Here is a 142,956-nt window from a genome sequence, read left to right as displayed (position 1 = left end):
GGCATGCAAGTACCAATTACAACATACCTGCTTGATGTATTCAGAAAGAAAATCAAGACTTCCTTTGTCACTCATCACACCATGAATCATGAACACCATTTTGTACCCACTCGTGCAACGCACGGCCAAAACGATAACGGCACTGAGAATAAATGAGATCTTCATTTTCGCTACAAAAGAAACTTGAGCACACTTCGTTACAAGCGGCCTTCGGGCTCCTTGTGCCACTACCAGCGTCCTGCTAATCCTTTGTACTGCCTGTTAGATATTGGCCAAGGGATATTGCCCTACTGCCTGTCAGATGGCCTCGGCATTGCTTGGGGTGCGTTCGGCCGCCAGAAAATCTTGGAAAATTATCCAGAATGTTGGATAAATTTTCTGGAATGACGTTCGGCACTGTTGGGTCGGAAAATTATCCCAGATAATTTTTCATAGCCAGGTAGAGGTCCCGGAGAGTTTTGAGAGCATGGTCAAGACGGAGAATCTGTGTTCACTATGCATGGCTGTGACCGTTGGCCGTGGATGGTGCATGATAGACTAACCTGGGGACAATTTTCGGACCGGCCGAGTGTAAATAGAGAATATCCACCTATGATTATCGGATAGATAATTATTTGTTGAATGATTTTTCCTTGAACGAACGCGCCCTTGGCCTAGGCTCATTTTTAAGTGTCAAATACGGCGTGGAAGAGACAAAATAATTTCACCCACGTACCCCCTCCACCTCCCCTCCGGAGGGGCCGAGCTCCCTGCTCATCAAAAACGTTGACGGGAAAAGTTTCTGCACGATAAACCCTTTCCCCATCCGTCGAGAACTTGAGCACCATGCCGGTGAGACTGATGGAGCCAAACCGCTCCGCTCGGGAGCCCTCTTAGTTAGTGTTTTTTTTCGAAGCGTCAGGCAGAGGCCCTGCTCAAATTGAGCAGTTTTCTGGGGCGGGCGGGCACAGCCACCATCGCAGACCGCCTGCACACCACCCAGGCGGTCGTTTACAGCCCGGAGCTCACCGAGCTGTCGGACGACAAGATACTGGAGGAGTTGACCGAGCAGTGAGTGTGCGTGGTTATGTGCCTGCTCTCCCGCCGTCCCGGCCTGGGTCCCCAACCCACTCGTCCGCCTGCGATTTAGGGGGCTAAAGCTCCCATGTGCCATCCAGTGCGGACACCTCATGGTCCCGGTAAAGGCCTGGGTCCCTCTTCCCCAGCAGTGCCGCACGTGCCAACGGTTCGGCCACACCTGACCGGACCTGCCGGGTTGCGCGCCCGACCTGCGGCCGCCGCGTCGATCCCCATCACACGCGGGAGTGTGACGTGGAAAACCCGCGCTGCGCCACATGCAAAGACCCGCACGCAGCTTGGGACCGCCGCGCCTGTCCCGTTTGGCATATGCAGCGCGAGGCGCTGCGCGAGCGCCAGCAGTGGCAGCGGCAGCGGCCTACACTCCCGTCCGGGTGCTCCATCCTCATGAGTGGCCCACGCCGCGGTAGACGTACCCTCGTCCTCCCCCTCTAACACCAACTCCGAGGCGGCGCCCCCTTCCCCCGCGCCACGTTGAGGAGCCCGAGGTAACGAGCCAGCGTTGCCTCTCAGCACGACGCCCCCCCCCCCCCCAGCTCGCCGCCCCTCCCCAGCAGGTCAGCCGCGTCTGGTGCGGCGTACGATCGAGCCCGCGCCAGCCGACCCAGTTACGACGAATCCAGCGGCTGCGAGCATCCCTGACCAGGGACCCGCCCCACCAAACTCAGAGAGCCTCTCTCGCACCCTAACACGTCGGTGTTGGTCCACCTCACCCGTACCAGCGTCCCAAGAATCCGATGCCCCAGCCGCCGCGCCCCCGACGCCAACCTCCCGGGCCAGTCCCTCGCTTGAACGCCGAGCCCGACCCGTTACGCGCTCCCGCCGTCGCGCCCCTCGATCGCTCTCTCACTGCCGCTCCTCTGGATGGTCTCCCTCCCTGCCCTAAATGAATCCCCAATTCAGTGAATTCTTGCTCCAATGGAATACGAGATCTCTGATGCGCCATTGGGCAGAATTCAATATATATGATCAAAAACAAACCATTGATAGCCGCCGTTCAAGAGACCCTATTTACCGACTCGGATTCCTTTAATTTTAGCTTTAAGATCAACGGTTAATGCCTCTACACACATGACGTAAACGAAGCCCCCCGCCGACGCGGTTCGGCTTTGTTTGTCTCAGATAACCTTAAGCATCGTCAAGTTCAGTTCAATACTCGTTTCAATCCAGTTGCAATAAACGTAAAATTAGCACAGTTAGATTTTACTCTTCTTTCTGTGCACCTTAGCTCCACCAAATGTCTCCTCTGCTGATCTCTCCGCCTTACTCGCACAAGCTCCCCAGCCCTGCCTCCTTCTCGGGGATTGAACGCCCATCATCGCGCATGGGGCTGTAGCACGACACAAGCAAGGGGGAGAGTTTTACACACACTGATGAACACTCACGACCTCATATGTATCAACGAGCTGACACCTACGCATGCACACCACCACGGAGACACAGTGACACACTGTTATAGATCTGGCTCTGATAACACCATGCATAGCACCACTCTTTACGCACAATGTTCGACCGGATCCGCTTTTTAGTACCCAATCCACATAAATTTAGAGGTCCCATCAGGGCAAATAGACTTTAATTTTCTTCCCCCATGGAATGTTCGCAGAGCGGACTGGGTATCTCTCCAAAATTATGTAGATGAGGCACACCCTCCAGGCACAACTTCCGACCGCCCTACATTTCTAAACAATATTTTAGCATCAGCGCACCAGTTCGTTCCACACACTTATCGTCGACCAGGGCTCAAACGTGCGCCCTGGTGGAACGAAGAGTGTCAGCGCTCAGTAGCCCTGCGACGCCGGGCTATGCGTGCCTTTCGTAATTGCGTTTGCATAGCTCATGAAGAGGAGTTTCGCAGAGCTAAACATTGAGCCGATATAGTCATTAAACGCGCAAAACAGGAAAATTGGGGGCAATTTTCAAATACGTTCAACCGCTTTACCCTGTATCTAAAATATGGTCACTGATTCGGTGTTTCACAAACAAACGCACGCCACATTATAAAACCCCGCACCTTGTAGTCAGCAACCAGCACCAAAGCATCCCATTCCAAGTCGCCACAAAATTTGCTGCACACTTCGCCCGTGTATAATCATCCGAACAGTATTCCCAACAGATCACTGACACAATGCGACACTGCTCGCCCTTAACTTCACGTCTGCTAACACTGAGACGTTCAATGTACTCTTCTCACCTTATAAATTAGACTTTGAGGTTAGTAAGTGCGGAAACACTTCACAGTCAAGACCAGTTAGCCTACCCCTTTTTTAGAAATCTCACTAGGTCTGGGCCCGCCAACCTTCTGTCGGCTTTCAACGATGTGTCGGCTAACGGATCCTTCCCTCCCACGTGGCGCTCTAGCACACTTATCCCTATACTTAAGCCTTCTAAGCCTCCCTCTGACCCTTCGAGTTTTCGCCCCATCTCTCTTACTACCTGTGCTTCTAAAATATTCGAGCGAATGGTCAACGGACGTATCAGGGTGTTCCTTAAGTCAAATCACCTTCTTCCACCTTTTCAGAACGGCTTTCGTCCCGGCCGCTCCACGACGGACAGCCTGGTCCACATCAAAGATTCAATTCAGCTCGGATTTCAGACTAAATCAAGTACGGTAGCACTATTCGTGGATTTAAAGGCCGTTCTCGACAGGGTAACTAAAAGTGCCCTCCTCATTGAACTACATGAAATCGGAGTTCGCAGCCGGCTCGCCGCCTTCATTAAAAGCTTCCTAACTGATAGGACGTTTTCCGTGCGCTGCGGAAATACTTATTCTTCTCCGACGGCGCAGGATCACGGTCTTCCTCAGCGCAGTGTCTTATCTTCAACCCTCTTCCTTGTGACGATCAATAATGTTTTCAATAACACTGATGATATTTCTTCACATTTTCAGTATTCTTTATACGCGGACGACCTAGCTGTTTGGCATGGGCATGCTAGTGTCGATCACGCACTGCATTATATACAATTAGCCATGAATGATACCCACGCGTGGTGTGCACGGTGGGGACTGCAGGTTTCCCCCGCAAAGTCAGCTGTAATTGTCTTGTCTAGGCGAAATAATTATAAATAATAAATAAACTAGACGAAATAATAAACCCTAGAGACCATCCAGAACGCAGCCCTCCGCAAAGTGACTGGTGCACTTCGCACCTCCCCGGTCCCAGATCTGCTCGCGGACACGAATATACCCTCCCTATCACACCGACGAAAATTGCAACTTCTCAGGTTTTACGCACGCGCCACAACGCACGTTGGTAACCCCATGTATAACACCCTCGCACGCCTCCGTCCCAGCCGCACACTTACCAACTCGGAACTCAAGCATCCAACCGTCAGCACTCGTGGTATTTGAGCGCAGCGAGCGCTTAATCTCCCGGACATTTCCTGCAGCCCAACTGCCAGTCCCCGACCCTTTTGCAGCGACCCCATACCTAACGTAATCTTTCTGTTTAAACCCAAAAAACGAAACGGATCAGAAACCGGGGTGCATGCATTCTTTGCTGAGTTCAAAGGAGAACATGACCAGCACATCTTTATTTATCCTGACCGCTCCCGACGCGATGGTCGCACAGGAGCTTCCTTCGTACATCATAATTACCAATAATCAAACCGCCTGTCCAATTACAATACGGTGTATATGGCTGACCTAACAGCAAACCTGGCAGCCCTGCCCTACATCAAGCAAGGTAACCTGCTAAGGCCAGTCATATGAACCGACTTTCATTTGTCGTTACAAGCTCTCATCACTCTTCATAGTTCATCCCACCCAACTTTAAACGGCATACGGCGAGCGCTCTGCTCCCTTCCTCAACAAACTCATGTAACATTTCTTTGGATACCTGGACACGCAAATATTCGTGGAAACAGCACTGCTGACCAAGAAGCGAAACGAAGTCTCTTGCTACCGGAACGGAATCATCTTCATTGTCCCGTTTCTGATATTCTAGCAGTCTCAATTTACATTTCCGTCTCTTTCTCCAATCGGAGTGGGATCAACGCGCTCATCACCACCTACACCCAATCAAACCCATACTTCAGCACTGGCCGACAATTAATCAAGATAATCATCTCAGGGAAGTGCTGCTTGCCAGACTGCGTATCGGTCGCACCAAAATCACCCACTACCACCTTTTCGAACGCACTCCTCCTCCGCTATGTCATCGCTGCGACATCCCATTCACAATAAACCACTTCCTCCTCGTGTGTCCGGTATATCAACGATCAAGGCAGCCGCTCATCAATTACAGCAACGCTGATCGGCTTTCATTCAACCTCCATTTTCTCTTCGGTGATTCTTATCGTGATTTGATCGTTCTCATCTTTGAGTTTTTACGCAGTACATGATTAGATACTTTCATTTAGATGAAGGGTTTTTCCTGCACAATTGAGCAAAGATTGCAGGTTTCTCTCTATTGGCCAGTAGTCCTGGTTTTTATTAGTTAAAACTTTCCAGGACTCAATAGCATCACACAGCACTACAATGTCGTGCCGGACAGCGGAGCCCAGGACTGATCTCCCCGTCACTGCGATGAAGCGGCCCGGCATCCATCCATCGCACAGGTCGCCGACAAGTCAGCTGAGCCAAGGCCACCGCTGACACGGACACCCCACACGGCACACACGGCAACCCAGGAGTAAGGCGGAAGGGCCGGTGGGGAGCCTCACTTGTCGTTCAAACGCATTGAATGCGTGCGATGTCGTCATGAGATAGATATATCTGTTGCTGTGGTCTGATTTACTTACTATGATCTTGCTGGACAAAAATGAGCCAGGTCAACGTAACGTCACTTACAAATACCCTCTCCCTTGCTTTGCGCCGGACAGCATGAGCCGGTTTAACGTAATCGTTGTCTGGCCTTTTGCCGGGTGTAAAAGGGACCTCCACCTCTGGATGGAGGGCCCTCCGGTCATTCCGGGGGCCCTATTAGTTAACTTTCTCTGGCGCACTCAATTATTCGAGGCCCTATACTTCGTGTCGTGCGTCTGGTGTTTGAACGGAAGGCCCTGCGCTCTTGCCGGGGCCCCATCTCTTAACCAGCTCAGGCACACTCGAATATCCGGAGGCTCTCCACATTATGTCTTGGGTACTTCCTATCTGAATGGAGGGCCCTACGCACTCGTCGGGGGGCCCCCACTGTGTTTGCCTCCTCGGCTACATTGGATGGTTCGGGGACCCTGCATATTGGGTCTTGGCGTTTGAATTTAGAGACCTGCACTCCTGGCGGGGTCATCTGATAGTCTATTTAGGTACCCTCCGTCTTTCGGGGGCCCGTCCGCACTTGGTTTTGGGTACTTGTTATTGAAATGAGAGGCCCTAGGCTCTTATCGGGCCGCTTCTGATAACTTGCTCGGACACATTCCGTCGTTCGGGGGGGGGGGGGGGGCGCATAGACACAAGGTCTTGGGTGCTTCCCGTTTGAATGGAGGGCCTTACGCTCTTGTTGGGAGCCCCATCTGTTTGCCTGCTCTGGCACACCCGATCATTCGGGGGCTCTCTTCATTGGATCTCGGGTACGTCCTATGTGGAGGGCCCTACGCTCTTGACGGGGACCCCGTATTTCAACCTGCTCGGGGACACTCGATCGTTGGGAGCCCTACATGTTTCGTCGTAAGTATTTCTTACTTGAACGGATGGCCCTATGTTATTGGGCCCCATCTATTAAGCTGCTCGGGTCGGTGACGGATGCGAGAGGGGGGGGGGGGGGGGGCACTGGGCCATGTCCCCATGGACCATGCCGAGAGGACCTGGAGGTTCCGAAGGGGCCCATTACCGACTGAACAGACGCAGTTAACAGCTATTTAACAGTTATTTAGTTAAATAGTTATTCAGTTAATAGTTATTTAACTAAGTTAATTCTTGCCTGATTGAAAAGGTGTTACTTAGAGGAAAACTTTGGTTCCCATTGTGCTGTCCAGAGGCCTTATGCTGCTGCCCGGGCCCTATATGTCCACTTGCTGGTTCAGTCTGATTGCTAAGAATCTCTCCGTGTTGCCTTTGATCTCTTTGCAATTCTTTGTACGGCCCAATGCAGCTGTTGGGACGCTATCTGCTTCTATGCCTGAGCACTCTTGGTCGATCAGGTTTTGCCCACGGATTTTTCCCATTCGCCCCCAATGCTCTATACGCCTTTCCGGGGCTCCATATGCCAGAGTACACTCAGTTGCTCAGGGGCCCTTCATATTAGTATCCGGTCCTTTCTACTTGCGTGGATGACCTTGTGCTGTTCCTCAGGCCCTTATAAGTTAAGGCGCCGAGACACTCGATGTTCAGGGGTCCTCTCCCTTGATCAAAGGAGCTTTCCCTTTGATCTCATTTGCGAAGGACTATTCACTCCTATCAAGATCCTTTCTGTTAACGTGCTCGTACTTTGTTGGCCTCCTTCGACACCCACGATCGCTCAGCTTTCGTCCCAATTGGTCTTGGTGTTTTCGCCTCAGAGCAGTAGTCGAATATGCGCCGATGACTTTTTACTCGCAATTGCCGAACGTAATTTTACATGCCGCCGACGTCGTGCGTGTCATTTCCATTGGCTATTGAGTGCGTGACACTTATATTAGTGCATCATGTTCTAAACATACTTAGAAAGCTAGGATATGTCGTACCCCTTTATAACAAAGGAAAAATGCTGCATTAGTCATCAGCCATCACCTGATCACATTGCCCAGCCGGCTAGCCGTACATACAAAAGCTAAGAATCAAGTCAGTGCTCGGTTTTGATGGTTGTTAGCAGCCACCTCAAGTTTATTTTGCTTGTTGTTGCGAAACCCATAGCCTGAAAATCACAGCATCTAACATGATCTGTGGAACATGAGTGAGCTTTATGTGACGACGTACGACTTTTCCTAAAATGTTATGACCAAAAAGCAAGAATATTTTTGGGAGGGGGCCCCAAACTCCGGGCGGCCCCACAATGTTCCGTGGGGCCACCCCCTTTGACAAAATCCTGGATCCGCCCATGTTGTGGGGTCCCTCGGTGTTTGGGGCCCCTCCAAAAAAAATTACCGTTGCATTTCGGTCATGGCATTTTAAGACAAAGCGTACATATTTATATATTTGAATATGCATTTACTAATTTATTTATTTTATCAATACGGAAACCCGTCTTGCTGTGCACAGCCCCATAAAGCTAGGCGTGCCATGCATGCATACACATAAAGCTCACTCCCTTTCTACAGATCATGTTAAATGTTATGATTTTGACGCCAGGTGTTTCGGAACACAGACAAAATAAACTTGAGTTGGCTGCTAACAATCATTAAAACCGAGCATGGACTTGATCCCTAGTTTATGTTTTTACGGCTAGCCGGCTGGGAGATGTAATCAGCTGACGGCTGATGACTAATGCAGAATTTGGCCTCTGTTATAAAGGAGTACAACATATCCTAACATTCAAAATATGTTAAGAACGTGATGCACTAGTAAAAGAAGTGTCACAGACAACGTTGGCGACATGTAAATTACGTTAGGCAATTGCGTGTAAAAATTAATCGGCGCATATTCGACTGCTGCTCTAATGCCAAGGCACCAAGGTCATTAGGGACGAGACCTGAGCGATCACGGGTGCCGCAGGAGACCAACAAACTGGATCCCATCAACAAGTATAGGGTCTTCAGAGCAGCAAGAGGAACCCAAGACCAACGTGGTGGGCCCCTAAACGACCGTTCGTGCCACGGCAGGCCGACATATAAGGCCCCGGCCAGAGCACAGGACTCTGAGCAAAGGAGAATAATCCAATACCATGAAGAAGTACCCTTGTGCGATCACGAGCGCACCGACAGGTCAACAGCACGAGCCTCGATAGGGAGTGAAGAGTGTTCCGCAAATGGGAGCAAAGGGAGAGAGCCCTCGATCAAAGTAAAGCATCCCGGAGCATCGAGCGTCTCCGTGCCTTACCTTATGAGTCCTAGCAGCAGCACAAGGCTCTCCAAGCAAGTGAAAAGGACCCGAGACTTAAAGGGCAACTGTGTGTGCCCTGGTAAATGCGGTCCCGGGAAAAGCGGAGATAGCCTTTCGGACGAATGGGAAGAATTCGTGGAGGAAAACCTCATCGATCAACAGTGCTCAGACATGGAGACAGATAGCGTCCCAACATTTCATTGACCCCTGCGAGAAAATGCAAAGGGATCAGGGGCAACGTGGAAAGCTACTTAGCGATCAGATTGACCCGGCAAGTAGACATATAGGCCAGGCAACCAACAGCGTAATGCCTCTAGACAACACAATAAGCCCCGAAATTTCCCCCAAGCACCACTTTCTCAATCGGCGAAGAATGAGCTTCGTCTGCTTATGAACACTGTACTTTTGCTAACAATTGTTCTTGGTCGTCTGTAGGCCCAAAGGCGCCCACTTTTGTTGTGTCTTTGTTGTCAGAAATTGGGTCCGTCCGGCCGGTTACGGACCTCTTCGGAGACCTTAGATCCCCTCGGCATGGTCCATAATGCAAGGTCCCGTGCCCCCCCCCCCCCCCCCCCTCTGCATCCGCCACCGGTCCGAGCAGCTTCATAGATGGGCCCGCCAAGAACATAGGGCCATCCATTCAAATAAGAAATGCTCACGACACGTAGGTGTGGGGCTTTGAACGATCGAGTGCGCCCGATCATGTAGTACATATAGGAATGCGGGGCCCTCCATGAAAACGGGAAGTACACAAGAGGCAATGTAGAGGGCCCCCAATGATCGAGTGTGCCCGAACAGGTTAACAGATAAACTTCCCAAAAAGAGCGTATGGCCCCCATCCCAGTAGGAAACATTCAAGACACAGTGCAGAGGACCCCCGAATGATCCAGTGCGTCAGAGCAGGCTAACATATAGGCCCCTGTCAAGAGCGTAGGTCCCTCCATTCAAATAGGAAGTACCCAAGACCCAATGTAGAGGGCCGCCGAATGATCGGGTGTCCCCGAGCAGATTAACAAATAACGTTCCCCACAAGAGCGTAGGGGCCCTCCATTCCAATGGGAAGCACCAAAGACCCTGTGCAAATGGCCCCATAATTATGGGGATGTGCCCGAGCAGCTTATCAGAAGGGGCCCAGCAAGAGCGTAGGGCCCCTATTCAAATAAGAAGTATCCAAAACCCTGTGCGGAGGGCCTCCGAAAGATGGAGCATACCTGAGCAGATTATCAGGTGGCCCAGATAGTAGTGTAGGGCCCTAGATTCCCTCACCAATACACAATATATAAGGCCCCCAAACAATGCAGTGCTGGCTGAAGCGGTGAGTAGATGGGGTCCCCGACAAGTACGTGAGGCCCTCCATTCAGATAGAAATTACCCAAGACACAATGTGGAGGGCCTCCGGACATTCGAGTGTGCCTGATCAGGTTAACAGATGGGCCCCGCCAAGAGTGTGGGCCTTCCATTTAAATATGGAATACCCATGGCAGGATGTAATCGAGTGCGCCAGAGCAGGTTAACAGATAGGGCCCCCGAAAAAAGCGGAGGGCGCTCCATTGAAAAAGGAAGTTCCCAAAACCGGATCGAATGGGCCCAAGCATCTTATCAGAGAGGGTCCCGACAGGAGCGCAACAACTTCCATTCAAATAATAGGTACCCAAACCCCGGTGCGGGGGCCCCGAAAGATTGAGCGCACCCGAACAGGTCATCAGATGATACTGATAGGAGCAGAGGGCCCTAAATTCAAACACCAATGTGCAGGGCCCCCGAGCAAGTCCAGTTCGGGACGAAGAGATGAACAGAGGGGGCCTCCGACAAGTATGTAGGGCCCCATTCAAATAGCACATGCCCAAGGCCAAATGTAGAGGGCCCCCGAACGATGGAATGTGTTCGAGCAGGTTATCAGAGCCCACAAGAGCGTAGGGTCCCGCATTCAGAAAAGAAGAACCCTAGGGCCCAGTGTGGAGGGTCCCGGAACTACTAAGTGTGCCCAAGCAGGCCATCCGATGGGCTCTTGACAAGAGGGATAGGGTCCCAAGCAAGTGACAGAGAATTGGAAGCGCCATAGGGCTAAGGTAGAGGGCCCACGGGCATCTCGCAAGCGTGTCGGTAGGTTAACCGAGACCCACGCAAACGGTCCTTGAGCAACCGAGAATATCCCTGGCAGGTTAAAATATAGGACCTCGGCTATAGCCCACAGAGCCTTTCTGGCGAATGTAAGGAATCTATGAAGGGCTCGTGATTGACGAGAGTGCCCCGGCACGTTAGCAGGAAGGGCGATAACAACAGCGCAGGGCCTTCCGAGCAAATGCAAAGGAATGACGGGCAATGTGGAATGCTCCTTAACAGTCGAAAGGATCCTCCAAAGCGGGCATATAGGTCCCCTGAAAACAGCATGGAGCTCGTGAACGGTGTAATGGGGCTTAAAAATTCCAGCTCACAACTTTTCAAGTCATTGATTTTTGTATACTTTTCTTGGCCCTTCATTTTTGCTTATAACTGTTCTTGACGCCTGGAAGGCGAGAAATATCCAGTTTTGTTGCGTTTTGTGTTTAAAAAAACTGTACCCGTCCGGCCGGCTATGGGCCCCCTCGGAGCCAATAGACCCCTTCGGGTTCGAAGGGCGGCCATGACCCCGTGCCCCCCCCCCCTCTCTCTGGATTCGCCCCTGGGTTGACAAAGGTAGTAGCTGCAAGCTGTTTCGTTGCTGTGCCTGCCATTTTTTGGTTCGAGGTAAATCGGGAAGTTGCTTGAGGTGACCTTGGGGTCATTTCTGGTTGTGCCTGCCTGGAATAACTGGATTTTAGCAAGCAGCTGTAATGCTTAGGTCACCTTGATTTGCATTCCTGATGTTTAAATTACTATACACAAAATAATTCGGTCAACTCCAACACTGTTTTGATGTTGAAAAATGTCATCCAATTTGATGCTGATATTGCTTGGACAGTTATCATATATGGTGGTGATGATGGCATGGTGGTGGTCATAATATGGTTCAAGCCAGAAGTGAGGGGCAGGCCCCCTTAAAGTATACAAAACGACTTCACTTCACACTCAGCTTTCAGCCTTATGTACGAGAAGCAGAACATCATTTATCTGAAATCACAGTTTTTTAAATCTCAATTTATTTCATTAGGCTTGTTATCTATGGAGCATGCAGCGTGAAAACCAAATTCACTTTGCAATTTGTGGCAGTCAAAATATTTGAAAACCGTGGTGCCGCACCCCTGCTTGGTATAAGGTTCCGAGCACGTGACAAAGACTTTGATACACCTGCCTCCTTGACCTCTTGGCCATGAGGCTTTCCATTTTGAAGCGGTGCTTTTGGCCGGACGGTGAAGTAATGTGGTGGAGAATCTGTCCGGTGTCACCGCCATTAAACTTTTTTCGTAAATTTATCCCGAATGGTTTGTATGGGTGACTTCGGATTCAGAGTACCTGCTAAGCATAGCTTGTTGCGTGTACCCCGAACCCACCACCCAAGCGTGCCGTCCAGTTCAACAGCTAATTTTTCCTCCGCTCTTTCGCCGGATAGGAATGCGGAGGGTTTTACGTGCCGCACAATGCTGCGACACGGCCGCCTGGGGTCTGGGTTGAGCCTCGCTAGCCAGTTGCCAGCTGGCCTTTCCGTTTCAGTCGGGTCAAACAACGCGCCCACTCTGGGACTCGTACCCAGTGCCGCTGGATTACGAGTCCAGCATATTTCCCCAAGACCACGGAGGCGACCACGGAAACAGAATGTCTTACATTTGAAGATGTTGAAGCAGGCATCAGATATCATGAAATAAGCTCACATAACTATCGCTATACTTGTAAGTGCAAAAGACTGTTGTAGAAAACACAATTTCTCTGTTCAGTAAATGCGCTCCTCAATGGGTCATTGTTTGATCACGTCATCGTAACTTGCATCACATTGATGAAGAGCCAATTGACGGTAGTTATATTTGGAAATCGTGCTCACGAATGCCTGCTGTGATCGACTGAACAATTTGTTGTCTTCGTTTTGATGGCCGTATGGGTGACGGAATCGCAAGATGTGAATCACGTTATTATGGCCCTGTGGATGCCTGGATAATCTTGAAGTAGTCTTCCCGAAATAGCCTGCGCATCCTCACGGGCTTGTAGCTCAGAAAGAAGAGAGGTTCAGGTTTTAAGAGGGGCAAGACTGTGAAGCACACCTAATGATCTTCAAGGTGTTTTTTTCAGTTCAAAACCCCATACGAATTTGGAACACTTTCTTTAAAATCTTCTTCACAGGAGTGTGCTTGGCAGGCTGTGAGGGTAAAATGGCTGGACTTCCCCAAAATACACTAAAAACAGGTTCATCCCGCATTTGAATTACTTTTCTCTCAAAGTAGTCTGAAAAAGAAACTACACCACTGCTGCGATACGTTTTCCCACTTCGCAGTGGCGGGATATGCTGTCGTCGGGCATCATTATCATTTGGAGGGGGGGGGGGGGGGGGGACGTGTCGATGGTCGAAGCCAGGTTTTCAATAAACGACGCGTAGTCAATGTGATGTGGCTTTAGACATTGGTGGACGGTCACAGCTCCGAGAATGAAGAGTGTAATGTGATGTGCGCTTCTATGAAAGCCTGTCGCGAAAACCCTTGGTCAGAAGCTGCGAGGCGGGCCGCAGGCTTCAACACAGCACTCGCGTTAGACATGCTCGACACGGCTAGTGTTGTTTTGGTGGTCATTGTTTGAGAATGACCGATATCAGGTTTAGTCAGCTAGTTTTCATCGCCAGGTTTTTAGAGCTGTGCCGTTGCATGTTCACGTCAATGTGGAGGCTGGCACATTTGCAGGGTTCTTCCGAACGTAAACAGTGCGTAAATTCGTCATGCTCGTGGGTGCTAATATTCGACCGGTTTGTTTCATGCTCTGCCAATGCGCTATGACAGAATGGCACAACTTGGTGCAATCTACAAAACTTAACTGACGCACACAATAACAGAGTAGTAGACCAGCATCAGCAAGATCTTTGCATCGTGTAACCAAGAATATGCAGCACGCGGCAAAAACAGTTAACACGGTACGAACACGGAGCTTTGAAGGTGTGAATAACCCAGGCAGCATTGCTTAACTGAATATTACAACGCAGCCTTTTTTTCCTTCGTTCCCTTTACCGGCGAAAAAACTTTTGGTGTTTTAGTTTCGCTCAGGTTCCAAAAAGTTCCGGAGGTCAAACTCACCTATGTAGACCAAATCGGGCATTAGGAAGAGATGGGGACGGGGGCAGTTGCCCATGTAAAAGAAGGCAACTTGACTCCCTTGCCTGTCCATGAGGTGACTCCTCCTACCGAACAATGGCGTAATGGAGGAGGGAGTGGCGGGGAGAGGCCGCACCGTCAATCACTTGCGTGCAGGGCATTTCTGCGCATGGGCCTGTCCCACATGTGTGCAGCAGCATTTAAAGTAAAAGCGCTTTACCAACGAAAACACGCGGCTGCTAACACCTGATGATACGACATAATCTGCCCAGTTAATGAATCGGCACGAAAAAATATGTATCACGAACATCTGATATTTGGCATGCTCTTCGCTCGGGAAAATAAGAGCTGGCACAGCTCCGAGGAGCTCACGTTGGAAACCATGGCGGTCTTTTCAGCGTTTATCCGTCTGCGCGCTTGCTCAGCACGTCCTGCACCCAGACAAGCAGATTCCTCTTTCAGGTGGCGAGGCAGTTCCTTGTGGAGATTTTGTGAATATTCCTCGTGGGGATTTGATAGCCTTTGGCCCGCACACAGACAAGCAACTCCCTTTTCAGGTGGAGAGCCATTCCTCGTGGGGATCACGTGAATATTGCTCCTTGAGGGCTTGATACTCATCATAGTTTGAAAGACTTCAAATTTTCCACAGAAGCACGATGTCAAGGATGGAGATTTGGACCTGAAGCATGAAGTCACACCTGAATATTTTGGTGTAAAGCAGGACATCAAAGACGAAGACTGCAATATGGATTATTATTTCAAAGCCGAAGATTTTCATATTGAGCGTAATCTTTAAAACTAGCAATTTTCACATCGTTGGTTTTTTTAAATGAAATGCACAGCCATTTGAAAGAGAAAAATGAGAAATTGGAGAACAATGCTTGTTCGGGATGTGACATACGGGTCTACAAATCAGCAGCAGGATTTTGCACAAGGATTCCTTTCTTGGGATGAATCTTCAATATCGTACCAAGCCTTCCTACTGAGTCCGCCAGATACTGTTGATTCTTTACATCTAAGCACTCTGCACTCGTATTTAGTCATACTTTCCTCAAACAGCGATCCGTCAGTAATGAAATTAACAATTGTTCTGTTGGAAACGTCCTGATATTTGACACACCTCAAATATAGCTATGTGCGCTAGAGGAACAACAATGCCGCCTGTTCGTAAGCAACAGCGCCTTTTATGAAAAAGATCTGCAAGAAGCGCACATTTTCTGATCGAAACTACGCACCCTGCATGCGATAACAGCTGCAAGCCTTCCGTCTGCCCACGCCCTCCGCGGGTAACGTCTGCCCACGCCCTCCGCGGGTAACGTCTGCCCACGCCCTCCGCGGGTGACGTCTGCCGTCGTAGCCAGGCTGGGGGCGAGACGTGCCCGCGGGCGCGTGACCTCCACCGAGTGAATGGACTGATGCTTCTTGTCGCCTCCGATCGCGTTTGTGGGGAGGCAGCGGTGCGCATAAGGTTGGGAGCAGCGAGACTGGAGCCGTTCATGTCCGCACGGTAGGCGCGCCACTGGCCAGGCGGAGAAGTGGATAAGGAGAAGACTGTGTCCTGCTGGGGTCCGGAGAACGGCATCAGCCCCCACAAGTCCAAAGTGGTTGACCGATACCGTTGATTCCGAATGCAGATGGACAGGATTTTTGGAACCACATTAGCTGTTCCGTAAGTAAAAAAAGATGTTACACTGGTGTGGGGATTTTAGTCTGCAATTGTAACTGGCACGAGTGCACTTCACAAATATTGGTAATGGGGGCTTAGGTTATGTTTTTTTAAGGCATCTTTCATAGTATGGTAATGTTTATTTGGTGATTTAGAACACATATTTGTCTTGGGAAATGAGCGTTTAAAGAGTGCAAAACAGCACCGCATGCGAGTCCTGAGTTTATCGCGAGTGGATTCAGAGCATTCACTCATTGCTCACCTGCGTAGCGTGCGCCTGGGTGTCCGATTGAATGCGACGCCCTCGGGTCTCGGTCCCCCTTTCGCCCCCCCCCCCCCCGCCCCTGAGGTATAAAAAGCCACGGAAGCAAGGACTACAAAACTCACAGAGTAGTCGTGATGCGCTGCGTATTTATCCGTCACTGGCTGGTTATGCTGGTTTCAGCAATGTGCGAGTCTGGTGTTTTGCGACCTTTGGCTTAGTGCTCGCTCCGGACATGTGCGCCAGGGCAATCGACAACGGGCGGCATCCCAAACGCCCACCAGGTCAGGGGGCATCCTTCCGTTCAGCATTCTTTTGGATTCAGCTCTCGATTGGCCTGGTGCGCACCGACGGCGGGGCGCTGGGCGCTCACGCTTCCACGTGCAAGCCCGGCGAGCGAATCATGAAACCTTCGGCGGTCTTCTGACGGTCCCGAACCATTTCTATTCGTATAACCCTGCGTTATATTTACTGCAGTTTGAAGAAAAGAGCGCTCCGCTCCTCACTGGATCAGGTAAGATCATCAACATACTTCAGTCGGTACTCAATATCAGCAGTGGCACCGTTAACCATAGCCAGGAAAGCAGCTAGGCCAACTAGGTTACCTTGTAGAGCGCCGCATGTTATCATTCTCCAGCGACTCATGGTTCCATCTGGCATCTGGACCCGCTGCTGTCGGTTCTGCAAGAATGCACTTTGCATACCCGGAGCGAAATCCCATTGCAAGCATGTTCTGGATAACCGTCGTGTGCCAACGCCGCAGGACATAGCAACACCATCACACGTCATCATCACATCACGTACATCGTCGTTACGCAGATCATCACATCACATGAATCCCAGGTCCACCGACCACACTTGGTCCTTCAACATGTCAGTTGAATAACACGAGGTGGTCTCTTCCCTCCTCCCTTATCCTATCACCCTTTCACACAATCCACACTTCCTGTCGATCTGCTGATCTGCTTCCGTCTTTTCTTGTTCTCGGGGTCAAATAAGTATCGAGTGTATATCTTACTTCCTTCTGACCACTTCAGTGGCACAGTTGATTAATGCGCATGCCAATATTGGTGATAGGTCTTTCGTTCAAGCCTGACCTCAGCAGGGTCTTCCTCGACTGGCCCCCGCCAGTCGATGGCAGCGATTAAGGCGTGGTCGCCCAGTTCTGGGATAAACGCTGCGATAACCAGCGCCCGCGGCTGTTGGGCGACGGGTACCGTCCGCCCGTGAGCAGATTATTCGGATCGGTGGCCCAATCCGAGGACGCGACCTCGTTCTGAGTTGTCGGAGCAGCCGCCTGACCTTCAGGTCGGAGGAATCGGTACAGGCCTTACCATGCTTACGTGCTATATCACGCATCTTGACAGCCAGCGCTTGGTCGAGACCGTTTCGCGAGGGTGCCAAAAATAGGGCCTCTGCCTGTAACAGTGAAGAACGTAAGCGGTCAGGGTTAGTCATAGTTGATTCGGTCTTGATTTTCTGCACCAGGACAGCCAGGAATCGTCGCGTGCCTAGACTTCGTCAAGTGCTGAGACACTTTTTCGCTCACTCAGATTGTGTTCGCCTTAACGTTGCAGTTACCCAGTGGCTACGAGCCTTCGTTAGAGGTGGTTATCACCAACTATCGAAACCGCTGGACGTGGTTATCACCAACTACCGAAACCAGTTCCAGCACACGGATACCGTACCCAGTCACTGTAATGGCCATCACCTGGCCATTTTTACCTTGAGCGTAAACGCAACAGAACGGCAGCAAAAAGAAGAAAAAACCATCATGCACAACCATCGCCAAGCGAACAATGACATACCTCTACAGGATTTGGCCGCGGCCAACTGGAGCGTCTTCCTGATGCTGTTTTCACCAGATGAACAGCGGGATGCGTTCCTGACCATCGCAAAACCGCTGCTTGACAAGCTAGCCCCATGGCGGGAAATTCGGATTAAAAACCGGAAAGCTCTTCAACCTCAGAGCCTCTTCACCCCAGCCCTCCCAAGAGATCTGCAACTAAAAGCTCTTTATCGGACCCGATTAAAGGGAGTGCTCCACATTGTGTGCGGTTTCTAACTGAAATAGCGATCTTGAAGGTCATTTGGTGTGGTTTACTGCCATGCCCTTCTAATGACCTAAACGCTTCTAGTTCTGAACTATACGCCCGCGAAGATGTGCAGACTATTTCGGGGAGACTATTTCAAGGTCACCCAGTAACCCATGATGCATAGTAACGTCATCTAAATATTTCCACTCGACTGGCTATGCGGCGATCAAGGTCAATACAAACATAATTGTCCAGCCATTCAGATCTGTCGTTCATGAACACGATTTCTAGATGTACCGGCCGTTAATTTGCTCGCAACCAATTTTGTGGAAGGTTCTATGACGTACTCAAGCAATGGCACATTGAGGAGTATATTTACTCAGCAGAGAAATTGCAGCGGAAAAGCTTCTCTACACAACACAATCAAGGTTGTGTTGTGCAATAGAGAAGTTTTTTTGCAATGCCAAAGCTTCTCTACACGACACAAAGTATATCAAGAGTTATGCGAGTTTATTTCATCATATCTGATGCTTGCTTCAATATTTTCAAATGCGGAACATTTTCTTAAAGGAGATCATGGCATAACACTAATGACACCAGGAGCATAACGCCAGAAGCGAGCAACGCACCGTAGTAGCTTTGTCTGTGGTATTCGCTAACGAGGCTTCTTCATGAATTGGTAGGTCAGACCAATGAACTTCTCGTTTACATGACTCGTGACTTCACAAACAGCAGCTCGGACGTGAAACTCAATTACATTTGTTGCGAGCACTCTTATCTTTAAGTCCAGTTATTCTAGCTTCCTTACGATGCTCGTAGGCTGATGGGTAAGTTCAAAAACAATGAGCGGTTCGAACTCTCTCAAACATGCGATAAATTTTACCAATATCGCAAGTGACAGCGAAATCATCAGCTGTTTCGATTTCTTGGAACTCAATTCGGGTCTCGGTTACCATCTCGTTTACCAACATATGGGGCGGGGGAGGGAAAGCGAGGTGGAGGTGGGTGTTAAAACATCAGAGGGACTGAGTAGCAAACAGTCAGTACTACTGGATTTCAGCTGCGAGCTATGTGACACCACCGTGTATCCCCAGCGCAGTTCGCCAGTCACCGAGAAGTCCTGATCGAGTTGCAAACTGGCTGCACCGACATGCTGCTGGCCTCGAGCCAGGTACATCATGCCGTGGCATGGACGTCAAGGTTCGACGAATGAACTCGTGCTTTGGAAGGCAGTAAGGCTGGAGATACACAAGGGTCCATACGGAAGTTCGACCTTCCTGCCAATATCACCGGGCCGGACGAGCCGCGCGACGGGCCATTTATGGGTGAAACGTGTTTGGAAGGTCGAGTGGATAAACACTGGCCATAAAGTACGGCACTTCTGTTTGTTTTATGGATGCACGTCGTCACGCACCCTTGTGTGGGGCGCAGGCGACTGCAGAGGCCATCTTAACGCTCAGGGAACATAGCGCGACCGGGGCCAAACCTTAGCCCCTCATGTGGGAGCCGAAAGTGCCAGCCATTCGGCCATTGCGCCCCCTCACGTTACTACGGTCGCGACCACACCCCTTGTCCTCGTCGTTGCAGCTGTGGCCAATTTAAACCGAATTTGAAGTATTTTGGTTTGATGGTCTCACTGGCGAAGTGTGGAGGCGCCTACGGAAATGGCCGCGCGTGCAAAAGCTCTGGAAATAGTCACCGCCAATATAAACAATATGCCGCACAGGGCTTCAACCAGAAGATATTCAGGGACGCCGTGCCCCACCATGCAGTGGGCTCTCTGAGGGCTTTGTTCAAACTGACAACCTCGACTGAGCCAGAACCACAACAAAGTCCGGCAACGCTTTCTGAAAAAAAATGCACGACAGAGCGTTATGGCCACGAGGTGAGAGTCCATCACTGGCGCCGCTAGATCAGATATACGCTCCGTCCGCTTCTGGACCGGCTCGGCCCTGAGCCGAGTCAGGCGGCTCACACCGCCGACCGCACACCACCGAGCGACCAATGGGAGCGAGCGAGCCCTCTTGAGGTCATGCCATGCGTCGACAAAGACTATGGTCAAAGATTTTATCATGATCCAGGGCGAGCGGACTGTACCAAAAAATCGCGTCAGGCTCTGCTCTCTGCAGTGTTTGAATCTTCAAATTCAGCACAACCCAGCGGACGCTTGATCGACTATGGAAAAACATGACACAAGGTGTGCGACGCCAGCAGCAATCACGAATGGGACACATGCAGGGATGCATGGCCACGTTTGTATGGTGTGCATTGAAGATGTACTTTGTTTGTTATTGGTAAAGCTGAGACGTCTATATGAAGTGGCGCCAGTGGTGAATTTCTGCACCACTTATACCGGCAGCCGGACCGCACCTGTCAGATAAAGTGATGCTAAATTCGCCAGCAACCGCTCTTTGCATCTTACACAGACAGGAATTGTTGATGCGGTTTTGTGCCGGGTTCAAGGGTTTCACGACCGAGCAGCGTAAGGGCCTTATCAGGATCATCGGATGATGAAAGCTGAAAGCCGGAGAACAGTGACTGGGCGCAACTGCGGCTTTTTCTGCAACAGATGAGGCTGCTGCAGCTCTAAAGGCACGGCTGCTCTTGCAAGAATAAGCCAAGAAAACCCACGTTCTCCTCAATCAACTCCGCAACCGCCGCGGCAAGCTGAAGGTATCGCAAACCACTACCGCTCTCAAAAACGACCGGGAGACCTTCTCTCAAACCGGCCTCCATCAAAGCGTGTCATGAGGTTCCGAGAACGCTTGAGAACCAAAATCGCTTGCTACATTTCTTTTAGATCTATTCATTTCATCATATCATTTCAAAATGATATTAATATGGGCTCTCAGCTAACAACACGGGGTCCGGGTGCAACAAAACCTTTGTGAAAGTGCTACCGGGTCTTTTAACCCTATCCAAAACCCATCGTGCGCAGGCATGGCTGCCATATTTTGCGTCGGGCTGACGTGTCTGCTATTTAAACCCTTATAATAAATAACTGTTTCTAATAACTTTGCAAGCATCTGTGTTCCTTAAAGTGATATGTGTTTGGAAGCGCTTCAAGTTGCATGATGTCATTTCGTCTGTGAGTGGTCAGCTAGGAAATGCTGCTAAGAAACTGGGCAACAAGAATAGGTAGTGGTGGCCCAGATGGACCCCTGCTTCTCATAAGCACGCTCCTTCAGAAAGTAGGTCAGACATTTCGCATGGCAATCTTCAATCTGAGGTCTGTGTATAAACATTCTGTCCAAACATGATTTTATTTTGGTGTTGCTTTCCGGGACTGCAATTTTCTACTCGTGTGTGTGTATGTGTATGTGTATGTGTATGTGTATGTGTATGTGTATGTGTATGTGTATGTGTGTGTGTGTGTGTGTGTGTGTGTGTGTGTGTGTGTGTTTGTGTATGTGTTTGTGTGTGTGTATGTGTGTGTGTGTGTGTGTGTGTGTGTGTGTGTGTGTGTGTGTGTGTGTGTGTGTGTGTGTGTGTGTGTGTGTGTGTGTGTGTGTGTGTGTGTGTGTGTGTGTGTGTGTGTGTGTGTGTGTGTGTGTGTGTGTGTGTGTGTGTGTGTGTGTGTGTGTGTGTGTGTGTGTGTGTGTGTGTGTGTGTGTGTGTGTGTGTGTGTGTGTGTGTGTGTGTGTGTGTGTGTGTGTGTGTGTGTGTGTGTGTGTGTGTGTGTGTGTGTGTGTGTGTATGCGTGTGCAGGGGGAAACCCTTGCTCAACTTTTGCAAAGGAAGAGGCTCAAGTTCAGAAGCCCACCCTCTTTTAAAGGGAGTGTTTTACATTTGCATGGGATTTTGGATTGAAACAACCATCTTTAAGATCATTCGGAACAGCTCAGTCATGCCCTTCTTAAGACCTAAACCTCTCTAGTTTCTAGGCTACTTGCTCCAAAAGATGTGCAGACTTTTCTGGGAGACTATTTCAGGGTCACCTAGGCCTCCATGACGCCATAATAACGTCATTTGAATCCTGCCATTCCAGTAGCCATGCGGCGACTGAGGCCAATAAAAATATAGTTGTCGATTCGTTTATATCTGGCGTTGGCACGTTGACATGACTTCCAGATATAACGCCATCAATTGCCTCTCAACCCATGTTGTGCCAGGTACGATGACGTGATGAAACGATGAGAAATTGAGGAGCATATTTACTACCCAAAGAAACGTTGTTGTCTGCAACAGCCTTTTCCAATTATTCCGATTCCACACAAGTATACCAATGGTAAGAAGTGAGTTTCTTTCATTATACATGATGCTTGCTCCGATATCTTCAAGTGTACAACATTCCTTTTAAGGGTCAGGCTTAGCCATTTTCCCTCCTCAGTCCCCCTCTCTCCCCCCCCCCCCCCCCCCCACCCAGCTTGTCCAGCAAACTGCGGTGCCGCTGGCTTGGACCTCTCTACACTGCCCACCGCACCGCAGATTCAGGGAACTGATCGGATGACAGCCGGCAGGTGTAAGGTAGAACACTTTTTAATGTCATTTTATTGTACAAAGAGCTAACTGAATGTGATAGAAGTGTTAAAAGGCATCTGCTTATCCTTTATAGCACGGGTTTTATGCTAGATTTCATGCTAGATTTTGTCGATGCAGACAGCTATAACCTTTACCATGATATGCAGCATTAAGGTCTCGAGAGTACTTCTTCCTCGTTTTCTTATAGGTAAATTACTTCTGAGTAACCTCCTTTCACATGAGACAACTCGTCCCTCCTTGGGGTAAATTGATCACATGATGGGGTAAGTTGGTTTGTTTTTTTTTGTTGTTATTTGTCATATAGTAAGTTAAATCTCAAGAAAGCTGAATGCGTTACGACGTACGAATCGAATGTGCTTGTCTGTGCTTTTCCGCAATTCATTACGATTGCGACAAGAACAATTTTGTCTTTTTTATCAATTATTAGTTTGTTTTTCTCTCACTTATTCCTCGGTTTCCGTTGATCGGGTAGAAATCACGGGCCTACGTGGGCAATGTGTACGTCGACTTGTTTTCTAGGTGACAAAAGCTTATGGTAGTCATGTCAGCCAATCATCAACGAAGGTCAGTCAGTAACACTGTCGGTAATTGCATCACTGGTCCAACGTGCTCCATGCATGGCTGATGCATGGAGCACGTTGGCTGACCATGTACCAGCTGACTTCTTGGAATAATGCTTGCGCCATCCCGAAATGCTTGGCATGCTAAATGTGTTGTGGTATATACAACACATGTGCCTCCTCACCTCGCAGTATAGCATTGAGATTGGCCTAGTCGTGCCGTAAACCCCCAAACACATATTTACACTGATCGCTATAGTTTTCAACGATAGGCAAAAAGCATATTTGCCGCGATCATGTCTGCACGAATGCATGTACTAGGCCGGAAGTACACTGAACGGTGGAGGGAGCTGCTGTGCGCCGGTTGAGCGGCCCAAGGCTGCCACCCATCATACGGATTTCGAAAAGATTACCCTGACACCACTTGGACATGATATAACTCACCCCACTCTCCCCTATTAGGAAATAACATGGATTAAGTGCTTAGTTCTTCAAGTATGGAACATTGTCAACGCTTATCATGACCAGGGAAGCGGACTCAGGGAAAGGAACAGGAAAGAAGGAAAGAAAGGAATACGAGCAGTGAGCAGTGAGCAGAGCAGTGACGCACCAATGCAAAACCAAACAAAACATAATCAGCTACGCCGGAAGAAGGCAACGCCATTCCACTTCCCGACGCGTTGTCTCGCATTTTGACACGAACACAATCCAATTTTAACCAAAAGTGTATCGTAACGACGGCTGGCGCCGTGTTCGTGAAATATAAACATTATATAAACATTATTGGTTGTGCCCGTCTGCGCGCACCAGTGTTTGTACCAAACTTAATTTGATTGTGTTCATTTCATACACCCTGCACTCCGCGATATTCCCAGGACTGGAACCAAAGGAAAAATCCCTCCCTATCTGAATTCGTGGGAAGGTGAGGTTTTTTCCTACTCTTTTGTCCTCCTGCTTCTTCCATAACTTTGCTTCTTACGACTACATCATTCTCAAATATTTTGGCTTGCGCGCGAGCCTGGTGGGGGGCAGGTACCGTGCCACAAAGGGCGCTTTCACCGTGGCATGTTTGTTCGTGACGTTACGGACGGAGACAGAGAGCGCAAAAGCGGCAATATGTTTTCAAAATGAAGGTTTTCTGCTCGTTCTAATAACATGAACTTATAAAGCGTTTCTGGTGGTCCCAACCGCTGTATGCCGCTTAACTAACCCCCCTGAACATTTGCGGACTTGTGAAGGCCCAGTTACACATGCCATACAGATAGGGCGAACACCATGACCCATGCATCGACAGATCATCTCATACATTGTCATCCGCTGAATAAAACCATCGTCCACTATCGCAGCATTGTACTCGTACTTGTTGGCCCTCAGAACTTCGGTTCCCTAGTGACGTTGGTCGATGGTTTGTCCCCTGTTATCGCTAGCAGCGTTTATTTACTTAATCAGGCACAACAGGAGTGAAAACCCACCCGATATGACACCTCAGTAAATATCTTAAGGCACACGACGAACATAACCGTGTGCGGCGCGAATGGCTCGCGTTTTTGCAACGATTTCCAGTTGCATGTGTCGTAACCACTGGCCTTCGGCCGGACAGAATGTTTATACACACGATTATCATACGACGGATAGCAGTGTCACAGCCAACGTTTGACGCGTGCGCCCTAACTGGCGTCATCTTCGGAGGCCTCCAAGATCGTGTTCAGGTCCTTAGTGATTTTGCCAAGCAAATCACGGTGCTCCGAGTTCCGGGCAAACACTGCGTCCAGAAACCGTGGCTCGCGGAAGAACGTGAACACGTGCTCGATACGCGAGAGCGTCTTATCGGTCAGGTGTCGTTCCACCAGCTTGGTGAGCATGGCCTTCATGTCCAGCAGGCTCTGTGTGATGAAGCTGCGATCGTAGCTGAAGTCGATCTGGTAGAAGCTGATGATGGTCATGGAGGTCATCTGGAACTTGCGCTGGAACTTGGCCGCCAGCACCATCTCGTCATGGTCGAACTGATCATTCTTGTTCAGGATTCCCACTTTGACGACCACTTTGATCAGGTTCTTGATGACCTTCTCGGATTCCTTTTTGTTACCGGTCTGCGGGGAACACCATCAGCGCCGCATCACCGTTAACCACGCCTGGCAGCCAAACCCTGACAGACCCGCCAGCCCGCGCCCGACACCTGTCGCGACAAACCACACCGCTTCGTCATCGATACACACACGTTCCGAAATGTAAACAAGGTGCTCAGTGACCACGCATTTCACGGCGACACAACAGGCGCTGCTATTGTTTACTCTAGACCATAAGGCAGGTTCCCTGCCAGTCAGTCAGACAGCCCCAGCCGGTTAGACTTACCACGCCTTTGCAGAGCTTAAAGAGGTTGTCGAGGATCTGGCTGGTGGCGTCGTCCAGCAGCGTCCTGGCCACCGTCTTGTTGCTGATTTTGCTAGCTAGCTTCTTTTGGACGCGCAGGCCGATGTCCTTGGCTCGAAACTCGCTCATGACTAGCGTCTGGCAAAGGCGGCACCAATGTCAGCGAACAAAAGGGTCACATGAGCCGCAGCTTTGTAGCAACACATTTAAACAAACGGACCTCAAACCAGAAAAAATTCAACCATCTGTAAACGACATCCTGGACCTCTCTGGGACCAGTCACGTTGACATGCATTCTATACAAAGACCAATGGTGTTTAAAAATGCTAACGAGTTATGTTAGAAGTCGACGACATTTGCATAGGGGTAACGCAGATTAGCATGCAACATGGAAGCAGCCAACATGTTAAGGTGCATCGTGAATTGGTTTGGGAAATATGTTGTTAATCTTTCTCTACAATGTTGGCTCCATTTGTCCGACCAGACTTGTTCGATATTCTGCTCTGAAAAGACCATCTCTACGCCGAACATTGCCTTCCATAGCTATGATAGGTTTTTCCAATATTCACCGCATCCGTAAAACTCGTGGCAACTGAAAAGCCCACATCCTTTCTCGTTCCAATACCGTTAGCTGATCAGCATGGATTGGCTCACATGTCTCCGGTTGCTTAAGGCACAACCCGTCGTAGAGCCTCCGCCTGACAGCGCCGAGTGTGGACGCTATTGTTCTATAGATTGCGGGTATCTAAACCAGCCGGAGCGCCGCCATTTGTGAAAGCGGTCCTTGTAGTCCGCCTACGGCCTCGTCACAGTAGACATGTGTACACTCAATTGGAAGCCGCACAGAAAACTCGAGGCATAAAGCAACAAAGCCACGACTCGGTTTATTTAGAGAGCACGCGGAATGAGATCGCAGCTTCCCGGGACGCGACGGCAGCCCGCCGAGCGCACCCACAGCGAGAGAGTCGACCTCCGCCCGTCAGCGTGACTCGGCTCCTTCCGTTAGATCGACGCTGGCCCAGATCGGTCGCCGGGTCGGCCGCGACGGCGGCCGCCGCGCCGCCTCGCCCCCGCCCCGCCCCGCCGGGTTATCGCCCCGTTCGGCTCACCGTCTGGCTCGCTCGACGCGACCCCGGTCCGCGGCCGGCGATGAGCGCGGCGCGGCGGCGGCGACCGGCGGCGCGCGGGGTCGGGAGGGCGCGCGGCTCGGCGGCGGCGGCGGCGGCGAGTGGTGGCCGCGTGAGAACAAGCAGCCCGCGAGGTGCGGAGCGCCGCGCTCCCTGCCGACCTGCCGACTCTTACCGGGGAGCTAGCAAACGCGGCGGCGAGAGGCCTGGCGTCTACGGGGGCGGGTGAGAGTACGATCGGGCACGGTATAAGCGATTGTTTTCGTTGTACGCCTTGGCGTGGGCTTAATCATCCTGTACGCCTTGGCGTGGGTTTAGTCATCCTGTTTGTTTACGGAGGCGTCGCCCGAGATTGCCTGTGGGTTCGAAGGTACTGTGGCTGGTTGAAGTGGTCAGATAGCCACGCGTGTTGCGGCAGACCATACGTGGGTTGGGGTTGGCGGTGGCGGTGGCGGTGGCGGTGGCGGTGGCGGTGGCGGTGCAGGTGCAGGTGCAGGTGCAGGTGCAGCTGGACGTGAACGTCGACGTGGACGTGGACGTGGATGTGGATGTAGAGGTGGGGGTGGAAGCGGGGGAGGGGAGGGAAGGGAGGGGAGCGCTATTCCCCAGTGTGTAAGCAATAACTTGCGCCTGCAACGGGATTGGTATTTCTTTTTACGAATTTAGTCCGTATCTCTTGACTGAATCGACTTCTGAGATGTGCACCCACGCTACGGAGTGCCTACTGCATGAGACCCGGTTCCAACACCCGATCGTGAAATTCCGGTTCAAAAGGCCGAGTTTAGCGGCGGAAGCTCAGCGTGCCGTGATGTTTCGCACGGTCTGCCCTACCCCCTGACATCACCCGACCTTTAGCGCGGCCGCTGCAAGCAGCTGCATTTCATCCCAGGTAGGGGCAAATAGCGAGCCCCTACACCCTAAAGCGACTCAAACCCATCTAGCCACGGGTGGGTGAATCGGAAGCCAGACACTCCCAAGTAAATGAGCCACCGGAACAGCACCAGAGCAACAGAAGAACAGAATAGATGGAAAGCAAATCAAAATCTGTTCCGAGCCACATTTACTCACGCAGTATTTGGGGTCCGTAATCCGAATATGTTTTGTCCAAAGATATTTGCGTTCGGCTATTCATTACCCCAGATAACCATTTGTGCATCAGCGAAGACGAATGACGCTAATAGCCCAGGGCTATATATATATATATATATATATATATATATATATATATATATATATATATACTGGCATGCTTTTAAGTGGAAAACACTGTTTTAGGCGACACAAATTTGATTTTCGGTAACTATGCCCTTAAAGACGTCATTGTTTGATTATGTCATTGAACGTTCTCATGGCGTTCTTGCGTATTTATCCTTGAGTTTAAGATGTTTACTTGCACTCACGTACTCTGCTATGGCGCTATTCTGAACTTATTTGGTTACAAGTCTTATTTCCGCAATAGTTTGTAATTATGTACCGCTTCTGATACCTTGTGGCACTAAATGTGATGTGATTCGAGATCGAAATTTGTACAGCTTGCTTTGCAGTGATTCAGAGTAGGTTGAACTCCACTATACTTGGGAGCCGTGCTGACAGACGCCAGATCTGAACGGCTCGACGACAATGTTCTTTCTGGCCTTGAACGCTGTATGGCCAACGGCGAAACAGGATTTGAATGGCATTGCTATGGCGTCATGCATGCTTGAATGACCTTGAAATATTCCGCACATCAAAGCCCGAATATATTCGCGGGCATGTAGCTCAGAAAACTGAGTATTTCATGTCTTAAGAAGGGCAAGGCTGTGAACTGCGGCAATCTTCAACATGGCTATTTCGGTTCAAAACCCCACACAAATGTGGAACACTCCCTTAAACGAGGTAGTGCCACCTTTGATGGATACTTCAAAAACATGCTCTAATGAAACCGTAGGGCCGTTTATGTCAAATAGTAACACGCCGCGGCAGCACCAACAACATATTGCTTCTTATTTTCTGTTTCATGATACGCGGCCTATATTTTGGCACAGCACATAATTTTTTTTCTTTGTTGCCCCAGATTTTATTTCTGGAATAGGAATTTCTGGAATCAAGCACATACAAGACAATCCAGTCAGATATTCATCCTAGCCTTCGTGACTTGTGTGGCTCCACGTCAATCTCGTTCAAAGGTGGCATGACAGACGGTATTACTAATAGAAAAGGCTTGTGAACACCAACTATCTGACTTTGGTACACATCAAGTGAGATTGGCGAAATGAACTATGTCCTTTCTGAGTATGAATGACGTCAGAGAAATGAACGTTTGTGATTGTCACAAACGGGCGACGTTTGTGCCCGCTTTCGTAAGTCATTTAGCAAGAGGTGCACTGTGACAGCTTAAACCTGAGCGTCGCTGGACGACGTGACATGCTGGTGGCATAAACCTGCCGTGTAGGCACGGCCTTGTAACGATGTGAGCATTCAAGTATTCCAAATCCAAAGTAATTTTCGAAAACAGACATTGTGCAGGATGCCTTGGGGGATAACTCCATCGTACGACGTTTCCTTGAACTAGCCTGATATTGACCTCATATTTGCATATATTTCCCTAATTGTTGTTCTTTAAACTCTCATATAAATTCATGCACAACCATTTTTGATAATTAGTGTATTGCGAACATTACGCAGCACGCATATCGAAAAGAGCAGAACAAATAAGAAGCATCACTTTCAAAGCGGTGAGTGGTGAGGCCGATATCATTTCTTCCCTCGAAGCAGCTATTCAAAATCAAAATTCCGAGCAATTCAGGACGATTTCAAGAAAACTAGTGTTTCCGACTGGATTCAACACGTCTGTCCAACTAGGAGTGAAAAGTACAAAAAGGAGGCATGCTCCATTTAAGAGGCAACGTTTCGCCCTCATGTGGGGTTTTGAAGTGAGGTAACCGGATTGTAAAACAAACAGGGGGAGATCATATCATCAGTTTGTGGTCATATTGCTATTGATAGCTAAGGTGATCTGGTCACCGAGCTTGCGAACAATTAGCTTGGTTGTATGTGGGTCGATGTATGCTCCTAACATGCACCACAAGCGATGATGACACCCAGATGCGGGAAAGGCACCGATCGGTCCATGGATGCCGCGCGCCGCGGTCCCGGTCGGCCGCGCGCTGGAACGCCACGTTCTAATCTTGCAGCAAAGTTTTGCAATTCCTTACACTCTTTGTTCGAAAGGAATAGCAGGTGCACTCTTCTTGCTCTCTGTCGAATCATGCATTCCCCACTTTTATCAACTGAAATGTGATGATTTCATTGAATATCTCCCGATAAGGCACCATCATCTCACTACATCAGAGTGTGTATGTGCTGCTTTCATTCATCGCTTCAAGTCGCGGCAATGACGAATGCCTAAGGGATGAGCAGAACTCGGCTGCTATTTACGCCTCCTCACGCCGTTCTCGATATCAGACGACAAAAAACCGACGGGTGCGAGTTCCTCGCTTTTCAGTGTGCAAAATGCCACATCCTCCACCCACACAATACTGGACACGAGCCATCACTGGCCGTGCTTTGCTCTTGAGAGCTGTAGTGATACCCCGCCACTGGGCGCGTGATGGGCGGGATAAGGAGTAAGGACAATGCCGGGGCAGTACATCGTCTACCATGTGATTGGATGGGGTCCTCGCAGGTGTCATATCACAATATCACGCGGTGTTCGACGACCGGTATAACCATATACAATCCTGACTTTTTACAATGTTTGTTTTTGTTCCCGTTCCAACTGTAGTGGGCTGGTATAGCGTTGGGGATTCGATGCATTTTGGGAATAAAAGCTGGGATTAGTGGCATCGGATTCGGATTTGAATATATTCAAATATATCCATTTCAATCCCCAGCAAATTCAGAGCATTGAACAGCAGGACGAACGATTCATTCCGATGCAGAACCGACACGAACGTGTTGCATTTCGTTTATCCGACCAAAGTGTAAACCTGGATAACATTTGGTACAATTACCCGAGCACTTCAGTAAGGGCATTCAAATTTCCGTGCAGTTTTTGGAACTCCACTCCTGATTTTCCGGGTTCAAATCGCCGCTTTTAGCATTCGAGATCCTCCGCGATTCGAATCGATACAAATCCTGCGCATCCGGATCCTTAACTGTAAGTGGTAAGCAACAGGACATGCCCAGAGCGATGCACCACCTGTACCCAACACTAAATCACCACTTATGAACTATTTATTAGTATTATTTGTATTACCATCATCATTATTATTGTTGTTATTGTCATCATTATTATTTATTATTGTTATTATTATTATTATTATTATTATTACTGCGAACCGTGGCGAAATCCAGCGAGTGGCTATTCTAACGCCGCGACAGTACATGTCACATAGATAAACGCAGAATACGCACCACATGCAAATGGGACGCGACGCCAGCGACACACATACGATGTTATAAAGCATGAGCGACTAGCGACACAATCAGCACCTGCACGTCATGGCCAGTTGGTCAATTTAGGTAAGTTCTCTGATGTAAGACATTGCTTTGCCCTTTAACTCATTTAAGCGTTTGCACTGGCGCGTGGCAGCAGGGAGGCGATTCCACGCCGCCACGGCTAGATAGGGAAACGCCCTTTTCACGCACTCGCACTTTAACTTCACGCACTTTAAGCGAGGGTGCTTTACAGCGCCCTTATACAGTACAGTTTCGTCATCGGTGGCTCTGGTGTGCCGCTGAGATACTTCAGATCGGCGCCTGATCAGATTACTGATAGCCCGTGGCCCATCAGGCACGGACATGGCGCGATGCAAACATATGCAGTCGCGGTGGGCGACAGTCTCGTCGAAATTGGGATAATTTAGCCGTTTTCGGGATTCCGTGATGTGATCTCGTTTGCATTTGCCGGCAACAATTCTGACCGCGAAGTTATAGCCTTATCTGTCAATTAATAGCCTTTAATATTTCTTCTGAGTTACGTGTTCCTCCAAAGCATGGTCGATCAAGGATCCATTGGCTTTATCCTAATGACTGCAGATGTTTAGTGAGCCATTTTCAGCGAGAGACTCCACATACACCTTTTTTGTACGGTAATACTCTAAAATGGGACGCAGCTCTAAATTTCCACTCCTGATGAACGCCTGCTGGAGCAAAAACCAGACAAGACACGACATACTAAGTACTTGGAATACTTGGGGAACAGAGAGCATGGCCGTTTTCTCCCGAAACATGTAACAATAAAATATCATAGCTTCAACGGCAATAACCGTACACCTATTTCACTGCGCAGTTTCACTGCGCCAACACCAGTGGTCTAGGCAAGTGCGAAACTTCGAAGACCACGTCGCTCCTTCTTTCCCCCCGCCCCCTCTTCCGCTCCCCTTCCACGAAATCCTGTATGCTACGCTGTTCCTCTCCACACCAGTTCACGAGCATCGACCGCCCAGCACGTTCGAGGCCCAGCCGCCCCGCGTGGGGCCCAGCCGCGCGCACGGGCCGCGCGGTGTCCTTGGCGAACGGACGCCGGTTATGCAGCGGCGCGCTCTCCGGGGCCTCCGCACCTGCGGGGAGCACGAGCCCCCGCCGGCGGCACCGCGGCGCCTGGCTCCCACTGCACCGACGGCGCGCCCTCGGCTCCCCGACGGACCAACGGCATGACGTGGCGGTCGGCGCCGCATCCACGGCACGGCACGGCACGGCACGGTGAGGCGGACGGTGGGTCCGAGCGTGCCGCGGCAAGCGGGACGGACAGCGGCAGCGCGCGCTTCTCCTCGGACAGCGGCAGCGCGCGCTTCTCGAACTGACCGCCGCCGGCGCGGAAATCGGCCACCGGTCTACAGTCGGCGGCGGCGCGGCCGGGTCCAAGGTCAAACGGACGGACCAGACGAAGTAGGTTAACGGGCCGGATCGGTGATTTAGTGACGAGGGCGTTACTGGTCTGGTGCGGAAACCAGTGAGCATCACGTTCTTCTCGTGCTGTCAAACCCGGGGCTTCGTATTGCCTCGGGGTCTTGAAAGCGACTTTGATCCGCAGTCAACACAGTCACGTGACACGTTCACGGAAGTTTTTCCTTGCACCGAGCCATCTTCAACGGTAAGCACAGCTCAAACTGTAAACAAGATAACGGCAGATACGCCGGCGCGGCGAACGTCTCACCTTCTGTTTCGATCCGTGCTATACGACGTCCATGCGGCGACGGGTGAGGACAGGACCTCGGGCGGCAGCTCACCCCTCCGCACCACCCCAGCCGGACTGGAGCGCGACGGTCGGCAGCTGCGCCTCTCACGCGGCTCCGCACCACAGCTGCCCGTCGCCGCGCCGCCAGCCGCGCCCAGCAGCTGACCGTTCGCCGCGGGCACCCGCCCGCCGCGCCTGCCACCTGCCGGCGGCGGCCTCAACCAGCGACGCCACTGCGCCGCGTCGCGGGCGCGGGCGGCCGTGCGGGGGGAGAGCGGGAGGAGCTCCGCTGACTGCGCACCGCACGCGGAGAGAGAGAGGAAAGAGTGTCGCTCTGCTGGGAAGACCGGGCGTGAAACTGCTGTCGGTGTGGCTCGTATGACTTGGCGGCCTTGGCTTAGCTGCGTTCCAGGTGCAGCGGTCTTCATGGTGATTGAAATTCAACTCACTTTCCAAAAATCGAGTTTGAATGGGATCCGGTTTGGTCGCTGTCACTTGTTCTTCGAACGCGGAAATCGGCCGTTACCAATTCTGTGCGCCTCGCAGCGCCGTGGGCGGACGGGACCGCGCTGCGTTGGCGGAGCTCTGGGGTGCCTTGGGCAGACGGGACCGCGCTGCGTTGGCGGAGCTCTGGGGTGCCGTGGGCGGACGGGACCGCGCTGCGTTGGCGGAGCTCTGGGGTGCCGTGGGCGGACGGGACCGCGCTGCGTTGGCGGAGCTCTGGGGTGCCTTGGGCAGACGGGACCGCGCTGCGTTGGCGGAGCTCTGGGGTGCCGTGGGCGGACGGGACCGCGCTGCGTTGGCGGAGCTCTGGGGTGCCGTGGGCAGAAGGGACCGCGCTGCGTTGGCAGACGGGACCGCGCGCTGCGTTGGCGGGGCTCTGGGGTGCCGTGGGCAGAAGGGACCGCGCTGCGTTGGCAGACGGGACCGCGCGCTGCGTTGGCGGGGCTCTGGGGTGTCGTGGGCAGAAGGGACCGCGCTGCGTTGGCGGGGCTCTGGGGTGCCGTGGGCAGACGGGACCGCGCTGCGTTGGCGGACGGGACCGCACTCTGGGGTGCCCCGTCGCACCTGGGACATGTTGACCCTGACAGCTTGTGACTATGGATGACGTGCAAGGATGGATCCAGCATCAAGTCTCCGGGGGGGGGGGGGGGTCTCGAAGAGGCGCGCAAACACCGCGAAGACAAGCCGGATGAAGGCAAATGTGTATTTCTCACCTGTCCTCCTGGAAAGCTCCGCTGCCGCGCTCAGCACCTGGATCCCTGCCTGAAAACGTGAAAACGTGCTCCGCGGCTACGTGGCAGAATGAGCCTGACGGCCCATTTACCATGGGGGGACAATGCCTGGGGGGCCCACAACTGCTGACGAAGGCCAAGTGTTGGCAAGGGGCCTGGATTCGGCCAGAGGCAGTGTTTGAGGAGGCCCGAAGAGCCTGGAAGGCCCACCAAGTCAAACGATAAAGGGCTCAATTGAAGTCTCTATGGGCGCAAAGGGCTGGTCGAAGTCTTATTCAGTGGCCCCGGACTGCGAGACGGGCCCTCAAATGGCAGTCAAAGAGCCCTTGGGGCCGATCGAGGACCCCTGGGTCGATGTGGGCTTGTATGTCGGTCGGGTACCACCAGTACCGCACGGTCAGCTCCGTATCGTTATGGGCCTGAGGGCTCACTTCCCCATCAGCTACAAAGCCGGGGCCGGTGACAGTAACTGGTAGGTGTCCCTGTATCCGCCAGGGGCCCGCAGCGCCTAGCAGAGCGTTCTGTGTCCACAAGGGGCCCCGAATCGACCCAGTGTTTGATGAGGCTTGAAGAGGGGCCCGGGCGGCTCAACGGAACCGATAATCGAAGGCTTGGTTGGAGGGCGTAAGGGCCTGAAGATCTGTGGGTCACATATAGAATCACAGCACGCGGTGTCGTGACCTGAAATATCAGTCCGGGATCCTCTTGCACTGCTTGAGGACCAACTGAGACAATACGGGTGTCTAAATCGGCCAGAGAAGACGAACACCGAACACTTGGCTCCCTGTCCATCTGAATCCTGGTGGTCCATTCCCCAACCAGAGGCAAGGCTGGGGGCCACGATTTTCATTGGTCTGGATCCCACAAACAGTGGTTGGAGCCCTGTGTTGGTCAGGGGCCCACAGTGTATAACAGGTGGTCAAATGTCGGCTAGCGACCTTAAGTCGGTCACGAGCTTCGTTTGATGGAGGTTCCCTTGGGCCCAGACCAAGGGCCCGATTGGACTAACGGTTAGAGGACATCTAACAAGGACTGAGGACAAAGATAAAGCGTTCCTCTATTTCGGCCAGAGGTCATAAACACTGAACAGACTGCTCCGTGTCGTTCTGAGCCCTGGGGGGTCCATTTCCTAATGAGAGACAAGGCCAGGCCCGTAATTTACATTTGTCGGGGCCCCTGCAACAATGCGAGGCTCTGTATCGTTCAGGGCCCCACAGTACCCAACAGGATATTCCGTGTCAACAAGAGACCTCGAGTCGGCCACGGGAAGATCTGTTTGTGCAACAGGGACGAGGACGAGACCTCGAATGACAGACGGCCTCTTGTGTCGGTCAGGGCCCTCTGACAATTAATTGAAACACGAAATATAATGATTATTGTTCACATCGAGGCAATCAAAGTGGTTATGTGCTAGTCAGGGCCCCCAGTGCCGACCGGTGAGCTCTCCAACCCATTTCTAGCGTGGGTCCGTTAAGCCGAACTGAAGCCGACATGTCAATTATTTGACCATCTGGGACGATCAGGGATGTTGTTCCGTCAGTGAGGGTTCCTGTGTCGATCCGGGGTCTACTGCGTTCCGCGCAGGCCAGAAGGCCTTCCGCGTCAGGAAGGGGATTGATGTGATAGAATGTATCTCACTAAGGGTCTCCGGATCGGGCAGGGCATTCCGCCCAGTGTCTCCAGGGCGGCATTCCGCCCAGTGTCTCAGGAGACGTCCCGTGGCGGGACGGAATGGCCCTTCAGCCCTTGACCGGAAACAATAATGTCCTAGTGCTCTATTCAAGGTGACCCCCTTCTCAGAAAGAAATCAGAAGTCTCATTAGTGTTGAATTAAGTAGGTCGAAATGAGTTCAAAAAGGAACAAGGCCATCCCATGCTTATCTGAAAGCGTTTATTCTCCTTGCAGAATCGACGAGTTAAACAAATTAAATCAAAAGCTTTCAGCCCACGCGTCCGCAATCTTTGTAGCAAGGACAGTGACGGCCCGGGTTGCAGTTTCCTTAAAACGGAACGGCGTTGACCTCTGCGAGTAACACCCCCGCTCATGACGGGCGCCGTGCACGCGAGAACGACGGTCGCAAAATGAGGGCTCCGAATGTCTTTCAAAACTAATTCAAGCCTTTCAAAGATGGGACTGGGCGCATCTTTTTTGCAACTTAAATGTTTTTTCTCTGGACAAATTAACAGTTACAGCAACACGAAAAGAAGAGAATCTACCTTTTCTCTCCCAATTCCACCACCAGACTCTAACACTACCTCGCGATGCTGTAAAGGCCAGTCCGTTCTCATTTTCAATATAAAAATCGCACAGGTGAAGCATACGCCTGGAATATGTATTCGATGATGACAAGAATTATCGGTCGGACTGCCTCACACGCAGCGATGAACTGCCGCACACGACGCCGACAGGGAGAGGCCCACCCTACGCGTCCGAGCAGCACCTTTTATACTCCTTCCAAGGCTCATACCCGCAACACGATCTGCGAGCGACTGGCCGGCGCCACCGTGACGCACCGCCCCGAGCCGTGATTGTTCTCCTCACTCAGACATGAGTCATCGCCCCACTCGCCTTACATGTTGACACACGGTCCCGGGGCATGGTCCACCGCTACAGAATACCTTCAAACTATACGATTTAGTGCCTGAAACGTTGAACAGTACCTATTTTATATTCGTCATCATTTTCGGCCATCCGTTGGGCACGACTTAATGTCGTCTGCGGAATCAACGCTGCACTGTCTATGGAGACTGCAACGCATGACATCAGGGTTTTGTTGCTCATATTTGCGAGCGCGCATGCTCAAAACTATGTTACATAATTGGTCCCACTAATCAATTCTGAGCCAATGCTGAACATTTCCAGACAACAATCGCTCAGCCGTGTTAAAGCAACTTGTTGAACCACTTCGGTCTACATTCTCAGGGTTCTTAATACAGCCCAGATAGAGATTCTGACAAAGCTTTTGAGTTCAGTTCAGAAATAGTCCATTGGACCAATGTGACATGTTGAAAAACGCCGGTAATTTGTTTGATGTGGTCGCTTAACACAACATTTATTTAGTTTATTGACAATAAAAGTCAGCCAGAATTGATCTCGCGGTAGCTTCTGGCTCCTATTTCATTATAGAAAGCTAAAATGAAAAAATATCAAAGAAAAATATCTCCTCATTAACATATTGGCCATATGCGGTAATTTTTGCCTTTTGGGGGTCTTTTTATTATCATGGACCCTTCGTCAGCAATGTGCCCCTCCCCCTGCCAAGGCTCTGGATGCGCGCATGCTTAAGGATGTCTCCTGAGAGGAAAGCCCAGGGGGAGATGGAAGATGTTGTTCGCTCTGAATCCACCATAACACGTTTTGGGGCCTAAGTGAATGTCCTGTCGCTTTGCTTTATATATATATATATATATATATATATATATATATATATATATATATATATATACCATCAGCTGTTTTTGGCTAGTGCACAATGTTGCCTTCTCGACTCATTCTTATCTTTCGTCGAACAAGAATGTCTAGTTTCCTTATATTTCCTACTCATCTATCTCAGCATTGTTTCCACTGGGAAGGCAAAATTCAATGAGCGGGGAGGTATTTTGGGCCACTGGAAAGGTATTTGCAAGGAAAGTTTTTTGCAAGCCTGGATTTCGCTGGCTTACATAAAAGAGACGATTTTTGTCGCAGCATTCTAGGCAGAACCAATTGAAAGCTCCCAGGGACGCCCCGCTAAAAACAAGGTGACAAAAGCTATAAAATCGAGTTTCTCGTGTAAAAACTAAGGCACTTTAGATAGTCGTTGTCTCAGCCCAGCGGTGCCCTCCACTAGCGGCCACCACCTTGGACCGGCTGCTCGTCGGCGACAGCCGCCACCCGCATGACCGACTGCGAGCCGATCGTACGACTGCTTTGTTGCATGTTCATGGATCATCACCACTAATTATTGGTATATAAAGCAGGTGGGACACCTGCGACGGCGCATGTTAGCAAACCATCTGCCCTTACACCACACCACAGCAGTATATAAACATTCGAGGATCTGCCAGCCTCAGGCATGAACTAGTCTACAACGTATTCACTTGCCTGTTCCTCAACGTAACTGACTTGATCCAATGTTGTGTTTGGAACAGAGATACGCAATTGTCTTAAGCCAGTTGCGTACCTTTACATGTCGTAGGCGTTTAGCGCGAGCCGGTGTTGTTGTTTTGCTTGTTTGTTTTGTTTTTGTTTACAAAAGCTGGCGCTTTAACTGTCATGCCTTGCGGAGTTTTCATGCAGTTCCGACACATCGTCATCATTACGCTATGTCAATGAAAATTTTGTCGTTATTTGAAATGAGCACCAGGTAGAATACACCTTTGGTGTGATCTCCATGACTATCTTATTTGTTCGACAATTACTAATAACAAATGTACGGTTCATGATGTGGCCCAAATAAAGGCTGGTAAAACTGTGTGTAGAGTGCTTTGCGCTGTCTTTTTATGTTTCACGTCCAAATAAATGAACAATACTGTTAATTGAACGTTCGCCTCACGGGACACTAGAACCTCATGTGGCGATATCGTGGATCTCAGTCGCTGCAAGCTTGCGATTCGGTGGTCGGTCACTGGGTTACTACCGACATATTGATAATCGTACCAGTTGGTTTGTGATCGTGTCTACAACCGTAGGCATCGTGTCTTCAACCGTTTGGCTAGAACAACCCGAAGATGACTGGAGGCCGAAAGCTTGTTGTACCTTTTGACTTTTTTTGCGTTTATAATGTAATTATTGGCATGCAGTTGTTCATATGTTTTCTTACTACAACGTATCCTCGGCTTAGTTAAGCATTGCTTGCAACATCTAATGTTCTTTCAGCGTTGCATAGCGTGCCTAAAAATGATGCATCGGGCTAGCAAATAGTATTATTATGGTGGCACATAGGACCATTTCTGTCTTGAGTGGATTAATTTTCAGCCTACCTTATGTAAACTAGTCGCACACTCTCTTCAAATTTTTCTCTGTGCGACCTTTGAGCTAAGGGACGTTCAAGGGCCAGCCAGCATCAGAAAACATAATGATCTTTCCGCACGGCAGATATTCAGTATCAAACTCTGGACCATTCCGCGTGTCACATCAAGAACACTGGTTCCACCTCGTACTGATTCACCTGCGCCCGACCCTGAAGCCACGTACCAAGTCACGCAGTGCCTATGCCGCACCACCCCAGCTTCTCCCGAAGATGGCCACGCTCAGCGCTGTCAAATGCTTTAGACGTGTCGGCGACGACCAGTGACGTCACCATGCCTTTGTCCATGTTTTCAGTCATGTACGTGACAGCGTCGAGCGTAGTCAACCCAGTGGGGACCCGAGCGGCAACCATACTGCTGAGGTAAAGCACAATGACGAGTGGTTCGGAGAGAGCATCAAAAACACAGTGACGAGCACTTGGCAGAGAGCAGCAAAAGCTGGCAACATAGAGATCGACCGCTAATCATTCGTATCACTGGGATCACCCCTCTTGTACAGCGCCACCACTGTAGCTGCCCTCCACTAGTGAGGCACCGCGTTAGGCGCGAGTGAGCTGTTCATGGCTCGGAGGAGATGAAGCCCCACCACAGGGAGAGCCGCTCTCTGCACATTGACGTTGATACTGTCCGTTCCACGTGAGCGGCATGAGCCCATCCGCTGCAGTGCCACCGACAGCTCCAGGAATGTAGCCGAGCACAGGGAGAGTGCTGCTGGACACGCACGGCGGGCGCCGCGAGAGGGCGCCCTAGCGTGGGAGGCGGCCAGGGCGCCTGCCAAGCCGAGGTCGACGGACGCGGAGAACTGGTTCAGTTTGTTGTTCCAGTGCGGATCTCGCTCCACTGGGTTAGCAGTCTGGTTCGCGTTACTTCGATGGTACCAGGAAACGATACCAAGTGCAATGCGAATTAGGTGGCGATCACTGACGCATCAGTCAAGCAGTACATGCCGACGACAAAGAACGACAATGGACAAAAGGAAAATGCCTGAGATTAGGTGAGGGTTATGACTGGGTTTGTGATACGATAGGTATGACATATGACATGTGATATGCGGGCATGGTGGTATGAATGGATATTTGGACGTTGATGCAGTGTTTGGTCGTGTGCGTTGAGTAGTGGCACGACGCGGACGCCGCGGGTGTTGTCGTTTTCACAACACCTGGCTCAATGAAGGGCGTAATACGCTTTGGGGATAATACAACATGAGGAGAGATTGGTTAGCGAGATGCACTGCTCTTGAAAGTACTTCTGCGACTGCTCTCGTCAGGCGCTGTGTCTGCTTGTCCTACTGCCGCTGTGTGCTGGACCGCCGCGTTCGCCTCTGGTGCCTCACCAACGCCGACGCGGCCACTCTCCAAGGAAGTGTTTCACAACTGGAGATATTGAGGCAAGCATCAGGTATGGTGAAACAGCCTCACTTATAACTGTTAGTATGTTTTTAAGAAGGGAAGGCAGCTCTAGACAGCACAGTTTCTCTGTTTAGTGAATGCGCTTCTCGATACGTCATTGATTGATTACGTCATAGTACTTTATACCACATAAATTGAGGGCTGATTGATGGCCGATATATTTGGAAATCGTCCCCACGAACGCCAGATGTGAACGAATCGGCCATGATCCTTTTCTTGGCCTTGATCGCCGCATGATGCATGGAATGACAAGATTTAAATGACGTTATTATGACGTCATGAATGCCAAGATGACCTTGAAATACTTTTCCCGAAATAGTATCTCCATTTTCCAGGGCACATAGCTAAAAAAACTAGATGGTTTGGGTCTTAAGAAGGGCAGCGCTATGCATCGCTCTGAATGATCTTCAAGTTCGGCATTTCAGTTCGAGACTCCATAGAAATGTGGAGCACTTTCTTTCGGTGAATTCAGGCGGGTAAACTCGCCAATTCATTGTGTTCTTCTATGTTTGTGGTCCTTTTTGTCGCTGCGATGTTGCCCCATGGCGGTGCAGAAGCCTCTCCGAACTAGCGATGCCAGCCATGTAAACGTAGCTTCCTCGGAGGTGATGAAGCAGCAGCCTAGATACATGGATATCCGCCGTTGTAGAGCTGGCTGGGCTTGATGACTGCCGATAGTCATGCGGGCTTTCAATGCGTTCGACACATGGCTGTTCACCCATACATGGCCAGCCCTCGAACGGCTCGAGGGTCAACGCGATAATTTACTATTGGCTGTCGGTACAGGGCCAGCAGTAGCCTGCATCCTTCATTCAAATCTAACGACAATAATGCATCTTTAGACACAAGAATGTGCACCTAGATTCTGTATGTATCTGTAGACACACTGGTGTAAATGTGTGCATGCATGGTTATGTCTTTAGATGCACTATGTACTTGTAGATGTGGACGCAATAATGCATCTAAAGAGAAACAATTCATGTAAAGGCACGCGAACTCTATCTACAGGCGCCTGGCCGTTTTCAACACCTGGAGCGAGTGTTCCCCATTTCTATGGGGTTTTGAGGTGAAGCAGCCATCTTTAAATTTTTGGTCCAGTCCACAGCCCTGCTCTTATAAAGACTCAAGTCCATGTAGTTTCTGAGCTACACGCCCGCGAAAATGGGGAGATCATTTCAAGGTTACCTTGGCATTCATGACGTCATAATAACGTCATTCAAATTCTGGTCATTTATAAGCCATCTGGTGATCAACGCCGATACAGATGTAATGGTCGAGTGACTCACAGCTGGCATTCGTGGACAAAATTTCCAGATATAACAGCCGTCAATTGGCTGCCAATCAATGTTGTGCAAGGTGCGATGACGCAATAAAACAATGACGTATCGAGGAGCATCTTTACTTAACAGAGAAATTGTGTTGTCTTGAGCAGTTTTCTAGTTAAAAGCACATCAGTCGCTACTTCTGAGCTTGTTTCATCGCATATGCTTGCTTCAGCATCTTCCAATGTGAAACGTTCCCTTTAACGTTATCTCGGCTGTACGCTAAGCCAAGATCTTCACTGCAGGACCAGCTTGGTGAGTTAACCGTGCATACAGCGGGACTAAACCGGTGCTCGGAAGGAGGCAAACTGACAGTTTGGGGGCCAAATTTGCGTACAAAGCCAGCATCACTCCCCGCAGGCCGACATTCGCGTGATGTGATGACGCGATCAGCCCTGCTGTCGTCTTTGTCCCGGTATTCAACGTTGCGGAGCAGCGCCGTGGTGGTGTTCCTATTGAAACTACAAACAAGTCGCCCTGATGGTTTTCAGAGCACACTTCCTCTCTGTTTCAACACGTTCATGCAATTGCAATCGTTTTGGTGCCTCCCACGTTAAACGACTGCAATCGCACGAATTCTGGTGTTTGCGACATGAATCAGGCCTCGCTCTCCAACCCTCTCTGGCCGAACTGCACAGAGTGCATCGTTCTCCTTTTCGAGGAGATTCTTGGCGAGACGGTACAGCGGTTATGAGTGCCGCGTTGACCCGAGGAGGCAAGTCGTGTTTGGCTCGTGCTGCTTTTATAACACAACTGCACCAGCGTGACTGCACTGCCTTGCAGTGGCGTGTTGGGTTATCCACGCGGTACGTGACTACGAACCCGAGGGCGTTTGGTCCCATGCTGCCCTTCCCCCTCCCCATGTGAGCTTCGAATCTTTGGGCATTTAATGATCATTTTATTTTATGGTCAGCAAAATATAGCAATAACAAAACTCACCTGAACGAGGCATATCTACCGACACACAGCGACGTCTACGGCTAATTTATTGCATTTTTCGGGTTTGAGGCTGTAGTCAAGAGTGAGCGGTATAATATTGATAGAGATGTGAAGTCTCAGAGGCGGGTCTGCTGTCAATAACTGAAACATGCAGTCCGTGGTATTCTAATGAGCGGAATTCGAGTGAAATATAATTTAACATAAGCCATTAACAATCGCCATTTAGAAGAAAATATTTTCGTGGATCCGATGGCTATGATAATCGATTTAAAATTCACGGTCATTCCCGGTAAAATTAATGTAGCTACCCACTGGCTCGGCTCGGCACAGTACGTCTTTAATCATGGTTCACGTCACCAGATTCGAGCTCATACTTATCGTAAAATTGTGACCATTTACACAGCCTCGCCCTCGGCGGCGCAGCTTCTCATCGGCGATCTAAGGCGGAAACAGACTACCAGCTTTTGAGGCCTCGCCCTCGGCGACGCAGCTTCTCATCGGCCATCTAAGGCGGAAACAGACTGCCAGCTTCTGAGGCCTCGCCCCCGGCGACGCAGCTTCTCATCGGCGATCCAAAGCGGAAACAGACTGCCAGCTTCTGAGGCCTCGCCCTCGGCGACGCAGCTTTTCATCGGCGATCCAAGGCGGAAACAGACTGCCAGCTTCTGAGGCCTCGCCCTCGGCGACGCAGCTTTTCATCGGCCATCTAAGGTGGAAACAGCCTGTCAGCTTCTGAGGCCTCGCCCTCGGCGACGCGGCTTCTCATCGGCGAATCTAAGGCGGAAACAGACTGCCAGCTTCTGAGGCCTCGCCCTCGGCGACGCAGCTTCTCATCGGCCATCTAAGGCTAACGAATTAATTGAGCTCTGCTGCGCCTCTTGACTTTTTGTCCGTTGCTAATTTCGATGCTGTCCAATGGCGGTGCAAAGACCTGTCCTTGGTAACGAAAGAACAAAAGAGGGGTAGAACTCAATGCATTCGCGGTATTCCTCCCTGAAGTCAGCAAAGAGCCGCCTCATTACCGAAGGTAAGACATCAGAAATTGTCGTTGCACCGCCACGGGAAAGTGTCGTTGTGCCGCGCCACGGAGAGCGCGCCAGGTGCAACACGTGTTTCTGAAGAATGTGATGAATAAACATTCAAATTTGACCGTATATGATGACCCAGGCGTAGCCATGGGGGCCTCTTGAGCCCGCATTTTTTCATCTTTCACCATAGATGGATCCTGACAGGAGGTTGAAAATCAGCGTGCGGCGTTCTCACCATAGGCGTAGGAGCGTTTAAAAAAGTGGGGGGCCAAGCTCAGGGTGCACTTCAGGGACTTTTCTGGAAAGCAAGCCCGATGACCGGGGAGGGGGGAGGGGTAGAGATGGAGGTTATAATCGCTCTTTATTCAAATTTCATAGCTGCTGGTTTAGATATGTATCTAGAACCGTTTCTTACCAGTGCAAAATCTTGCCTATTCGACTCATCTATGTCGTTTGGCAAATAACGCTATCCAGCTTCCCAAGATTATTCGTCCATTTCAACATTCCCTTTCCTGGGGAGGCGAAATTCCACGAGCGGGTACGCATTTTGGTCATTGGGGGCGCATCTACCTCCACAGGGTAGATGTAACAAAACGGCCTGGACAAGGCTGGTGAGAATTTTGAAAGCGAATCGACGGCTCGCAGTGAGACATATTTTTCAGGCGCCTTCAGTTCGCTGGCTGCTTTTCAAGAGATAAGGCTTGTCGCAGCATTTTAGGCTGGACAAATTCGGAGGCTTGAAACTGCCGAAAACGATGAGTCAAAGGCCACAAAACTGGATATTCTGCTTTAAGAACTCAGCCACATAATGAAGGCTCATCTATGATATATTCTTATCTGGGCCCTGCTCCCGTCCGCCGTCGGCGGCCACTGCCCTGGCCCGGCTGTTTCCTTCAGGACTGGCTGCGAACTGATCGTATGACTGCTTTGTTGCGTATTTCTCGATCAGCATTGCTAATAATTGGTCTGTAAAACATATGTTGGACACCTGCAACAGCATCTCAAATTATCTTCCCTTACACCACACCGCCGCAGAAAAAAGCGTCCAGGAAGCTGCCTGCCTTAGCTATGACTTGGTTCAACGGACATTCAACTGCCCACCATTCAACGTACACGACTTGATCTGCTTTTGTGTGTAGGCAGGGGTGCAGCTAGAGCCCCGCTTAGGGGGAACACAGGGTTGACAAAAGTCCCTCTTATGGTGAACCCTTTCCCCCAAAGATCTCCGGCTATAGCTTACTTGTTAACAAGGGATACAGTTTCCTCTTTTTCAATGTTACTTTTACTTTGTAACCAGAACAGAAGCCAGAAGAACCCGTGAAATCAATCCTGTCTGTATTTTGAAGTCAATAAACTGTAGAAATCGGACGTTTAACGACCGCATGGAATAAACCACCGGTGCCCTTAATGTACACTGGTTTAGTAGACTCTTTCTTAACCGATAGAATTCAGAGGTTCTTTCAGAACGTTTGATCTGCTACCACAGACATTCAGGACATCGCGAAGATATATTGTAAATCGATATGCTTGATTGAAATTTGAAGATGAAAATTCGATTGTAGATCGAGTGGTCAGTAGTGTGTATTAATATGGCCAAGCTATGTTTGTCTGAGAATGTTTAATATTCGATCAAAATCGACTACTGATATATTTATGTAAGGTTTTTTGCATGCGCGCTCGCAAATCTTAACATAGGCATTGACATTAAGCGTTGCAGTCTCCATAGTCTGCGGAGCGTAAGCTTAGTGGTTGATTTTTGTTGTGGCCCACCGGCGGATGAAAATGTTGACGGTTCTGAAATGATTACCTTTAGACACTTAAATCTACTAGCAATACGAGGCATGTGACGTAATTTTGAGCATGCGCACTCCTAGTTACAAAAGCCTCGACGCCAGGCGTTGCAGTCTCCGTAGGCCGCCCAGCGTCGACTCAGCGGCTGAAATTAAATTATGGCCAACAGGTGGACGAAAATGATAATGGTTCTAAAAGAAGTACCTTTGAACGTTTCAAGACATCAAATGTTACATTTGGAAAGCAGTCCGAGCACATATTTCATGTGTGCGATGCTTAGACTGATGCAAAGAACGAATTGGTCCTTAAGGCACCGCGAAGAGGTTCTGGAATCTGTTGGTGGAACTGTGGATCTGTCGAGACGACAGATTCGCACGGCGCCCGACGTCTGGTGGCACTTGCAGTGGACGACGCCGTTTGGTTTTACGGAAGCTGCAACCCAAACCATCGCTAACCTTGCTCTCGAGGTTACGGGAGGGCATGTTCAAACCTTTTGGTGTATTTTTCATTAATCCATCCTGCAACGATGAAAGTTCTCAGGTAAATATGGGATGACCTGGTTTGCTTTGTAAATTCATTTCGACACACTTTATTTAACAATGATGAGATCCCTTCTTCTTTCCGGGCAAGGGGTCTCTTGAGTAGAACACCAGGGGCGCATCACCGGTTCCGGTGAAGGGCTGAAGAACCGCTCCGTCTCATCGCGAAGTGTCTTCTGGCCACACTCTGGCGACACGGGACGGGATCTCCTGGTCGATCCGGAGACCATTAGAAGGATATATTATTTCACACTGTCCCCCCCCCCCCCTGACACGGGAGACCTTCTGACCCACGCAGATGGCCCCGGATCAGCACAGGAACCCTCATTAACGCAACAATATCCCTGATCGCCGCAGGTGGCCCAGTAATTGTCATATAGACTTCCATTTCCATGTTGTTATGTGTTCTTCAGAGATATTGAGTACTCCCTGAATGTAGATTGTGGATGAAATGGGGTTCCTAATTTGCATTAACATGGCTAACCCATGTTCGCGTTAATATGCTCAAGATCCTGTCATAACAGATTACTGATAAAAAAATCTATGTAATATGGTCTTGAACAGGCGCGCTCCTAAGTTATAGCAACAACAGCCTCGACGCCCGGCGTTGCAGTCTCCAGTCCGTGCGGCGTCGGCCTTGCGGTTGTAACACTAAGTGACGGCCAATGAGCAAACGAAAAAGATAACGCGCCTTGAGGGCGATGTCTGGTGAACTAGGTAAATCGGCGTGGATGATAAAATTGTTTTATTAACATGGCATCCATGATAGTCTTAAAATGTTCAAGATTCAGTCAGAATTCATTATTGATAAAAACTATGCAATGTGGTTGTGAACATGCGCGCTGCTCACAAGTCATGGCAACAACAGCCTCGACGCCAAGCGTTGTAGTCTCCATAAGCCTCGTGCTGTCGGCCTGCGGTTGTGACACTAAGAGATGGCCAATAAGCAAATGGAAAAGATGATGCGTCTTGAGGAAGATGGCTGGTGAACTAGGTAAATCGGCATGCATGTTTGGTGTGGTGCAAACGTAAGCTAAACACAACATTAATCTGAAAAGTGGGGGGGGGGCGGTTAACACTGCTGGTCCCCCGCCTTAAAAAGTGGGGGTCCACGGCCCCCCTGCCCCCCCCCCCCTCAGTTGCTACGCCCATGGCTTTCACTGAGCTCCGTTTAACAAACCTAGTTGCGCCCCTGAACGATGGCTAACCGGCACATAACTGGTGTCGGCTGCGTATATCCATAAAATATAATGTAGGAAATAAAAACCATCTGAACTGCAGAGCTGATTGGTCCAGAATGATAGCACCCTGCCATCCGCGACTCTGGCATGGCTCATTAAACGCAGATCTGGCGCTGGGACGGCTCGGAAAGGCCCCATCCATTAGCTAGGGCGGACACTGGGCGGCAAAGTGTGCCATTTAGAAGTTGGACGGGCTGGTCGCTGCCGGCAACTTATCTGCTTCATCCACAAAACAGACCGCGCTGCTCTACTCTCCTTGAGATGTCCCACATTGTGACATGGATTGACGTGGTCATCCGATAAGCAACAGGCTGTCGAAGCCACACCACTTCATGTCAGCAGAGCACAAAGGCAGCCATGCAATCACTTCTCCGTCACTTCAAATAGATATGAGGGAAATAGTTAATAAATTATAATATTTTACAGTGGCTCAGGTCCGCCCTGACAAGTTTAATTGGAGCCAGCCCAAGCCCAGATATCGGAGTTTTGGACTACTGACACAATTAGTTTACAAAAGTCGAGGTGAAACGAAAGCATGTTTGGAAATTCAGCAGGCTGTTAAGTACACGGGTGTCGATTTGTATTCTTTTGTGAGGGCCCTGACCCCCATGTTGAGTTGCCGCCCGCCCCCTCCCCCAATGTTGGTTTCCCCCATGTTTTGGCTGGAATACCAAAAAAAAACGTTGATAAAAGATGATTATAACACAAAGACTATCTTCTTCCATCTTTCAGCGTAGTTGTGTCCCGTACCACTCTCATAAAAAAGGCATGGCTGCTCTCACCACAAGATAAAAATCGTAACACCTGAGCGGATAAACGATGCAACAAACTTTACATACCTAGCGCCATAAGACACGCAACAGTTCGTAAGGGTAAAGTGACCAGCTCTGGAGTATGGGGACGGCCTAAGTCCTTCACGGCTAACCCCGTCCCCGTCCCCCACAACTAAAATACGTGCCGCTTCCCATCACCGTCATAGTAGAGCGCGATCGGCGCCCCAAAGTGGCTTCTAAAACGTGCGCCTTCACGTGCCGAGTCAGAAGAGACGCGTGTGTCCAGTGTCTGCTTACTGGATCCAACCCTACATAATTGTTATGCTATTTAAATCAAAGACTTTTATAAATCATATAAAGAGTGAAAACATTTATGCCTTTGATCAAAATAAAGTGGGCTAAATACGGTAAGACAAAGTGGGGCGGGGGTAAGTTGTCGGACCTTCGGCTCGCCCCCCCCCCCCCCCGGCAATCATTTACAAAAATTGACACCCCTGGTTACGTACAAACCACAGAGGTAGCAAATTGTACTTCCACAAAAGGCGCCTGGGGGCCTTCAACATGGCACTTCAAACGTGGCGCTTCAATCTCTTCGTCGCACCATATAAGCCCAGTATGACGAAGCAAAGGAGATCCGGGGCTTCGCGAAAGGGGTGAGAGAAACACGGGCCGACAGTATCGTCACACCCGGCAGCGGCGCATGCTCCTTCACCACACCGCACAGTCCTGGTATGGCGACACCTACGCGCATACGTGACCTGCGTTGGAAGGCTAAGAGGCGTAACTGGTCCGCGGCGACGTTTCAGTCGCCGACGTAGCCGCTATCTTCCTGACTGAAGTCGCCACTATCTTCGGACTTCGCTTTCCTCCGGGACATGGCATTTTTTCACGGTATTAAATGGTTCAAGAGTAAAAGCTGAATGTACGCCGGATCTTTTGGCCGATCTGATCGACTTTCCGTGCTCCACATTGGTGACGCCCATCCTGTCAAACGACGTCAACAGGACAGACACTGAGAGCCATCTGTCCGATGGTCGCCGTACCACTGCTGCCTGCGTCATGTGGGCGAGATGGCACTAGTGTAGAGTTGAAGCATGTTGCAAACATAGATAAGGCAGTAGTATTAGCCTTATTCCTCACAGAAAAAACAGGAGAATGGAGATATAGACCAAGATATTATGAGAATGGCGATATTAACCTTTATCTATGTAACTATATCCCAATTCTCTTGATTTTTCTCCGAGGAATAAGGCTGATACCACTGTCTTATCTAGGTGAACAATGTTCCTCAATGCACTGAACAACTTACTTGTTGCAAGCATTTTGAACATAAGTTAAAGGACGTTTGATGTTGGCCATACAGATTAAGAACAACAACGCAAGCGCTGGGACAGGGGCGTCACTGTACAATAATAGTGGGGGCTCAACCGAACAAGTTTACCTAACTTAAACCAAAACCTAAGCTCCCTCCGGATTTCGGCTACTTTAATTTTCATCTTGGAGGTTTGATTAAAAAGCATTAATTTCAGTACATTTAAAATTGTTTCGTCGAGAAACTAATTCTAATTTCAAGTTAATGTGGGCTGTCTTCCTAGGAAAAGTTTAAAGTGGGATGCAATTCACAGAAAGCATCGAAGTAATCTTAGTAAGGGATTTCTAACAACTACCGCTGTAGCTGATCTTGTTTTATAACCACCGCAGCTACGATTATGCGACAAATGCATTTGTCACTCTTGCAGAAATCTTGCGTTAGCTTTTATCTGGGCCGCACTCTACTTTCAAAAGCTGCCACAAACGGCAGTCAAATGTTGTTTATCCCAATCCAGGTATTATCATTTGAAATGCTTGCCAAACATTTATGAACTGGCTTAACATATGAAGGAGCTAGCTAGCACGGCAAAAACACTAGGTACATACAGGAAACTATTTTGTACATTAACGTAGCACTCATAGTGACGTGCCTATGTACCTACTACCCACCATGCCAGTGGCTCAGATAATTGTTCTGTATTTGTGTGGCCCTAGTATTCCCTCCTTGATCATGTGCATTGAGGAGGCTCAGAGCCGCATTGGGGGAGGAGGCTCAAGGCAGTATGGGGGGCTCAACCGCCCCCCCCCCCCCGAAGGTATGTAAAGTTGCGCCTCCCCTGGCTAGGCATTCCAGTCATTTTTGAAAATGCTCTGTGCCGACAGGCATACATTTTTACAGCATATTCTTCTTCTCCATCTTAACAACCTTTTTTAAGAACTTACGTTTAGGTCGCGACAATTCCACAGAGCTTTGGCTGTAAAATGAGCGGCAGAAAATGAAAAATAGACTGTGGGGTACCGTCCCGTTCAGTCATCCCTTCTGTAGTACACAGTCTTACGCTGAAGGCAAAGGGCTGTAGCCGATATTGTCGGCGTGCGATCTTCACAGCAGTTTTCTTAATCGCAAGGATTGCATTTCGGAACTGGATTTTTTACTTGTTATCATAAGGGCTCGGTAACGCGGTTCCACGCCCCACTGCTGAGGCTGTATGGCGTCGCCTGCCTCTCATCCTGGCAGGAAGGGTGAGCTCCTCGTTTGCTCCAGAGCAAACAAAAAATGACATGACGTGATAGGCCCAATCCCACGCTGTTTTGTATCGCGTTTTTCAGTCTAATTTGTGTGCATATTACAATCCTCCCTCTGTCCATCAAGACGCTAACTCATCGTTCGCGAGCGGCGGGCGGCCGTCACACACGAGTCGGTCGCACGATCACACCCCTGTCTTCTGAACAGGAGTCCGAGTCACCGCTGCGGGATCGAGGAGCGAGTCCTTGGCCGCACGCGTGTCAGGACGCGATCCGCACGAGATGAGGATCCAAGAATACCCTCACCGCTGGCGACCATTGGGAGCTAGATGCTGTAATTGATTGTTTTACAACGTATTTGGTACATATATAGCGCATTCTTCCATCGGTTCCGTTGGGCCGTCACGAAGTTTGCTCTCCTTCGTGCAGCCCCAGTCACACAGGTGCTACACGCTACAAAACTGTTGGGCCTTGATTTTTCTGGGTGTACTGATCAGAATCTGCTCACTTGATGTTTCACCAGTTCCCAAGTTCCCTATGCTTCTGTAGTTCTAATATTCTAGCCGATTTCTTTGACGGCGAGCCTTTCTGTTCAGTTGTTGGTACAAACCAGGTCTCGTGATGGTCTCGCATGTCCAGAAAAAATGCAACTTCATAACAAAACGCACTTTGTTTCACGATAAATCATATAGCATGTACATGACGTCAATATTTCACATGTTCCCTTTTCACATGGGGACCCAACAAGAGGCACAATGTTTGGCACCGCTGCCCCGCCGCTCGTAAAACCCAACATCTGGCCGCGCCCGACTACTAAAGGAACATGTCAACATTTGCTTTGGAGCTTGGGGCAGAATTAAACAACGTAGGTTGTTGAGTGACATAACGTAAAAAGAACGTGTCTGCAACAGGGCGCAGTCAATGCGGCGAGAACTTCGGTTTGCGGAAAAGGGCATCAATCTCTCTCAATGGATCTCTACTGACACAGTCGAGCACTACGACGTCAGGCCTTAAAAATGACGAGTCTATCCCCACGCCGTTCCGAGTCGCTCCGGCGCCACCAGAGCGGGGTTCTCTGTTCCCACAGAACGGTACGCTCACGACAGGTGGCATGACACAAGCGAGGTCAACATGTCACGTTACGCCGGGGCGGGCGGCCCGAGCCCGGTCGGCGACCCGGGGCGCACGCGCCGTGCCCTCGGGCGGGGTCGGGGGCAGCGCCTCCGGCCCGGTCGCGCCCCGGCCGGCCGTTTGGCACACGGTACTCGGCGGGCGGCGCGGCTGGAATGGCGCGAGCCAGCCCGCCGCTCTATCTTACACACGCTCACAGTGGAGATCTCCGAGGGGGCGCCCCGCCCCCTCACTACCTCAATATCAACAGGGCGACGCCCGACGCCGGCGCGGCCGGCGCTCACATGTGCAGGTACCGGTTCTCGCGCGCCAGCGCCGTCATGGCGGAGCTCATGTCGTGCACGGCCATGTTGGGGCGCGGCACCACGTTGCTAGCGCTGTCCATGACCGACACGTCGCTGGCGGCGGCGCTGTAGGCGGCCGGCGGCGCGGGGGCGGAGGCGGGCGCGGCGCCGGCGCCGGCGCCGGCGCCAGCGCTCGGCTCTGCGCCACTCCACTTTTTACACCGCTGCACGTACTCGAGCGTCCGGTGGTAGCTATCGGCGTTCATGTACGTCCGGCCGGCCGGCTCGACCTTGGGCCGTGCCTGAGATCGCTGCTGGTGCTGCTGCTGGTGCTGCTGCTGCTGATGCTGCTGCTGCTGACATGCTGCTGCCGGTGCTGCTGCCGGCCCGGTGCCGTAGCCCGGGTAGCCGGCGGCCCACTGCTGGTGCACCGCCTGCTGGCAGCCCGCGCACGGCTGCTGGTACGCCATCGGCGCCAGGTTCGGCTGGGCCGGATGGCCGCAGGCATGTACGACACCGCCGGTCAGCACCGACGCCGGTACCGGCTGTTGCGCAGGGTACCCCTGCTGCTGCTGCTGGTGCTGCTGCTGCATGTAGCCCGGCTGGCAGTGGTAACCCGGCGCGCACGCGTGCGGCCCAGCCTGACCCTGCTGCCACTGCCCCATGCCCTGGCACATGGCGGCACCAGCTACCTGCTGCTGTTGCTGCATCTGCATCTGCTGTTGACGTTGCTGCTGCTGCTGCTGTTGCTGCATCTGCTGTTGCTGCTGTTGCTGCTGCTGAAGTTGCTGCTGTTGCTGCTGTTGATATTGCTGCTGTTGCTGCTGTTGCTGCTGCTGCTGCTGCTGCTGTTGCTGCTGCTGATGGGCCTGCAGCGTCTGGCAGCCGTGCATGGGTATCTGGCAGCCCATCTGCACCTGCTGGGCCGCCTGCTGCTGACAGACGCCGGCTGTGGCGGCCGCAGCCGGGCTGGCCACCGGCTGCTGGCCGAAGCCCGGCGCTGGCTGGTACGCCGGCGAGCCCAGCTGGCCATTGAACGGGCTGGCGACCGCCTGGTTGCTGTAGGCAGGACTGTTGATGGGTTGGTTGCTATAGGCAGGACTGTTGACGGGTTGGTTGCTGTAGGCAGGACTGTTGATGGGCTGGTTGCTGTAGGCAGGACTGTTAACAGGCTGGTTGCTGTAGGCAGGGCTGTTGATGGGCTGGTTGCTGTAGGCGGGACTGTTAACAGGCTGGTTGCTGTAGGCAGGGCTGTTGATGGGCTGGTTGCTGTAGGCCGGACTCGGCTGCGTGTGGTGGTGGCGAGGACTCGTCTGGTTGGCGTTGGTGGGCGCCGAGCCAGGCTGGGCCGCTCCCGCTCCGGGCTGGCCGGTCGCATTCGTCTGCCAATCAAGACACGCCACATGAGTACGGCGCGGCCCATTTAAAATGTTTATCGTCTGCAGGACAGCAGAGATAAGCATCGCTCTGACCGCGCAAGTAAGACAACTTGAAAATGCACACCACGAGGAGATCGCGCTTAAGTTGATCGTATGTTTTGCAGCAAAGCACAAAGCGAGCCTCGTCACCCAGCGAGCCTCGTTACCCAACGAGCCGCGTCACCCAGCGAGCCGCGTCACCCAGGGTCACCCAGCGAGCCACGTCACCCAGGAGCCCGAGTCGCGTCACCCAGCGAGCCGCGTCACCCAGGAACCCGAGTCGCGTCACCCAGCGAGCCGCGCCACCCAGCGAGCCGCGTCACCCAGGAGCCCGAGTCGCGTCACCCAGCGAGCCGCGTCACCCAGGAGCCCGAGCCGCGTCACCCAGCGAGCCGCGCCCCACAGCGCGCGGCGCCCACCTGCTGTAGGTAGCTGACCATCTCGTCCGGGATGACCAGCCGGTCCTCGACGTACTGATCCTCGGACAGCTCATCCAGCACCACCTCCTGGTTGGGGTGGCGGCGGGCGCTGGCGCGGCGGCGCGGCGGCGCCGGCGGGCCCAGCGGCCGCGGAGGTCGGCCCATGGGGCGCACGGGGTCCGAGGCGCGCCGCTGCTCGCCGCCGGCAGAGACTGAGGCTGGCCGGCCCGGCAGGCCGCGCGCCTCCATCGCGTGACACTGCGACTGCGACTGGCGACGGGGGGGGGGGGGGGCAGGCGTCAGCGGGACGGCGCGTGGGCGGACGGAGACCGACGAGCGCGGCAGGTTCGGACAAAACCCATGACTTGATTGATGCGTCACGAAGTGTGCACAAATGCAAAAACTACCAGCGATGCTTTGCTTTTTAAAACAGGATGGCAACTTCCACTAGCGGCGCACACAGTTGTCCGATTCAGGTGTCACATAATTATTTTCTCGAGGCCAAAAGTTTCATTTTCAGCCGCAAAAACATCACAGTGTTCAGGAAACCGCGCCGATAAGGACAGCTGACATGACCTGCGCGGCCGCTCCCTCACCTGGACCACGAGGTTGGCCATGCTGCCCATCTGCTGGTTGACGAAGCTGCGCCGGTGGAGCCGCTGTAGCTGGGCCGCCATGCCAGCGCTCAGCTGGCTGGGCGTGGCCGAGGCGGACGACATGCCTGAGCAGCGGCGCGACACGTCCGCCGAGATGGGGTCATACAGGCTACCGGCTGGCGGCGCTACGCAGCCGGCCGCCGACGCCTGAGACAGCTGCGACGCGCGCCGGCTCTGCTGCGCGCTACTCCAGCTGCCGTAGTAAGTGCTGACGGTGGCGCCACTGTCGCGGCGCGGATCGAGCAGGGTGGTGGCGCCACCGTCGGCGGGCGGCCGGCACGTCAGGTCGGGCCGCGGCGCGGAGTCGTAGCTGTGGCGGCGCGGCACGCAACCCGCCGGGCCGCCCGACACTCGCATGTGCTGCAGCCGGTAGTTGATGTCCATGAGGTTGGGCCCGCGACCACCTGCGGCCAGAGGGCAACCGTCAGCGCCGACGAGCACCCGGCAGGCCGCTGTTCAGATCATGGCCTTGGTTCGAGAGCAAGATCAAGCACGAACATGAATCGGAGCATCTCAACACGTCCCCACACGGATCTGCCATCACATCACTTTCCTCTGCCTACCGGTGCTAGCCATGGCCACGCCCGCTCAGCCCAGCAGGCCACACCGACTGCGTTGACCGTCGCAGGCCGTCCGGCGACCGCTTACCGTTGTGCAGCAGGGCGGCGGGCGACGTAACGTTCTTGGCCTGCAGCCGCGGCCGGTGGAGACGGCCGGGCGGCAGCCGCAGCCGGTTCGAGTGGGCCCCATTGGCGCCCACCGCCGCCTGAACTGCCAGCGGCTCCAGCGGCACCTGGCGGGCACACGGCGTGGTCAGGGCGGGGTCAGGGCGGGGTCAGGGCGGGGTCAGGGTTTCAGCTAGCACCGGACGGGAACGACCCACGGTCGCCCTGGCCCCCAGAGAATAGCACGGACGTGCCCTTGGCACCAGAGAAGCCAACACCCACGCGCAAGAGTGCACTCTAACACCAGAGCGACGCGGTGCCACCAGACTACGCCAAACCTCCCGCCGCACACCCGTCCGAAAGAACGTCATCAACTCGCGTAAGAAATACGCTACGAAAACACTGACCAAGCAGCCGAGCGGCCGCAGCTGGGCGCGCGAGCACCGCCGTCAGCGTGAAGCGCGTCGTGCCAGGGCCGCAGTGCGCCGCTCGGCCGGCGCCTCCGCGGGATAAACAGAGCGGCGCGCGTCGGCGGACTCTGTTTACGGGCCGCGCGACAGGCGACACGGCCGATCGGCGCTCGCCGCCGCCGCGCCGCCGGCACAAGGGCAGAACAACAGTGCAAGAGCGCGCTGCAGGCTCCGACCAGGGTACAAGGCGACCGGAAACGGGGCCAGCTCGGGGCGGTCGCCGGCACGCCGCGTGAGTAGTAAAACACCGCAGACAAAAGGCCCGGCCGGCGGCGTAATTGCGCCCGCAACTTCAGTGCCCCGTTACTGGTTTGCGGGCGGAATTAAATTTACGGGCGAGACGATAACCGCCGGCGCTGGGGTGTCGGCTAACCTCAATCTCCTCGTGCTCGGGGATCTCCCAGGGTGCTTCCACGGCGGAGACGCCGTTGGTGGTGCTGACGTTGTTGTCGCTGATGGGCTGCTCGGGCGTGGAGCCGTGGCCGTGGCCGCCGCCGCCGCCCCCGCCGCCGCCGGCGCCGCCGCCGCCCTCTCCCGGTGAGCGGACCTGCATCCCGGGCGACGCGGCGTCCTCAGACTTCACGCTCGGACTGCTGACGCTGGTCAGCTTGTTGTCGTCGCCGGGGCTGCCGTAGCCGGCCGCGCCGCCGTCATCCGGCAGGCCCTTGTGCCGCTTGTTCTTGTAGAACTCCGGTCCGTGCACGGTCTTGACGTGCTTGCGGAGCGAGCTGGGGTCCGTGTAGCGTTTGGTGCAGCCGGGCACCTTACACACGTACGGTTTCTGAAAGTGGGCGGGGCCTGGGTGAGCGCTGACGCCGCCGTGCTCGGGCGCCGCGGACGCACACCGACATGCAGGCTCGCATGCACAGACGGGCGGACAGACGACCGGCGCGTGTGCGAAGCTCACCGTTAGGTCCAGTTCGGCTGCCGTGGAACAAACAGCTGGCGTCAGCGTCTGGGGTCAGGCCAGGCATGCGCCTCAAGTCCAGCGGTCGGCGGCTGGACAGAAATCGGACGCCCGCAACAGACCACGCCGCCAGCCGCGGTGCGGAACAGAACCCCTGGCTCGTGACCGGACGGCTCGAGCGCGCGAGGACGCCACATTCCCGCCGCAGTCAGCAGCAGCGCACCGCGCGCGGCACACGGCGGCGACTCTCAGACCAGCGCCGTGTCCTAAGCTGCGTTACAACGCATGAGGCCACCGTCGGTTCCGGTGCAGCAGTCCCTCCCGCCAGCTACGGCGCGGGTCTTGATAAATGGTCGGGAGGTGGTCTCGCGCCGACTCCTTCAGGCCCGATGATCCCCGCTCGGAGCGCTGCCACCTGACTCACTGGTGACCCATGGAGTCACTTGACCCATGGTCACCTGACCCGCAGTCACCTGACCCGCAGTCACCTGACCCGCAGTCAGCAGCAGCGGATAGCGTGTGACAGCCGGTAGCTCACCTCGTTGGAATGGGTGCGGTTCTGGTGCTTGGCGCGGTCGGAGGCGTTGCTGAAGGCCTTGTTGCAGCCGGGGAACTCGCAGGCGTACGGCTTTTCGCCCGTGTGACTGCGCAGGTGCGTCTTCAGGTTCTCTAGCCGGCTGTACCGCTTGTTGCAGCCCTCAAACTGTAACGGGACGGGGCGGGGCCAGGTCACCGACGGTACACGGCGGGGTCAGGTTACTGCCCACAGAGACCAACCAGAAGACTGGGGGACGGCGTGGCACAGGGGATGACTAAAGAAGGGGTTTGAGAGGGACAGGGGCAGGGTGATGGGCAGACAGTGCAGATGGGGTTTGGGCCACTGCAAGGGTATTTTAGGCAGGACAATGGAGGCGGACGTTCAACTGAGGGGAGTCAGACCGAGCGCAATGCGGGCAAAGTCTGAAGTCAGGAAAATTTGATGATTGGTGATTGGTGATGGTGGATTATTGGAATATCTGTCTATGAATTATTGGCAACCTTTGCTGTTGAACCCGTGGTTTAGGGGAAAGGCTCTACGAGCAAGGCCAGCAGCACTAAATATCGGTCCCAAAACGAGCAAACTGTCCGGCCCAACTAGCGTGGAAAGGTCAGCAATCGGTCATGGGTCACAGGTCACGGCGAGGGGGCAGCTGACCACGGGGGGCAACCTCGCCTGGGGCTGTCACGCAGAAGCATTGTATGACACATAAAGACCCCCGCAGCCCCGGCTGGGAAAAAAGTGCCGCGGACAAAATCATCTGATAAACCCGACTGGCACAGCTTGGATGGTCGGTTCAAGATGAGCGCGACGAGCCCTGCTGAGCAGATACTTAGAGGCGAGAATCAAACACACAGCCCCTTCGAAATGAACTTCATGTACTACAACCACAAAGGACGAAACAAGAAACTGAAACGCAAGAGCTACAACACGAACACAACACTGACCCATGATTGCCATCGCCCATTGTAATGGGATGAAAGAGATGAAATTTTGGTGACATTGCAAAGCTGCATGAAAATTACGAGTGATGAGATCGCTGGAGCTTGCAAGAAGGTGCCTCGAAGATACTGCATTCCACCCTTCAAAAAATTGTCATAGTGCTGCTTTCCTGCATACGTGCAACAGAAAGTTACATTATTGGCTGGACCAGGCCGCGTTAGGTCGATGAAGCTACAAAATTTCTAGGATTATTGATATAAGCATGATATCTTGGGATTCTCGAAGACATCATGTAGCCACTAGGACATTGCATGTGGATGCGTGACGTTATGAGGCAGCGCTCCTGGTTACAAGTCGCGATAGTCCACTCCTGTCACGCGCACTCAGGACAACGAGATCCACTCCTCGCTCCTCAACCACGAGTGCTGCCTCCAAACATCCAGCCTTCTCATAACATCCTTGTGTGTGATAAAACATTGTCCATAATATCTTAACTTGAAACTTCGTTTAACTAACACGTCCTAATATATTGCAGGTTGGGTTTTTATCAACATACCTAACCCAACCAACCTAACCTAACCTAACCTAACCTAACCTAACCTAACCTAACCTAACCTAACCTAACCTAACCTAACCTAACCTAACCTAACCTAACCTAACCTAACCTTACCTAACCTAACCTAACCTAACCTAACCTAACCTAACCTAACCTAACCTGGGCAAGACCTAACCTAACCTATGGACAAACCCAATATCCATCAGTCCCAACAGGGCAAGTTACAACAATTGTAAACTGTCTTCATCAGCATTTAAATCATGAGCGAAATATTAGCACAAATATTTTGTATTTGACATCCTCGCAAAGCTTTCTTGATATACGTTCATCCGCATATGTTTACACTGTGCATTACGTTTACAGAAATAATTTGATGTCAGCGTCCCACATTTCAATTTACATGCGGTAAAATATTACAGATATCGTTCCCAACATTGGCTCGACATACTTGAACTGATTCATCGTCATGTCCTCAACATGCTGGTGCTGAGACCAATGTTAAGGCAGGTTAACATAATTTCATGATTAATGATCGCAATACGAAAGTGAATTAAAATTCCGGTCTGCTAAGTGGCTCTAAAGCATCTGGTCATTTGGTTTGAGGCCACGTTTCAAATCGGCACGACCGATCTAATAGCACGACATTCTTCAAAACGATTCAGAGCCCAATCAAACGGATTCCCAGGCCGGGAATATATTTCAATCGTTTTGTGGGATCAGTTAACGGCCGGCTTCGACACGGATTCCGAACCATTTAGCCATAAAAGGTGTCGGTGCCATGGAGCGGCCGGGCTCGGCTCCCCTGTGGTGGACGTTCGCCGTCGTACATCTGTGTTAAACAGCGGCCGCCAGTGACAAGATCAGCCTCACATTTCAGTCACATATTGGCCAGTCCGCGGCGGTCGATAACTCAGCCGAGCGAACATTAGCGCGGCGTGCGAGCAGCGACGCTGAATTCCTGGCCATGTTTAACGACGGCGTGGGGCCCATAACAAAAGATGATTCACGGCTGTCGGCGGCCGGGTTTTACCAGTCACGCCGGCTCGGCCAGCGCCAAAGGAAAGAATGATGTAATCACACACCATCCATATCCGTCCACCAGGCGGGGTGTCTCAATTCCGCCGGCCTGTTTCGATTCCGATATAATTTAGCCCCGCAGTGTTTCATGGCTCGATGCAAATGAGCGATATCATTCCATAACCGGCACGCCTCGGCGGCCGCCGGCTGCGCGGTCGAGCGTGGCATCCCGCGCCGCTGGGAGCGACCTGGCGCGCGGGGGCGGCGCCGGGCCGGACCCCGCCGAGTCCTGCGGCTCACCGGCGCCGGTCTCTGCGCGCCGCCGCCGGCCGCAGCGAAGCCGCGCGATGGCACCTTGTTCAGCCGGCGACGCCAGCCAGACGTCTCCAGTGTCCCGACAAGCCGCAACACCTGCGGCCGGGCTCGTTACCCGTCCGGCCGGGACCACTGTCGGCCAGTTTATTATTCATTAAAGTTTAACGGGCCGGTGGTGAGCCACGGCGGCGATCATGGCAGCCCCCTCACCGCCGCACGCCGCCGCCTCAGACGTCTCTGTCAGAAGCGTGACTCGCGCGGCCCGCGGCCCTGCTCATTGTCCAGACGCCGGCGCTCTCCGCAGCTCGCTCGGCCCACCGGCACGGACGCCGCGGCCAGCACTGGTCAGAGCTGCCCGCCGCTGGTCAGAGCTGCCCGCCGCTGATCAGAGCTGTCCGCCGCTAGCAAGAGCTGTCGTCGCTGGTACGAGCTGTCGTCGCTAGTAAGATCTGTCCGCCGCTGGTCAAAGCTATTCACCGCTGATCAGAGCTCTCCGCCGCTGGCAATAGCTATCCGCCGCTGGTCATAGCTGTCGTCGCTGGTAAGAGCTGTTGTCGCTGGTCAGAGCTGTCCGACGCTCGCGCCGTCGCTCGTCGAGGCGGCGCCGACCGCGACGCGCCGCTCGCATACCGCCACAGCGGCGACGCGTCGAGTTGCGCCAGCACCACGTCGCGCGCCGTTTTTGCGCCGGCGCCGCCGCGCGGCGCTTCCGGCGGGCCGGCAGCTGGTGCCCGGCTGGCGTCGGCTGCCGGAGAGGACAGCGCGGTCGGCAGCGACGGAGCGTCGGCCGCCGCAGCAGCCGCGTCCGACGACGGACGTCGGCTCCGGTTTTACGGAGGCAACTCTCGACAACAGCTCGACCGGCCGTCGACGCCAAACAGCGCCACCATTCCGCCGGCGCTCTTGGCAGGCCCTCACAGCGGTGGACCCCCTCGTGGTGTGATCCACACACCGTCCGTCGAGCAATTGAGCCACGTGCACGGTCCGCCCCGCAGCGAGGCTGTCGAGCGGGCGGGGCGGACCGGAACGGGCAGCGGCGCTCCGTCGCCACGCCTGTTACCGCCGCGGCGTCCGTGGCGCGCCGCCGGCGCCGGTGTCGATCGGTCGTCGACGCGCGCCATTGCCGGCTCTCGGTGACGGACGGGCGCTGGGGCCGACGGTGGCGGCCGGCGCGACACCGGAGCCGGCGGGAGGGCGACCCGGGCTCGGCGGCGGAGCGCGCCGCACGTGCGGCCGCACCCGGCCGTCCCATCACCGGCCCGCCGTCCGCCGCCCGCCGCTCCGGTCCGTGCCACGAACGAGGGGACGGCTGGCCGCACCCGCATGCAACCGCAGCCGGCACACAGGGTGGATTCGGGTGGAGTACGACGGGCACCCCGAGCCGCCAACATCGGCTGGGACACAACAGAGAGTATGTTCCAGCGCGGCCCTCGAGGCCAGAAGTCCAGTCCGAGTCAGGCGCTGCTGACACGTCGACGGCCGGGGTCGCCGGTAGCGGGACCAGTGACTGTGTAAGTGACATGCTCGAGCGGCTGTGGTGCTGCGAACCGTGCAGACGGATCGCGACGGCCGCCGCGAGGTGAGAACATCGCGCAAATGAGTGGCGAGCCGCGGTCCGAGCCCGGCGATGAACTGAACATCCCGCGCCGCCGCATCACATACGGCAGCAAGAGCGTTGGCGGTAGCGGCGGCGGTAGCGATGGCGGTAGCGGTGACGGTAGCGGTGGCGGTAGCATTGACGGTAGCGGTGGCGGGGGCGGGGCGAGGGCGGTAGTAGCGGTGGGGGCGATGGCGGTGACGGTAGCGGTGGCGGTGGGGGGTGGCGGTGATGGTAGCGGTGGCGATGGTGGGGGCGGGGGCGGAGGCGGGGGCGGGGGCGGAGCGCGTTGGCGGCCGAGCCGACGTCAAGACGCACCACTCTTCGCCACTCGACAGCGACAGTCAACCGTCCGCCCAGGGACAATCGAGCGACCACGGCCACCGCCGCCGCCGCCGCCGCCGCGCCTACCAAAATAAACACGGGCCAGAGACGCGCCGCCGCCCCCTCCCCTGCTCCATTCCCCACGCTGGTGTCGGCGCGCGCTTGCTGGGCGGGAGCGAACCATCCCGCCGCATCGCGCTGCGTCTGGAGCCGACAGACAGCGGCGGCCGTCGCTCCGCCGGCGCCGGACGGTAAAACGACCCGCTCACAGTCACCATCTCAGACTGGGCGTGCCATGCTGCCATGGCTGCAGGCAGCCGGCGCCGGCTGCACTGCCGCCGATGGTATGGTCAGTATCGACGGTGGTGTGGCCCGCACCGGCGCTAGTATGGTCAGTACCGGCGATGGTGTGGCCCGCACCGGCGGTAGTCTGGTCAGTACCGGCGGTGGTGTGGCCGCTCCGAAGGATGGTTTGACCCATGCCGCCGGAGGTGTGGCCCACACCGGCGGCAGTCTGGTCAGTACCGGCGGTGGTGTGACCCGCACCGGCGGTGGTGTGGCCCGCACCGGCGGTAGTCCTGGTCAGTACCGGCGGTGGTGTGGCCGCTCCGAAGGATGGTTTGACCCATGCCGCCGGAGGTGTGGCCCGCACCGGCGGTAGTCTGGTCAGTACCGGCGGCGGTGTGGCCGCTCCGAAGGATGATTTGACCCATGCCGCCGGTGGTGTTCCGGCCCCTGCTGGATCGAGGCCGGCGGGGTGGGGGACGGGGCGCCGCCGCTCATCTGGGTCGTTATGCGGCGCCTCGGCCTCCTCGCCGGGTGGCAATTTGTCATCGCCGCGTCACAAGCGTCGCTGGCTGCTCTGTTGCCTCGCGCTGCGTCGGGGCCATTTTTAGCCGGCCCCGTCTCGCCGTCGTGCGGCCGCTCCTGAGCGCCTGCTCTGATGTGATATGAGGAGGCGGATGGCACGAACGCCGCTGACGTAGACTATAAACACATCTGTCTGAGCTATGGGCTCTTTTGCTGAAAATACCCGACTTTCGATTCAACAGGAGGCGCGGTTCAACGACCATACTCAGCAATCATCGGATTTATCATGAGAATGCCGTGCCCACTGCCTGGTTACATCACATCTGTCTGCTTCAATTTCGATCTCATTCCGTCGATCACCTCGTTTTAATTCCACCTCGCAGCATTAACTTTTAACCTAAAATTTAAGCTTTGAATCTGCCGGTTGATCCTGCAGCGGGGCAGCTGGCGCCAGCGACTGACGGCGATGGCAGCAGGGGTCCCGGTTCCCCTTGTTGTTTATTGGTGTTTTCGGGCGCGCCGACTGCAGTGGTCATTTCGCGCCCATAATGAGTTTTGTTTTACCTAACTAATGAACCGCGTAAAGAGTCCCGAAGTCGACATGTGTAAGGAATACAAAGACTTGTTTAGATTCAAGAAAGCGCGAGTTGTCTCCTAAAATGTCACAGAGCGTCATGGGCAAGTCACGCTGTCCAAAGGAACGTCGACGTTCTCCCACGATGCGCGGACACGATATGAGCACATGACGAACGGTGAGAACAGCAACACATCGATGGCAAATAGGCCTTTTGGCTCCTTGCAGCAGATGACCGTTAGTTGCATGCGTGTGCCCAAAACGTAGTCTGCAGAGCACCACCTCTTCCTGCCTGACTTTGCGATAACATGATAACCACTGACTTAGCTCGGGTTTTCTTGCTCTGAGCTTATTTTCATTTGTCCCATCCCAACAACGCTGCCATTCGTTCTGCAGAAGGTTTTTATTACAGGATAAAAATCTCTAGCAGGGATAGAAAGAGGGCGTACACATGGAGCCAGCGCTGCTCGCCTTGCAGCCGCGTCAGCCACCTCGTTGCCGGCGATTCCAATGTCACTGGGGATCCCATACAAGACGACTTTCTTTCGGACCTGATCCAGTTGAGTCAGACGTTCTAAAATATCCTGTACAAGGGGACATGATGCATAAAAAGACCTCAGACTAAGAACACTGATCAGAGAGCCTGTCAAAGCCAGATGTGAAGGTTCGTCACTGACTCCAATGAAACACAGCGCCCCGGTGATCGCTACCAATTCCGATGTGAACACCGACGCGCGTGGAGACAGAGAAAACCACCGGATGACGCTGCCGCTCACAAACGCACAACCCACACCGCCATAAATTTTAGATCCATCCGTGTAAGTAAGTGTGTGACCGTCATATAACGTCATACGCTCAAGTGCCCTCGATCTCATTATATCTGGCAAGACGACCTTCTTTTTCATTTCGGCCAAAGACGTATCTATTGATGGCGAGGTCAAACGCCAGGGAGCAGTGGCCAGATGACCTACCCGCTTCAACCTTCGAATGGGAATTTCGTTTTCTCGCAGCAAGGCTTGTATTCGGAGGCCAAATGTTGCAGCATATGCCCGAGGTGCACTGCGCCGAAAATGCACAGCAGGCCGTGAAAAAGTGAAAAACTGCGTTATACACCGGATGGGAAGGGAACTGTCGCAACTTATGTGCATAGCGCATACCGAGCATGTTCCTCCTCGCTGACAAGGGCGACTCGTGTGATTCCACCATGTGGCTTACGACAGGTGATGTGCGGAACGCCCATGTGATTACACGTAAAGCGGTGTGATGGACAGTGTCGAGGACGCGTTTGGTAGACTCACACGCGCTGTCATAAAAAACATGCATAGTCCAGCTTAGAATGCATGATTGAACGATATAAAAGCAAAAGCGTGCTCCTATCTCCCCCATACGATGTGCGCGAAACGCAATTTAGTATGTCCATAGGTTTAAACAGCTTTTGCTTAGCGTTTTAAGATGGACCTTATACGATAGTCGGCGGTCCAGGTTCCCGGTTCCCCGGCCTGAGATGAGGCTGTGAGCTGACCTAGGCAGGGACCCCGACTCCCCGGTCTGAGATGAGGCTGGGAGCTGACCTCGGCAGGGACCCCGACTCCCCGGTCTGAGGTGAGGCTGGGAGCTGACCTCGGCAGGGACCCCGACTCCCCGGTCTGATATGGGGCTGTGAGCTGACCTCGGCAGGGGCCCCGACTCCCCGGTCTAAGAGGAGGCTGTGAGCTGACCTCGGCAGGGACCCCGACTCCCCGGTTTGGGATGAGGCTGTGAGCTGATCTCGGCAGGGACCCCGACTCCCAGGTCTGAGATGAGGTTGTGAGCTGACCTCGGCAGGGACCCCGACTCCCCGGTTTGAGATGAGGCTGTGAGCTGATCTCGGCAGGGACCCCGACTCCCAGGTCTGAGGTGAGGCTGTGAGCTGACCTTGGCAGGGACCCCGACTCCCCGGTTTGAGATGAGGCTGTGAGCTGATCTCGGCAGGGACCCCGACTCCCCGGTTTGAGATGAGGCTGTGAGCTGACCTCGGCAGGGACCCCGACTCCCCGGTCTGAGGTAAGGCTGTGAGATGACCTCGGCAGGGACCACGGCGGATTATGGCGAGGTACGGTACCGGCCCGCGCAGACCAGCCCAACATTAAGGCGAGGCACGGTACCCGTCCGGGCCGACTAACCCAACTGTCGCCGCATCATATCGCTCGGCAGTGCAGCGCAGAGGCAGCTTTCAGTGCAAGTAGTGAGCACGTTGTCACGTTAAACGAGATAAAGTTAAGTTTTCAGTGGAACAGGAGCACACGCCATAAAATGTAATATACCGTATGACACGCGATTTGAGTATTGGCCGACGGAGCGCATGCTTGGACCCAGAACCCATACGACTACGCAAGGCGCTTGCCCATCGCCTTCCTCTTCAATGCATGCAAATCACAGCAAACAGTGGAGATAATTCTCACCGAGCACTTGTTGGGCTTGTCGCCTGTGTGGGTGCGCACGTGGACGACCAGCATGTACTGGGCCTTGAACGGCTTCTGTTCCCGGGGGCAGTCCTTCCAGCGGCAGCTGAACGACTTCTTGTTGGCCGATATGTGGTCGTTGTTGACGTGCTGTGGATCAAGGACGGGCGACTGAGCGCGGGTGACGTGGCAACTAGTGCGTAGTCTCCTCTGGCAGTGCGACGCATTGGTTCAAACGCACACGCACACGCACACGTAAACGCACACGCGCACGCACGCACGCACGCACGCACGCACGCACGCACGTACGCACGTACGCACGCACACACACACACATCAGTCTATTTGGTCACGTCAGTGTGCACGCTATCGAAATTATTTGCTGCGGGGGTGAGAGGAGACACACAAACCAGACAGCTCCGACAGTCGCCAGAGCCGGCAGCTCCGACAGTCGCCAGCCATGAGCTAGACCCGTAGCAGCGACGCAGTTTCGCAAAAAAAAGCTGGGGAATAGGCAGGGGAAATAGCCGAACCTTCTCCGCCCCATCGAGAATAAACAGAAATGGGTTCCTACTAGAATTTGACCCACTTTTCCTCTCAAAGCCGTGGAAGGGAGCTGAGACCCTCAATCAAATAGTAAACTGCACCGTTGATCCCGGGTATCACCATAACGACGTTTCAGTGACCACATCATGCGCAGTCACAGCTCATACCGCGCGGACCCAGGGTCTGGAGCGTAACGCCCCCCCCCCCCTCCCCCCCCTCCGCCGCTCCGGCGTCTGGATTCGGCGGCCGGCGGCGGGCCGGGTGTGCGTGGGCCTGCACTGGAGCCGTATCTGATGAGGCCGGCCCGGCGGGGGCAGGCAGGCGGGACCTGCCTGACAGCCGCGCACCGAGCGAGCCGCTGCACGGCCCGTCACGCCGGCACGCACCGCACGCCCTGCGGCGCACGCCGGTGGTGCGGCGCATCGGCCACACCAGCCGGGCCCCACCTCCAGAATGTGACGGTGGCGTGACGTTGGAAATGCAAAGCGAGGGTTACGTTTGAAATGAGACGGTGGCGTAACGTTCAATATGAGATGCTGGCGTGACGTTTGAAATGTGACGGTGATGGAGCGTTTTAAACGTGACAATAGTCTTGATATAAACGGTGATATGCCGCTTGAGATGTGATAGGGACGTAATGTTTTAAATGTGACGGTGGCGTCACATGTAAAAGACGAAGTGACGTGTCGTTACCAAATTTGGCAATAGCGTGCCGTCTGAGAGAAGACGGATGTGATATCTTAAACGGAAACGGAAACCATTAATAAGATGGCGCTGCTGTCAGCGTGAAGTTCAAATCGTGAGATGGAGGCATGCCAGGTCGAAAGTGGAACGAATGTCAACATTTTACATTTTGCCAACAATTTTCGGCGGCCAAATACAGCGCGAACTTTTCTTTATCCTCAATGACAGCGTGACAGAACATACCAAGTTGGATCGAACCCGTCTGTTGGAACGGTGCGCCGCCTATCTAAAAATGATCTGCACCTGTCTGGCGCGCAAATCAGCCCCCATGCACGCAGCACCCCACTCACGGACGAGCCTCAAGGCTCTTCCTGTTGTGTGGCCCGGGACGCATACGAATCGAACGCCTCAGCGCGGCAAGGCACATGCACAGTAGCCAGCGCCAGTCGCGCGCCTCAAACTGGCCGTGCATTCCTATCTCGGCACGGAGTAACCAAATACAGCGAGCGCACGTCCGAAAGACGGAAATCCAACAACACCGTAGTGAAGCGCCGGGTCGAAACGCCGCGCGGGGCGAACCTCAGTAGCCACAGCGCACAACGGCCGCGGTGGACGGCAGGCCCACGGAGCGTGCCGGCTGCAGAGCCGTCGGCCATCCTAACCACCCGTGAAAATCGGCGACCGGGCCCTCGCGCGGCTCACAGTAATGGAGCTGTAGATGGGCCGGCGGCCGGGCAGGGCGCGCGGCACCCCGCCGTCACCCCATTTACAAACGCAAATCATTATTCGCAGGGCGTGATTGTTTTTGCGGGCGCCGCGGCCGGCGCGCGGCCGTTTTTGGGCGGCCGCGTCGGAGCGACCCCGATGATGGGATCGCAAGCACGGTCCGGTCGGTCGCCTTTTTACCGGCCGGCGGCCCGATTGTTGTGATCAAAACTTTCAAAATGACAAAACGCGGCGGCGGCGGCGGCCGCGCCGACACCCGTTCGGCGGCGCTGGATGGCGTGCTGACACCCGTCCGGCGGCGGTCGCGGCCGTGGTTGGTCCGCGCCGACACGCAGAGGGCGGTGGCGGCGTTGGCGGCTGTGCCGTCGCTCCGGGGCGGTCGTAGCGGCACCAGGCGGCAGAGTCGGTCGCGCCGACACTCGGGCGACGTCAGCGTCCTCCCCGCGACGTGCAGGGCCGGTGGCGGCGGACGGTCGGCCGCGGCCGCCGCTGCCGGGTGCGCTGCATGCCACCGCGGCCAGCCGGCCGGCTCGGCGGTCCAGCAAGTGGACAGTGACGGATGACCGGCCGCAAGCCGCCGCCGGTCCGCGGCCGTAGTCGGCGCCGACATTGGATCAAACCGGATCGGATCTCGGATCGGATCGGATCGGATCGGATCAGATCGGGTGGCGCCGGACCCGCAGCCGAAGCCAGAGCCGCCGCCACGTGCGCCCGGAAGACGGAGCCGCGCCGAACTGGAGGACGGCCCGCACCGCGGCGTTCGCGGCGGGCGGCTCGACAATCGCGGCGCGGCGCGGGCGGCGCCCGATACACATCGCTCCGGCGCGGCGGGGGAAACATGGCCGCCGTCCGGAACGGCCGCTGCTCGACCGCTACCGGCCACCCTTGCACCGGAGGGCCTGCAGCCCGCAGCTCAGCTGGGCCCGCAGCTCAGCAGCAGGCAGCCTGGCACTGGCCTCCTGGATACACTCTCGGCAAGTGCTTCTCCATGTCGGAGCAGGGTGTGAGGCGTCGCGCGGCTCCCGCGCGCCCACGCCGCCGGCCATTCATAGCCGCTCGGGCCCGGCAGTCGTTGATTAGCCGCGCACCTGAATACGAAACCGGAATAGCTCTCGGCGACGCGGGACAAGGCACTTAAAGGATTTCGCGATAGGCATCTGGCCGGCAGGCGCGCGGCTCGGGTGCCACCTGAGTGGCGTTATCGGCCGTGCTCTGCACCCCGCCTGCGCCCTCGCCAGTCCGACCGCCGGCAGGAGGGCCGTCCCGCAGCGCTGAGGCGGCTGGCGACCCGGGAGACGGCGTCCCAACCAAATGGTGCGGTCAAGATCGGAAGTGGAGCCGCCATCTTGAGGAGCATCGTCGGATGCGGTGGTATGAGCTCGCTCATTGGTCGTCCGCCCTCGCACGCAAAGCTCCCGGGCCCAGAAACGTAGCTAGGGGGGAGGGGCAGATACTATTCCTCTTAAACCCGCGATGTCCCTTGGCGCCAGCGACGATCCTACCTTGTCCACAATTCAGCTTCCCAACCTAGCGGTTTCCACCACTTGAGCAACGACTTGCCATCCCGGGCGTTTCATCCCGGCGACGTCCCTGCTCCCAGTGGCTTCAACCCCTCGCTCCCGACTGGCCAGGCTATTGTGGGATTTGAGTCCATATAGCGAGAGTGGAGGGTTTTCGGGGTCTCCGTTATTGTTAGGGCGCCGCGATCTCCGCCACGATCTCCCCCACGATTTCCGCCCCGTCACGCATTCGCCGCGTTCCAACCCCAGGAATATCCGCCTGTACCACATCCGCCTCTCAAGCGGTTGGCAGATCTCACCTGGACAAGGTCGGCCCACAGGTCCCTGTTGTCCTCACCTTGACAAGGTCGGCCAGCAGGTCGCTGTTGTCCTCACCTCGACGAGGTCGGCCAGCAGATCGCTGTCGTCCTCACCTTGACCAGGTCGGCCAGCAGGACGCTGTTGTCCTCACCTTGACAAGGTCGGCCATCAGGTCGCTGTTGTCCTCATCTTGACAAGGTCGGCCAGCAGGTCGCTGTTGTCCTCACCTTGACGAGGTCGGCCAGCAGGACGCTGGTGTCCTCACCCTGACCAGGTCGACCAGCAGGACGCTGGTGTTCTAACCTTGACAAGGTCGGCCAGCAGGACGCTGTTGTCCTCACCTTGACGAGATGGGCCAGCAGGTCCCTGTTGTCCTCACCTTGACGAGGTCGGCCTGCAGGTCGTAGTCGCGTCCGCAGTCCTCCCAGTCGCAGTGTGTGACGATGAAGTCCTCGGGCGGCTCGTCGTCGGTCCGCTCCGGCGTGGCGCCGCTGGTCGAGCTCACCTCCCGCTTCACCGTCACGCCGCGGGACGCGCCCTCCTGCGTCGACGTGTCCGGAGACACCTTGGGCTGCTCCTGGCGAAGGCGAGACAGAGGCGGGGTCAGCGCGTGCCGTCCGTGGGGAGACGTCCCGGGCGGCTTTGGCCGGGAGTCACTGTCAGTGGGGGAGACACACTGGGCCGCTCCTGTCGGAGGGAGACAGCGACGGAGTCAGCGAGGTCACTCAGACAGTGGGGGAGACACACTGGGCCGTTCCTGTCGGCGGGAGACAGAGACGGAGTCAGCGAGGTCACTCAGACAGTGGGGGAAACACATTGAGGCGTTTCCGTCGGGAGAGCGACGGAGGTCACTCAGACAGGGGGAGGCACATTGAGTCGCTTCTGTCGGGAGAGCGACGGAGGTCACTAAGACAGAGGGGAGACACATTGAGCAACTTCTGTCGGGAGAGCGACGGAGGTCGCTCAGACAGGGGGGGGAGGCACATTGAGCCGCTTCTGTCGGGAGAACGACGGAGGTCACTCAGACAGGGGGAGGCACATTGAACCGCTTCTGTCGGGAGAGCGACGGAGGTCGCTCAGACAGGGGGGAGACACATTGAGCCGCTCATGTCAGGACAGAGTCGGGGGTCCGCATGGTCAGTGCAATGCTCGATCGATGCCCATATCTGGCGTGTTCTTTCTGGTCCACATCAACCGTCTGCAGTTTACTGTCCAAGCCAGTTGACTAGTAGGTTTGCTCATCATTCCATGGCCCTTATTTGATTCGACGATGACTTTGGTTTGATTTAACACGCCGACCACTGATGTCAAATGGCACCCGCGGCTGTGCCGCTCCGCACGACAAACGCCACGAGGCGTAACATACCCCCGAAGCGAAGAGCGAGGCGCGTCATCACGCGATCAACGTCTCCCGTTATTCAGAAATTCGATCCGGGGTTGACGGTCGTCGCCACGACACCACGCGGCATGCAAGCCCGGTTGCACCGGTTAATCTTCGGCGATATCCGCCCACATACACAGGACATGGTCCAGCTCTGCGGCGTCGGCACCCATGACGGCCCCCTGCCGCGGGCGGGTCCCGCCGGCCTGGGCGCGCTGCAGAGGCGCGCTCGCGCCGCCCCGCTTGCCCGGCCGCCCGGCGTGACCCGTGTTTATCGCAAACATGTCCCGGCGGCGTCGGCTGCGCTGCCACTGCTGGCGGCGTCAACAGACCGCCTAATCGGCCCAGATGACGACAGCTGACCGTCAAGAGGACGTAAAGAGGACGTGGCCTAAAGAGGACGCCGTCATGGAAAGGTGCAGATGTACGTATAAACAAACGACAAGGCTCACTGAGATAGCTGAGCGGGTCGTTTCAGGGATGGTCGTAATTTGCAATGCATTTGCGCTGTTTTCTGTCAGACGGGCACTACATGTCAGTCCGGCAGTGTAAGCGGCTTAACAGAACGCCCGATTAATGACAGGCCTGTACAGCTACCTACTAACGCTTTTTTAATGGAAAGACGCTCCAACTACGTAAGCGGGTTTGGGGCTGGCCAGTCCGACTATAGCTGGCGGGAGGGACCGGTAGTCGGTACCCATTACGCCCAGCCCAATCGGCGGGTGGGAAATGTCGCATACCACTCGACGAGAGGGGTGCCATCTAGTTTACTCCGCTTCCACCCAGAACAAACCCACACAGCGCAGGGATCTCCCGGCCAGCCGTCAGGCAGCCCGGGTTATTCCCGCTGGCGTCCCGGTCATCAGCCGCAGGTGCCGACGCCTCAGCCTGCCCGCGCCAGCGCCGCCGCCGCCGCCGGCCCGATCGGCAGGCCGGCCGTGCCGCCGCATACTGAGCGCACCGCCGCGCCGGCCGCGTCGACGCCGGTAATTGGCGTGTCGGACGGTACGCCCCCGGCGGCCGGCCACACCCCGGGCGGTTCTAAACGCGCCGGTGACGGGCGCGCGCCGCGCCGACGCGCCGACGCGCCGACCGGACGCGCCGGCGGCGGCGGCGGCGGCGCCCCCCGGCCCCAGTTACAGATTAATTAGCCAGAAATATTTACGAAATCCGCGAGTGATGGTGATCGATGGTGCGCGACTCGCGTAAACAGTGTATGAATAGTCAATGAGAGGCGCGGATGTGTCACTGGCGTGGCGCGGCCGGCCGCAAGGGCGGATACACGGCCAAGGCCGGGCGGGGCACCGCAGAAGGAGACGCACCGCAGGGCGGGCGCGGCAGGTGACAGATTTAGCCAGGCCGCCCTGGCTGCGGCGGCCCGAGGGTAGGCCGCCGCCCGCCAGCCAGCCAGCTCATTTCGTGGTGCTGATTTCGTATCAGCCGGGGTGAAAAATGACCCGGCTGGGACGAGCTACGCCAGGATGACGAGCTACGCCAGGAGATGTCGCTTGCTGACAAGTGTGTTTGACGGTAATGACTTACGCGCTAGGCTAACAAAACGGAAAATGCTTGAGTTGATATTAATCCACGTCCCCTTCAAAACCTCGTCGGGCGACAATAATGACCAGCCGTCTGCATGGGCACGACCAGGCGCGCGGTTTCCTCTAAGTCGGGTATAGAGATCGCTCGGTTGCCAGACACCTGATTGGACGCCAACGCAGACGATCGTCTCGATCCCCACCCCACCTCCTTCTGACCCCAAAACTCAGCTTCGCAGCCGTCCAGAGCCGAGCATGAATCTGGAACAGCTCAGCCACCAGGCCCGCGCCTGGCCGGACCGTGTTTCGTCAGCGGCCGGTGCGCGCGGTCGTCCGGCCTGCCCGCATCTCACGCCTCCGCGGCGGCGGCCGCTGCTCGCCGGCCGAGGCGGGGCTGGCCGGGCGCAGCGAGACGGCGAGGTCGGCTGGCGCCGCGGGCCTGATCCAGGCCCCGATCAGGGCCCGCCCGGCCGCCGATTACACAACGCTGGGAGGCGGCAGATCAGAGCGCCGCTCGTAATGCGAGCCCATATCGGCACCGGTCAGCCAGCCGACGTCACGGCCGCTCCGACACCATCACTGTCTGACAAGTCCTACCCATCGCAGACAGGCCGCTGTGGGATGCAAACACCGGAAAGTCCGCCGCCCGAACGGGAGCAGCCGCCAGCAATCACCGGCGCTCGCAGTCCACCGTCGGCCACCTACCTCCTTCCTGTCGAGCGTGAGGCCCGTGTAGGGCGGCATGCCGAACAGGGGGTGCTGGCCATGCGCCGCGGCCGCCGCCGCTGCCGCCGCCGCCGCCGCCGCCGCCGGCAGCAGTGAGGCCGAGTGCGCCTGAGCGGCCAGGTACGGCGAGCCTCGCGACATCAGGTGCGCCTGCAGCTGCTGCAGGTGGGCCGGCGGCATGCCCGGGTGCATGCCCAGCGCCGGGCTGATGGCGCCCGCCGTGCCTGGGGGCGCAGCAGGGGATTACGGTGAGTGGGGCGGGCGCGCTCAGGGGCCTGACGTCGGTGGCGTGAACCTCGGTCTGGGGTTCAGATGCATGGTGTCATACGTTAGATGACGTGATCGCTAGTCAAGGTCGAGCACAGCGCATCGATCAATGCACTGCTCCGAAAGATCATGACTTGGATGACGTCATAGCTCATCATGACGTCATAGCTCATGACTAGTTTCGTCCGCGTGCGGTACTTTGAGAATGGCACATGTTCCGCACGTGTCTATTAGAATGGCACATCGGTTCACACGAACACGCTATGTAGCTTGCTTTCGGGTATAATGTAACAGCCCGCCGTCCCCCCGGCCCCGACCGCGGTCACAAGAGCCCGGCTGACCTTGCAGCAGGGTCAAACACACGCGGCCAAACGGCCCGAGGCCCAGAGATGCAGATGTGTGCCACAACAGGCCCGGCACAAACCCGACAGAGCTGCGGCGCCATGCCCCGATGGAACCGATCCAAAACAGGTGTGTGCCGGATGCACCCTGATTCAAACTGGCAAACATTTTAAAGAACGACTTCCGAGGCTTCCCACTCTCCATCACACCTTCTGCTGTCCGCACTGCGTTCTGTCCCTGCATCATAAGCCCTCCATGTACAGATGCCTCAGTGGCGGTGGTGTGCGCTCCCGGGCTACCGGTGACCAGCCCTCAAACGAGCTGCCGTCGGCACCAGCTCCCGTTGTCAGCGGCTCAGCCGGAGACGCCGTCACGCAACGGCCGCCAATCCGCGCCGCCTGTCTCGGATGACGGCTCAATCTAGCCGTCATGAAGCCGCTCCAGCGCGCCAACTGGCATCACGCGATGCATCGAAGTGAGAGCGACATCCAGAGCAGTTCTGTCCTGCAGCCATTCATCAAGTGACAGCGGTGTTCGCCCGCATGCCAATTATCTCCTCCCGTGCATCTAATTCACAGGTGCCGCCTTCCAATCAGCACCGCATCTAAACGGCGCGGGAAGCGGTTGGCGGTGTCGAGCCGCCGTAGTGTGAGCAGAGCGCCGCGGATGTCGAGCCGCCGCAGTGTGAGCAGACGCCGCGGGTGTCGAGCCGCCGTAGTGTGGGCAGACGCCGCGGGTGTCGGACCGCCGCAGTGTGAGCAGAGCGCCGCGGGTGTCGAGCCGCCATAGTGCGAGCAGAGCGCCGCGGATGTCGAGCCGCCGCAGTGTGAGCAGACGCCGCGGGTGTCGGGCCGCCGTAGTGTGAGCAGAGCGCCGCGGGTGTCGAGCCGCCGCTGCGCGAGCAGAGCGCCGCCGGCGGTTCCGGCCGCCGCTCCACCGCTGAACACGACATCGGCCAGTCGATCGGCCACGACGTCCCCGCGCGCTGGTGACTGGCCAGCCTGTAATCCAGCGATGGGCACCGATTACGCCGTAACACAACTGAGCCGCGTAACTGATTTATGGCCGTGTCGCTGGTGCGGCCGCCCGCCGCCGTCGCTGATGGCGCCACCGTCGGCGAGTCCGCCAACCAGCCCCCAGGCGAGAGCGGCGGGTCACGCGTTCTGGACCGCTCCTGTGGCCAGGTCGGCAGGCGGACAGAAAAATCAACACCAACGACCGCGCGGCGGACGGGTCACACGACCTGGGCCGGGTCGGAGGCTGACGGGCGCGCCTCCTCCGGACTCCGGCGGCAGTGGCTCTGTCCGGCCTCCCGCCATCGCGAGTCCGATCACGGCATGACCGCCGTCCGTCGCCGATCCGCCCCCGGGCACACATCACGTGACCGCCGTCCGTCGCCGCCCCGTCCCAGGACACAGATCACGTGCCGTCCTCCGGCGCGCCATTTATCCGCGTGTCGGCGCGCGCCGGCCGGTCGCGTCGCGTCGCTCCCAGTGCGGTGCGGGCGGCACCGGAATGCACGTCCAAGATGTGACGACGATACCAGGCCGCCGGGTAACGGCCGCTGTCACAACAGGCAGCGACGCCGCTCCAATTATACGGCCGTCGCCGCGCTGACAGTTTAATAAGGAGCGCCCGTTTCGGAATACGTCACGGCCGATCAGAGCGGTGGGCGAGCCGGCGCGGTCGAGGCCGCCGCTCTGACCGCCGCCCGCGAGCGCGATCATCCACGGCTCGCCGGCGGGGTCCGCGCCTGCTCACTGACCGCTCCCCGCGCCAACGTATCTCCCGTCAGCGGTCGTGGCATTGAGACGCCGTGCAGAGAATTAGCGCCGTGTACCCCGCTGAGCGGTGTGACGGCCGACACTCGGAGGCGGTCGTGTTCGGATGACGGCGGCGGCGGCGGCGGTCCGGCCCCGCGCCCTCGCCGGCTGCCGGCGACACCGGGTTCGGCCCGGCCCCGTCAGCTTTGTGCGCGCTGCGCGGCCGCTGCATACGCGGTGCAGTCGGCGCGCGCGGCGACGGCTCGATGCATATTTCATGCCGTGTCTGCCTATCACCGCGAGGCCGTTCGCTATCTCTGTTGAAAACACCGGTGATTTGCACCCGCCCTCCGCCCGGGCGCGTTAGTTGACCCACCTGCCGACAGATGTCCGTAGCTGCCGCTGGCCGACGAGCAGCGCGAGCCGTTCATCACGGGCAGTGGGACGAGCGAGTTTGGCGAGAACCGGATCATCGAGCTGAGGTCGAACGAGTCGGAGAACGTGGAGGAGAGCGGCCTCTTGCGGCCGTGCCGCGGGCTCAGCGACAGGCGTGACCCTGCGAGCAGCGCGACACGCCCAGTTACGATCAAGCCCCGACCAGGTGCCGCCAGCCTCCAGCCGTCGCGCGGGGCAGGCAAACAACACATGGCACCGGCATAGCACCATCGCACAATGTCGGACACCAGCGGGGCTCCAACATAAGACACAGGATATCCGTTCGGCGTAGGGATGGAGGTGGGAGGTGGGAGGGAGAGGGGGGGGGGAGCGGCGGGCAGACATTCAACTCGGGGTACCGGTAGAGAAGTGACGCGGACGCGCCGCGGCCCAACCTGCTCCCGCTGCCGTGCCACCACGTCACCGGCAGTCACTCCCAGACCGAGGCCAGCCGACCCACGCCGACCGATTGGCTCCACTTAGCGGCCGCCGGCCGAACCGGCGCCGGTGGGCTCCGACACCACCCAGCTCCCGGCGGCGGCGGCGGCGGCGGGCGGCGGAGGCGGCGCGGGCGGCGCCGGCCTCCGTCCGCGCGCCCCCGCCCGTCATCCGCGCGTCGCCCGAGCCGCCGCCGGCCGCCGCTCGCCGGATTAGGCCCGGTCGCCCGAGCGCACCGCCTAAATCATATCAGGGGTCGGCCGGCGGGTCAGCTGGCAGCGCTAATCCGGGGACCGGCGGCGCCGCGGCCCGCGCCCGGCCATTGTGACGACCCGGTAAAAACGGCATACGTCTTCTTCAATCATACAGCATCGCAGGCCACGGCGGACTGCGCGGCTTTTTGCGCGCTGAACGCTCGCAAGTGGCGTGGGCATGTGACCGGGTAAACTTCTGGTCCGCGGTGCAGCGGCCAGGAAAGGGGAGATGCTGAGACCTGTAAAGAAAGAGTTCGCGAGGGAGGGAAGGGTAGGGGAGGGAGAGAGACGAACACACGGGCGGCTGGATGACCTAGATGTTGCAATCACTGGCCTCTCAAATGTCCCAAACAAGCTTAATGTCTTCCCTTCTGAACGCTGAAACAGGTGGTGAAGGCATCTGTGCCAAATGACTCCCGAAATAACCCAGCGGATCTCTCTTATTCCATCATGAGCCTGGGAGCTGGGAAATGAGATGATGCACGAAGTACATTTCCCAATGACGACAAAGATGCTGGTTATGGCTACATAAACAACAAAGCAAACGATTTAATCGCCTCACAGCAGTTAACAGTACATGACAATGCAACCAAATTATCACACCAGCGACCCAACAACTTACTTCGCCCATGACTTGGAACACCAACACACCTCACATTTTAGACGGAGTGGGAACGACTTTGCCAATAGCTCATACAACATCATTTGGTGTTAACGACCACAAGCCTGATTTGGCCGGGTGCAGCCGCCACTGAGATGGCGCAACGGTCAGGTTCGCAACCGTGTTCTCCAGGGATGGACGAACGGTCCGGTTAGCAGCCGTGTTCTCCAGGGATGGATGAACCACGTAATCCAGTGTGCCGCATCTCCGTATTTTAATAGGTTCTTTCGTTGCCGCCTAGAAGCGCGCCCACAAGTGCTGTAGATGTAATAGTTTCTCCAGATCTTTTAAAGTATGTGTTAGGAAGTACGTTTGCTGAAGAAATGAGGAAATCACACGGTATCAATAGAGAACCACTGTCCGATTTCTATCAGCAAAACTTCTCAAATGGCTAGCATAAGAGCAAAGTCGATCGGAGCTACGCAGGGTGCACGTTATTAAACGCTGGTCGGATCATCGTCAAAGACCGAAACTAATAGGCTCAACATCAAACTAAATGCATCGTGTTTTTTCACGCAAACCTGGCCCACTGAGAAAGCAACAAAACCACTAGATTAAAACAAAACCTTGCGCGCTGCCAGGCCATCGCCATCAGCTAGGAGTCGGTGTCGTCCCTAGCAGGGCAAACAAATGAATTATGCATCACAGAATGGCATTCCTCGCCGGGAAGTGCCGGCTGGGATGGTGATAACGCTCTACCAGAAAAAAGCGAACAAGCACAGGGGAGACCGTCCCTTATATAGCGTGGACCCACATTCTGGCGTCTCGTAAAATGCGCTTGAATTCCTGTTAAATCGCGGCAATTTTCAGATGGTCCTCTCCGGTCCGGCATACGTCGGCGTCCAAACACGGAAACGAGGAGAACGTGAGAGGAAAACCGGAGGACGCTGCCCCTCACCATGTGTGAACAAGACAATATGTCTTAGCGGGCCAACGACTGCGAACCCGACCATTCGGCCCCAACGGGACGAAAATGGCCTGATACCGGGACAACGGCGCGGCAAAACATAAGCCCCAGAGGCCCACCAGGGAGCCGCGTTGTGAGGGCATCCGCCTTCAGAGACCGGAACGTTGTCAGCGGTGTTGCACTCGTATCGCAAGATCTCTTGTAACAGGCAGAAACAGTGGCAGTCTGATCAATGTAAGCATACTTGGAACAATGTAGACCGTGCATGAAAGACCATGAGCGTTAGCAAAAATGCACTTGATCCAGGAAACAAAAAAGTTTATCAGACCTGCAACGGGCTTTAGCGAAGGGTGCCAATAAAAGCGGAGACTAATTCCTATCTCTGACAGGTACCACGTTTGACGTCAGTGTCATCAGCCCCCATGGCCACTGAGCGCCCAGTAATATCTCAGCCAGGTTGCGCGCGAGGTGGAGCTCTCCGCGAAGGACACGAACGGGAGGTGACTACGCCAGGCATCACAGCCCGTGCAAGGTGCCTATTGGATGTTAAGACCTGTCGGTCGCGAAAGTGGTGAACGCTGTCTCGACCAAACATTAGCACAAAGATGGCCGAGCGCACGGCGCGACAACCCCTGCAATGTCGACATCCTGTCCGAATGTGATGCGACGTGACGTAACGCGACGTGACGTGACGTGACGCTACCCGTCACGCACACGCCTCTCAACGTGGTCACGCGGGGCGCTGTCTCCCGCAGCAGGCGCTTTAGTGGTGTCGGGGGGAGCAATCGACTCACCGTCCAGATTGAGCGAGAAGTCGGAGCCGACCAGGCTGGGGGCGCCTGGGTACTCGGTCAGCGACCTCTGACCCAGCGCCGACATTGTGGCGAGGTAGTCGTGCGTGCTCAGACCTGCGGCACAAGCAAACAGCACGCAGGGGTCAGCCGACTGGACATGACGGCGAGGCCTCGGGCGGCGTGTGGTAACCTCCCCCTCCCCCCCCCCCCCTCAGACCCCAGACCGCATGATACGGCACCGGCGTCGTCCGCCACAGCCAGCGGCGGCAGAAACAATGGCCGGCGGCCGACAGCGGGCCTGCTGCCAGGTCAGCCATGCAGCCAGCCACGGCTGCGACCAGCACAGCTCACACAAGACCAGCGGCCGACAACGGCGTCCAACACAGCACACATGAGACCAGCCAGCCACGGCTGCGACCAGCACAGCACACACAAGACCAGCCAGCCACGGCTGCGACCATCACAGCACACACGGGACCAGCCAGCCATGGCTGCGACCAGCACAGCACACACGGGACCAGCCAACCATGGCTGCGGCCAGCGCAGCACGCGCAGGACCAGCCAGCCACGGCCGCGGCCAGCACAGCACACACGGGACCATCCAGCCGTGGCTGCGGCCAGCACAGCTCAAACCAGCGCCAGACGCAGCGGCTACAGACAGCTAACACCTTAGCTGTAGGGTTCCAGACAGATACACATGCAGACAGCTTATACCCAGGCAGTACAGGCACAGAGAGGTAGGTGCAGGCGCAGACAAAGCGGCTCCACGCAGGCACAGGCGAAGGCAGTACGACTCCAGACAGGTAACACCCAGACAGTACAGTCACAGACAGATCTGCCCACACTTCAGCACGCTCCAGGCCAGTACAACGCCACATAAAACGCCCCATACTAGGGGCTTGGGCAGGTGCGGCATATGCCATCTTGGGTCCGCACTCAGTGGCGCAATCAAACTCGTGGGGATTTTTAAAGAAAGAGCGATACAGTTCTTTGCGATCACTTCTTTGTATTGGGTCCCGCTGCCATGCGATCGAAAAAGTTGCACGCGAACTCGATGCTCCAGCAGTTTTTAACACCGCAGGCCAATTTGCGATTCACCAAATCAATAGAGGTTCATTTCTAAAACTGCCCCACATTGCCGCGGAGAGTCAGAACGTGAGCAGCTACACCGCACCTAACATGTGGCCAGCCTGAGCGGCCGTCAGACGGGAGCAGCCACACCGCACCTAACGTGTCGCCAGCCTGAGCGGCCGTCAGACGGGAGCAGCTACACCGCACCTAACGTGTCGGCAGCCAGTGCGGCCGTCAGACATGAGCAGCCACATCACACCTAACGTGTCGCCAGCTTGTGCGGCCGTCAGATGGGAGCAGCCACATCACACCTAAAGTGTCGCCAGCCAGTGCGGCCGTCAGACATGAGCAGCCACACCGCACCGAACATGTCGCCAGCCAGTGCGGCCGTCAGACATGAGCAGCCACACCGCACCTAACGTGTCGCCACCCTGAGCAGCCGTCACACATGAGCAGCCACACCGCACCTAACGTGTGGCCAGCCTGTGCGGCCGTCAGACATGAGCAGCCACACCGCACCTAACGCGTCGCCAGCCTGTGCGGCCGTCAGACATGAGCAGCCACACCGCATCTAATGTGTGGCCAGCCTGTGCGGCCGTCAGACATGAGCAGCTACACCGCACCTAACGTGTCGGCAGCCTGTGCGGCCGTCATACATGAGCAGCCACATCACACCTAACGTGTCGCAAGCCTGTGCGGTCATCAGACATGAGCAGCTACACCGCACCGAACGTGTGGCCAGCCTGTGCGGCCGACAGACATGAGCAGCCACGCCGCATCTAACGTGTCGCCAGCCTGTGCGGCCGTCAGACATGAGCAGCTACACCGCACCTAGCGCGTCGCCAGCCTGTGCGGCCGTCAGACATGAGCAGCCACACCGCACCTAACGTGTCGCCAACCTGTGCGGCCGTCAGACGGGAGCAGCCACACCGCACCTAACGTGCGGCCAGCGTCTGCGGCCGTCGTTTGTGCCATGGCGTGTCCTCATGTCGACCGGTTCTTCCCACGGTCGGCCGGTCGCTCGGCCGCGCCGGACGGCCCCTGTTTTGAGTCCATCAGCGACCCGGCCGGCGTGATCGGACCGCTTTTAGGGCCGCCTCGCACAGGCCGTTAGCGGAGGTAACTGCCCCGCCGGTGCCGAGCCTGGACCGAACAGCGCCGCTGAGCTGCTTTCGCAGCTGGGGCTACTAGTGACGCCCACCGCTGAGGCCCCGCCCGGCCGCTGGCGCCGGCCGGTACGCGTGCACGTGGGCGACGAACCCGACAGCGCAGACCTGCGTGCGTGTGCGCGTGTCCTGTCAGGCGCGATACGCATTTTTCCCGCAGCTTCTCACAGCGATTCAACCGCCCTAAAATGTTTTGAGCATCACATTTTGGGGAGCGTGTTTCGTACAAAACTTGCCAATGCAATCCTTGACTGCGACCAGCCTTATACCACCACGCTATTCGTCGCGGCTTTCACAGCCCAATACTGACGTCAGTCCGACAGCGGTCTGCCAGTGACGACGTTCAGCGGGTTGCGCAGAGACCTGGCGACACACCCAGCGGCCCGAGCGTCACCCCCCGACCCTGTGGAGCTAAACAACCCAGCCGTGCCCAGTGTTCACCCGCCGACGCGGGAAGCTACACAAACCCAGCCGTGCCAGTGTCACCCCGCCGACCGCGGGAGCTACACACCCAGCCGTGCCAGTGTCACCCTGCCGGCCAGCTGACGGTCTCCGCCTCCGCGTCACCGGAGCCGCCGGCGTGAGCTTGTCCAGATGACAGGCAGATGTCAGCGCGGCGCCGCTGACATCGTTTATCCAACTTTTGGCAACGGATTCGGCCGGGTTTTGCTGTCACCGAGCTCGGCCGGTCTTCGGCAGTGACCAGCTGACCGTGATGAGCGACCACCCAATCAGGCGTACCTAATGGTGTGGCTTAGGTAAACAAAAGCCACACTGTACTGGCTTGGAAAGGCAAAAATGATGACGGTAATGAAACATGTTACGACTACTCAAGCAACAGAGTTCTGATTTTTTATTTTTTCATTGGCTCATACCTCATTTTCCAAGCGGAACATGACAACATGCGAAGGCCTGGGGCAATTTTAATCAGAACAGCTTCCCGAAAAGCAAGAGCACCCCAAAACAAGTTTGCCAGCTAATGACGTCTAAGCAGACATAATCCCAGATTTACTTCGCCAGTTTTGCAAAACGCAAGTGGCGCCTGCACCAAGCGTGAGCCGAGCACGCACCGCTCACCGTTCCCCGTCCAGTGAGCGGAAGCTGAGCTCTCCGTCCCGACGGGCGAGGTGCGGGCCGCGGCCGGCGACACCGGCCCCGATGCGGGCCGGCGGCGGCGGCGGCGGGGGACGCCCCCGGCGGCCGGTCGGTGCCTTATCGCGGCCGTCGGGCGGGCCGAGCGCCCGGGACGGGCCGGCCGCCGGCCCCCACAATAGGTCCAATTAAGGCCGGCGCAACCCGAGCTGAGCCCGCCCGCGCCGAGAACAAATCGGCTGCAATCGGAGCGCCATCGCCGCCCGGCGGGGGCCCGATGACGCCACGCTCGGCACCGGCCGCAAAAACGCCGCCCCGGCACCGGCGCCATGACGGCCCGAAATCAATCGACCTTTGTCGACCGGCCGCCTGGCCGGCTCCGGAGAAAGCGACTGCAAACAGGCAACACGGGCAATTATGGCGGCGTGAGGAGCGGCCGGCGGCGCGGACCGCGCGGGGGGCCGTCGGCAGGCCTCTCCGGCCCCGGCGGGCCGTCACACCGTCAGCGGTGCTCCCCAGGGGCACTCGGGACGCCGCGCCACCGGCGATCCCCAGCGGACACAGCCGATGGCGCCGCGCGGCCCGCCGGCCGGCCCGTGAGGGAGGAGTGAGCCGCCCGCCGGCCGGCTCGTGACAGGAGCGGGCCGCCGGCCGCGGCACAGCCTCGGTCAGGTCACCCTGTATCCCAACTCGGCCGGCGGAGTGACGAGACGTGCTCGTCCTGCGTCCTGCGGCCTTGCGCCCCGCGCTCGTCCCGCGATCGCTCGCCATGCGCGACGAGCGCCCATGAACTTGACAACTTACTCGCCCGTGACCAGCGACGCTGGACGTGACGGGATGACCTCACGAACGGGACGCGGTTCCCGCACACGACGAGCAGCAATCAGGAGTCGCCGGGCTAACGGCTCGCCCGCACGGGATGGGCGGCGATGGAGTCATGCACGAGACGAGCCACCGCACACGACCCGCGACGCCCGAGTCGTGACCGCATCGCATCGGCCTGTCACCGCGGCCGCGAACGCCGCCCATCATCCGCCATCGAACCAATGGAGCGATTTGCTTCTCAAATGGCCGCGGATGCATTTATTCCTGCACGTGAGGCGATAGCATCGGATCACACGGCGCAGACGCCGGTGCATTATCATAGCCGTGAATAATGCCGGGCCCGTCGTTCGCATGCCAGGGAATGCATCCTTTGTCACACTGGCCGCCGGGCAGCGGACCTCGCGGCAGCGATGTCCGCGTGATGTCGACGTGGCATGCATTAAGTTGAAGGTTCCATTGGCCCCCAGTCTTCCCAGGCACTGGTCGGTGGCCGTCAGTGGTCGCGGTGGATACATCACCTGACTGTGACTGTATTGGGAACGACACGCCGGCACTCGAGATCCAACAAGACAAGACCGCGATGCAGACGAAGTAATTAATGCGGTCGATCAACGATTCTTTGTGCATGGCCGTTCCCAGGCCGGCGCGGTCCTGCTGTCAGTTAATCGTGCTCATGCACAGTTGTCGACTTTGCATACAGGACAAATGGATGGGCTTAATACTGCGTACGTGGACGGACAGCTGCTCCCGGCCTTGACGTCGTAACCGCTGCGCGTCACCGAGGAGGACAGGTCCGGCCATGACCAGGCGTTAGGGAAACACTAACAGCCGAGTATGACATCGGGCTTGAGAAGGACCAGTCGCCCACCACGACACGCCAGACTGCGGCGAAGGCTAGCTGAGAGAGAGAGAGAGAGGGAGAGAGGGAAAGAGAGGGAGAGAACGAGAGAGAGAGCGAGAGAGAGAGCGAGAGAGCGAGAGAGCGAGAGAGAGAGAGCGAGAGAGAGAGCGAGAGAGAGAGCGAGAGCGAAAGAGAGAGAGAGAGAGGAGCGAGAGAGAGCGAGAGAGAGAGAGAGAGAGAGAGAGAGAGAGAGAGAGAGAGAGAGAGAGAGAGAGAGAGAGAGAGAGAGAGAGAGAGAGAGAGAGACGCAGCACTGACAGAATGTGATACAAAAACTGTTCTGGTGACACCATAAGAGACACGTGGTGGCGCAGAAGCCCTTTAGGGTTATTGTACCTTGCTGGTGTCGTCCATGCCAGGTCGCGAGTCGCAAAAGCCGACATATCACGCCAATGGAGGCAGTCGCAGGCACACACACGCACACGCACACGCCCTGCAGCCGGCCTCACCTCGCGTCGAGCCGACCGGCGAGAGACCGCGAAGTGACGAGGTGGGTGACGGGTAGAGCTGCTCGTACTGGGCCTGCTGCGCCCGGTAGGCAGCCGCGTGCAGGTCGACGGAGCGCTGCAGCAGCGACAGGTCCACAGCCGCGCCGCCCGGCAGCCTGGCGGCAGAGCACGGGGAGTGGCGTCACTCAGGGGCTCGACGCCGGTGCCGGTGAACGCGCTCCACACCCACACCCACACCCACACCAACACGGCAGCGACAGGTCCACAGCTGCGCCGCCCGGGAGCTTGAAGGCAGAGCACGGGAGTGACGTCACTAAGGGCTCGACGCAGCCGTCGGTGAGCGTAGTCCACCCCCCACCTCCCCCCCCCCCCCCCCCCGCCCACAAACACACGGCGGGCGAGTTCACACAGGGCTGTCTGGTACTCAGCACTGGCAGAAACGGAGGGCCTGAAAATGGCCGTGCGCGACACGGATGACACATCTGGCCTCATTCTTTAAGAGTTGACTTAATTCGGCTATGTGCCAGGAAGTTACGAGCGTGTTTATGTACTATGATGTAGGGGTGTTATTCGGGATGATGGATGATGCGCGTCCTCGCTGCATCTTAGGACACGTAACGTTTTGATTACCTCATCCGTAAAAAGCATAAGCTATTAACGTTGCTATCTTAAAGACAGACGACTACCGTCTACAGACCGGCCGCATGAACAAACATCTGTGCACGACATGCATAAAGTGGCTGAGAATGAAGTCCCACTGCGTGCCGCCGCCCGGCTGCGATAATGCACTAGCTGGGCGGTATCGTTTCTGCCAGACCAACTGTCCGCTAAATCTGCCGCGCCTCCTGGAACAGGCCGCTTTGGCACGGCCGCGGCCCATAAAGAAGCTGCACTCGGGCAGACAACAGCTTCTCGGGCCTGTTTGTGTTTGATGGCAGTCGGGCGTCGTCGGAATGGCAGGCGGCAGGTCACGCGGGGCGCCGCCGGCCGCCGCCGCCAGCATCAACACGGCCCGTCACGTGACGGCGCCATTCGACAGGGCGAAGGCGCGCACCGCCCGGCGCGGCGGTCGCCATCACACGCTCCGCACTGCCCGCCCAGAAGCGCCGAGCCTGTCACCACCGAGCGGCTCCTCAACACACACATGAACGCCCAACAGCTTCACAACGGAGCATCGTAGATCGTCGATCCCGTTCTGTTCGTATTGGCGGGCGGTCGCGTCAGCCGGCGGTGACAGCGCGGCCCCGGTCCAGGGTGAGGACGAGACGGACCGCTCCGACCTAGCCACCGGTCCGCGGCCCAGACGCGGCGCATTCTGCGCAACGTTTGACGGCGCCGGCGCCGGTCCACAGTGCTCAGGGGCGCCGCTGTCTCCCCGGGGCACACGGGTCACGAGTAGGCCGCCGAGCACCGCCACCCGCCCCAACTCGCCGCACGCCGCCGCACCGCTGTGTTTGCCGACAGCGCGCCGCTGCCGGTTAGGCAGCGCCCGAGTCGATCCTGTTTACGTGACGCACGCGCGGCCGTGCGAGCAGCAGCCACCGCGGCCAGTGCGCGTGTGTGTTTATTTTCGCGGCCGCGTGAGGTGCGTGTGCGTGGCAGGCGGGAGGCGTGTAAACAGGGCCTGCCGCGGCGGGCCGTCCGGCCGCCGTCGCCGTCGGCCTCGCCTGATGACGCGATTGACGTGTCACCGCCGCCTCCCTGCAGCCGGCGGAGAGGAGGGGGGAGGGCAGGGGGAGAGACCGGACCGCGGCGGAGTGGGCTGCGCACGCCAGCCGCCGCCTGAGCTCTCCAGCGCCGTCTCACAGCAGCGGCCAGACCGACCCCCGGCTGGCCGCCGGCCGCAGTGCAGCAGCTCCACCAGCACCACGTCCGCAGGTGGTCGCTGCTCCGGTGCGCGGCGGCGGAGCGGCGGCGGCGGAGCGGCAGTAGCGACGGTGGTGACAGCCGCGGTGGCCGTGCTCGGCGTTCGGTTGCAGCGGCGGCGGCGGCGGGCGCAGGTGGCCCCCGCCGCCAGGACTGGGCGTGCACCACGATGCCGACGATAGGGCCGGCTCAGCGCGCGGGGCCGTCACCGCGCCGCTGATATAGCTATTGGCCGCCCCTGCAGGCAGACGTGAGATGGGCGCCGAATCCGGCGCCCATCCGGCGCCGAATCCGGCGCCGGCCTGGTGGCGCGCCGCCATTGTGCCGTCCCACGGCAGGGGAAGCGGCCCGGAACGGCCCCAGCCGGGCCGCTCGACGGGCTCCGGCTCCGAAGGCCTCTCGCCACCGAGGCGACCTCCACGCGGTCAGGACGGTCCGGTCCGCCCGTCCGCACGGCCGGGGAGAGGGCGGGAGCGGGCAGAGCGGCCGGCTCAGATGGGTGACAGCGCTGTGCGCGCTCGCTCTCGCCTGTCAACCGGCTAACAGGCGCCGTCTGTACAGCCGCGGAACGGCTCATTGCACGCGCATTAGCCGGGCGCCGGCGGTGCGCGGCGGAGGTCAGGCAGTGGCGGCGCGGGAGCCGGCGCCAGCGGCTCCCGGCCACGGAGCCGTCGGCTCCGCAGCGGGGGCGGGGCGGCTCAGCGCGCCCTCCTGCCCCGCCCCGCCCTTCTCCTGTCTGGGAATGGGGGCCCTCTGAATCAGCCATTGATTTCGAGAGAGAGGGGCATATTTTCCGGCTATTTACAGCCGGTTGAGCGGCGCTAAGCTGTGCGTAAGCGGCCGCCAATGCGGCTGGGCCGGTGTAAGTCTGTTTGCGGCCGGTGCGCCGCCCGCCGCTGGCCGACCGCGGCCGCGCCGGACGGATTAAGGCCGACGGCCAGCGGCCGGCGTCTCCGGCCCGGCCGGGCGCCACACAGCAGCCACTTGGCCATTAGTGACGCCCGGCCGGGCATGTTCGCTGGCTCCCGCTCCCAATGCGATTTGGAGGAGGGGTGCGCATTGTGCCGGCGCCGCTGACCGGGATTAAGGGATCGCACGCCGGCCGACACAGAGGGCATGTATGTGTGTGCGCGCACGCATGGCCTGCACACTAAAGGTCATTGTCGCGGCCCAGCCGGCGGCCTAAGGACCCCGGCTTGCGGGGGGGGGGGGGATTTGGTGGACGGCGGTGTGCGAGCGGCCCAGACCCGCCAGCCCTCTCCCACACAGATACGGAGCGCTAGTAGCTCTGCGCCCCGGCAGAGCGATCTGCCACGCCGCTCAGTGCTGCCAATCGATTTCGCGCCTTGTTTGCTCGGATTCACCGCACCGTTCCGGGTACCGCCCAATTGTGGCCTCCACTTGATGGACTTGTTTCAGACCAGGCAGTCGGTAATTCGGGCTGGAACTGTGTACTACAGCAAAAAAAGCCTCTGTAGATGCACTGCGTGAAGTGTCGATGTTTCCGCCTGGTTTTGCAGTCCGATGACGCAGTTTAAAAGTGATGTGACGCCTACGTGCCACATTTGAAACGCCCGGCCGAAAAAAAACGCCAACCGCTGACATGTCCCAAGTTGCCATTGACCGGTCTATCACTGTCAGCATCGTGTGTCCCAAGCTGCCCGCCCAAGCCAGGAGCATTCGGAGCTCCTCACGAAACTGGAGTGCAGAACCCCCCGAGGAATTTCCGCTACAAGGTTGGCCCCTGACCGGCCGAGAGATCCAATCAATCAAGAGGCCTTGATCAGATCAGGTGGGCCGCCCAAAGTCCGGCTCACACAGTCGCCTGTGCCGGAGACTGCCCGCACACGAGCAAACAGTGCACGATGACAAATCGCTACGAAAATATTTCGGACCACCGCGACCAGTTTGGTAGCTCTAACTTCAGATGATATGCACGGAGCCGGGCTCTGCACGACTAAGAGCGTTGGTTTGGCATGCATATCCCACTCAAGTGGTCGGGCCTGCATACCCCGGTGGCAGCGAGACGACCTGTGGAGGCCGGATCCCGCCAGCGCACGCGTCTGCACAGTCCACTTTCGCCGAATCGGGGGAACCAGTCGCGTCTCCACAGTGGCGCGAGCGGTCCGCGGGCGGCGTGACGCGCGCTGCGGTACGGCTGACCGTCCCACACTGCCCGGGGCGGCAGCTCCACCGACCACCGGTGGCGCTGCGGTCCGGTGCGGCGCAGCAACGGCAGCAGCGCCAGCTCGGCGTCCAGCGCGGCGCTCACCGGCGGCTGTGACACCTGGCTACCGGTGCTCAAGCGCAGTGCCTTGCGGGTGACGTCACCCGCCGCTATCGCTCCATCTGCAAAATATGGTGAGCATCCAAAATATCGGAGTGCAGCGGGCTCCGCATCAACATGATCTGGCATTGGCGGGGGCGATTTTTACGCGGAATCCTTTCAGCGATGCCGCGCCGCATGAAGATTAATGAGTCTGTCAACCGAAACAGTAAAGCCTGGGTTGCTAATGAGCAATGGGGAGACAGCCACATTTGCAACCTCGTTTTCCTCCGATAAGCGGCTCGCAGCCTTGAGCGTCTGTCGGCGGCCGGCCGGCTGCGTGGCCCGGGAGCACGCCGCCGCGGCCGCCCGGCAGGACGCGGGTTCGAGCCCGGCCACCGTCCCGTCCAGGTGGCGCTGGCGGAGGGCGGGGCGGGCGGGGGGGGGGGGGGTCCGGCTCAGCCGACCGCAGGCCTGCCGCCGCCGCCGCCGAGCGGGGCCGACACGCCAGCCGCTGCACGACAGCCGGCCAGCCGACAACTTCATTAGCGCCGGCGCGGCCATCTTGGCGCGGTCGTGACCAGCGGCGCGCCGCGCGCGCCGAGATTGCCCTTGGGTTGGCCGCGGTGGCGCGGCAACGCTGCCACCGGCTGCCTCGAGCCCATCGGCTCTGTTCCGCCCCGGCAGGGAGCGTCAACGTGCCTGCGCTCAGCATTGGCATTTGACATTGTCGGTGGATGTTATGGCCATTCATTTATCCTGAGCTGCCTCAGCCGCACCATACCCATGTTTCGGGTGTTGTCATCGGGCATTCCCCACCTGTTTTTCAGTTCAAAAACACATTCGGTAGCAGTGAGCTAGATAGGATCAAAACTTATGTAAGCGCAAGTCGTGCAAAAATACTCCTAATCAGATGTTTGAAACGCTAAGGCAAATACCTTAAATAGATTCCGTGTGTACTTAACGAATACAGGCAGAAACTCTTGTTAAACTCCGTGGCGGCAGCTAAACTGGCACATCGCAGATGCTGCAAGATGACAAGCAAAAATACACAAGCCCCAAATTACTGGACCTGCTATATCGCAGAGATTAAGTCTTGACGCAGGAATTCGGTGGATAATAGGTCACTCCGCTTGCAGTAAATCACCAGGAGAGGGCAGCCAGGAGAGGGCAGCCAGGAATGGGCATCCAGGAGAGGGCAGCAGATCGACGAGTGATGCCTCCCTCACTGGAATGTGGCTGCTGCTGCCCGACCCCCGCGGGCTCCATGCACACAACCCAGCCAGACGGCACAGCACGGCACGGCACGGCACGGCACGGCAGCAGCAGCAGCAGCAGCAGCAGCAGCAGCAGCAGCAGCAGCAGCAGCAGCGGTAGCGGCAGCGGAGGCGGCGCAGCCGCCCGGCCGTCGGCCGTCTTTCCCAGCTAACATCCTGGCCTTGGGTTCATGGCTATTAGCCAAACGGCCGGGCCGTCATCAGCGCGGCCGAGCGTGAATATCTGCATTGGTGCACGCCGGCCGCCGCCCGCTGCCCAACGCACAGTCCGCGGCACTGCACAAGCCTGGTTTGGCCCGCGGTCGGGATGTCGAGAGTGTTGTGGCAAGCTGGGCGTCTGCAAAACCGGAGGTTCGGGGTTCGATTCCCCGCGGCTCCCGCCCGTCCCGCCTGGATGAGAGGTGGCCGGCGCTGCAAAGCCTCAGCAGGTGAGTGCGTCGGAAAGCTCCAATGCCGACGACGACGACCAGAGGGTAGTCCGATGCAAATCCAATGCCGCAAAATAGGTGTGGGTTGGCTGATACTGGCACCAGTGATCCAGCTTGGCCCCGCGGAAGCCCAGTTTGGCCCACTGCAGCTCCAACCCAAGCTAGGCAGAGGTCCAGTCCAGCGCCAAGGAGGCTCAGTTGGATCCGCTGCAGCTCCAGCTCCAGCAAGGCAGAGGTCCAGTCCGGCGCCACAGAGACTCAGTTGGATCCGCTGCAGCTCCAGCTCCAGCAAGGCAGAGGTCCAGTCCAGCGCCACCCCGGCCTCGTCCGGGGCGACCGCGCGCGCGCGCCGCCGCCGCCCAGTGCCCACCGAGCCGGCGCGATGACCCCGCAGCGGCGCGCGCGCCGCTCTCGCCGCCCCAATAAACATAAATCACGCGCCGGGCGCGGTGCCGCGTCGCCGGTCGGTCCCGGCGGCTGCTCGGGGCCGGGCCGCGATGGCCGACGTCACCCCCCCGCCGGCGGCCCAGCCCAGCCCAGCCCAGCCCATCCCGGTGCGGCCCAGCCCAGCCCAGCCAGCGCCCAGCCCAGCCCAGCCCAGCCCAGCCCAGCCAGCCCAGCCCAGCCCGGCCCGGCCCATCCCGGTCCGGCCCGGCCCAGCCCGGCCCAGCCCATCCCGGTCCGGCCCGGCCCAGCCCATCCCGGTGCGGCCCGGCCCAGCCCATCCCGATCCGGCCCAGCCCGGTCCGGCCCAGCCCGGCCCAGTGCAGTCCGGACCAGTCCTGACCATTGTGCTCGCCTTTCCGGCGCGCTTTCAGTCGGCCACTCCTTTATTTCAGCCGGGAATGCGGCCCGGCTTATTGACGCGCTGATCGGCGGCGGCTGCGAGCCCGGGGCCGCATTCAGAGGGCGGCCGCCCCCTGCGACGGCGACGGGGTGCGGGGGCCGGCGCGCTCCACACCTGTGGGGGTGATAAAGACGCCGGGCGCGACGGCCGGCCCCGGTCCGGCTGGAAACAGCGCCCGCCGCCGGGGCACGCTGTGACGGAGAACGGCCGGGAAGAAAGGAGAGGAGGGACGAGCGGGCTGGCGCGCCACTGAAAGGCGAGCAGAGATCGGGGAAACAGCGTCCAAAGACAGATTGGACGTCTGCTGGCCAGATGGGAGAAGAGGCAGGTAACAAGAAGGAATGCTCACAGCTTCTCATGCAAAGTAGGAGAAAAGTGAGATAAGGATAGGGGAGGGTGCGCGTGCCGCCGCGTGGCCGATTTCCAGAGTGCAATTGTAAGCGCTGAAGTCAATAAGTGTGCGAGAAATTTGCGGAGCGTCCGTGACTGAGCCAGCGTGTGGCCGCAACAAAAAAGGAAGCGCGGGGAGAGCGTGGACGGACGCGGTCGTGACGGGGCGCGGCCGGCCGCTCGGGTGCCGTCACGCCGCTCGTGACGCCCGGCCACTCGTGACGCTCGCGCCCGGCGCGCATTAACACACCGTCCACGTAAACTCTAATTACGCCGCTCCCCAATTAGCCGGTCAATAAACGCGGCGTGTCCTGTCGTCCGGCCAGCGGCCATAAATAACAGCCCTCCGGGACCGGGCGTTTTTACGCGGCGCGAAGAGCGCAGGTGAAACAGGCACGTCGGCGCCTGCTGCAGCCACCCGGCGGCGCCGGCGCCGCGGACGCGCCGCCCTGCACGGCCCGCGCTGCGTGCGAGCCGGCGCAGAGCTCTCGGCGCGCGCCGGCCAGCGCCGGCCGCGCTGGGAGGCGCCGTTTTTGCAGCGGACGGGTCCGGGTCAAGCCGTGCAGGCCGGCGCCGCCGCCGGGCCGGCCGGCCGGCCGACACCTCGTCCATCAGGTAGGGCCGCAGGAGCGCCGGGCCGCGACAGCGTGACAACACGCGCGCACCGCCGGTCGCCCACATTACCATGCGGCGACGCCGATTCCGGACGGGCCTTCCGTGCAGCGGCGGCGGCCGCGGCGCGCCTGAGTCACGGCCCGCCGCCGGAGAAGATGGCGGCCCGGGCGGGCGGCGGCCGCGTCCGCCGGTCAGCCGGGGCCCGCCGCTCGACGCAAGGACGCCGCATGGCGCAGAGGGCCACGCACGTTCACCACGGTGAATTATTCAGAAGAAGCTGGTCAGTGTCAGGAGCGTTGGCCTATGCCAGCACAAATGCGACGGCTTCTTCATAGCCTAGCTCAGCAACTTAGCTTCTCTCACAAGCTTCGCAAGTTCTTGCGCTGTCTCCTACCGTGTCTGTCCGGTACGGGTCACCGGCATCACCGCCATGCCCTTCGCTTCCAGCAGTCACCGACGATCCAGCGGCCCGCCGGTGTCCCCGGTGTCACCTGCGGTCGCCGGAGTCTGCTGCGGCGGCGGCGGCAGCGTCCGGTGGCGACGTCCGGCGGTGGCGACGGCCGGTCACGGCCGGATCAGAGCGCGCCTCTCCGCCGCCACCGTCCGTTTTATGTCTTTATTACACGGCGTCGGCCGGCCGGCCGACCGCCAGCGGCCACGCCGACCACTGGCACCAATCCGATCCTAATGAATTGTAAAATCGTGCCCGGGAGCGCGCCCGCGCGCCCGCGAGCCCGCCCGTCCGGCCAGCCGGTCGGTCGGCAGGTCGGCGACAAAAACCGCCGGCCGAGCGTGCCATAAAGCCATTGCGCCAACGAGGTGTGCCCCAGAAGCGGGCTGCTTCGGTGCGGGGACGATCGTCGGCGGGACGGGCGGCGACGGGACGTGCGGCGGCGGGACGGGCGGCGACGGGACGTGCGGCGGCGGGACGGGCGGCGCCGGAACGTGCGTCAGGGGGACGTGCGTCGGTGGGACGGGCGGCGGCGGGACGGGCGGGCAGCGGGACGGGCGGCGACGGGATGTGCGGCGGCGGGACGGGCGGCGCCGGAACGTGCGTCAGTGGGACGTGCGTCGGTGGGACGGGCGGCGGCGGGACGGGCGGCGGTGGGACGTGCGTCGGCGGCACGGGCGGCGCCGGGACGGGCGGCGGCGGGACGTGCGTCGGGACGGGCGGCGGCGGGGCGCTGCCGACCGCGATAGGATCAGCCGGCGGCGGAGGCCACCTACCGGCCGGCTTATCGGGCCGTAATTAAGCCGCGCCAACAGAGCTCCAGCGTCTCCCAACATTGGGACGCGCGATAGAGCCATCTGTCAGGCGGCGGCGCGTGCCAACGGCTGGCCTCCCGGATGTCACGGCGGTCCGCAGCCACACACCGGCCGGCTCGCGGCGTCTCAGCGCCGAGTGCCGCTGCAGTCCGCGTCATCCGGCGCAGACTCCACTCGCCAGCCGGCTGGGAGCTCGGCGGCCTCCGCTCCGATCTGACCTAAACCCGCACTCCCTTCGCTCTTGTTCTTGCTTAGCTCTGTTCAGGGCGCTGACCTGGACGCCATTCATGGACATTACCCAGCCGCGACAGCGAGCACTGCGCGCTGTGTGCGGCTTCCGCGCCATGTGAGAGGTCGTGTGTGTGCCGCGCGTGCGACGCGCTGCCGCGGCTGCACTGTGGCGGCGGCGGCGGCGGCGGCGACTGCTGTGGTGGCGGCGGCACCGACGGCGGCGGCGGCGTCGGCACCGGGAGCGGTCAGACGGGTCCGGCCGCACGGCCGCGGCAAAAACGGCGCCGGCGCCGCAGGCCGCGCCGGCCGGCGCCGGTCGCCCACCGGCCGCGCGAAAACACCGCCACTCGCGACTTCTTACGACTTCTTACGACTCAGGCGAGTTTGATGAGCAGACAACAGCTTAAGCCTTTTTCCTCAGCACGATCTGATGAAGATTTCCGCAGGATTTGACATTTACAATCATCCAGGCAATAAAACGTTGCAGCTTCATTAGGTTTGCACGCTGGCGGACTCTGGGCATGGCCGTCCTGGGGACGACGGCGGCGGGCGCGCTCACACGCCGCCGCCCGCCGGCCGCCGCGCCGGGCTGCGCATCCATCTCTCGCGGACAAGCCGACCAAAACGCATGAAGATACGAAAACATCGTCTCGCCCAACAAAAACAAACGCGCGGCCGCGGCGCGCCGCCGGGCCGCGGCCGCCGGCGCGCGGCGCGGCTCGACGGGCGCCGCCGCGCCACGGTACGGCACGGCACGGTACGGTACGGTACGGCACGGCGCGGCGCGGCGTGGCCGGGATCGCCGGCCGCGTCGCTGTGACGTCACTGGCACCTGCTGCGCGGCCGCGGCCCACGTACGGTCCGGCGCAGGATGGCAGTGTTTACACTCACGGTTAGACAAACAGGTTCAAATATTGAGAGAGATGGGAGCCCTATTAGCGGCCACAGCCCGCCGCCGCGGAGGTGTCTCTGGCGCGCTGCGCCTCATTCACATCGCTCTTCCCTGTTGGTTTTTTGACCAGGTCAAACACTAAGGCAACTCCAGCCATACAAATATTCCTCCACACGAACAGAACTTCCTGCCATCGATATAAGCAACAGTCCGGGCGTCTCCTCCGAAATGGGAGCCAGAGGGGAAACACGCAGCTTTTACCCGTCTTCTATGCAACGGCAGATAATTGAATAATTGTTGTCCCAGATTGGCCAGTGAGAAGGAAGTGGCTACCCATTCAGCCCTCTGTTTCCATCATCTTACACGAATTATATGATTTCATGACGGACATGAAGGGGAACAGCTCGTGCCTTGGGTCACGTTTGACAATGTCCACAAACTTACACGTTGGGCGAGCCAGCGGTCGCACGGCCGACCATTACAGATCTCTGAGCAAACTCTGAGCTGTTACGACCACGCGGCAGCCAACTGAGTAAACACAGCTCATTTGCTCATCGCGCGTCCGCTGTTTATGCACTCCACTGCGCCGTGACGACCAGCTAAGTCCACTGCCCCGGGGCCTGCCACCAGGGGATTACGCGCTGCTCAATGCCTCGGTGCCTGTGCGCTTCATTACACGCCCACCGCCGGTCATCGCCCTAAGCAGGGCTCCACTTTTGCTGCAAAGAAACTGTCGCCAGGCAGTGGAGCTAATGTTGCGGCTATGACTCAGCCGTGTGTCTAATCCTGTCTCTTTTCCTCCATGATCCCAGTTACGTGTGCTGTGGCATATTGGGTGCTGTGTTGCTGTGAACTATGAGCACTCTTGCTCCATCCCGCATGGTATAAGACGGACCACGCAACTCTTTGGCTTTGCATCGGATTGCAAAGGCATGCATAACGTAACTTTCTGCTTTGCAAACTGCCAGATAAGTTCCACCAGGGATAAAGTGTAGTCCAGCCGAGGAAGGACAGACGGCAGTACAGCAGCGCACGCCCGGCCGTGCCGTGCCCCATGCCCTTGGGGGCAGTGTCCAGGGCGGAGAGAGACCACGCCGGTCGGTGGTCACGATAGATCAAACCGCAGTCGGCTGCAGCTTCGCGTTATCGCAGCTGCTCTCGGTGTGAGAAAAACCACTGGCGCGGAGAACATACCGTGCCTCGATTCATTAGATGCAATTGAACACCTCTGGCAGATCGCAGGAGATGGAACACGTCACGTGACTGCTGTCTCTCTCTCTCTCTCGCGAGGTGGCACTGACAGCTGTGGTGGTTCCCGTCCCTGGGCGACCATGCCGAGACGATTGCCCTGAAGAAGGGCTGGTCCCTTCCATAGGACGATTGACCTCGGTATTGTTCGCGTACTCCCTTCTCTTTCGGACGAGCACATAACCCTGCATTCCTGTACGTCAGAAGATCGGACGCCCCTCTGGTGTGACCCGGCCTTCATCAGGAGGTCAGGATAAGACCTGGCCGTCATCAGGAGATCAAGATAAGAGCTGGCCGCTATCAGAAGGTCAGGACAAGAGCTGGCCGTCGTCAGGTCGGCTCGAGGCGTGCCTGGCCGCCGCCGGCCGGCGCAGCAGCAGCAGCCGGCGCCAGGCGCCGCGCGCCGGGCCATTGTGCCACCCGGGCCACGCCATCGGCCAATCTGTTATGGTTGGCGACGGCTGGACAAATAATCAGCCGCGCCCGTGCGCCGGACGGGCCGCCTCGAGACGGCGGCGGCGTCGCCCAGCCGCCGGCCAGCTCTGACGACCCGGGCCCGGTCAGCGCGACACGTCCCGGGGACGACCCCACGGCTGGAGCGCTGCTGGTCCCGCAGGCGCGGGCCCAGCCAGCCCCGCTCTGGGAGGGGTCGCCGGCTACGTTCCGCCCGCGAGATCGAGATGGCCCGGACGTCATCATCACATAATTCATCCTCCGTTGCACGGCTGTTGGTCCGGTCTCAGCATTGCCAAACAGTTCGGCCCGGCCGCCCATATCCAACTAAAACACCGGCCTCCAGCTGCTGATCGAAGCCGACCAGGTCAAAATAGAGATGAAAGGATGCGTGAAATGGGCCGAATGGGCCGGTGTCCACGGCAGCGGGCGGTGCCGGCAGCGCCAGCTGCCGCCCCGATGGCTCCCGGGTGCTGCCAGGGGTCAGGACCCCAACTCAAGATGGCGGTTGTCGCCGGCCGGAGAGGCGCCGGCGACGGCGACAGCGACGGCGTTTGTTTTCGCGGCGTTTAATGGGAGAAGACGCTGACGACGACCCAGAAAACATGCCGTCAGTGAAAATAAGCAGAGCGAAGGTGACGGCCCCTGCGGGACACAACAGGTCGGCGCCGGGCGAAGAAGAGAGAGGGGGGGAGAGAGGGGGGGAGAGAGAGGGGGGAGAGGGGGAGAGAGTGAGGAGAGAGAGAGGAGGGAGAGAGAGAGGGAGAGCGAGGGAAGAGAGAGGGGAAGAGAGAGAGAGAGGAGAGAGGAGAGAGGAGGGGGGAGATAAGGAGAGGAGGGGGGATAGAGAGAGATGGTAGAGAGAGCGAGGAGAGAGGAGAGAGGAGAGAAGAGAGAAGAGAGAAGAGAGAGAGAGAGAGAAGAGAGAAAGGAGAGGAGAGAGGAGATGAGAGAGAGAGAAATGAGAGAGAGAGAGAGAGGAGATGGGAGAAGAGAGAGAAGAGAGAGGAGGGGGGGGGAGAGAGGAAGAGCAAGGGAGAGAACCGGCACGGGCCGGCCAAGCCGTCGACGCTTAACATCGAGGGCCGTGGTGTCAACAAGACGGACAGGCTCGCGTCAGTACGGCAGAGAGCGGTCTGCTCCACTCACGTCAGTCTGGCAGAGAGCGGTCTGACCCATTCGCGTCAGTCTGGCAGAGGGCGGTCTGGCCCACTCACGTCAGTCTGGCAGAGAGTAGTCTGACCCACTCACGTCAGTCTGGCAAGGGGTAGTCTGACCCACTCACGTCAGTCTGGCAAGGGGTAGCCTGATTCACTCGCGTCAGTCTGGCAAGGGGTAGCCTGATTCACTCGCGTCAGTCAGACAGGGAGCAGCTCGCCCTACTCACGGCAGATGATATATTTGCAGATCATGGCATAAACTGCCAGCCAGGCCGGCCTTTGCTAAAAGCTTTTGGGAAGTGGTTGCTGAGGCCAAATGGACGCTGTGTTTGACCTTTCCCAAATACCGTCAAATAAAGCACGCAAAGCACCCAACTCACGTAAAAGATGGCGCTAAGCCGCATTGCATTCAACGGCTTAAGACGAATTAAGATGTAATTATTTGCATCTGGAGATGCTTGCACACCGCACGAGAACTTGAGTTGAGAGCGTGCGGGCATAGTAATGAGCGTGTTTGCTTACAGCAGTTCATTTTATCGCCCAGAGAGTAAATAGGCCCTGTCCGCGGCGCCGGGACGGGGGCCGCGAGATGTGGACGCATCGCTACATGCTAATTCTCCCCCAGCACGCTGTTTGGGGGTAGGAGACGACGAGCTGTGCGTCGTCGCCTTCCAGACATTCACTGGGCAGCAATGCTTTGACCAGCCAGTCGAGGTCGTTCCGGAGTAGAATCTACCCCAAACAGCAGGTGTTGGGCAGCGGGTCGGGCCGGACGCCCGCCGGACACGGCTTGGCCGTGTCCGCCCAGGACAACGTACCCCGGCGTGTCCGGCTGTCCGGCCGGGCGGCGCCGCCGCCGGCTGTCCGCCGCCCCTCCGTCCTTGGCCGCGGGCAGCGCCATCTGTCTCCGTCAGCGCCGGGCCGCCGCTGAGAGGCGCCGCCCCCCCCCCCCCCCAAACAGCGCGCGGCGAGAGAATTAACACGTCGCGATGCGTCCACGTCCCGCGGCCCCCGCCCCGGCGCCGCGGACAGGGCCTATTTACGGCCAGCGAGGGACGGCCTCTTCCCGGCGCACGGCGGGCGGCCAACTTGACCACGCAAATAGCGACGCCGCCGATCCTCTCGGCGCATAATGGCGCCGGCCGTATTTTGCGCACGGCGTGTTGGCCGATTGGGCGCAAGCCTTTCATCGTCAGATCTGAATAACACCTGCGCCGGAGCCGAGAGCAAGAGGCGCGCTGGAAGCCATTGTCGCCGGCGGAAGGCGCCCGTCGCGGTGCCTTTGCGAACCGAAAACAGCCCCGCCAAAGGGGCGCCGACGGGCCCAGGCAGTTTCCCAGGCCGGCGGGCGATGTGTCATCGCGTGGGCACGCGGCCTGAGGACCACATGAAGTGGGAGCGTGGCCATCAAGCGCTGTGTCACGCGTTTCTGGAGGTCTCCCTTTGCCCCCCCCCCCCTCCTGGTGGGATGTTTTGAAGTTATTTCGGACTTCACAGGCGCATCGGCAACGTCTGTCCTCACGCACAATACGCCGCGTCTTTTCGCTCCTGGAACTTGGCAAGCGGGCGGCCGACGGCTGCGCGCAGCACCTGAGTTCCGGGAAGCACCGGGAGCGGCCGGAGCCGACTGCCATGGCCACGCATCATCCGCCCTCGCAGCGAGACGACCCCCGACCCCGGTGGCGCTCCAGGACCGTCGGCCCGCCGGCCGGTGCCAGCCGCCGACCCACTGACAGCGGCCGTCGTCCGGCCCCGCCCGGCTGATGACGAACGACGCGGCGCCCGCGGCGTCCGCGGAACGGCCCGCGGTGTCCGCGACGTCTGCGGCGCTCGGGCCGGCGCCGGCCCGGCTCCGAGACCCGGGACTGGGCAAGGGGGAGGAGGCCTATCCTAGCCGGCAAAACCAGCAGCAAGCGACGCGCCGGCCGAGCGCCGCGCGTCGCGGCAAAATAAATAATCTGGCGTCGGTGGCTGCAGCGCCGGGCGCCGCTCAGCCGCCGCCACCCCCACCCCCCTTCCCCCCGAAAGACGAGCCGCGCGCCCGCTCCCGGGCGCACATGGGGTGCACATGGCGGGCCGAAATAGCGGCGGCCGCCTCCCGCGACCCGACATCCGTCACCGCGCCGCCGGCGACAAAGCGCAGCATTTCCGGCGGGGTGGCGGCGGCGGCGGCGGCGGCGGCGGCGGCGGCGGCTCAGCTTGTCACCGGTGGGCTGTCGATGCGCTTGGGGCGGCCGTAATGTGCGTCCTGTTGTCTCCCGGTGTCTCACTGTGCCTCCCTGTCCTATCCCGGTGTCGCTGCCGCATCACAGGGGTCGCCGGGCCGTCGGCCTGCGGCGTCTGGCGCCGACACCGCCCTCGGTGCGGACAGTGTCGGGCGCCGACAGGGCGTCTCCTGCAGAGCGGCAGCTGCCGACCGGCGGCACCTGTCCACCCCGCCGCTCGGGCGTGTCCGGACGGAGACGGACGGGACGCGGCGGGCCGACAGACGGACGGACAGACGGGTGGAGACAGTGCGCTCGGGCCGCGTGCAGCCCACTGGCCGAGATCGAGCACCACCCGACCCGTCTAATGGCTGCGCCGGCCCCTGACACGGCCGCCGGACATCTGGCCGCCAGATAACCGCAGCATTCCGCCAAAATTCCGCCAAAAATAGCCCCGCGAACAATTGACGCCAGCGGCGCCTCGCAGTTCGCGCGGTGACGTCTTCAGCCGGGCTGCGCCGAAACTTCACCCCGATTTCGACTCGCCTGTTACACGACAGTGAAAGATAATGTGCCCCTGAGTGGATCAGAAATCAATTAGGTCGAGTTTCTTATCGCTCCTTTTAGATAATGCCCCATTTGGGTGGAAATGGGTGTTTCCAACGAGGGAAAAACGGGGCCGCCGTGTGGTGCGGACCACCCTGGACCGCTCGCGTAAAAACGGCACCTCCCACGGCAGCCCCACGCTGTCTAAGACAATATTTTTACAGCCGATCGTGCTCAGCCCCGGCCCTGTTCCCCTGACTGGTGTCTCCAGACCACAGGCGGCCGGGCCGGGCCGGCTGGCTCGGTCGCGAGCGAGGCGCCTAGCCGGCACCAGAGCGGCCGCCGGCCGGTGCGCCGGTGACACTGCCGTCCGTTCGCGCCAGCCGACCGGCTCGCCACCTCTGCCAGACACCGTCCTCTGGCTGTGTGCACACGGCCACGTCAGCGCGTAACGCTAACTGGGCTTTTGAGCGGCGTGCTCTGTCGGCGGCAGCGGCCGGCGTAGCCGCGCTGTGACCGGGTCGGGGCCCGCCCCGGTCCGGTCCGGTCCGGTCCGGTCCGGTTCGCCCGGACGGACCGGACCTCCGACGGGCCCCGCCCAGTCCGCACGCGGCCGTCCGCGCGGCCGGCGCGGTACCCGGCGCGTCCTGACGCACCGCCCGCCCTCGGGGGCCTGCTGCCCGTGCCGGAGCCGCGCAGAGCAGCCAGCCCTTCCGCTATCGGGCCATCAACCGGTAATAACTCATTAGCGAGCCTGCAATCGGCTTCGTTACGTGGCGACGGTGCAAATATTTACCGACGCGACGTGCAACTGGCGCCGGGAGGCGCGGCCAGCGCCGCCGCTGCCGTGTCAGGCGGCCAGCGCCGTGTCAGGCCGGCCGCCGCCGTGTCAGGCGGCTGCCGCCGCGTCAGGCCGGCCGCCGCCGTGTCAGGCGGTCAGGACCGTGCCAGGCCGCGCGCCGTGTCAGGCGGCCGCCGCCGTGTCAGGCCAGCTGCCGTGTCGGGCGGTCGCCGCCGTGTCAGGCCGGCCGCCGCCGTGTCAGGCCGCGCCGGCTCGGCGCTCGGCACTCACCCAGCGGCGATGTGCGAGTGCAGGTGAAAGCGAGCCGGGTCCCAGAGGAGGCGCGGGTCATGCGCCAGGCCGCGCGCCGGTTCCGTCAGCGGAGAGTGGAACGCTGCGAACGCTGATGGGAGCTGCGTTGGCAGGCCTGCAACAGACGGCGGCGCCAGTCAGTCGGCGGCCGTGGCAGAGCCGAACGAGGCAGCGGCAGCACGAGATTCAACGCAAAGTCAGCACAGGCCAGCTCAGGTCGGCACAGGGCGGCACAGGTCAGCAGAGGCCAGCACAGGGTAGAGGTCACTGGTCAGCATGCCGCTGACTACAGAGGGTACAAGAGGTCAGCGCAGAGTTAGCAACAGGCCATCACAGCTGACTCGATCACTGCCAATGCACCTTCCCTCCCACAAAAAGAGACCCGACCAAGACACACCAGGACCAGTTGTGTGGGTCAGTCAAGAGAAACAAATTCTTGAGACAGGTCTAACCAGACACTGGCAATGACACAAACGAAGCTTGGCAGCTGACCACTAATTCTACACGGTGGTGGCAACCATGCGTGGGCCGGCTCAGCAGGGGGACACGATCGTCGAAAACGGCGACCTGAACCAGCCCTGTCGGCTCCGACGTCGCCCGTGCGCCCGGGTCAGCCAGGTGACGCCGAGTCAGACGAAACACGCCCCGTGCCCGGGGCCCCGGCCAGCTGTTCGGTCGGGAGACAGCGGGCCGCCCCTGCCCTCGCTCATTAGCCGTATTTCAGCGGCGTTCGCGTGACGAGCCGGCAGACGTAATGTCGTCCAATTAAAACACAGCACGCCGCATCTGCCGGCCGCGCTATCCGGCCGCGATCAAGACGTCGGCCGCGACCTGACGACGGGTACGGCTGCCGACCGCCGCCGCACCCGCCGACCTGACGACGGGTACAGCTGCCGACCGCCGCCGCGCCCGCCGACCTGACGACGGGTACAGCTGCCGACCGCCGCCGCACCCGCCGGAGAGTCAGCCGGCCCTGCCGCCCGGGGCGGGACCGACCCCACGGGACGGGGTGGGGAAGATCTGGCTGAGGGAGGGGGGGGGGGCAGAGTGAGATCGGGTGACCCGGGAGGCGGGACCGAGGAGCTGACCCGGGAGAGCAGGGAGGGGGCTGATCCGGGGGCAGGACGGGGACAGAGCATGAGGGGGCGGGGGCAAAGAGGACAGATTCGGCACCAGGGAAGGCGAGGTAGAGAGCATGGGGTCAGGGGGGGCTGACCCCAGAGCGTCGCCCTCTGACGGCAGGACGAGGAGGCTGAAGCCGGCCACCGCCGAGCCCGGCTATAAGGCTCTGGGTGCCACCTCCGACCTCTGACCATTGGGCAACCAGGCCGCCGCGTCAGGCGCACACGCGCCGGGTAACCAGCTGTGGAGACGATCCGGTATCTCGACGCGTTCAACATGTATCCATGATAATCCTGTGAACACTGATAATCCTGTGAACAATAAATGCATCCCACCGCCAGGCACTCCAGATTCCCCTAACAACACACGAGAGGCGAGCCGACGCGGCCGGTGCGGCCTTGACTCCTGTTCATCTTTCCACACATCCGACACTGGCAAATCCTCTCCATTAGTCGTGCTTTGCGGCATGACGCTGCACAGCGTGTTGGCACATGTGGGTTCGAAACAGCCAGAACTTTAGCCGCCCGACAAGGCTTCGTCAGAAGTAGAAATGTACGGTAGAACTAGGCTGTTGTGAGTTTTTGTCCTTTGTCGTAATGCTGAAACATACCGGTGTTTTGAGGGAATTAGTCAACGCCCGAAGACATGTCATCAGCAAACGAGCAGCTGGCGCTAGTTTTGCTTCTCGCCATGGCATACAAAAACCAGATCGATTTTTAAAAAAACAATATGCATCGCAGAATATAACATACTAACAGAATGCAATATGCATCACAGAATACCATATGCTTTGTTGTTGTTCATTGGAGTTTATGGGCGCGCCGACTGCGGTGGTCATTTGACGCCCATAACGAGTTTTGTTTTACCTATCTAATGAGTCGCATAAATGGCCATAAGTTGATGTGTTTCAGAAACAAAAAGATCTCTTGACATTCCAGAAATTGTGAGTTGTCTCCTACCATGCCACAGAGGGTAAGGGGCAAGTCATGCTGTCTGAAGTAACGTTGGCGTTCTTCCAGGAGGCGCGGACAAGGTATAAGGATATGGCGAACGGTAAGGACAGCTCCACAATACCATATGCATCACAGAATAGAATATACATGGCGGAATATAATATGCATACCAGATTGCTAGCGACACGATCAAATGAGGAAAACACGCATACCTTCAAGCCAACCTATCACTAAGAAATCGACACCGTGGTTGACAGGACGTGAGTCCTTATAGAGCCAGTAAGAGACCCCAGATTGCACATAAATGGCATGGCAGTTGCATGCGTCCGCCGGTTGTAACCTCGCTGGTCAGGCTGGCGCAGCGTCAGACCAGTTTCCAGATGTGCTCTGATACGGCCAGAACGCCGGAGCCGTGCGCCGCCTGGAGCCGCCTTCTCGCCGCGCTTACAAACAGAACATTTCTCGAAACTCGCCGCTTGTATCCATGGCGGTCCGCGGCGGGTTTCTTGTCGTCCAGCGCCTCTCACCACCATTCTGAGGCGGGTTTTCTGCCGTCCAGCGCCTCTCGCCACCATTCTGAGGTGGGTTTCCTGCCGTCCAGCGCCTCTCGCCACCATTCTGAGGCGGGTTTCCTGCCGTCCAGCGCCTCTTGCCACCATTCTGAGGCGGGTTTCCTGCCGTCCAGCGCCTCTCACCACCATTCTGAGGCGGGCTTCTTGCCGTCCAGCGCCCCTCGTCACCATTCTGAGGCGGGTTTCTTGCCGTCCAGCGCCTCTCACCACCATTCTGAGACGGGTTTCCTGCCGTCCAGCGCCTCTCACCACCATTCTGAGGCGGGTTTCCTGCCGTCCAGCGCCTCTCACCACCATTCTGAGGCGGGTTTTCTGCCGTCCAGCGCCTCTCACTACCTTTCTGAGCTCCCAACGCTAACGAGACAACTAGCGGGACACGTGCCGCTGCTCCGGCAGAGGTTTGCCACAACTTTCCTACCGCGGCGGAAAACGAAGCCGCTGGAGCCGCCTCTCACGTCAGGTGTCATGTCATATTAGCATATTATAAACCCCAGGTGTAATATCAGACGTTTCCTATACAACAGGTGTTATGTGATCGGCACAACGTCACAAGATGTGTCGGTCCACCGTCGGAACGCCGCCGGCCGTGCACCAATGGCGGCCGGCCGCCGACGGCGTCCCCGCCCGCCGACCAATGGCGTGACGACGGGGGCGCATTACGGCCGGCGGCGGACAGCAGCACGACAGTCCGGCTCGCCGGCACGTCAAACATTCGCGCCGGTCGGGCGAAACGAACAGCCCCTCCGTCAGCGAGACTGAGCAGTCGCGGCCCGACGGTCCCAGCAGCATCCGCGCTGACTTCACCACGTCAAGCTCACACCATTGTTACGCCTGAGACGCCATCGGTTCGCGGAGAGCTGTGGCCCGACGAAGCAAGAGCCGCGGACACCGTGCGGTTACACAGCACGACTCCCGCCCCCCCCCCCCCCCCCGCCCAAGCCCACGGGGCTCGATCCCAGCCCAGCGCCGGTGCTGCCCGTTCCAAAGCCGTCAGGCCCAGCAGTCGTCAGAGGCGGGCGAACCCGGGGTGAACGAGCTGAGTGTATACGCGACGCCCAGCTGAATCCGGCTGGGACGCCGCGTTATTGGACTCCACTACTTCCTGCAGCACTGTCTGGCCGTCCCCTTTCGGGCGCTGCTCTGGTTATGTGAGCACCACTGCAGTGCTGGACTGCAGTGCAGGCAGGCCCGCCTGCAGTATTGGAACGCCGCTGTCCAGACAGCAGACGGACTGGGCTGTTCCCATCTGTAGTGGAATGGTACTGAGCTGACCGTGTGCGGAGCGCTGCCCCTGCCCTGACCGTCTCTGCCCGGTGCCCGGCTGCCGTGACGTCATGGTCCCCCTGGCACCATGCACAGCTCAGACTTCTCATAATCGCCCATGCAGGCGACGACATCGTTTTCCGCCACCGAACATTGTTCGCCATTTCTTACGCGCCGCCTTTTTCAGCCACTCCAAATGTGCCGTCACTTGCAAGTGACAATGCATTTATCGTTTCGGCCAGGTGCCTGTTCTAATGACAATGTGGCCATCACCTAAACAGATATGCAGGCCTGGCTCAGCGGACGCTGACCAAGCGCCGTCCCGCACGCATCTGACAACATAACCCGCTGTTCATTCGGCAGTCGGACGCGGGACAGAGCCCTGCACGTCGCATGGCTGGGACAGGCTTCCCGTTTTTTTTCTGATTTTGCAGACGTTTTACAATGAGATCTAGACCCCACTCAGTGGCAAATTGACAGGTCTAGGTACTGTTCGCATGGAGCGGCCCGGTTGTTCATAAATTGAGAACTTTCTGATGATGTTTATCAGATGATGTTTAACACTGCTTGAATATGCAGATATGTTCGGTGTCATATTACGTTCGGTTGGTTTGTTTGCTTGATATCTTGGTTTAATTTCCCCCTGAAACGTTCCACATCATGCATGGCATGTCAAGTGGGTGGTGATGCCAGTGTTTTGGCGCCGCTATACACTGTCTCGCGGCAACTCCAGGTCTGGCAAAGCCAGAGCTTTGTGAGCTACGTGGAAACGATGGCCTTTTCAGTGCACTGAATGCCGGCGCCAATGCCCATAAACCTAGGCCTTGCCGGCCCTAAACCGGTGCTCACGAATCTAGGTTGGTGCTGGTGCGATGTTGTTATCATGGGTCAAGAAAATATTGCATCTTTAGTGGGGATCGGATACCGCCACATGGAAAATGAGAACTGGTTTTCACAAATCACTCTTTTTGTACCATAAACTGGCGAAAAACACACAAGGTGAAATTGCTTTTATCGCATATTTTGTTCGGACAGTTGCATACCGCTGTGAACACTATGAAATCCGATGTTGCTTATAACTCGTGGTCTCACGTCGTAACTCACGTCTCTCGTTATTGTAGCAACTTTCATGCACTTGCCAAAAGTATTCTGAAGCCGTTAGTTGGCGTGATCTGCTGTGAGCCAGACGATGTCACAGCTTTACCCAACGCCGTCAACACAGAAGCACTCATGCTCATGATCTCGTGCTTTCATGGCGCGGTCAGCGCACGTCTCCATGTGCCCGAGATCCAGCTGCCCTCCCACCGCGGCCGTGTTTCTCTGATCGGGTTTCCAAGTCGTGTTTGTGCATTTTCGCGACCCAATCGTGTTGTTCTAGCGTTCCTCTGTTTTCGCACCCGCCTTGAACTACCACGCCCCACGCTCCCCTGTCCTGAGCCGGCGCCCTCCTGCCGTCTGGGGCCCAGCTGTCGGCGCTGGGCGTCAGTTCGGTCCGCGGTCTGGGACCAGGTCTGTGGTCCTGATATGTGGTCCGAGACCAGGCCTGTGGTCCAGGTCTGTGGTCCAGGTCTGTGGTCCAGGTATGTGGTCTAGGTCCGCGGTCCTAGCTCGTAACCTAGGTCCTTGCCAAGCCACGGTCCGGGTCCACAGTGCTAGTCTTGGGTCCACGCCCGCGCGCCCGACCCTGATCCGCGTCTCTGACGTGGTCTGATTCCGCCCCAGTCCCACGTCCTGGCCCTGTGCCCGCCGGTCCCGCCGCCGGCGCCTCGTCGGGCCCCGGGTCGCTCCGCCGCCTCTCGTGGCGCGCCCGCCCGCCCGTTACCGCCCGTCTACGTCTCAATTACGGACGCCGGGAACCCATCGGGCGAATGGCTCGTAAACACGTGAGGCGGCGCTGGGCCGGCCGGGCGCGGAGGCACCGTGTTACGGCCGGACGGCACGCAGAGGCGGCACCTTTGCCGGTCGCCGCTGCCGGTGCGCCGGCGGCGAGGGCGGCGCTGGCGGTCCCGCGGACGGCCGCCGCCGAGCTGCGCACCAGTGGTTAGCGAAGTCGCGGCGCTCACGGCGGGTCGGAGTTATTAGCGCGGCGTTGTTCACGCCGCGGTGAGTCAGTGACGGCGCTGGTGTTATGACGTGTCCAGCGAGCGGCACGAGGTGTCGAAGGGTCTTCGGTCGCACGGTCAGGGTCGCACACGGCGGTTCTCAGTCTGCGGGCGAGCGCGGAAGAACAAGCCACAAACGAAGATCGTGCACTCCGCACTCCCCGGTTCAGCCCGACTGAACGTCTCGCTCCGGTACCCCGAGCCCCGGCCGGCGGCTCGCGCTGGTTAAGAATCGCCTAACACCGTGGGGCACGCCGCGGAACGCTCAGCCAGTCGCTCAGACCGCCACGGCATCGTCTAATTTAGACGTCAGTACGGGCGATGTAACGCTCCAATAATGCGGGGTGTCAAGAGAAAAATGATCGTCGTGAACAATGGCCGAACTGACGCTGGGATGGCGTTCAATTAAATATGATTGGACAGAACAACAATTTGCTTTCAGCGTTGTACGGCCATCGCTGACCCATGCGTCAAAAAACGCGCCGCGTGGGTTCTTGCCGGGTCCGGGCCGACAGAGGGTAAATGAGGCGGGCACGGGGAGGGCCCAAGCCGGCAGAGCAGCCACAGGGGATGCTGGGACGTGCGTGTAATTGTGATTGCCTTCGTGTAATGGCTGGCGCATGCATCCCGCGACTTGATGTGTCATGATCACGTCGACTAAGGCAATTACAGAAACAAAACAACACGTTGGTGCTTACGACATGTTTTATTCGCACCATTAGATCATATGTGGTTGCTATGGTAGAATTATGCTTACATCATTTACAATGAAAATGCAACTGTCTCGCTTCTTGCCTCGTTGAGCTGGATTGAGGGGAATATTTCACATTGGGTGGGGAATCTTAATTGGGTTGGTCATTTCGTAGCCCACGAAGAGATGTACGCAGCTATAACCTTACAAACGTCTAAACGCACGAGATGTTAGCCTGAATACAATCGATCGCCGATTTAATCGATATAACGATAGTGTCAAGTGACCGGAAAATGTCACGTGGTAAGGGAACGATAGCACCAACGGTCAACATCCTGGCCGCCAACCTCAGCCACTGGTCGGTGATTGCACGGATGTAACGACACGCGGGGCACGACGCAACGGTGCAAAATCTTGGATTTTGAAAAAGCCTTATCCTTGAAACACTTTTTCAAAAGCTTAATAGCACCGGCACGTCCAGCATTGGTTTTAAATTAGGTAAAGCATTTCCTGGTCTTTCTTAAAGGGTGGGACATTCTCACGAAATGGACTAAGCGTACCATTGACATGTGCGTAATTCAGCTATTTCAATAATGAAAGCGTTAAGTCCATAACATCGTGGTAAAAGACAAAGTGCAAAAGTGGTAAAATTTCAGCTTTTTGGGATTTTCTGGGGTTGCGAAGGTATTGCTAAAATCAAAATTGTATTTCGTTCCACAACAGTAGCATAAGAAAATGTCTTTGATAGGTCCGGTGTCTTTAATATGCAATTGTCGGGTGGAATAAGCGTGCCCAGTAAATATGTGCTGTTGCCATATCAGTGATATTCACAACATACCTGAATGTATTAACATGATCCCCAATTATCACCGACGAACATATAGGTACACCGTAACCAACCACGAAAACCCTCATGAGATTTTCCGCACTGTCCCAAAGCTTTCCTGTCCAATGAAAACAGCATAAATGACAACACGTTATGCTTAAAAACCCTTGCGCTATTTTGTATTTAGATGAGCGTTCTTCTCGGTTCGAATGCGTCTTGTCCACTTTTCCGAATCTTTATCGTCAACTGCTGATCCATGCTGTAGTTTGAGTGACATGTTTTGGTCTTGCGAAGGTACCGTTGCTGGCGTTTGTTGTCTGCACCCTATCTTCAGGATCTCCTCGATGCTTGTGCGGCCATCCTTTGCACCGATTTGTCCATGCCCAGCGATCAGGACCATGCCTGGTGGTCGGCTAACGCTACGGCTCACTGTTATAAGAGTTCATGCCGGGTGGTCGGCTAGCGCTACGGCAAACTGTTGCAGAGTACATGCCGGGTGGTCGGCTAGCGCTACGACAGCCTGTGACAGAGTCAATGCCGGGTGGTCGGCTAGCGCTACCGCAAACTGTTATAAGAGTTCATGCCGGGTGGTCGGCTAACGCTGCAGCAGGCTATCACGGTCTGTCGACGGGTGCCGCCGCTGGCACGGTGCGGCGCAAGGAGCGCAGTCCATGCATGTGCCGGCCATTGCTCGGCGACGTATTCACGGCCCTGACCCGAAGGCCGATTTTCTTTGGCGTTCAAGGCGGTGCAGGTGACGAAATCAACCAGCCAATTTTGGTCCTCCAGTCTTGGAGCGGCGGTGACCCCGCGGGCACATCACGCCAGCTTACAGATTCCCGACCAGGCAGCGGCGCCAGCCCTGGCCACGTCACCGGCGCGACGGCAGTATTGTGTATGGTATGATATCATGGCGATTAGACTTCGGCCCTCAAGAGGGTGCGAACACACGCTGGCGACCAGACGCGCCCTCAGTGACGTCACCTTCACTGTGGCGCCCTCGTCGGCCCACTGCGGGGAGATGGAGCTGGAGAAAAGAAAATGTGATGCTGTTGCACCAGCACCGAGTAGCCCACCAGCACTGTCCAGGAAGTGTTGTGAATACCGTGGTGGGTGATAAATAAGCCTGGTTTTGACTTCTGTGCACACATCTTCGTACGGAGAAGCACGACGTCACGCGAAATCCAGAGCTCAGCGCTCATGTGTGATGCGCGGGAGCTCGTCAGCTAACCCAGGGGAGTGTTGGACCAAGGCGTGATGTCATAAGACTCATTGCACACAGCATTCAACTTGTTATATCTTGGAGCGCATGTCCGCCAGGGAATATTCGGTGTCGTTCGACCACGGGGATATTCAGTTATATGCATCCGGCTCCCATAGGCAACAAGCGTTACGTATGGATTGCAGGAACTCACCAATCGGCCTCAGGGAGGATTTGGCCTTGGCGTATGCACGTGCAACTACTGCACAGTATGTTTTACTTATTACTGTCCTTCTACATCACTTCTATTAAACCCGTGCAACAGAAGCACGAAACGGCGAGGTATGACCCTGTAACCCGTATGTCAGATCTGACGTTTTGATACAGTGGTACCATTAGAGTATCTCTCAACACGTGCAGTGCCGTGCCGTGAGATAATCCTGGTCGACAACAACTACGCTAACAGTGACGTAAACCTCACAATGAGCAGGCCAGGCAGTCAAGACCAGCACTCGTGCCGGAGCAACCATTTGGACTGAACGTAGGCTTGCCGAACATTTCAGGGAGTGTTTTACATTTCTACGGGGTTTTGAACTGACATAGCCATCTTGAAGATCATTCGGTGCAGTTGAAAACATTGCCCATTTTAAGACCAAACCCCTTCTAGTTTCTGAGCTACACGCCCGCGAAGATGCACAAATTATTTCAGAGGGAATATTTCAACATCATTCCGGCATTCGTGACGCTACAATGGCGTCATTGAAATCCCGCCATTTCATGTGTTATGCGACGATCAAGGCCAAAATATATAATTATCGGGTCGTTCGTATCTGGCGTTCGTCATCATGATTCCCAGATGTAATGTTCGTCAATTGGCTCTAAATCTGTGTAGTGTAAGGTACGATGATGTCATCAGACAATGACGTAATGTGGAGCATGTTTACTGATAAGTGAAACTGTATTATTTGGAGAAGTTTTCAGCCTGAACAGCACACCAGCTGTTTCTAGTGAGGAGAGCTTCTTCCGCCATATCTGTTGCCTGTCTCAACATCTTCGAATGTTGAACATTCCCCTGAAATGCGACCTAAACGGTTCGTCACCAGCGCGCGTCACCTGCGGCGACAGCAGCACCAACGCCTGGCTAACCGTACACGGCATAAAGAGGAAACGCTCGAGCTCCTTCTGAAGGACGTTGACTCTGCCGTGACAGCAGGATGAAAGATGGCAACGTGGCAATGCTGTTACAAAGATGACCAATTTCCCCAAAAAGGAGACTCGATCTGAACGATAACTGTCCTGTGTCCCAAACCCTGGCGATGTGCTGGTGGGAAAGAGGGGGGGGGGGGGGGGGAGGAAACGCTCCCCACCCCACAAACACAGACACACACGTCTAAAGCACGTGCTCCCTCACGGATATATTGTCTTCAAAGTCCCTCAAAAAGGGCCCTACAAGGAAAGCACAAAGCCTTTAGGCAATATGCTGTTAGCACGTACTGAAACCCGTGATAGGGTTTGCGCAATGTGGAAGAAACTGGTCTGAGAAAGAGAGTAGAAATGTTAATTGTCATAAGGTAAACGACACCAAAAAACTAAGCTCATGGAGATGGACACCTTCAGCAAATCTGACCGCCAGTGGCATGATCAATGCTTTGGAACGTCCGCTTGTCATGAGAGATTACCAGGCGGAGTTCCACTGATGTAGCATTATCGCACTAACTTACAGCTAACATTGCTTGACAGCCGGGCGGCCATGAGGCTGCTCAGGCCTGGCGGTATCGCTCGGTGAAATCTAAAATATTGCTGGAACTCACAATTAAGCCGACTTGAGCAAGTTATTGCGGTAAGTGCAAACATTGGGGTTGGACATTGCTCGAAGTGACCAGGGTTACACCTCTGAGCAGTTAAATAACCCAATCTTGCTCGATCTAGGCCACGGTGCCCCGTATGCGAGTTCGGCTTCGGAAGGTGTGTTCCTGGCAATTTTCGATCAATTTCTGGTGCTTATATGCGCCGGGCAGGTGTTTTGCCTGAGACTTGCTGGTGAGGTGAAGCGGGCGCACTCGCCGACACCGCGCGGCTCATCTTTTTCGTCCGCTGTGGCTGCTGTGATCTGACATCAGCCTTGAACATGCCGATCGAATTGTCCCGCGAAACGCAGGGAAACGGACGCATCCATGGATTGCGACCGACAGCGCGGGGCCGCCTGGACACATCGACCGAGAGCACGTGGCCGCCTGGACACATCGACGGAGCGCACGTGGCCGCCTGGGCACATCGACCGACAGCGCGTGGCCGCCTGGGCACATCGACCGAGAGCACGTGGCCGTCTGGACACATCGACCGAGAGCGCGTGGCCGCCTGGACACATCGACCGAGAGCGCGTGGCCGTCCGGACACATCGGCCCGCACGTTCGCCAATGACATTGCCCGTTTCCTCCTCAGTCAGAATGTCAGTCTGGTGTTGCCAAGACACGAGGACGTCGACATCTGGGCGCCCATTCAACCCGTGCTCACCAGCTCTTGTGCAATGCGACATGTGGCGTGTTTCAAGTTCATCGATTGTGGTAGTGAAATTATGGTTATATTGTAAAGCTAAAAGAGACAGATTGATCCCTCTGATCAAACAGCATGCGTGCGAATGCTTAATAATTCATACTTTTGCACACATGTTAACACAGCACAGGGCTGTAAAGGAATTGCGTCGTTTGTTACCGAAAACTACATGAACCTGAGCCATGACGAGGTGGCGAGCATAACATTAGCTCTCAGTCAGCTCGACGGCCGGGCTGGAGGGGCCGAGTTAAACAGCTTTTTCTGCCCGCGTAGCGCTTAATACATGCAGCCGCAGCGAGCTTCGAACAGAGAGCGTAAGGAAGGAAAGGGGAAAAGGGGAAAAGGAAAGGGGAAAAGGGGGAGACGTGTGTGTGTGGCGAGCGTGGCGAAAGTGTGTCTTACTACATTTACTACCGGCCGCTTGCTTACTACACCTTACTACGAGCATATCCCTCCGGTAAACCAGTTTCGGATCTGGCCATGACGGGCGCAGCATCGTCACTGAATCTTGGCGCCCTCAATCTGCTCAACATCGAGTGACCGAATAAATGTATCTGAACCAGCATTTGTGAGTTATTTGTGCTATAGTGCCGGTGAGTCAACGAATGAGTCATGAGCAAATAGGGTAAGTATATTCGAAGTGCTGAGAACGGTTCAGATACACATATTTTTAGTGTGGATGTATACAGGCATATTTAACGAAAACGACGATCAAATTATATCACGCACAGAGCAGGAAACAAGAAAAATCCGCACATATACAACATAAGTGAGCAGAAAGTTTGTAGGGGAGATAGCATCGCATGAAGATGTCTGAGTGATACGTGACAAGTGAATGCGACGGCGGCCCAAACATGCCAGTAAATATGGCCACGCGGCACAGGTCAAGATGGCATCAGACGCGGCCGCCTCATGCCAGCCACAGAGCGTCAGCGGCGGGGCGGGCGGGCGCTGGGGCGGCCCGACCCGGCAGGAGGCCCCGGCGAGAGGCGTCGACCGGCTGCCGGCCCGATCCCGCAGCCGCCCGGCCGTGGTGACCCGCGCCGGGGGGCGGCCGCGCCACCCCCCGCCGCCTGCATAAATCGGCCCGGTCGCCGGGCGTTTTGAAGTTTAGTGGCGGGTTATGGGCGGTGCGCAGGACGCGTCTTCATGCGGCGTCGGCCGCGCCGGCCGGCAGGAGAAAGCGGGCCCGTCAGCTCGCGGCGCGCCGGCGCAGCCCCGTCTAATTAGAACGTTAAAGAGAGACGGAGCCTTATCTCGGTCACGAGTGCGTTTTTGTATCGGCTCATCGGCCTGTGGAGCGGACTGAAAGGGTCTCGGTCTTCATTTACACACGGCCGCTTTCCGAGAGGCAATGGGCCGGCCGGAACCAATTGGCGTTTTTGCAGCTGGGAGCGGCGATGAATTCCTCAGTTTTCGCCGCGCCACCCTCCTCCCCTCCCTTCCAGCTCCCATGCGCCGGGTCTGACGCATATGTCCATTACCTCCTCCAGACAGCAGGCGTCAAAGAGTCGGTCCATTGTAAGCGTGGCGCTCTCGAGTAACGGGCGGGCCCATGCTAATCCGGCGGCCCCTCCCCGGGTCGGGCCGCGTCTGATGGTCACGCCGGAGCCGCGTCCAGACCCGGCCGGCCACAATTAGGCGGCCGTCCCCTCCATCACAGGTCAATAAAGCGACTCGGTGCGCGGCAGTAATCCGACGACAAAGTGGCGGCAGCGACGGCGCCGCGTGGCGAGGCCGTGGGACGCGGCGGCCGGCCCGAGCGCGGGGTCACCGCGCGGGCCCGGCTCCCCGACCCCGCCTCGGGTCCGGCGGCTGCTGACGGCGGGCGTCAGGGTCAGAACACCCTGCAGGGCTGAGCCTGTCGCTCTTCCCAGGTGCGTGCGTCTAGTTTGCCCGTCGTCAGGGTCAGCAGGCCCCTTTAAAGTCGGCCCACCTACCCTCTCCGGGGCCGGACGACCGTTTCCCTGCCGCTAGGTCGGGGACACCAGGCCCTTCAGGCCCAGCTCACTGACCCTCTTTAGCGCCGGACGACTTGCTGGCAACTGTCGCCATGGTCAGTGAGCTGCAGGGCTAACACCAGTGCAGATCTCCCTCAGAGGCCGTGACGACAGAGCCCATCCGACACCAGCAATCCCCGTCAGGACCACCCCCGCACAATGGTGCACAGCATGCCCTCAGTCAGCGAGTCAGCGACCCCCTGCCAGGGGCATCTTCGGCACACCCGCCAGCAGCATCATCCCAGCCAGCAGCCAAAAATCGGCAGCCAGCAGCCAGCAGCCAGCAGCCGGCTGCCGGGGTCGGCGTCAGCACAATGGCCGGTCCTCCTCGGCCGATCTCAGGGACGGCGCGGTCGGCTGTGTCGCAGGCGGCCTTCGGAGCGCTCCGCACCGTCGTCCGCTGCCCGTCCTGCCGGCTCGCTCCGAGGGCCGCGGCCGGCACCGGCGCCGCCGCCCGGCCGCCGACCGACGCGACGGGCCGGGTCGGGCCGAAAAAGCCGACCGGCCGGCGGCGCGCCGCGCGCCGGGGCAGCTCGCCACCACGGCCAGCTCAGGAAGCCGCCGCCGACCGGGCGCCGGCGGGAGCCACTGCACCGCCGGGATGCGGTGGGCGCCGCAGATGGGGCCGAGGCGTCCAGAGGGGCGAGGCAAGCCTCGGACAACCCACGCCACTCACCTTTCCTTTCCTGCATAGTTCCAATGGGTCATAAAGCTGATAGCCGCGCCACCATCACTCGCGGTCATAACCAACAGTATCCGTCGAGTACAGTGTCACGCACACACGCACAGCCCTCGGCGGCGCCCCACCGGCCCGAACACAGCGTCCCTGCTGGCGCGCGGCGGCGACCAACCCGGCGGGCGACCGCGTTTAACTGCGCGCCGCCTGACAACTTCACTACCTCTGCCCCGTCCGGCCGCCGCCGCCGCCGGCGCATTCCACGGCGCCGGGTAGGAGCACCGGGCCGAGACCGGGCCGCCAGACGCGGCATCGGCGCGGCCGGCGGCGCGCCGCGTGACCCGGCCAGTCACGCGGCACGACGGGTCACGCGCCCGTCACGCACGGCGTGTCTGAGCGGGCGTACCGTCAAATCTGCCCCGCTACCCCACCGGCACAGTGTACCGCCAGGTAACACGGCGGAGGCGCCGAGACGGGCCACTAATTAAGTTATGCAATTAGGCGAGAATATATGCCGTAAAAAAGCAGCACGGCCGCCATGAAATGGCACCTTAACTCTGCATGTTATCGGTCACGCCAGCCTAGAAATTAGAGAAACGTTTAGTGCAAGTTGGGCAGTAAAAGCAGTACAGAAGTGACCGTGTTTAACTTGGCCGGTGTTGCAATGAGTGGATTGCAGTGGTCATACGAATGAGCTCTGCGCATAAAGGAAACTTTATATCTAAGCATTGATCCGACGGAGGTGTGCTAACGTAGCTGTAAAAGTAGCCTTAGTATCAGTATTAGTCGGTTTATATGAGCGTTAGTGTTAGCCTTAGTACTGCATCTGATGGGTTCTTTATAAACGCTAGCAAATAAAATGTTTTCTCTGCCTGCATTTAAGAAAATAGATCACCCACGTGTCATTAACAAGGATACTCTGATGCCATTTGACTCACTCATGTCCCATCAGTTGACATTGACCCCCCTGATACGCTGGAAATCCTTTCCTTCACACCCGTGATAATTCACCTCACAGCTTACCAGGGACATGGGAGCAGTGGTGGTAAAAATTATCCACTCTCGCTCCCAAAGCTCTGCATGTGACGGCCGGAGCCGCGTATGGCCCATTCGTGCGTCTCCAATAACCCAGCTCGTTTCGTCAATGGATGTCGAAAAATGTGCTGGATTCTTCCGTGACTTGCACAACTTGGTTTGATTCCCAGCGTAGGGCTTCCAAACTTAACCCTTCTCTTTGAAAGCGCACCGAAAGTTCAGTGCCTGTGCGGAATGCTACAACTGTAAATCACAGACGGAGCTCTGAAAGCACTGTTTCGCAAAAAGTGGTGACATTTCGGGAATCGTGGAAGCATCTAGCAGAGCTTTAAGACAGCAGTGGAAAATCGAGACCAGGATCGAGATCTGGATCGAAAGAGAGCTGATCTCAGTTTGAGAGGCCCACAGACGAGCGCTGTTTTCAATTAGCATGAGTGCTGGGAGGTGTTACAAAATGAGGGGAGCTTTAGAAGATTGCATCAGAGCTCGCATGCGCCAAAGTCAGCAATACCCCAGCGAGATTAAAACACCTTTCCGCTGGAGGCGACAGCGGCGCTGTACGTTTGGCGAAGGATCAACGTTGACTTTGTTGTAAGGGATACACAGAATTGACTTAAAATTTGGCTTACGCCCCCCCCCCCCCTCCCCTCCCCCACCCCCCACCGACCTCTCGTCGCTCCTAACAGGGACGTAGTTTTCCAACCTCAGTTGGGAGCTTAGCAGCAAAAGGCGATCAAACGGAACCCGAAATATGTTTGGGTGAGCTGGAGCCCACGTTTCGGGCGGCCCATTGACTGAGAAGAAAACCACACCCCCGACTCCCTATACCTAAACTCGCCGAAAAAGGAGGACGCCTTGGCGAGTCCTCCATCGGGAAAATGGAGGACGCCCTGGCGAGTCCTCCGTCGGGAAAATGGAGGACGCACTGGCGAGTCCTCAGTCCTCAGTCCTCGGAAAAGCCAGTAGGTCTCTCAACGAAACGCATGCAATCAGATCCACGCCCATTCATAAGTGAAAGAGCGAGTCGGCTCGTATATCTGCCAACTCAACAGGCATCCCAGAAAAGACACCAATGCTCAGGATGCAAACACTTGCTTTTTTATTTCCTCGCCCCCCCCCCCCGCCCTTCTTTCAACACTGGTAACTTCGTTCGCAGATGTTTGTTGCCGCGTGGCATGAGTGTAAGCATCTGTACTTTATTGAGATATTTCAACTGAGTGCACACATATGTATAACCGGGTATGTGGTGATTGCGTGGGCTGCAGATGAATGGCGATGCATGGTCTAATGTATCATTTGCATACCAGACCGGTGTCCTAGGACCGAGACGAATATGGTTGCATTGTAAGACAGCGAGTGATGGGTGCAAATGAGGAACGTGCGCTATATCTGTGATGATGTAAAATTATGCACCAAGGTCCTGACAGCGAGGGAGTCTTCTGGGTAAGCAGGGGTGAGACAGGATTGATAGACTGGATGGTATTATTTAATACCATATTAGACAGGAAGCGGTGGGATGTAAGCACGAGGCGTTGTAAGCGACCCGCGAGTTCTCTGATGACGACTAGCTTTGTGTTTTGGGTCAGTGTGAATGCTTCCCACCGCCGTACCTGCCGAGCAGGACAATATATCACTTACTCTGTCCCAAGATGATTGAGTCATCAAAGTGGTTTCAAAGTTATGACAAAGTTTCTGTATCTGGGGCGACCCGTCTGCATATCTATCCTGTCTAGTCTTTCTACTGTGATCTCTGCATTTGTTTGAAAAATTAAGTCCATTGTTTTCTCATTCGCTATCTCCATACACATCCTTGCTCACACATCCATCGTCTTGATATCAGAACCAGAGCAAACTATTGAGTTAGTCGACTCCAATGGAATTTTGTCAACCGTAATTGTAGATGGTGGAATAGGCCGACTATAGTGGAATAGGCCGCAGTCCGCTCAGCTCAGCTAAATCTGAAATTGAATAGAAAAGATGCGCTATAGCATAGTTAACATTAAGCTCACTTGAACTTATTTGGTAAGCAACGAAAGTCAAGGTATGCATTTTGCAGCCTGCCATGACCAAAGCCGTTTTTTAAGGGCTGGTTAACCTTGATGTAATGAGAGCTGGCTAACCTTGAAATCTCAACTTCACTTCTAAAAGCAAACTACTATTTCGGTTTGATCTCCTGGATGCTTATGATAAGGGTCAGAAGATTAGGATCTCAGGTGGAACAGGCTCCAATACTCAAGTGACATTTTTGCCTGCGTTACCATGATTGAGTTATGTGTGGTGTATGATGTTTGGGCAGTGGACGTCCCAATAAATGTTTTCTCTGCGACTGGTATAGTCGCATTGGAGGTGGCTTTCATGCAATGCACTCCAATTAGCTTGCAAAAACACGTGCAAAGAAGGCAACTATGGCTATTGTGCAGCAGAAAATTCACTGCTTCGCATGCAGCCATATTGAATAACGTATTAGCCGCACAAACGGCCAAAGTTTTAACAACACAGCCTCACTTATTGCAGATTGCCTTGATTGTAAGCTTGCCTAAGACATTAATTTATCCCACTGGGTTTTAGTGATCTAAAGGGTACAAATCTTAAAGGTAACCTTGAATCGCACTTGTGGCAATCGCTAAGTTACTTGAACTGTGCCGCGTATTTGGCTGTGTTACAATTCCAGCTGTCGTTTCCAATAAAACAGAAAAAATGAAGTGACGCATGTGCGAGAAGGGCCCTCAGATGCCGAGTCAGACGCACGTGTGAGGAGGGCCCTCAGATACCGAGTCAGACGCACGTGCGAGGGGGGCCCTCAGATGCCGAGTCAGACGCGCGTCCGAGGAGGGCCCTCAGATACCGAGTCAGACGCGCGTGCGAGGAGAGCCCTTAGATACCGCGTCAGACGCGCGTGCGAGGAGGGCCCTCAGATACCGAGTCAGACGCGCGTGCGAGGAGGGCCCTCAGATGCCGAGGCAGATGCGCGTGACGTGTCAGCAGGGCACCTTCGCCATCAGAAGGTGCTGCCGACGCCGGCGAAGCAGATCACTCGGACAAACATCTCAGCGATAACTTCATCGCTGTCCAAGTTACGAATACCAAGTTGATAGCTTATGGAGGGACTTGAAATGGTCTGACGTGAAATATACGCCGTATCTTTGCAAAACCGAGGCGCGGCATAAGTGCTGCCACCGGGGCTGGGGGAGATGTCATGGCAGGCGTACTGCCTAATTGACCTTGAATGGATTCTGACTACACCAATTTTGGTGGTAAATGAAAAACTTTTTCAATGTCTTGTTAAAAACGCAGATGACGGGTCAGACCGCTCCCACAACTCGATCTGTGCTGTCCCACCTCCGGAGTATGATCTATGAGCCTATCTGGAGTCCCGGTGATCTGCCGGAGCCGTGTCCAGAGTCCCGGTAATCCGCCGGAGTCGTGTCCGAAGCTCCAGTGTTCCGCCGGAGCCGTGTCCGGTGTCTTGGTGATCCGCCGGAGCCGCGTCCAGAGTCCCGGTAATCCGCCGGAGTCGTGTCCGGAATTCCAGTGTTCCGCCGGAGCCGTGTCCGATGTCGTGGTGATCCGCCGGAGCCGTGTCCGGAGTCGTGGTGATCCGCCGGAGCCGCGTCCAGAGTCCCGGTAATCCGCCGGAGCCGTGTCCGGAGCTCCAGTGTTCCACCGGAGCCGTGTCCGGAGCCCCAGTGTTCCGCCGAAGCCGTGTCCGGCGCCGACTGCGTGATCGCGGCCGCTCGGTTGGAGCGGCCGGCCGGCCTCGCGGCTAGCCATAATAAACACCTGAGGTCATGCCGCGGCGGCCGCTCACAATGGCGACGAGGGCGCGGAGGCCAGTCCCGGCGGCCGGTGGTCCCGCCGCTGAGACGAGCCAGCGCTCGGCACGGACGCTGCAGCGCGTCGCGCCAGGATCGCGCGACAAGCTACCGAACCGGGCGAGGACGGCGACGCGGCTCGAACAGCCGCGGGGCTGAACCTGCCCGGACGGGGCTCGAGGGGCCTGGCGGGGCTGTGACGTCAGGAGGGTCAGCGAGTCACGGGTGCGACGCTCGGCGCGCTGCGGGAGCGCCGCGCGGCCGCACTAACCGCGAGGCGTCAGGAGGCAGGCCCAGGAGTACGGCCGCGCCGCTGGCCGGCGCTACCCGAGCGTGGAGACGGCGTCGCGCCGGCCCTCAAGGTCATCGTCCGGCGCCCGGCCGGGCCGAGGGTACACCCGGCGGGCACGGCGCCGCCGCCGCGGGGCTGCCCGACGCCCAGGCCGCCGCTCCGGGTCGCTGGAGGCCCCGTGCGAGGCACGGCGGCGCGCCGGGCGGCGGCAGCTGAGCGTCGGCGTGCGCGGCGCAGGGCGGCGGGCCGACGCCCGGTCTCGGCGGGCCGCTCGTACCCGCCGCCGCCGCTGCCGCCGGCCCAGCCGCGCCGCCTGCCCCCAGTTTACCATACAACTAAATCAGCGCCCGCCGAGCCTTGAAGTATCACATTATTATCTCTCAATTACCACTTGCACCGCCATTTGATACGAAAATGGTACACATTACTTGGCAAGACTGCGCCGACTTCAAGAGAATGGGCATCGACAGCCACGAAGCCGGGACTCAGAGTGTTCGGTCGAGGTCGGGCATTTAATTGTGCAATTTTCCTGCAATGCAAGAGAGCAAATCATGCATCTCAATCAGTGTCGAGCTCTTCAAAGACCCCATTTGTTTGTCCTGCGTCGGTTCGTTTGCCACATGGCGTCCTGTTTACGATTTGCCGTTGCAAATTACACGGTTAAAAGCCGTCTGTAGTTGCTGGCGTCTGTAGCCCGTTCATTACGACGCAAAGCATCCGCACTGGACTGCGTAGCCCCGTCTAACCAAATTAAGTGGAATGCAGCCTGCTAATAGAACATAAAAGCAGGAGAGGCCAGACGCAGGCCCGTGTCCTGGACTCGTGCTCTGGACCTCTGACCGGGGCTAAGGAAGGAGCTCCGCTTGAGGAACGATTCCGGGCCCGCAGAAGCTAACGCCAGCATGAAAATCTTGCCGACGGGGAACAGCCAAATTGCTACGGGCGTCCCTTCTCCAGTTTGTGCTGTTTGGCGGTTTTAAGGGGCGAGGCAGCCTGAATGCTTGAAGCACAATCAGACTGTACGTAAAGGTCGTCGTTGCGAGGAGGATAAGAGTGGGGGATTCCTTCGGAGTTCTGAGAGAGTCAACGGACTCCAGTTGGCGAATGTGCGCCCAGGTGGTTCCAGATCCCGGGATGAATACTGGACATAGGAGCGATCAAGGTTGTCGGAAATCCAGCTGCAACATTTTGACCCTCCGATCCGGCACACCTGAGCAGAGGTAACATCACGGACCTAGCATATTTGGTCCGGCATAATCGAATACATCGGGTCATAGTTTAAACCCGGCGCACTCGACCTGACTCGCGCGCCTGTTATCAGCATGTACCAGGGATAGCTGTCTTTGATGGTCAGAAAACGCGGAAGTTGATTGCTCTGCACGCTTTTGGTAGAAGTGCTGTATCACTTATTCAAAATAAATTTAAGCAGGCGACTCCATCAACATAAGTTTCAAGCTACAGTCCAGTGGCTTTACAAGAATGGTTACAAATTAGTGTTTAACTGATACTAATTGAATAGAAAGTCGTAGCTCGGAAATCAAGAACAGAGAGCAAATGCATAATCGATTAGGTGTAATATGCTGACAATGAAGTATTCACGCATGTTACAAAGTGGTTACACCCGGGACGGGCCGTTACAGCTTGAACCTGCGCAGGTTGTGTTCTGACTTCCCAAGTAATGGAAATGCTGTCTGAACCTCAATTGTTGACGAACTGGCCAGGCCTCAACAACGTGCAGACGGGATAATCGTGGAACGGCCTTGGTCGTATATCACGCTGAATCCTGCGAATGCATTTGTTGGATATGCTTCTGAAGTTTCTTGAAGCGGATGTCCGTGTATCATAGCTCCAGCGCAACTTTCTCTGACCATAGACACAGCAGCTGTGACAGATTAAAATGTGCATCCTCCATGCCCCGTTTGAATGATTCGTTTCAAAAGCATAGCTGTCTCCACTGACCATGGGAGCACTGTTGATTACACGGCATGCTGACTGCCATCTCTCCTTTCTCCCAAACACGGAGAGCTTCATCTATGATTTTTCTATTTCAAATGCGTGGACCTATACTGCTGCTTGGGCTGGTACAAAACGGTGATGCGAATAATCAGTCATTTGTTTTCTTAACACGCGCGAGTTCAGATGCAAAGGTTAATGTTATAGGAGGTAGCTGTAACCATTAGGAGCGCTAAAGGTCGCCTCCTTGTGGCACGTGCTCTCTTGATAAACAATTTACATGCATGCAATGTGCTAGTGAGTCACTAAATGCGTTCTATAGATGGTGTTGCGCGATGGAATGATAGATGCTGTAAAGGTACCCCGAAGGGAACCTCGCCCATACCCCTGTGTAACGTGGTTACAGCATGCCCCGAGGTAAACTCTGCAAACGGTCCCAGCTTGGCTTGCGATATTCGACCTCGCATGTATGCCAGATGAAAGCGTCGAAGCAGAGCACGTCCACGTAGGTTTACAGGCACGTCAGCACTTGACCGAACACATCGAATGTCATAGCATGATACCCGATTCAGTCAGTGCAGCAAACAATGCCTTGCCCTCGTGCCGCGTTTACTTGTGGTGGCTAATACAAACTACAATGGAATGTGCGCTCACCGTGTGCGTATTTCCAGTAGGAGCGAGCGTTAAACAATAGGAACGGAAGGGCCAGGCGTCGAGCGGTGCACTGGGGAGTTGAATGCTGTGGTAAGCGGGGCTCAGGACTACTGAGCCGCCATGTTGCTCACGTATTTAACCAGCGATGGTGATCGTCTGAGCAGCTTTTTAACGATTTAATCTGAACCCTTTGAATGGATGGATTTCTGGGATCAGGGCTCACACTAAGCAGTGCTTGTTGTGTGAACTCTGACCCCTACCAGCCGATCGTGAAATTCCAGATAAACGGCAGAATTTGCCGGCGCAGGTTTAACGTGCCGTAATAATCGCTGCGGCCCGTCCTGCCCTTAGGCGACATCTGACCCTTACTGGGGCCGCTGCCACCGACCGCATTTTATACCCGTCAAGGCCGAAAAGCGAGTGCTCAAAGCGGCTCGAACCCATCCTGCCACGAGTGGGTGGTTCGGAAGGCGACGCTCTAACCGGCTCTATCGGGACGGACGAGAGCGGGGAGGGGCCATACGAATTGGCAAATTTTGTCCACAGAAACGGTCTTTTTTTTGTTTTAGGAATGAGGGCATCCCTAAAAATTGCGTACTTTGGGAGCACCACATCAAAAACGCCAGGGACGGCAGGAGCTGGCCCCTGATATCACCGCTTCTAGCGAAGTCATGCAACCCAACTGAAACATATATCCAAGAGCAAAAAAAATCATCCAAAACACATACGTTATCATTTCAGCGTATTAAATGCCCCAAAATTAAATGCCTAAATTGTTGTTTAGAACGCATCTAAATCAAGCTATGGATGCCGTGCAGGAGCAAAATCGGAGAAGCAGAGTCCCGGGATGGTGACGTATCGCACCCTAGAGCCGTTATCCCTGTCCCCCTCCACGTCACCGCTGGCAGTCCAAGTGTCTTGTTTCGGGGGGGGGGGGGGGGGGGGGTCTGGCGCTGCTGATGGGAGGTTCAAGGAGCCGCAGTCCCACTAAGGTCTGCAGGACCCATGGACAGCCCTGGTATATCCTCATAACGTTTGTTCGTGTGATCCCATAAGCGATGTCTTTGAGGCATTTGTACGATATCAGCGCGCTTGAGGTTCTGCTGTGTGATGCTGACGTGCCGTCCCCGCCCCCCCCCCCCTCCCCCCCCCGCCGAAAAAACTGGGTGGCTGCTAACTCAATGCTTTTTTCGGTGACTTCGACTACTGAAGACATTTCACCTATGTCCATGGAAAACATTAGACTTGGTACAGATGTTTTTTTTTTTTTTTTTGTTAGTATGAAGCTATTATTTATCGAAGTGCTGGTAAAAGCTGCCACAGACGTAAAAGAAACTACACAGGTGTTTCCTAGATCATCTATTAAGGGCGGCTTTGCGGTAGGACTTAAATCATAAATTAAAGACGGCTTTAAATTAAGCTTGGTGCAAAAAGACGTGTTTGTATTTAAAACACTAACTCTTACTGTGCTAAAAATCGGCTGCTCAAAACAAGATGTCTACGTAAGCTTTCAATGCCCTAAGGTGTTTCTATGCAATCTACTTGGGCATTACTATGATATGAATGCATGTATTACGCCGAGTGATCACAATACAAAAACATCGAACACTCCCGGAAATGCCGTTTAGCCGTTTTCCGTTAATACCCGTTCACCTACAAAGAACTTACGGCATGCTGTGGAACCCAATCCGTGCAGGCGCAACGGGGTGAATTTTTACACCCCATGTAATGGTACATGGCTTAGCGGATCGTGCTGGGACTGCTCATGTAACACACGTGTGAGGACAGGCTTGGACTCATTAAGCATTCGTACATGATGTGAGGGTCCATTAACGCAGCCTTCTAACAGGCATGCTTTCACACCATGTTTATAATGTTTTACGGCTGGAGCGTCTAATCGGAACCCATCGGCACTCTCAAGTACCGCGAACTCTCCGAACAAGTGCAATTCACTCACCTTCATCTCACGTACGTGAATCACTGGCCTATCTGGTCCAGCGCAATGTTCTTACTAGATGGATGATGTAATGGCCTAATGCTTGCAGGATGCTGATCGACCAGTGCACCCTTTCTAAGCTAATCTCTGTCATTTGTTGCAGTGAACGCTGTATGAGCGGAACATTATGTTAAGTAAAGAATCAATTCGCATGGCAAGGATTGCTGGTAGAATTATTATTAGTTGAGGTCATATTTCCTCAGTCCAGTTGCTCCTCAGCAGTTGACAAAGTATATGGTCCCGATAGCTCGCAGCGGGATGTCGCGATAATATTCAGTGAGGTACTCGGCGTGGACATACGACATGCTTACAGTGCAACACAGTGGACATAAGTCAGCGCTGACCATTTTTCAACTTTCGTTATCATGTTGCATAACAGTTCACAGATCAAGTCCGTCTTTTTCTCCAGTCTCTCGTTCCAGAATGGATGTCAGAGACGGATAGTAAAAGCGACAATCGACAAAAAAACATGCCTTTTATGTTTGTCTTGTTCATCCAACCAAACTTCGCCTGATGTCTTAGCAGTTAGCATTTCCTAGTCATTCTGTACTTGCGACTTCACGATCAGCCCGAGTGCGCCGAAGGCACTGGTGTGGCGTCTGGCTGCGCTGCAAGGGTCACATTATTTAGGCCAGCTGACCTTTTCCCTGACCCGATATCGATGAAAACAAGTCCATCGAAATCAAGCCGAAACTGACACAAATGTGTGTGCTTGAGTCGGAATCGGAGTCGATTCGAACCAAGTTTTTTCTCTTGTGGTCGGAGTCAGTCACGCGTGCTGAAAGACAGGGTCGGGGTCGATTCCGCTGAAGCGGGGCTAAACATAAGTTGACCTGTGATGACCTAGCATGAGGTCAGGCTGACTTGTCTTGTGGTCTAATAACCTGATGCAAGGTGTCTGAGCCTGTTGGCACAAGGAGCTCATCGCATATCAAGCAATACCGAGAACATGAGCAGCCTTGGAATAGCATGCCTACAAGAGCCTATGTTTACGTTCCGTCGTGATTTAGCTTGATCTGGTGCACGGCTTTGGCACAACAGAGGCCTGGCGTTCAATTGGGCATGATTAGAAGTGCGGGTGTTGGCGACAGCCTCACGCATGCTGTGAAAAAAAAGCGCAGAGGTCAATGATATTTTGCTGGGGAAAATGTTACATAGTAGAGATCAGTAGTGTTGATCCCGATGGGCTTGGTGGAGTTGCACATTTCCCTATAATTGAAGGCAAATACTCGTTGGCTTGCAGCACAAGGTAATTGCATTTGATGCGGGAGTATTGTACAACAGAAGCAGACCAGATTAGGGGTTTCGTTTTTTAACCGTGCACGATGTTCTAATTACGCCATAGTTTCTACAGCATGAGATGATAGGGCGTAGAGCGTAAACCAACACCCGATTGCAACAAAACGCTTTAAACAGCATCTCCCAGTTTTATATGATGGCAGATGTAGCAGTACGGCTTCCGCGAAAACAGTGAAAATGGGCCATCACCCACGTCAGTGGTTTGAGCTAAGCGAACTGCGCCGTTTTATCTCCAGTGCAGTGGAATGTGAAACTGAGCTGATTTCGCGGGGCCTATCAGTGCTACGAAACTTTCTAGTAAGGACTGCAATGATTCATGCATGGTCATGACGTACGCAAACGTGAGTTCATAGAGGGAGCCCGATGAGGTGCGGCTGAAATACGTCATTAATATCATCATATAATGGATATAATAAGTAAATACGCCCGCAAAAGTGCTTCCGGAGTTTGATATTGTTTGTTGCAATGTCCGTGCTCACCAGATTTGATATCAATTAGGTCATTATACCGCCTGCTTGGAAATGTCTCAGCTGTGATTAACGGGACAGCGACACAACAGGCACGTACGGACTCGGCTCCAAAAGATGCCCACTTCAGTTATGTACATGGCTGTTTAATGCGTTATAATGTATACATATAAATATGTATTTGTGTATTTGATACATGATATATGTGTATTTGATATATATATATATATATATATATATATATATATATATATCAAATACACATGTACCCAAAAAGACCATGCTGGATCTCTTCATGTAATAAAAGCATGAACTACATTATGTATAGAGACACTTAACGGGATGTCATGTTTGTCTGAGCCATGTCTTGACAATCAACTTATCCAATCGATGTTATGTTGATAAGAGATGGTAGAAGTGAAGGTACTGTTTCTGATCCAGTTTTAAACTTTGCCTCAAAATCGTTTGTTTTAGTCTTCAGATCCCAATTTCCAACAAAAAACATTCGGGTCAGATGCACATCTCGCGCTAATTTTCATATTCGCTGCAGTGCTGTAAAACTGTCACCTTCGGACCATGACCCAATATTTAACAGTCACCAAATATGCATCAGGTGCCCAAGACGCTCTGAGCTGTCGCTTGAAGCTCTGACACTGAGACCACCCTCAACCCAGCGCGTTGGAGACCTTCGTGAGGCGTGCTCGTGCTGGGGCTCCCGACCACGGAGCGGAGTCGCCACGACGTCGCTCGGAGTGACAGCGGCCCACAGTCGAGCTGTGTCCGGTGGATGTCCGGCGGCTGTCCGGCGGCTGTCCGGCGGGCGCCTGTTGGCCACCGCAGGCCGTCTTTTACGGGGAGGGGGAGGGGAGCTGTCACTGCGGCGCGTCAGGCGTCGTCCGGCGGCCTCGGGTATTGTTTACAGCTGACCGGCCGCGGGGCCTCCTGTGCCGGCCGCACACGTCAGGAGAGACGGAGAGACACTGTACCAGAGCAGACTCTGAACCGTCCCCACATAGGCACCGAGTAAGAGACACTGTACCAGGGCAGACTGAGCCGGCCACACATAGACACCGCGTAAGAGATACTGTCTCAACAAGGCTCAGAGGGTTACTCCGAAGCGTTCACACACTGCGCAGACACCGAGAGAACAGACGCTTCCTGGGAAAGGCTCTAAGAAAAACTAGTAATTCTCTCTACACAGACACCGAGGCAGGGACACTCAGCACAGACCGAGAGCGATTCCTGATTCCCTACGCAGACGCCAGCGAGGGACGCTGTCCCAGAACAAGTAGGGAATTAACGCTCCTTCCTGTCCGTACAAACATGAAGAGCCGTTCCCAAATGTGCCCTTAAAGAGAGAGAGAGAGAGAGGGAGAGAGAGGGGAGGGTGTCCAAGTACAAATACGGACACCGCGGAGACAGGCACCTTGCTTCCCGACGCATGGACAAAGAGAGACTGGTCCTCTCTCCATACGTACATGGGGCTTACCATGTTCGCGCAGACATAGACACTGGGCTTCTTGCTGTCTCCACAAGGACGGGGAAATTGAGCTCCGTACTTTCCCTACACAGATACGGAGCCATGGTGCCATGCTGTCGTCACATAAATACGGAGAGTACATACGTCACATATATACGAAGAGTGACACCCGTCCGACACCGAAACGGAAACAGGTGTGCATACTGTCCGCCCGCCGACACCACCACGCTGGGCTTCATACCGTGCTCATAAAACCCGAAGACATGGGTCCGTATTTCCCCCTGCCCGACCCCACCCCCACCACAACCCCACACACAGACGAAGAGAGAACTCTATGCCGTCTCCTCGCCGATTACAAGAGTGGCTTCACGTCGTCTTCACATGTGCATAAAATTAAGGCAAGCTATATTTAGTCAGTTTGCATTTTTGTCGAATCGTGTGTAGTTGCAATGCATGTTCTTGCTTTTCATGTCACAGCCCCTGATCAGCATAATGGACCCACATCGCGAATAGGTATAGTAATCGTGCCATAAAACAAGAGGAGGTAGAGCAACAGGTGGGCACAAAATAGTGCTGATCAGTGTTCTCGGCGCAAATGACTCGCGGGGCAAACTAATCGCATCTAATGCACCACGAATTCTCGTCCCTGTGAAAGGGACTACCGCTTGTCCGGTGATGTAAGGAGCAAAAAAATACAAAGCCGTAGCACCAAGAAAAATGGAAGGTTCAACCACGAGGGGCGGGACGTCCATCGAGAACAAGTTGGCAAACCGCCGGCCGACGCCGGGGCCGCCGGCAAACCGCCGGCCGTTCCCACTTGTAATGGGCTAATATTTCAGCTAATAGACAGCCAGCCGCGCTATCGAAGCCTGTTGCCGCGTCCCGGCGCCGGCCCCATTGAGTTCCATCTCTATCGCCATGATCGATGCGCGCCTCGTTGAGCGCCGTTTTCGCCGCGGCCCAGCAACGCCATAATAGATTGATCGCCATTCGATATTGTAATCGTGAGGCCGGTCGCCGGCGCAGAACAGGGGTCGTGGCGCTGCTCTGGTGCAGGGCCGCCGGCCGCTGCAGCCAATCACGCCCTGCACATGATACACGCCGGCCAGCAGCATGCGCCGGCGACCCGGCCGGGGCACGTGCTCCAGCCGGGCCGGCCGGCCGCCGAGGCAGCGGTCTCCAACCGGTGCGCCGCTGGCCACGGCGCCGGTCGCGCGCGCGGAGCACTCTCGGCTGTGGGACGCGACCGGTGCTGGACTCAGGACTCTCGCCATTCGGGTCGCGCGTTCGGCCGACAGCAGCGTCAGCCGTGCACCCCTCAGTGGATTCGTGGTGATCTGAACGTGAAATATGAGCAGGCTTTCCATCGATAGCTTTTGGGCCATCACAGACCTACGGATCAGCCATGGCCAGCGATGCGTGGCGACGCTCGCCTGTCTGCCGCTCTGATGACACCATCGGCAGCCGGACCGCCCTGTCCTGGCCAGCGAACCCCGTTCTGACGACACCATCGGTAGTCGGCCCGCCCTGTCCTGGCCAGCGAATCCCTCCGGTCCCCAGCCGCCTTCCTGACCAGGATTAGGTGTGTGTGTGTGTGTGTGTGTGTGTGTGTGTGTGTGTGTGTGTGTGTGTGTGTGTGTGTGTGTGTGTGTGTGTGTGTGTGTGTGTGTGTGTGTGTGTGTGTGTGTATGTGTGTGTGTGTGACCCGTTCTCACGTTCGCCACGGTGTCGTCCATGCGTGCGATGTGGACCAGTGGTGGGGTGAAGACCGGCCCGTCGGTTCACTGTGCCGTCCGTACAAATCAGGATCGCACAACACCCATTGTGCCGCCGGCCCGGCCGCATTAGCATCTGGTGGCTTGTTTTCAATGGCTGCATGCCCGGCCAGGCGATTTGTCACGCACGATTGGTCTGAATTACAGACGCGGGCCCGGCCGGAGCGGGACACATTCCGGCGGATCATGGGAAGCGTCCAGAGCCACGCCGGTCCGCTCTGTGCTGTCCAGTGTCGGTCCCGAGACATGACGGTTCACTCTGTGCTACCCAGTGTCCGTCCCGAGACATGACAGTCCGCTCTGTGCTACCCAGTGTCTGTTCCGAGCCATGACAGTCCGCTCTGTGCTACCCAGTGTCCGTCCCGAGACATGACGGTTCACTCTGTGCTATCCAGTGTCCGTCCGAGCCATGACAGTCCGCTCTGTGCTACCCAGTGTCCACCCCGAGACATGGCGGTTCACCTTGTGCTACCCAGTGTCCATCCTAAACCATGATGGTCCGCTCTTTTCTCCCCAGTACCCGCCTCGAGCCATGACAGTCCACCCTGTGATACCCAGTGTCCGTCCTGAGCCAGGACGGGACGGACACTGGGTATCACAGTGACGGACTCTGTACTACCCAGTGCCGTCCTGTGCCGTCCCGAGCCATGACGGTCCATCCTGTCATACCCACTGTCCGTCTTGAGCCATGACGGTCTACTCCGTCCTACCCAGTGCGACCCTGCGCCGGCGCGAGCCATAACAGTCGGCTCTGTGTTACCCAGAGCCCGTCCCGATCCATGGCGGCCCACTCTGTGCTACCCATGGCGGCCTCGTCGCGTCTCGCGGCGTGTCGTCTCGTCTCGTCTCGACTCGTCTCATTTTGTTTAGTTTCGTTTCGTTTCGTTTCGTTTCGTTTCGTTTCGTTTCGTTTTGCTTCATTTCGTTTCACTTTGCTTCGTTTCGTTTCGTTTCGTTTTGTTTTGCTTTGTTTCGTTTCGTTTCGTTACGTTACGTTACGTTACGTTTCGTTTCGTTTCGCTTCGCTTCGTTTCGCTTCGTTTCACTTCGTTTCGTTTCGCTTTGCTTCGCTTTGCTTTGCTTCGTTTCGTTTTGTTTTGTCTCGTCTCGTCTCACCTCGCCTCGCCTCCACTCGTCCCTGCGCCGTCCCGTCCCGCCGGCGTGATCTGCATGCCTGATGGCACGTCACGAGTCATCAGGTCAGCTCGGGTCACATGATCAAGGCTGCGTCCTGAACTGTCGGCCGGCGGCGGGCGGAGCCGGCTGTCCAGTGTCAGGGCAGGTGCGGACGGCCGGCTGTCCAGTGTCAGGACAGGTGCGGACGGCCGGCTGTCCAGTGTCAGGGCAGGTGCGGACGGCCGGCTGTCCAGTGTCAGGGCAGGTGTGGACGGCCGGCTGTCCGGTGTCAGGACAGGTGTGGACGGCCGGCTGTCCGGTGTCAGGACAGGTGCGGACGGCCGGCTGTCCGGTGTCAGGACAGGTGCGGACGGCCGGCTGTCCGGTGTCAGGGCAGGTGCGGACGGCCGGCTGTCCGGTGTCAGGGCAGGTGCGGACGGCCGGCTGTCCGGTGTCAGGGCAGGTGCGGACGGCCGGCTGTCCGGTGTCAGGGCAGGTGCGGACGGCCGGCTGTCCGGTGTCAGAGCAGATGCGGACGGGCGCAGCAGCGCCCGGCACCGGAGACACCGCTGTCATGAACGTGACCCGCACCCTCCACGCCAGAGAAGGAGCGTGCGGCGCCACGTTACGGAACATGGGCCCGGAAACCAGCATTTAAATGTGCATTTGGCAGGCTCGGATGGTATCAGAGAAACTGGTCGCATACCGCCGACCCACGAGGCATGCAAACAGACCCATTAATATCGTTAGCCTGCCACGTCTGCAACGACAAAGCCGGCAGCCCCGAGCGCGTCAGCTCACCCCGAACACACCGGAACCCACGGCGGCCGGCACCGGAGGCGCTGCCTCGCTCTCGGTGAGGTGGGGCCGGGAAGGGGATGCGTGCCCCCGGGGTTACCCGTCACGCGCACCTGGCCGACAGCCAGCGCCGGCCAGCCGCCCTCTAAGTGAAAGGTATTTATGTTTTGTGGCATATGAATCGGGCGGCGGGCGCGGGCGGCGGGCTGGTGTCCGGCGGCGCCGCAGCGCCGGTGACGGCTCATTTAGCGGAGCCGTCCACGCCGCCCATCAAATCAGCCGCCGACGGCGTGAGCGGTGCGCCGGTGACGGCTCCAGACGGGCGGACGGGCTGTCTGATGAGCGGAGACAGGCGGACAGGAGTGTCTGATGAGCGGAGACAGGCGAACAGGAGTGTCTGATGAGCGGAGGCAGGCGGACGTGCTGTCTGATGAGCGGAGACAGGCGGATGGGCTGTCTGATGAGCGGAGACAGGCGGATGGGCTGTCTGATGAGCGGAGACAGGCGGACAGGAGTGTCTGATGAGCAGAGACAGGCGGATGGGCTGTCTGATGAGCGGAGACAGGCGGATGGGCTGTCTGATGAGCGGAGACAGGCGGATGGGCTGTCTGATGAGCGGAGAGCGGAGACAGGCGAACATGAGTGTCTGATGAACGGAGACAGACGGACGAGCTGTCTGATGAGCGGAAACGGGCGGACAGCACTGTCTGATGAGCAGATAATGAGCGGAGACACAATGAAGAGAGTGCTCAGTGGGCGGAGATAATCTGACGGCAAAGACTGGGGGTGGAGTAAGAACAGGCGGTGTTTGAGGGGTCGAGATGCGTTGAGGAAGATCTTGAAAATTGAGGACCAAATAAGACAGTGCTTTTTGACTTGGTGAACAGGAAACGAAACGATTATAGAAATAGGGTAAAATGGAACCACCTGACAGGAAAAGCGTGATCCCTAACACGCCTTTCTCTTCATTCTCCCCCCTCTCGCTCACCCACCCTCACACTCTCCCTCTCTCCTGCCTTTCTTCCCCCACTCCCTCTCTCCCTCATTTCCTCTCTCCCTTTCTCACTTCCACTCTCTCCCTCCCTATTTATTCTCTCCTTCCCTCCTTCATCTTTCCGTCCTCCCTCCCTTCCTCTCTCCTCCTCACTTCCTCTCACTTGCCTCTCCCCACTACGCACTGTTCTCTCCTCTTCATTTCACTCCGTCTCCCCTCCCTCCACACTGCTCGCTCTCTTCGTCCCGGCGGCTGTCCTCATGGTACCGGCCGTTCGACGCTGGCCGCCCTCGGCCGCTATTACAGACGCTTGCCAGCTCATCCATATTCATAATCGTCGCTTGTCGAATAATTGAAATATGATGAAACAAAAACAAGGTGCCGTCGACAGGGCCTGCCCCGGAGTCCGCACGTATCCATGTCCGCCGGGTCAAAGGCGGGAGAGACGCCGGGGGCGCGGGGTCGGCCGGGTGGGGGTGTGGGAGTACAGGTAAGGCCGCGGGGCTGTACTGTGCTGCACTGCGACGGGAGCACCATGAACCATGGACTATCAGTAGCCATAGCATATCACCAGGGTGCTACCACCAGCAGATCGAGGAAGGTTCCCGTTTGGGGAGGGGTGAATCTGAGAATAACAGCATTGCGTGGCAGTGTTTTCCGTACATTGCGGCAATGGCACGGCTGCAGCACAAACTCGCCGCCGAGCTGGCCGGCTGTGTACGCATTTGTGACCGAAGTTTGAATGTGAGGTCATCTGCGCTCATTATGAAAACTAGCTGCGGGCCGTCACATCTGGCGTGTTAAAAGGGCTGTCGAATGGAGAGCTGATTCCTTTTAATTTCCCGCGAATTTTTTTGGCGATTGAATGATCGCGGCCAACTAAAACATAAAAAGCTGATCTCAGGAAAAATGTGAGGTTACACTAACTGAAATAATATCGCATATCATAGTGGACCGAATTATACGCGCTTTTAGCGCAAAAAAAAAAACGACAACACAATGCCAGTAACGAGGGCCACTTTTTAAACGAGTCAAAATCGACTGCACGACCAGCCTGACACAAGAAGTGGAGTAAAAAACTCAATGATGGGAACCGTCAGCGACAAAAGTGTGCTTAATCCAGTGGCGGACCGGTCGTGAGGTTGGGTTATGCGCCCATGGCGTCGCACCAGAGGCCGACCGGTTCGCCGTTGAGGCCCGACGGCAGGCGGCAACCTCACCCGCCCGCTCGGCGTCCTCAGTGTCTCCAGCCCGGATACAACGACGGCCGGTACCCTCCTCCCTGCCCACCCGGCACGGCGTCTCAGCACGAGCGTGAGCCGTGATGAGACGCCGCGAGCCGTGAGTCGCGAGTCGGCGGCGGAGCGGCCCGCGGCGGCGGCGGCGGCGGCGCGGCCGGCGCCCCGCGCTCCCGCCAATTACAGGCGCCATGCATTATTCAGGATGACTCAATTCACCACAGGCCGGGCGCACGGCTCCGCTGGCCGCAGCCTGGCGGTTAGCCGACCCGAGCGGCGCGACTACCTGCTCCTTAGCAAATGGCCCGGCGCCCACCGCGCACGGCAATTTGCATTCAATGACAATTGATCACACAATGGGAGATAATTGCCGACGTTTTACGGGCGAAATTACAGCTCAGAAATAATTTTGTGTAACGATCTTACAGTCAAATGGCCTGATAAGGACTGCAATGTCACGGCAATCGCGCAAACGAGCGGCGGTGGTCGGAAGTTACGGAGGGGTGCGAGCAGACAATGCACAAAGGCCACCTCTGGAGGTCCGGTACCTCTGAGATGGCCGCCTCAGCAACAGGGCTGCCGACGGTGGCCTCTGTGCCGCCTGTGATGGTCCCCTTCTTTGATCGCTGAGAGTTTCAGCCTTCTCTACCTGTTTTGAGACTCTGATTACATGTATGAAACCGCGTCTTTGAGGTTGGGGGACAAATCAGGATTGGCGAATCAGACTGGAGCCTGGAGATATCCTGAAACCTGAAACCTGAAAATGATATTGAAAACCTGGAAGAAACTGAAAATGAAATTTTGAATGGGAATACGTCAAAAACATGCACTGTACGGGTACTTGGAGGTGCCATGGCCTCATTTCTGTAAAATTGGGACCATATCATTTCTGTCCCCAAGTAGTATTCTCTGTTTCACATGCCTGATCATCTTGGGCCTCTGGAGGCACTAGATGGCCCTTCAGTCCTTCAGGTTTCAGGCGCTTATTCACCGTCTCGATAATTACCTGATTGTCGTCGAGAGCCCTGACAAGCCTTTCGGCGGCCATAGACCTCTTCAGGTCAATAACCGCTACTGGAGTCCTTGGCTTTTTTAGGAAACCATCATACCTAGGCATCCTAAGTGTAGTTACAAAGGCCCCTTGATCAACGCATGGTCTTCTGTTCGTTCAGATGCCTCTGTTGGGTTCGGAGACCCACGGGCATCATAAGGCCCAGTTCATTTGGGCCATTGATTGCCCTTGGAGCTTAGACCGTCTCGGACCTTAGCAAAGGGCACTGATCCCCCAGGAGAAGCCTGGAACTACCTGGGGATACCTGACCATCCGCGAGGACACTTGACATCCTGCCCAAACATCTCGAAGCCACCAAGCACGGCCGTGAGTACCTTGACCGCTTCTGTGACCTAGACAAGCTTTTTTGGTGCTTAGTCGTCCCAGAGTCCTTTGATTTCCCATCGGGCTGCTCATGGATTATGAGTCACCTGAAGCCATTTCAGGCCCGATGGCCATCTCGTGTTGCCAACTCACCAGATCTGCTTCCCAGGCCCGCGATCAGACCATTTTTGTGTTGCAGGCTTAGGTGTCGTGATATTCTCCAAGTTCAGTCGAATTTAGCACCGTGCGTGCTTGAACTTATTCGTGAGACAGGCGTGGCATAATCTATTATGACAACTTGGCGACTGCGTTATTGTGACTCAACAATTGACGATACTCCTTACAACGTGGGCGAGCGACTGACACCTAACTGACCTGAATCAAAAGCCGAAATCCAGAGATATTCATACATGTAAGCATCCCAAAGAGAGTGATAGGTAACAAGTATCTTTTTGGGATCTTGGTCAGCATGAACATCACACTTAATTTGCCTAAATATGTGCGAACACAAATGAGAAATAATTGGTGCACACCGCGTGCCCGACACTAATGCGCTCTCTCCCGTTCACGTTATCCGTTAACCGAGACGTTCTCTCCCGTTCACGTTATCCGTTAACCGAGACGTTCTCTCCCGTTCACGTTATCCGTTAACCGAGACGTTCTCTCCCGTTCACGTTATCCGTTAACCGAGACGTTCTCTCTCGCTCACGTTACCCGTTACCCGAGACGTTCTCTCCCGTTCACGTTACCCGTTACCCGAGACGTTCTCTCCCGTTCACGTTACCCGTTACCCGAGACGTTCTCCCCCGTTCACGTTACCCGTTACCCGAGACGTTCTTTCCCGTTCACGTTACCCGTTACCCGAGACGTTCTCTCCCGTTCACGTTACCCGTTACCCGAGACGTTCTCCCCCGTTCACGTTACCGGTTACCCGAGACGTTCTCTCCCGTTCACGTTACCCGTTACCCGAGACGTTCTCTCCCGTTCACGTTACCCGTTACCCGAGACGTTCTCTCCCGCTCACGTTACCCGTTACCCGAGACGTTCTCTCCCGTTCACGTTACCCGTTACCCGAGACGTTCTCTCCCGTTCACGTTACCCGTTACCCGAGGCGTTCCCTCCAGTTCACGTTACCCGTTACCCGAGACGCGTCCGCGTGCCATACCGTTCGCTGTTTTGATGACTGAATGGGTCCAGCTCCTGGGCACACGTGTACTAAGGTGTTGCCGGTGTGCGTTGCCACCGTCACCGATCCAGATGCCTTCACTGGCGTATTTTATAAAGTGAGACTACCACCCATGTGGTTTCTGGATTGCACTGTGCATGACAGCCGGGGACATGTTTCAAGTGTTTGGTGCTACAGTCATTGATAAATGGAAAGAGTGTAAAAAACTATAAAATGCTCTCGCTCCTACGTTTATGCGGTGTGATTGAACTGACTGAAGCTACCGAAAACACACCTTTCAGTTACATGCGTACACCCGTTTCTCGTGTCTCGTATGTGAATCTCCTGGTTCGTTTGGTGTATTCCTTTTCACCTGGACTTTGTGTTTTACGCGATAATAATTCTGTAAAACTTTTGGCGTTACTGAGGATTCAGGGACGGCGTTCCGCCGTGAACATTACGTTCAAAGGCTGTGGGCAAAAGCGGAAGTCATTTCATGGTTTCAAATTTTGTTAAGTGGAAATCTGTCTTTGGCAAATGTAACAAAAGTATAAAGGCTTTAGGCGCACCGCTTCTTTAAAATGCCTTCAAAGCGGTACAAATCGCAATCTCACCTTGACAAAGCGCTGCCTACAAGCGGATGTCTCGTGGGATAAACACCTCCACTTGGTTATGCTGAGATAGCGCGACAGTTGGGCGGTGTTTCCCGCCGCGCAGATCCGGATCTAGTGCGACAGATCGGCCGATCCCGAGTTAATGCGACAATGCGGCAGTACATTCCCGTCGTCAGAGCCGGGCACGGCGCGACGGTTCAGAGCCGCCCCCAGGCGCACACCAATCGGCCAGGTAATCTGTTTGTACACCGATGAGTCACCCCCTCCCTCACCCCCCCCCCCCCCCCGCCAAATAACTTGATTACCTACAGGCCCGATCCCGCGCCGCGCTGTTGAGCAGGTGTCGTAAAATCGCAGACGTGTCGTTAGATTGCAGTAAATACTGCCGGGCTGGCAGTTAGGACCTCTTCATGCCCAGCTTTGTAATTAGCCGGCCATGATAGAGCACTGGCGAACCGCGCGGGCCCGGCCGACCGCCGGCGGCCATTCCGTAAAGTGAGACGTAATTATACGGCGATGCGTTTTTGTGTGAAGTGCTGCCGGGTTTGGCGGCCGTAAGTGGCGTGGCCAGCCGCCGCGCCGACCCGTCCTCCCGCCGCGCCGCAATGGCCGCCGCTCGCTGCAGCCCAGCCGGCGGCGTAATTGGCGCGGCGGCCACAACTCACGCCGCGATGGGCCCATCGACAGCCGAGATCGCCGCGGACGCGCCGATTCGGCCTCGCCGCGCCGCCCGCCGCGCGGGCCCTTTCTTATCGCGCAGAAACGGGTTAATTATATGGGGAACGTGGGTGATTTTTTATAGGGCGTTTCGAAATGCTTGAATCAATTAGGAGCTATTAGTCCTTTATGCCTGATATTATCGGCTACCGTATCTTATAACAATGGACGGGCTCTGCGTGCTGTTGTAGGATTCACACATTTCGGGGTTAGGCTCCAACCTCGGGGTTAGGCTCCAACCTCTGAGGCCTGCTTACAGCAGGAACCTTCAAATCAGACCTATTTATCTTCCGATGATAAACATGGCTAGTAGGTTCTAAAATGATGGGGTAAAAAGCCAGCCACGGTGTCTATAGAGCTCAAAAAATGATCAAAAGAGGGGGATCGGATCTGCTGTTCAGCTGGTGCGATGAGGTTGAGAGCCTCTGAAATTATCTGCAAATGCTGCCTTTGTTACTCTTTTTTCCAACAACGCCGTGTTTTGATCTTGCGACATTTCGGGGTAGCCTATTTTTCCTTCCTAGGCAGCCACGACCCTGAAGAAGGCTTTGGTTTATTATGTTTTGGTAAAGGGCAGCGGGAAATACGCACGTGCTGTTAAACATCTGAATAAACTAGCATACTTATTCGATATATATATATATATATATATATATATATATCGCTCTCCCTCCGTTCTTTTTAGTCATTATGTGCAGATATGTGTTACATACATTTACGTGTGGTAACACCCAGACGGTTGGTTCCAGGCAAGCAGCAGGTTTGGCGGATGAGTGAGCCCCGCTCCTCTCGTCAGGGGACGCAACCAAGATTTTCAGGGGAGCGATCTCAGTGAATACGCCTCGCGCTGATGTGTAACGTTCTGTCTGGAGTCATCTACATGGCGAAAAACGAAAAAATACCGGACTTTAGAGTGAGGGAGCAGGCCCGGCCGAACTTTGACTGCGCCCCTCTTTCTCGTCACAGGCACGGCTGAAGGCTCGCTCAGACGATGATAACACTAAGGACGCGCTGCAGCCGGTGGCCTTGCGCCCTTGTAGCAGCTCTCTCGTTATAGTGGCCGCGTCGGCCGCATCCCGCGCGCCGTTTGTTCCGCGTCCGCCTGGGCACTCCTGACCTTCGCGCTGGCGCTGACAGCGCGTCTGGACGCCGCCCGGGCGCGGCCGGGGTCGGTCCGGCGCGGCGTGTGCGCCGGGCAAGGGCGGCGCCAGGCGTGCGTCTCTGGGGGGGGAGAGGGTGCATATGCATACGGGTGCATATGTACGCGCGACCGACGATCGCTTGCCGGAGACAGCTCCGGTGAATGGTTGTAGGGGAATACGAAGAATTTCACAATGCGGGAGGACGAAAGTAAAACCACTGAAAACGATGTGCTGAGTTCAACACATCGCAGTCGCGCGGAATTTCTTGCGTGTCGTGGAACAGTACGGCGTTGCCTCAAATTTGTGGTTTGACGTGTCTCTCTGAAATTTGCGCGGTCAACATTTAGTCGCGTACATGACATATGTCACAAATTTGGTGGGGGAGGGGGTGGGGTACTATGTGCTTACGTCTCTCGATGATCGATCCTGCTGCGCTCTCTGCATGATCACTCTATGACTGTCGTTCTTCGCGCAGTGCTCCACTTGGAGCTCGTTGTTCTGAAACCTTGTTCATCCGTACAAGGCTTTCTCATGAATGAGCTAAACTGGAAGTCATGAAGAAAACCCGGTGCAATAAAAAGCAACATTATTTCTGGGGCTTATATGCAAAAAATCGTTAAATTTGGGGGAAATTCTACCTTACAGCGAGGTATTTTGCACTTTGACGCCAAATAAGAGGGCATGACATTAGGGCAAGATAAAAAGCAATAGTAAACAACTTTCAGACTTTGATCGCGGATATGAGAGCAAGGTAAAGCAAAAGTAAGCAACGTTGAAACTTCGAACGTGGTATATTCCACTTGCGAACAACACTGCTCCTGCATTGTTCGCAACGCCGTCCTGAACAGACGGCATGCGTATTTACAAGTGGTGAGCAGCAGTGATCTTGAACAGATGCTACATTTGTGAGGAGCAATTTGTGATCTTTTCTGGACGCCTCCTGCTGGATCGCATGACCAGGAAGTGGCTCACAAGCTATCGATCCACGAACCGTGACCAAAGCCCAAGTCATTCGCCGCCTTCGTCCCACATCTCCATCGACGCAGGTGCATTGGCACCGGCGTGCCTTTGATCCGCCGCGCCGCCTCAAACCGCAGCACCTCTGCGCGTCACGTGACCGCGTCTCGGCACGTGACCGCCGGCCGGAGGCAGCCGCGCGCCGCGCCGGCCGCCGGCCGGCCGCACCGTCCCAATTTTCCCGCCATTCGCGCCGCCTTCGCGCCAATTGATCGGGCGCCCGCCAGTCGCCTGGGAGTGAGTGTGAACGAGGCGCCCTAAATGGGCTGCGGGCTATGCGCACCTCTTCGCGCGAGCTAACGCGCCGTGTCAAAACACTGACGCTGGCTCGTGGGCCGCTGATGGCGCTGATGAGCCAGCCGTCAGTCGGGTCCCGCCGGCGCGCTGGGCCCGACCGGCCCCGCGCGTCCAAACCCGACGTTGAGGAGAGGAAAAGGAAGTGACGGAGAGGAAGAGAGAGAGAGAGAGAGAGAGAGAGAGAGAAAGAGAGAGAGAGAGAGAGAGAGAGAGAGAGAGAGAGAGAGAGAGAGAGAGAGAGAGAGAGAGGAGAGAGAGAGAACAGAATGTAACAGGAAGAAAAACGAACGGGGACAAACAGAAAATGACCAAAGGACAGCAGAATGCAAAGAGAAGTAACAACGGGAAAAAAACAGAACAAGGACAAATAAGAACAAAAATAAGAATCACCAAACAGGTCAGGTTAGAAATAAGTAAGGTGTATACCCTCAGGCATTGAACACCTAGTTCATTTGATCAAATATGCAGTCCACGGAAATGTCACGCTCGGTGAAATCGCAGCATCCTCCCTGTGCGCCTGCTCACATTAGAGCAAGTGGAACACGTGCGTGGGACGCAAAACTCGCACCTCAGTGACATGTACCAACTCATGCCTCTGTCTTCAGTACAAATTAGCGCATTAGTCACAAGTACGCTGCACCCCAAGTCCTCTACCTGCACAAAAAGCCCGTTGCTGTTTAGAAACTGGGCATAAAGGCCGGTTTTCTGGTCCGATTTTTCCTAAAACATCAGGAGATTCTCATCACAGAATTTACCACCGTAAGCTAGATAAATTCCAAGCACCTGAAACACTGTTCCTTTTTGGTTTGCATTCATTTGCACACTATGGAAAATCACTACTTAACGGAAGGCCCATCAGGCACTTCTCACATCCAATTGACCGCGCGTTTCCGCCAAAAGTTTCCAGAGTTATAACAGCTTAAAAAGTGCAAGAAGAGAAGGAAGCCATGTGAATCAGGAAAGCATGTCGCAACTTTCTATGTAACTAACCAAAAACCTTTTTTGGAAGCCCTAACGCGTCGTTCGGCGACCCGGGGAAGCCAATCTTAAACCGTTATCTTGGTGCCACCAGCATATTTCATGCCGGTGGTAACAGCACATTTCACGCGTAGTCTGTCACTCTTCACAGAAAATATTCGTCAACAGCAGATGAAATAAAGACTGCTCCACCGCCAGCGTTCCGGCTTGCATGGCTATATCCAGCAGCCCTCGACACGAGCCAGCCGAGCGGCGACGGGCAGCGCCTGCTGCCCGGGGCAGGCGGGGCAGGACACCAGACACGGCGCGGCAGACAGCGGTCAGCGCGCCTCGCCCTGCCGCGTCGCGCGCGGCCCGTGACGTCGGCCATCAGACGGGTCATACATCACCCAGCTGTCGGGCGCGATAGCCGCCGGATAGGCGCCTGCTATCGCGCCATCGGGCGAAAACAGCGCGCGCCTGCGAGCCGCGGCGCCTCGCCTGCAGCAGCGCAGACGCTCGCGCGCGGTGTCACCTGCACACCTCCGCCGAGTGGCGCTGACGCCTGGTGACCTCAGCTGGAGGGGAAGCCTGGTGACCTCCGCTGGAGAGGAATCCTGGTGACCTCTGTTGGAGCGGAAGTCTGGCGACTTCTGCTGGAGAGGAAGTCTGGTGACTTCCACTGGAGAGAAAGTCTGGTGACCTCCGCTGGACAGGAAGTCTGGTGACTTCTGCTGAGAGGAAGTTTGGCGACTTCCACTGGAGAGGAAGTCTGGCGACTTCCACTGAAGAGAAAGTCTGGTGGCCTCCGCTGGAGAGGAAGCCTACTGCCCCAGCTGGATAGGAAGCCAGGGGACCTCAGCTGGAGAGGAAGTCTGGATAATTTTATTAGAGAGGATGTCTGGTGACCTTTTGTGACCAGGCTGCCTGCCTGATCCTCCTTACTCTTCAGCGGCGGCCCGTCGGCCCGGCCCCGCCACCCTCGCCCACAATCCATTAGTAGTGATTTAAATTTTCCAGGAGTCGTTGCCTTCTGAAGAGCCATCGGAATGCATAGCATTAAAACGCGAGTCCGACTTTGCCACGGCAAGCCCAGCCGAGGGTAATTGATTCATTCTGTTTCTGTTTAGAATAACAAAGGCACTGGCGCGGCGCGTGCTTTCTGGGGCAGCTAATATGTGTTCATTTAACGGCCGCGGCTGGCCGGGCGGCAGCTCCATCACTATAGTCGATACAGCCGGAGAAAACAGCCGACCCCTAACTACACGGTAGAAAATAATGAACCGACTCATAAACTAGACTGATCTGTATCGTGCCGCTTTGGTGTTCCCGCCGCCCGCCCCGGCCACCAATCATCGGCAATGGAGATTTCGCCGGCGCGGCTCGGCCTGACAAGCCCGGGCCGACCCCGGAACCAGCCCGCTCGGCTCGAGAGCCGTGTCGCAGCACAAAGGCGCCCACTTCTACACGCGGCCGTGCCTCGCC

General features: G+C 56.4%; 3 protein-coding genes across 3 annotated transcripts in view; all 3 read right to left on the bottom strand.

Moving 5' to 3' along the window:
- The window catches only part of LOC119103579 (lysosomal thioesterase PPT2 homolog), a 6,055-nt gene extending 5,754 nt beyond the window's left edge, over positions 1-301 (bottom strand). The window contains exon 1 of the mRNA XM_037227165.1: positions 28-301. Within this exon, the coding sequence (XP_037083060.1) occupies positions 28-165 (138 nt within the window). The 5' untranslated portion in view covers positions 166-301. The remainder of the gene's footprint in view (positions 1-27) is intronic.
- A 24,303-nt stretch (positions 302-24,604) lies between these two features.
- On the bottom strand, positions 24,605-32,983 carry LOC119103363 (tumor necrosis factor alpha-induced protein 8-like protein). Its single transcript, XM_037226875.1, has 3 exons — positions 32,824-32,983; positions 25,540-25,695; positions 24,605-25,277 (listed from the first exon to the last, which is right to left on the bottom strand). The coding sequence occupies exons 2-3, from the start codon at positions 25,684-25,686 to the stop codon at positions 24,855-24,857; spliced, it is 570 nt and encodes a 189-aa protein (XP_037082770.1). The 5' UTR covers positions 25,687-25,695; positions 32,824-32,983; the 3' UTR covers positions 24,605-24,854.
- Positions 32,984-51,356: 18,373 nt separating this feature from the next.
- ci (transcriptional activator cubitus interruptus) lies at positions 51,357-115,478 on the bottom strand. The gene is made up of 16 exons (XM_037226232.1): positions 115,279-115,478; positions 101,299-101,434; positions 84,538-84,692; positions 79,034-79,147; positions 75,921-76,100; positions 73,152-73,396; positions 69,907-70,104; positions 65,752-65,901; positions 57,176-57,340; positions 56,104-56,511; positions 55,341-55,388; positions 55,244-55,283; positions 54,536-54,999; positions 54,088-54,209; positions 53,940-54,048; positions 51,357-53,484 (listed from the first exon to the last, which is right to left on the bottom strand). Exons 1-16 carry the CDS (start codon positions 115,292-115,294, stop codon positions 52,099-52,101), a joined length of 3,936 nt encoding a protein of 1,311 aa, XP_037082127.1. The 5' UTR covers positions 115,295-115,478; the 3' UTR covers positions 51,357-52,098.
- Positions 115,479-142,956: the final 27,478 nt, after the last annotated feature.

The sequence above is a fragment of the Pollicipes pollicipes genome, unplaced genomic scaffold (genome assembly GCF_011947565.3).
Source record: "Pollicipes pollicipes isolate AB1234 unplaced genomic scaffold, Ppol_2.1 Scaffold_5724;HRSCAF=6776_pilon_pilon_pilon, whole genome shotgun sequence".
Lineage (NCBI taxonomy): Eukaryota > Metazoa > Arthropoda > Thecostraca > Pollicipedomorpha > Pollicipedidae > Pollicipes > Pollicipes pollicipes.
The sequence above is the reverse complement of the archived record's forward strand: the minus strand, read 5'-3'. Positions and strand labels throughout refer to the sequence as shown.

What these genes read in the sequence shown, in the direction of transcription:
- LOC119103363 (XM_037226875.1), bottom strand. Translation starts at nt 25,686, where the DNA reads ATGAGCGAGTTTCGAGCCAAGGACATCGGCCTGCGCGTCCAAAAGAAG. An exon ending in TTAAGCTCTGCAAAGGCGTG is followed by an intron (nt 25,278 to 25,539) that starts GTAAGTCTAACC and finishes TGTTCCCCGCAG; the next exon opens with ACCGGTAACAAAAAGGAATC.
- ci (XM_037226232.1), bottom strand. An exon ending in CCGAGCACGAGGAGATTGAG is followed by an intron (nt 55,389 to 56,103) that starts GTTAGCCGACAC and finishes TGTGCCCGCCAG; the next exon opens with GTGCCGCTGGAGCCGCTGGC. An exon ending in CGGCGGTGGGCGCCAATGGG is followed by an intron (nt 55,284 to 55,340) that starts GCCCACTCGAAC and finishes CCGCGGCTGCAG; the next exon opens with GCCAAGAACGTTACGTCGCC.